Genomic DNA, 144,179 nt, shown 5'->3' with positions numbered 1-144,179 from the left:
CGGCCCTAGACCTTTGGGGGCCCTAAGCAAATTTTGGTTGGATGCCCCTTTGATGTATGATTTTTTTCACCCACTAGCTAGCAGTGACTCTAGGGGGCCCTCTGCTGGCCACGGGGCCCTTTGCAATTGCAAGGTTCGCTTAGTGGCTGGGCCGGCTCTGTCTCTGTGTGATCCACTAACCCTCACTCCCTCCGCAGTGCTGGATTCACAATGAAGTGTTTTGTTGGTTTTTATCGCGTAAATATAAATGTGTCGTTATACCCACCGCTACTCGACACTTCATCAAAACGCGCCAATGATTTTAGCACTTCAACACAGTGTTGGAGCGTAAACCCACGACATTTACAATTTGAGCACAATGTTTCGCTGGTGATTACAACTAGCTTCATCAGGCGATTTGCCAGAATTGTGCTGGATTACAGGCCGCGTACGCAGCCACCGCTGCCTGGCGAAGACAAATCACCTGAGCGCAAAACAAAAGTCACGTACGGCAAGTTTGCGAAACGATTGAATATTTCTGCTGAAGGAACAACATTGGCAAGTAAAATCAGACTACGTGTACCGAGGGCAGTTCTGAAATGTGGAGCAAAACGAAGAGGTCGTGGAAACGAGGTCGGAACGCGATTGAAAAAAACAGTGACAATATAAATCAAACTGTGAACGTGATAGTTTGAAATCAGTGAACGTTGTCTGCTATGGGCCACATGGATAAGAAACGTGGATGCTGAACAAGAGATGAAACGTGCATTCAGAAATTGTGAGGAGCTAGGAATGTTAAAGCACTGCCCGAGGCCATGCCAGCACCAATCACTGTGGGTGTTTCTGCAGGGACTCATTTGTGTCGAGAATACTCGACACCATTGGCCAATTGCCCTGCCAGAAAAGAAAACTACACTGGTGAGTATGAATATATTTCACAGTCCAGTACACTATGTTAATTTATAAACGTCAGTTTTAAATGTGAATACTGTTCAATATATAATGTAATATTATTGTCAATATAAATTGTCTTTGTTTACAAAATGAAAGGTAAGTTATGAAGTGTTTATAGTATGAAATTGTAAGCTACGAAGGCTGAGAACACATCCTGATTGTACTAATGTTATACATTATTCAATACACAGGGACTCCCCTATTTACGAACATTCTACTTATGAACTTTCCGAGATACGAACAAACCTGTCCGTATGTCCAGTTGCCTGTTTGGACCGAGAGTCGTAAGTTCAACCGCCACGCGCAATAGATGGCGGTGGTGGCATCTACATCTGCAGAACATGAAGAACCAGTGGCATCTACATCTGCAGAACATGAAGAACCAGTGGCATCTACATCTGCAGAACATGAAGAACCAGTGGCATCTACATCTGCAGAATATGAAGAACCAGTGGCATCTACATCTGCAGAACATGAAGAACCAGTGGCATATACATCTGCAGAACATGAAGAACAAGTGGCATCTACATCTGCAGAACATGAAGAACCAGTGGCATCTACATCTGCAGAACATGAAGAACCAGTGGCATCTACATCTGCAGAACATGAAGAACCAGTGGCATCTACATCTGCAGAACATGAAAAACAAGTGGCATCTACATCTGCAGAACATGAAGAACCAGTGGCATCTACATCTGCAGAACATGAAGAACAAGTGGCATCTACATCTGCAGAACGTGAATAACCAGTGGCATCTACACCTAGAGGAGATTATACAACTTTCAAAGCCCGTTGTTTAGTGTACATGCCGTACAACACGTTTGTAATCGACAGGAGTAAACCTGAATTTACGAACAATTCGACTTACGAACAAACCTCTGGAACTTAAGTCGTTCGCAAGTAGAGTAGACAGTTTAGATATACGAAGCTCCAGAAACGCATCTACTACGTATATCGAAGTTATGACTGTACTGTACACGCGTTATCATCACCTCCTCTGCAGACTGATGGACAGATGTACGGCACAGACGTACAGACAGAGCTAATGCATTTGCACCTCCAACCTTGGTTGGAGAATGTAAAAAAGTTAATTAAATAAATAATTGGATTTCGATTTAAAGCTTTCGTGACTGCAGGGATTCATATTCTTGGTTCTTTCGGTAAAGTCACGTAGAAGGGGAATCATAAAAGAATGAAAATACAACAATAAAATTCTCACGACGTTTCGATTGCAACACAAGCAATCATCATCAGGTGTGAAAGCAATCGAAACGTCGTGAGAATTTTCTTGTTTTATTTTTATTCTTGTATTATTTCCCTTCTACGTGACTTTACCTAAATAATTGAAGTCTATAAAACACGTACAAGTAAACATGGCCTCAATATTTGTACTTGAGATGCGTTTTCGATTTACGTACTTTGGATTTCAGATTCTCAAGAATAATGTTTTGATCTTTTTTTTTTGCAGATTTTTCATCATTTCCTGAACTCGATACTTTAACGTGGTCTTCGTGTTCACAAAAGTGACGTCATCCGATGCCACTTGACAGCTATTTTGTTTTGCCAGAGAGTAGAGAATTGACCTCATGCCAGTGACAACATCCTGTGATGTCATACTTTTGGATTAATCCAACACATTTTTTTGTTTCCAGATTGCATATAGGCCCAAATGTTCGGATTAAAACTGAATATCTCTAATTTGTACGAATTACAATACATTAATATCCCTAAATTATACAATTTACATTTGATATTCTACAATAACTTAATATTTTCTTTACCGACATGTTTACGAAATAACAGTGATGAAAGGATGTGAGTGGCAGCTGATTGAAAACGTGAAGGCAGCATGGCATTAATGGAGAGAGGTTAAAATAAATTATTTGGAATTCCACGTCCTTGGAGGTAAGGAATTCACAGTCGATTGAGAGAGACGTTTAAGTCCTGATCGAAGACCACACTACCTATTTTATAACACATCTCTCCCTAGTTTGTATTTCGATTTAAAGCTTTCGTGACTGCAGGGATTCACACCACTGTGACCTTAAAATAAAATAAAAACATATAGTAGGTGACGTTTCGGACAATGGCCCTTCTTCACAGGACATAGGGAGGGCCCAGAGTGTTATTGACGGATTGGTACAGTGTTTCGATTTAAAGCTTTCGTGACTGCAGGGATTCATCTTATTGGTTCTTTCGGTAAAGTCACGTAGAATGGAAATAATAAAGTAATAAAAATAAATATAAAACATAATAAAATAATTCTCACGACGTTTCGCCCACAACGCAAGCAGCCGTCCTCAGGTGATGAACAGGTCTGTCAGAAAGACAGCGTCTATCTTGCATTTTAATTATTTATCTTCCTGGCTGCGTGCCACTTGTTTTCTTCCTTTACATGCACGGCGCTCTGAGATCAATTTGTTAAGGGCGCCTTATACATTTAAATAATTATTATTGTTAGACAGGAGCCAGTCAGTCTGACAAAGGACAATAGATAGATAGATACAGTCGGTGCTGTTATGTGGAATCTATTTATTAAGTTAGACTCGTAGCTGGAATTAATAATATTATGAATAAGTCACGGGAGCCTAGGATTAGACAGTTTGCTCATTTGTTAGGAAGACATGCAGAAGATGGGATCAGAAAAGCTATGGAGATGCTGGTGCAGAGCTGGAGCAGAGGGAGCCTTGATGATGAGATTGGAGGATGCGGTGGAATGAGATATGAGGAGAGTGGATGTGAGTAGTGAAAAGGCACAGAATAAAACCTCATGGAGAGATAAAATTCAAGTAGCCAACCCCATGAAGAAGATCCACGGGTTTTACTGCCCCCTTTTCCTAGAACTTCAGTCTGGAAATATATGTCACTGCTCCTATTATCTGCACATTTTTGCGGATAAGTGGGATTCATCAACAAATTTGTCCTATTATCCATAACATTTTCATGCTTAAGTGGAGTAAATTCAAGGATGATGGTGCGGACATATGATCCATGTTCGTCTCCAAATATCACCGCAGATCAGAGAAGTTGTCAATGTACAGGGTGAGTGGGAAGGCTCTGTTGCCTTGACGCGCCGGATTCAGAAAACAGCAGCTGTTAATTTTGTGAACAAAAAAAATCAGTCACGAAAAACATTTGTCCACAAATATCATTATTATTATTATCATCATCATCATCATCGTCAAATATTTTATTTCAGTCGTGACTACGAGTGAACAGAATCGACGCAGCGTGAAGATGACGATTGACGGCCTAACGGGAGACCGTGCCGTGAGCGTGACCGAGATGCAAGGAAATAATTTACCGAATCCCAATGAAGACAGGGACCAAGAAGGTAGGGTCACGTCATTATCCGTGACAGCAGCGCACCGAGAGTAAACAATGGGAAATTGTCCACGCATGGTATATGTACAGTATGTATATATGTAATAAAAAATTAACCCGTAAAAACTAAGTTTTTCACTCTAAATCCTTTATATGCGTGGCGGCTAGAGTCCTCTCGTCCTCTGGCTTGAGATGGCTGCCACCTATGGGTCAGATGATTGTCTGCCAGCATTAAGCAATTGGTAATTAAATATTAAAAAAAATTTCCCTAAACAGTGTAAAATTTTGGAAAAATGTTTTCACGAAAATTCATTGTCACGCACAACGAGTCTGTGTGGAAAATGTCAGCTCGATTGGATCACGGGAAGTGGGTTAAAAAAACGACCGAAAGATTTGCACGGTCGTAAGCAAGCAAGCACGCAAGCAAGCAAGCAAGTGAAATTAATATAAATGATTTAAAAACGTACTGAGTTCACTGATGGGCTGACGTTATAATATCGCGGTGGCGATTGTGCCACCCCATCCCTCACCCCATCATTTAATAACGCGTCAGAGGCAATGACATTTTTTTTTACTGCTTTCGGTCAACTAAACAAACAGAGTGAATAAATTAAATACGTTAAATTAAAACCTGAATTGAGATAAAAATTTACGTGAAGTTTTTTGTCGATTAAACTAAGGCTACGACTAAAATTAAAGTTAAATTTCCGACTAAATAAATGCTGCATCGAGGCGAAGGGTATGGGCACCTCCTATTAGCACGGTAGCCCACCGTATGGAGCGAAATAAGTTCAACATACAAACATACAAACAAACATACTTCACCCGCCACGCGAGTTCGTCCCTCCCGAGTGTAACTCGCGTCTTCTGCCAGCGAGGTAACATCCATTGCAACGTGCGTGTGTTGAATTCTCAACTCCATGCAATTGCTTTTACGTGAATGTAAGGCACGTGACGCTGTCACGGTGTGACGGTCAGCGGCGCGCAATGCCAGACCAGAGGACGCCGGTTCGATTCGATCTCCCGGCGTGGCAGGTCGTGTGTGGTGGCGTTGGACAAGGACTAACCTAAACTATTTTTTTTATCTTACCAGGTTAAGGCCGACTGAGCTATGTAGCTTTTTTAAATTTTATTTCAGAAGCGACCTGGCCACAAATGATAGCTCAACGAAGTGGGATCATCGTGCGGAAATGTATAGCAGCCAATAAATACTCTAAACGCGTGTTTCTGTGGAGGGGAAAATAGCGGATAGTCCAGAGAAAAATCCACACGACCACGGGGAGGACAGGCAAATTGCAAATATACAGCGGCAGGCGTCAGGGTCGGGATCGAACCCACGACCTCCTTCATACCAGGCGAGATCGTCAACATCTCAAGTGTGGGTTCTCTCACCTGTTCAAAGTTGTCTGGTCAGCGTGGACGAGTAGGCCAAACGCTACTCTAGTTGAGCTCTGTAGAGCTCCCTGGAGTGGAGGGCCTTCCGCCACCAATGGTGTGAGCAAGGAATTGCAGGGCTGTACCATTACCAACTTCATGATGTACAAAGTGCATTTTGTGTGCAGATTTTCTTTTTTTTACGCTCTGGGTTTATCTCAAACCAAATCATGCACCTACCTTCATTTTGTTAAATGTGGGCACTAGAGTCACGGTTGTCTTGTTTATTGACGCTCAACAAATTGGTACAAGAGACAAATAATTACGCATTATATTTATTGATTAATAGAACCGAACAATTGACCACTTAAAAACAATACTCCTGTTATTCAGGACGAACCCGAAAGCTTACATATATACACCGTTTATATTTTATAAACGTATTTTTTCAAAGATTGTGTTATCTCCTTCGTTCAATCTCGTCATTACTACTAGCAATATTGTTAAATGCATTATCAGTATCACCATCGTACAATATCTCATTATAATCATAGCAATCTTGTCGTAACTTCTATTACAGCGCACATTTACATGGTACAGTATTATATTTGTTAGTTAGATCAGTTCACTGTTAAAAATATCACTCAATGCTTTTTACCCTTTATATCCCATAACAACCATTATTATACTACACCCCACACACAAAAAAAGGCTCAATATTCGTAAATTAAATTTCGTGACTGGAGGGATTCATCTTCTTGGTTCTTTCGGTAAAGTCACGTAGAAGGGAAGTAATAAAATAATAAAAATAAAATATAATAAAATAATTCTCACGAAACGTTGTGAGAATTATTTGTTTTATTTTAATTATTTTATTACTTCCCTTCTACGTGATGACTTTACCGAAAGAATCAAGAAGATTCGTAAATTACTTGTACCGATAGTTACCCCTGACTTTAACGTCCAGATTATACGCCGTACGCACGTGTTTGTGTGCTCTTTGCAATGCGCCGCATCTTGAGGCTCGCGAAACAAAATCAAGCGAATGGTCAAAACTATCGAGCATTGGAAGTGAATTTCACGCCGCAGCATTTACGAACCGACGCATTCGTGCACCGTGAAGGAGGGAGACCCTCGCCATCGAGAAGAGCGGCGGGGCGAACGCGAACGCTGACGATCGAACACAAGTCACAGCGCAAGCTACTTACATACATAGCTTCCTCTTGTGGGTGGTTGGACATTGCAGACGTTGCTGCTAACCGAGTTTTATTTTTTTTATTTTGTTAAAGTCTAAAAAGTTGCCTCTTTGTGGATTGAACGCACGCAAAGGCGCACTCAAAGTTAAGAGTAAAACTAAAAAATCTTCCTCTCCACCCACCCACTTTTACAACTCTGCACGCTCACGTAGCTAGCCCTGAACCACCTCCACAGCTGTGCGAGATTGAAGGTGGCTGGCAATCGGTCCGCCCCAATTTATCTTAAATACTTTTTTTCCATCTCTACCCCCCCCCCCCTCCTGCCAAAAAAAAAAAAATCTGTGGCACTTACATAACCAGGTGAATTGTCGAGATTGAACAAGCAACACATAAACAGAAGACAGGTAATAATAATAATGTATTATTATATTCGCGGTGGCGGGTTTGAAATAGAATGCCGACTAAGGAGAGGCAGGAGAGCGACACGTCGGCTGTGGATTTCTCGTGGGGAACGACTCTGCTCCGGTGATCAGCGTTCGTCTGAGTTTATCTCCGATCACATCAGAGGTTTCTTACGCATTGTGCGCCAATTGGAATCGGGGAAATGTGGAGCAAGTTTGAGCGCAAGGACATTTTTTACGCCACATTTGAGGGTTTTTTTTCTCCTGGTTTGGAGCGCGTCTGTGCGTTTTAAGTGCCAACTTATTCATTCGACGTGCTGTTATATTTTAAAGCCGCTTTAAAAAATGTTTTTCCAGAACGTCCTCACGTGATACATTGCGTGTTTCCTATACGCGCGCAAACAAAACCCAGAAATAGCACCTCAAATGAAGTTGGGGGAAAAAAAAAATCTATCGATCAAAAAATACTTTGTGAAAATGTTCGTAGAATTTGTTTGCGTTTCATTTTCAGCGTGGCTTACAAAAAAACACAATGTTCAAGGTGCAGTGGATCGGTCTTTTTGAACACATTTTCAAAATAGCATTTTTGCCTAGTGCATTAAATACATGAAAGGCATTGAATTAATTAAATATAGCTGAAATTATTCATGAAAATGGTTTGAGATAGACATCCGAGTGAAGCTTTTACGTAGCCTGAACGCTGTTAAATAGAGCACTCTTCAAACATTAAGCCGTATGATTTAAGGTGAAAATGCCAATATTATGTCCATATTGCATAGGTGGTGAGGACCCTAAAACTTTAGAGTGCCCTAAAACACCGGTGTATTGCCATTCTAATTAATAATAAGACACTGCCTCGAAAGGAGAAAATAATGGATAATAAGTCGTATTGCTGTTTACCACGAGTGCAGTGTTATTATTTAAGGTTTGTGTTGTTGACGAATGTTCCGTTTATTGTGTTTTGTTCACGACTGCCAATGTGGTATAATTTGTTGCATTTATTGATGCTTTTCCCTTCACCAAATAATGTGCGTTTACCTGTTCACCTCATGCACAAAATCACCAAAACCCCTTCTCGAATCCTAATCTCACTCGTGACATCAGTTCCCAACACCACAGGATATGTACACAACAGAACGCTGCACCACAACAAAAGCTGTCCTCTTATTCCTCCCAAGCTCTTGCAAGAACTAAACGGGGCACGGATTCGAGAAACGTGCAAACGCTTATCGATTGCAACTTTGAAAAGTGCCCTTTTGTTGCTGACTCTGTTGGCATTTTTGGGCGCTGTGCTCAGTGATTGTGTTCAATAAATACGTAAACACATCCTTCTATTTGCAGTAAATGGGTCTTATTCCAGATTCTGAAACATCAAATTTCCTGAACGATGGATTGCAATAGGAGTGTTTTTTTAAATATATCTGCAGTGTCTTCTTGGTTCTTTCGGTAAAGTCACGTAGAAGGGAAATAATAAAATAATCAAAATTAAACACACTAAAATAATTTTCATGGCCCATTCAGACGCTGTCTTTCCGACAGACCTGTTCTTCACCTGAGGACGGCTGCTTGCGTTGTGGCCGAAACGTCGTGAGAATTATGTTATTATGTTTTATTTTTATTATTTTATTATTTCCCTTTTACGTGACTTTACCGAAAGAACCAAGAAGATGAATCCCTGCAGTCACGAAAGCTTTAAATCGAAACACTGTACCAATCTGCCAATAACACTTTGGGCCCTCCCTATGTCCTGTGAAAAAGGGCCACTGTCCGAAACGTCACCTATTATATGTTTTATTTTTTTATTTTTAAGGTCACAGTGGTGTTGATGAATGTGTTATGTCATTGTCCAACGAGAGTAAAGCTTGTGTATGACCACAGTTCAGTACGGAATTACGTCTAAACAATTTAAAACAGCCACGTTTTTAGCTTCCACGAACATTAGGATGAGATCGAAAATAAACAATCACACGTACAATAGATGTTTGTAATGTAATGAAACACAAACGTAACGGGTGGTAGTGTTGCGTAATCATGAACGTAAAAAAATTAACCCGTAAAAACAAAGTTTTTCACTATAAATCCTTTATATGCGTGGCGGCTAGAGTCCTCTCGTCATCTGGCTTGAGATGGCTGCCACCTATGGGTCAGATGATTGCCTGCCACCATTAAGCAATTGGTAATTAAATATAAAAAAAAATTTCCTAAGAAGTGTAAAAATTTGGAAAAAAAAATTCACGAAAATTAATTGTCACGGACAACGAGTCTGTGTGCGAAATATCAGCTCGATTGGATCACGGGAAGTGGGTAAAAAAACGACCGAAAGATTTGCACGGCCGTAAGCGCGTAAGCAAGCAAGTGAACTTAATATAAAGGATTAAAAAAATAGCTCACTACGATGGTCATGAATGTAAATATATTAATATATATCCTGTAAATCGGACTGACCCATGAGGCAACAGCCCTTCTTCAGAGCAGAGAGAGAGGGATATCAAGTTGCTTCTGTTTGGAGATCAATTTTACACTTAGAGGTCCTACAGAAACTGGGTAACTTTAAGAAGGTTTAACTTCATTTTGAATCGCCACTCCACTCTACATGCCAACATCAGCCATTTAGCAAAGTCACAATCTGTAGGTGAAGTATATGCAGACTTAATCCGACTGGGTCCTGGCTTTAGAAGCCACAGTACAATGTCCGAATATGCACGGCATTAAAAACAAAATGCTCAACAGCCCTTTGTCAAACCACTGAACGCATCACTATGCCTTTCAATCACGGGGGTTGGTTGACCATACTTCACCACGATGGTCAACGTGGGTTGGTGACAGAGGCGAAAGGTCAGGAGTGCCAAGGTGGTGAGATGTTAACTACCTCGCCGTGTGCACAGGAGGTCGTGGGTTCGATCCCGACCCTGACACGTCCTGTATATTTGGAATTTGCGTGTCTCTCTCTCTCTTCCCGTGGTCTCGTGGATTTTTCTCCGGGTCTTCTGGGTTTTCCCTCCACACATTTTGAAACACACGTTTAGAGTATTCGGCTGCTATAAATGTCCACGTGATAAGCCACTTGGTTGAACTATCATTTGTGGCCAGGTCGCTTCTGAAAAAGAGCTAAATAGTCGCAGTGGGCCTTACCTGGTAAAATAAACACAAATGGTTTATATATTCTTGGTTCTTTCGGCAAAGTCACGTAGAAGGAATATAATAAAATAATAGAAATATTAAACAATACATTTGTATTATTTTATTATTTCCATTCTACGTGACTTTACCGAAAGAACCAAGAATATGAATCCCTGCAGTTACGAAAGCTTTATATCAAAACACAAATGGTTTAGTTCATAGTTCTGGTTCATGGGGGTTGCGTGAGCACACTTCCCCACACTGGTCAAAATGGTTTGGCGAAAGGTGGAGAATGCCCAGTACCGATTCGGATACCGCTCACCGCAGACTTTAGCCGAATTCAAAGTGCACGACGACGATGACCACCACCACCACTCCACGATGCGGCGTTGCTGTACGTGCAGCTACACTGGGATGCGTGTACACGCGCGTACACCACCGCGCGCGTGCGCTACAAAGCCCCGCAACCCGAGTTCGATCGCCGCTCGCGGGACAACACCAGCGGCAATCACCTGAAGTGGTCTGACATCGCCACTGGGGAGACAAATGCGGCCAGGCGCGGTGCTGGCCACCCACCCAGTCGTGTAAAACTACCCCGGCCTTCGTGGGTCACTACTCGCAAGCACCACTTGATCCTCTTGGCGGTACCCCGGGGTACCAAATAATAAAAAATGGCCCAGGCAATGAAATACTTTATTTATGGGACACTATTTTTTTCCAGGGGTGTACTTAACTCCGCGACTGGGGTACTAATCAAATCCGAAATCAGTGCCACACTCCGCGACGTCGAAACGCCAAACATCAGCAGGAAAAAAATCCGTTATCGAAAAATTCAACTTTGAAACGTGCATAGTGTACAGCTCGTCGAGATGATTCGACTGCAGCAACATCGCCGACCATCAACAAACTCAAAAAGACTGCATCACGGATATTATGCGAGAGCCGGGGGGGGGGGAGGGGTACTATGGTACCGTGGGGTACCGCCATAAGGTTCACTTTGCCCCGATAATCCTGCACGGGTAGGGGAAGGGGTGATCTTTGTCTCTGTCGCGAGCGCGTGCATGAGGGGAGAGCCGGAGGCGAGCGGCACACGTGCACCCGCGGTCACGTGTACGAGCGCGCGCGTCGCAAAACAGGCAACACGTGACCCGGCAGCTGATCTGTCGCGAAATCTACCCCCGATAAGCGGCGAGCGAGCACCATAATACGCCTCTTATATAACGTGTACAAGTGCAAGACGTGCCCACCGATAACGTCTCAGACGAGGCGTTCTGCGTTATTCACCGGCACACGCAGACGCGACCGAGGGGGGGCCAAGGTTACGTGGCCCCTGAGTCGGTTAGCTCTTACAATTTCACGGCCACACATACAAACTTCGGCGAACCGCTGTTCAAGTTAAACGTGTACACGGCACATTCCTTGCTTCGCATCGATCGCGATGCTGCAGGTGATTTGTGCTGCTGCTGCTAGGCTCCTGAGTTGAGCTTCAGTTTCCCCATGGGATCGCGAGTGGTGAATCGCTGTAATAAGGTCTCTTGAAATGCATATTGAGAATATGATCACGTCGTAAGGAATTATAACGGGGATTTGAATGTCCAATTTGTTTTATTAATATCACCGTTTTTACAAATAACGATAACATACGCAGAAGGGTGTTTTCGACAGTCAAAACACGACAGGAAGTCCCAGCATGCATTGCAAGTCAAGGTCACAGCACCGTTTTCATGACCAATTACACAGCCTGTGATGGCCACCATCTGGGGCTGTTAGCGAGATATTTGGAGTTTGCATGTTCTCCCCGTGGTCGAGTGGATTTTTCTCCGGGTCCTCCAATGCATTTAGAGTATTTGACTGCGACAAATGCGTACATGTCAACCCCTTATCAGTGCCCTACCTTATTACAGACCAAGTCAGACCTTGTTGGTCACCCTGTCGCCCCTTATTCATCTCGACGTTTATCCTACAAAGTCCCATCACAAGGGAGAAACACAAACAAATAGACAATTTCTTTTTGTCCGTATTGGAACGCCGTATGGACCTGAAAACTCAATTTACCTGTACAAGAATACGGGGTATATACCGTATGGGTTGACAGGCATGTAAATGTCCACACGATAAGCCACGTAGTCAGGTCGATTCTGAAAAAGAGCTGTATAGCTTAGTGGGCCTTACCTGGTAAAATAAAACTAGGTTATCGTTAAGTTTTAGTTCATTTTATATGTTTTTTTTATTTTAGCTAAAAAAAAAATCTGAGCGTTGTCTGTTTAAATGTTAGGAAGCAATAAAGATGAAGTTGTATGATGATGTCATAAAAAAACACGCGCATGTGGCTTGACGTGAGTGGTGCCACAACAAAAGGGTGAGTGAGGGATTCGTTAACATTACTTTTGTCTTTTTTTCATAGCAAAATTACCACATTTTATACCAAATGTTTTAACTGTCCTCTTATGCCCGCCTTGCTGTGGCAACCGAGGAATGGATAAAATGTGAAAAAATAAGTTCACGGGTTAAATCTGAGAAAGATCCAGATATCTGAAGAAAATCTTACGCTCACAAGCCACAGCTCCCGGTGACCTCAACATGTGTCACAATTAAAATCGTTATATTTGTTTTCTCGCGACGAGTTGATGTGTGCCAAGATCAAATGGTTGGGGGAAAGCAAGAAGAAACTTATTCAAAGTGAATGTAAAAAAGACAAATCTTGAAACATCGCTGGAGAAAGTTGATTGCGCTGCAAGCCAAGGCCGTAGCCATGGAGTCAACATTGGGGGGGACCAAATCTTCCAGGGTGTCTGGGGGTCCCAACCCAGAAAAATATCGAAATTTGAAAACTAATTTCCTGCCTAAAATATTGAAAAATTCACTAACACATGGGATGGACTTTTTATTTATTTTTTACAATCATGTCTAATAGTGTATTGTATTACATTGCTCTGTTTTAATTTTTTTGACCATTTCTTGTTTCATTGTATGTAATGGCAGAGATTAGGGATTAATACAGTACAACCATGACCACAATCATATAAACAGAAATCTATGCATTGATGTATATGAAGACAAGTCCAGATATTGTGCCCAAGGTTTTAGCAAATTGTTGTTTTTATTTACATAGCATAGCATTTTTTTAATATAGCAATATATTGGGGGGGGGGGGGGACATTTTGAGCATATTTGAATATTGGGGGGGGGTGTGTCCCCCCCCCCACCCAATATATATTTTAATTACAACCTTGCTGCAAGCTAACCGTAGCAACATAGCATGATCGAGGCAGTAATTGTTTACTGTCAGTCCACAGACCTTCTTGGTTACCGCCCCACACACTGCACACAGCCCAAAACCACTTCCAATCAGTGTCTGGACCGTAGATGGAGCCTTGACCACATTTGGATCGGAAGAGGACAGTGGCCCAAAATTTGTCCATACCACAAGATCTTCCAAACCAACTTTCCCTCCCTGATCCTTACGTTTGTTAAATCTGTTTCCCCCCAAGTTTATCATGATTGCGCTATCGGTGTCACACCGTACAATGCCAAACAGTTTGCTTTTATATAAGTTAGCTTATTTATTTACCGAAAAATGATTGTTATATATGTATTAAACATACCTTACAGACTCTTTGCTTCTTTCGGTAAAGTCACGTATAAAAAAATAGAATACACGACGTTTCGATTGCAACACAAGCAACCGTCATCAGGTGTGGAATAATGCAAGCTCGGAGAGAGACACACGTACAGAGGCGTTGCCCAATAATTTCAGACGAGAAATAAGCCAACTCAAACAAGTGCGCTTTTAATATTTGGTTCACAAGACTCAAATGCAGCAGCATTCCCGACGCACCTTGGAACAGAGTTCCAGTGGCACGTAGCACGATAACCAGAGAGGTCCCTTGCGGCTATGATGGTCTCCGAGCTCTCACCCGGTCAATCAAAATAAACGAATCAAATCTGCCTGCCCACACTGAAACTTTAGAGTTATCTGATCTCAAGGTGCAACGAGAATCATGATGTGTAGGCAGTTCTTGTGAAAACAAAGGGCCCCAACCATGATGGGCTTCATAAGTGGTAAGCGGAATGTTTCAAACAATCCTGAATTTTACGAGGAATCCAATGTGATGATTTAAGAAACCACAGCAACACGTTGTAAACAACGTGTACAAGCAAGCAAGCACTCCGGCTGCAGCGGGTTTTAACCGTTTGGAACAGACGCAGTTAAAAAATCTGAAACGCGAGTTTACAAAGCGTTACCGTAAACTATCCGATAATTGACAAAAAGCGTGAACCAACATTTCAGCATCTTTACCGGACAGAGTGCATCTCAACTTGGCAATGTTCCTCAAATAATTAAACGATGCCTTTATAACAGAGCTAATGTGGGTATCCAAACGGTTTCGAATCCATACTCAAGTTGTTCACATTATTGTATTGGATGAAGTATTATATTCCCGTAAACATGGATTTCAATACAGGAATCCACCCGCTATACGTAAGGGATGCATTCCCGGGAAATGCTACGTCACCGACATACTTAAAGCGAACTATAATTTCCCATGTACACAATGTCAAAATCAGGGGTTGCGTTCCTTGCAGACACTTATGGGAGAAAAAAAACGTGTCCTCACTAATTGTCGTGAAGTGTACAAAAATGTACATGATGATACGTTAACGTGCATTTAAACCAGGGGTCCTCAAACTTTTTAAACAGGGGGCCAGTTCACTGTCCCTCAGACCGTTGGAGGGCCGGACTATAGTTAAAAAAACTATGAACAAATTCCTATGCACACTGCATATATCTTATTTTGAAGTGAAGAAACAAAACGGGAACAAATACAATATTTAAAATGAAGAACAAGTAAAGTTAAATCAACAAACTTGCCAGTATTTCAATGGGAACTATGGGCCTGCTTTTGGCTAATGAGATGGTCAATGTCCGGTTCCATATTTGTCACTGCTAGTCGTAACAAGTGATGCAAGTGTGCATCCGTTAGTCTAGATCTGGTTGGAGATTTCAAATGTTTCATTCTGGAAAAAGTCTGTTCACAGACATAAGTGCTGCCCAAGATGGTTGCCATTTTGAGTGCATGGTTCTTGACATGAGGATATGTCTCAGAGGGGAGAGATGCATAGAAATTATGAAGGCTGCTTGACTTGAATGCGTCTTTCAGAGAGTCACAATTCTGCAGTTCAGCCAGTTCCATTTGGTAAATTGTATCCACATTTTCAATGTCAATAGAAAATGGGTTACGGAAAAGCTGTATGTCCTGTTCATGGAGATGAAGCTCTTTACATCTAAATTGTAACTCATTTTGCAATTTTTCCAGTGAATCCACATATGTTTTGTTTGGGAATGCAACCAATGGTTTTTCCGCTAACAGATTTTGAGTTGTGGGGAGATGGCAGAAGTTTTCCTCCTTCACTTGTTTGATGAGGAGGCCTAATTTTACTTCAAATGCTTTGACATGTGATTGCATATCACAGATGAGCTTCCCCTTTCCTTGAAGTTGCTCTGTTACATCTGTCAGAAAGGCAAGGTGCCATTTCCATTCTGCATCATTGAGCTCTGGTACTTCTTTGTTTTTTGAAAACAGAAAAGCTGTAATCTGTGGAAGTAAGTCATAGAAACGTTTCAAAACTCTCCCTCGACTCAGCCAACGGACTTCTGTGTGGTACAGAACATCTTCATAGTCAACATTTAGCTCAGACAGAAATTCCTGAAATTGTCTGTGGTTTAGTGCATCAGCTCTAATGAAGTTAACAGAGTCCCACTTCAGTGATTTACTACACAGCGCTTGTTGGTGGATGAGGCAGTGTATGGCTATTGGATGAGAATGGTTATGTTTGTCCATCTCTTGGTTAATGCGAGCAATTACTCCTTTCTTAGACCCCACCATGCTAGTGTAGTGTAGTAACTCGGCGGGAGATGACTTCACGGGTAACACACTCTTTATTTTATCAAACTTGGTTACAGGTGACTAACACCTACTGAGCTACTCGGATGACCAACATCCACTTAGCTACTCGGCGACTAACGCCACTGAGCTACTCGGATGACCAACATCCACTTAGCTACTCGGCGACTAACGCCACTGAGCTACTCGGCTTCACTAGGTCTTCAGCTCCGTCTTCGGGTCTTCAACTGGGTAACTCTCCCCGAGTGCTCTCGCGCGTCCCCCTTTATACCCCACCTGCCGACGTCGCTGCGAGCACCCACTCACTCGACCAATCGCCGGGCGCCACGCCGCGCCGCACCGTCATCTGTCACTCCCGGCGCGCGCGTCCACACCACGCCCACAACGCGTGCCCAACCCCGCACCCCGCGCCGCCCCGTGATCTATCACTGTCACAGTCGGCGCACGTCAATACCACCACTACATCACCCCCTACCACATAGCTCGCAGCCGACCCGGCTGCTATAAAAATATACAAACCGCCCTGTGTGCCCCGTAACACAACACCACAACAAGAACAACAACTAACGTAACAACACAACACGACGCGAACACTACCATCAGCAACCATCAACCAATGCCACCGCGACAATAGAACAATATATACAAACCGGCGAGTGACAATAGCAATGTGTATGCAGAAAGGAAAATAAATAGACAAAATTTTTTTTTTTTTTTTTTTTTTTTTTTTTTTTACACGACTCGTGCGGTGTCCCCCTCTTTCCGAGCGTCCCTACAACGGGACAATACCCCGGCAGAGGGGAACACCGGGCGAGCTCGGTATAGAGAAAAAAACGTCTTCATGAAAATTGTCGAGCCCTAGCCCGAGTCCGCCTTGCCGGTCCGTCGTACGGCACCAGACGCGGTTGAACGTCCGGTGGTGCCGGCGGTTCAGAAAGACATCGGCCAGGCACCAAGGACCCGTGCGTACCGCAGGGTTCAGGCTCCCGACGGTCAGCAGCCGTCAAGCCCGAGGCACCTGGGGGTGGGTCAGGTGGAAACACGTGAGGAGCAGCCTGCGACACCTCCCTCCCCGAGTCGACGGTCACATCACACGCCCGGTCGTTACGGCACAGAACGGGGTCACACGGTGCCGCATAGGGCTTCAGTCGGGAGGGGTGCACATACCAACGGCGTTTCCCCCATTTTATCTGTATACTCTGGGGTCGTGCAACCCGCACAATTTCCACCGGTCCCCTCCAAGGTCTCAACAACTTGGGGGACGTAGCCAACGGTGCATGTGGACAATGCAGCCAGGCCTTATCGCCTGGTTTCCAATCATGCGTATGCACCCTCCGCTCATGCAATTTCTCGTTTGCAATTTGCCGCGACCGCGAATTCAACCTTGCCGCCTCCCGCGCTTCAGTCAATTTGGCGATATTAAATTTGATGTGGTCTGCCAATTTAGATTTTGCACGTGGCTGGGAAATCCCCAGTTGGACGTCCATGGCCGGATCGGCCTCCCGCCCATACATAAGAAAAAATGGGGAAAACCCCGTCGCCGCATGAGGGGCCATTCGATAGGCCGCGAGTACCCCCGGCACCTGTAAGTCCCAATCAACCTGATCGTCGCAGACCTGTTGGCACAACATAGACGTAATCGTCCTGTTCAGACGCTCAACCATCCCGTCAGTCTGCGGGTGGTAGGGGGAAGTACGCACTTTCTTTGTACCCAACAGGTCGCACACCTCGCGCAACAAAACGCTCGAAAAATTCTGCCCTTGATCCGTCAGCAAGCGTTCGGGGGCGCCCTTGTCCAACACATAACCCTGGACAAAGGCGTCCGCCACCGCCGCAGCCGACTGGTTGGCGAGCGGCCATGCCATAGGCCATCGGGTGAAATATTCCACGCCAACCAGCAGGAACCTATTTCCCCTTGGTGTAACCGGAAAGGGCCCCAAGATGTCCAACGCTACCAATTCGTTTATACGCGAAACCTGAATGGATTGCAGCGGTGGATTAGCTGCAAATGGTGGCGGTTTCCTTTTGGCGCACCCTACGCATCCCTTAAGAATATTCGCCACGTCGTTACCCATCCCCGGCCAATAATAGTCTCGCTGGATTAGGGCGAGCGTTTTGTGAAAACCCAGATGCATGAGCCGTTCATGAGCTGCCAGAACAACCCTACCCCGCATAGCAACAGGCACAACGAGCACGTGACGCCGGGACATGTTGTCCCACCTCATCAAAAGGCCCTGTCTGCACACCCAGGAACCGACCCGCGCCTCCCCTTCTTCGGGAGCGCCAACTTTCCGACGCAGCGTAAGTAGGGAGCTGTCGGACATCTGGAGGCGGCCCCACTCAATGAGGGGCAACGACAACAGCGAATCCCTCCCCGTGGGGGCGTCCTCTCCCGGGGTGTCAGTGGCGGCGAGCGCAACTCCCGGGGTGCCGGCAACCGGGGGTTTGCACCGCGCTGATCCCAACAAACATGTGCAGTCCGTGCACGGCGGCAACCGCGACAAGGCGTCCGCGTTTGAGTGCCGCAACCCCTTGCGGTAAATCGTCGTGAATTGGTAGTCTTGAAGGACCTCCAACCATCGGGACAATTGGCCCGATGGCTGTGCCACGCGCATAGCGTATTGTAGAGCCGCATGGTCCGTCCGGACCGTAAAATGACGGCCGTAAAGATATGGCCTGAATTGCTGTGTAAAAAACACAATGGCTAACAATTCACGACGAGTTACGCAATAGCGTTGTTCTGCGGGGGAAAGAACCCTACTACCGTAGGCGACCACCCGTTCAACCCCCCCGACCACCTGTGAGAGCACCCCCCCGATACCCGTATTGCTGGCGTCCGTGTCAAGCAAAAACGGTTGTGTGAAATCGGGGTAACACAAGGGGGGAGCCTGCACCAAAGCGTCACGGAGGGAGCAGAACGCAGCCTCCTCTTCCGCCCCCCAGCGAAACCTCACCCCCTTAGCCGTCAAAGCGTGCAGGGGCTTGGCTATGGTGGCAAATTGCTTGACAAAACGACGGTAATAGGAGGCAAAACCAATGAAACTACGAACCTCCGCGACCGAGGTTGGCGTTGACCATGAGCTGACACAATGCGTCTTAGCAGGGTCCGTCGAGATCCCTGAACGACTCACGATATGGCCCAAATACCTGACCGATTCCCGAAGCAGAAAACATTTAGCCGGTTTAAATTTAAGCTTAGCGGAACGCATCCTGAGGAACACCGCTCTCAGCCGCTGGAGGTGCTCCTCGAAAGTCCGACTAAAGACGATAATATCGTCAAGATAAATCAAACAGGTATCCCATTGGAGCCCCGACAAAACCAATTCCATGAGTCTCTGGAACGTGGCGGGAGCGGAATGTAAGCCCATGGGCAAACGGTTGAATTCAAATAGGCCCCCAGGTGTTCGGAAAGCAGTTTTAGGTTTAGACTCGCTATCGAGTGGCAATTGCCAAAATCCAGAAAGCAGATCGAGTGTGGAAAAAAACTGCGCTCCCGCCAAGGCATCCAGCGACTCATCCATCCTGGGGAGCGGATACGCATCCGCCATCGAGATTTTGTTTAAGCGGCGGAAATCGACACAAAACCGCAAGGACCCGTCCTGTTTCTTTACTAGGACAATAGGAGCACCCCACGGACTAGAAGAGGGCGAAATGATATCTGCCGCCAACATATCATTAACCGCCGATTGCACATGTTCCTTCTCGGCCGGGCTGAGCCGGAAGGGATTCTGACGAATAGGGGCCGCGTCCCCTGTAGCTATGTGGTGGCGCAACAGGTCAGTGCAGCCGATATCGTACTTATGTTTGCTGAACACGTCAGCAAACTCGATGAGCAAACCCCTCAATGCTCCCAATTGCACCCCGGACAAGTTATCTGAACCCGCACACAGCGAGTCCAACCACTCAGTCCCCTCATCACTCAGAGGATGCGACTTGACAGTGAAATCTGCTTGAGCCACGAGCCGTTCCTCAACGGGTAGCGGCGCGGCGTGAGCCAGCACCATTCCCTGCGCAATTACGGCCGGCCGCGACCCCGTATTCAGGACCATTACGAACGGCTCACTGTCCCCTCTCACCATGGTTTGAGCAACCGCTAAGTCGAGGCCCTTACTGGCTCTGTTTGACGGCCCCAACAGCACCCCCTGTGCCTCCGCACCCACCTCGAGTGGCTTCCTGAACCGAAGGGGTACTAACATTTGCGATCCCGGGGGCACCCGTACAGTGTGAGTCGCCAGCGCCTGCACCGTCGCACAAACCGTGCGCACTTTGGTAGGGCTCGACAAGAAGGCAACCCGCCGACCTGACGGAAGCTCTATGCAGGCCTGATCTATAAGAATTTTGATGGGCATTTTTGACAAAAAGTCCGTACCTAGCAAACAGGGAACGGCCAGCGATGATGATACAAAAATAGGGCCCGCTAATTTAATGTCACCAATGCAAATAGTCGCCCGAATCTGGCCGATGATCCCCAGGGATCCCCCATTCGCCGCATAAAATGGCACGTCTACCGGCAGAAGGGGTCTACTTTGGACGGGAAGAATGTTATAAATAAGGTCCGAGATGATGGTGGCCGACGCACCCGTGTCAACAAGCACCCGGACCTCAACCCCGTCAATGAACCCCGTTACCACGGACGACCCGGCCGACGCAGCCACGATCCTGTGAGCCAATTCGGACCACTCGACTGCTTGCGGGCCGCGTACGGACCCCCCTCGCCGAATTGAACCCTCGGCACCCAGCCGCGAACCCCCCACCGCGAAGCGGCGACCCGAATGTGCCGTGTTTGTGGACCGAACGTGTGAGGTGCCGCGACTTGCCGGGTTTTGTTGGGATGACTTGTGGCCCTGGTCGTCGTCCCGACGTGGTCCTGCGGCGCGCGGACGCGGGGCCCGGCACCCGGCTGCGACGTGACCCCGAAGGCCGCAGTTGTAGCAGACGACGGACGTCGTAGGTTTCGGTTGCTCCAGCTTGCGGGGCGAACGTGCGGGCGAACGACCTCCCGTTCTCCACTCCCCCGGACACGATGCAGCGAAGCCCCGCTCCTGCACCGCAGCTGGCTGAGGTTCGGCGATCGTGGCGGCCAGTGCCGCATTCCCCGGCCATTTGCAGACGACCCCCGGCCTGCGTTTGAGGACCTCGTACGCGTGAATGCTCGTGGCGATCGCCAGGGAGCAGATCTCCATCTCGTCTGCCACGTTGATGGGGACCCCCAACTCGTGGGCCAACACCAGCAGCTGCTCCGTCACCATGGCGTCCTTCCCCTCCTTATCCATGCGGGGAAAAGCCGCGTCCGCCAAGGCGAGTAGTGCCGTGCGGTAGGCTAGCGTCGTTTCCCCATCCACCTTCCGCCGATCGTAGAACTGGTGGCGACACGTGGAGGGCGGCCCGAACACCTTCGCCATCAGGTGTAGTGCGGCCTGGAGCGTAGAGCGGGACGACCTTGCAGCAGATGTGAAGGCTGCAAGCGCGTCGTCGTCAAGCATCGCTGGCAACGCACGCAGGGCAGTGGTGTCGGACCACCCCGACATCTCCTGATGAGCGAGGAACCTTCGTTGGAAGGCTCCCCAGTCGCCCCCATCCGCCTTGAACGCCGACAGCGCGGGCAATCTTTGCTGGAGGACCCGATCGTCGTCGACGTCGGAGAGATTTTCCCGCGCTCCGCTGGAGTTGTGTAATATGTCGGCTCGGTTGTCAGGCGCAAAATGGAGGGCTCCGGCGCGCGCTGATGACGTGGGCTGCGCTGCGCGGAGGTGTCCGGCCACGTGGCGTCCGTCTTTCCCGCCAATCAATGGCGGCCCCTCAAAAACGGCGGGAACTTCCAGACTTTCGGCGCGAAGCGCCGTTTGGCGGGATCCCGCCAGCCTCGCTCCTTCCTCCAACCCCGCAGCCGTTTTCCCGCCCGCTGGAATGGAAATCTCGGCCAAGATTGCAGCGGCGGCGAGCAGCAACTCCGCCAACCGGGAGTGCGCGTCCTGGAGGCTGGTGTCGGAGGCAAGCGGAGCGTCGGCCATCACCGCGAAGTGCTGCATCGGCGGCAACTCCTCGTCCTCTACTACCGAGGTCGGTGTCCCCGGTACGCCGTCGTCATCCCGACCTCGCTCGTGGGTACGGGTAGTCTTCCTTGTGTCCATACTTCTTGAAGACAGGTTTACTTCTGACGCCAGTTGTAGTGTAGTAACTCGGCGGGAGACGACTTCACGGGTAACACACTCTTTATTTTATCAAACTTGGTTACAGGTGACTAACACCTACTGAGCTACTCGGATGACCAACATCCACTTAGCTACTCGGCGACTAACGCCACTGAGCTACTCGGATGACCAACATCCACTTAGCTACTCGGCGACTAACGCCACTGAGCTACTCGGCTTCACTAGGTCTTCAGCTCCGTCTTCGGGTCTTCAACTGGGTAACTCTCCCCGAGTGCTCTCGCGCGTCCCCCTTTATACCCCACCTGCCGACGTCGCTGCGAGCACCCACTCACTCGACCAATCGCCGGGCGCCACGCCGCGCCGCACCGTCATCTGTCACTCCCGGCGCGCGCGTCCACACCACGCCCACAACGCGTGCCCAACCCCGCACCCCGCGCCGCCCCGTGATCTATCACTGTCACAGTCGGCGCACGTCAATACCACCACTATCAGTTGTCACACTGGCTAGTTAGCCCAGTTCAGCTCCAAACCATTCACAGTTTGGCAAACCTTTTCATAGATATCCTCTCCTGTAGTTATTCCTTTGATGCTTTGCAGTGCAGCAAGCTCTTCTGTGACTTCGAAATAGTCATTCGTCCCAAGAATAAAAATTAGAAGTTGTGCAGAATCACGAACATCATTGCTTTCGTCGAGTGCCAAGGAAAAATAGGAATGTTTTTTTGTGGAGTTTTGCAAATGCTGATGGAAATTGTCTCCCATTTCTTCAATCCTCCGTGTAATTGTAGGTCCTGAAAGACTCACTGTACTAAATAAATCGGCCTTCTCTGGACACATCTCTTTGGCAACAGAAAGAAGGCATTCTTTAACAAATTCTCCCTCAACGAATGGTCTGCCAGTGCACGCTATTAGCTTGGCAACTTGAAAACTTGCTCGCAGTGATGAAATATTTAGCTGCTTCTGCTTCACAAAAGTATTTTGCTGAGTTGTTAATGTATTTTTCAGTTTTAATATTTTATTTTTTCTCACTTCTCCGACCAAACAATCATATTTATCTTTATGTTGAGTTTCATAGTGTCGACGTAAATTGTATTCTTTGAACACAGACACTATATTCTGGCATATCAGACACACAGCTCTTTCCTTGTACTGCATGAAAAAGTAATCATAAGTCCACTGTTTTTTGAATATCCTACACTCCGAGTAAATTTTTCTCTTTCTTGACATCATTGTTTCCTAGGGAGTCAAAATTGCTATTAGTAAAATACCAATATATATACAGCGCTACAAAAACAATATACCAGCAATAACTTTGCCCACACAGAGACATACAGACTGCACTGCCCATCAATGCAGTCTGATTGGGGGAACTCCGCTTTTACCCCAGGCTCACACTGATGCGGGTGCCATTAAAAAGTTAATTACACCTGCAGTTTTGTTCACAGATCGCAGTGCGATCTGCGAACTCACATAGGAATCGGATCGCATGGGGGAGAAGACCCATGCGATCCGATTCCACTGCAGGAAAAAAGAAGGCACATGTGCCTTTTTTCTTCCGAATCTAATGCAAGTTCAGCCATACAAGCATATCGCTGAACTCGCACTGCTCAGAGATCGCAACAGTATGAACCGGGGCTTACACAACATACAACATATAACCTCATATAATTGAATAGCAATCAGAATATAAATGCACTTACTGTCATTTAAATTGGGTTTCCTACTCCTCGGCTGTCTGTCACTGACCAGCACGGGAAAACAGCAGGCAGCCCCTCCAGAGATCAGAGATCACTCTGTTATTACCCCTCTATCATTTACTCAGCACACAGGAATATCACTGGGAGTGGAGCCGAGGGGCAAGTGAGGGAGCTGAGGGAGAGCCAGTCAAGCGCAGCCAGGGGAGGGCTGGCAGCCTTAGGCCTGGGGGGCAAGTCCAGTCAATTGGCCCATTGAACCATTCACCAGCGCAGCCCAATGAGTGCCCACCGCCGCAGCTCAATCATTGCCCACCGCCGCAGCTCAATCAGTGCTCACCAGCGCAGCCAAATCAGTGCTCGCCACCGCAGCCCAATCAGTGCCCACCACCGCAGCCCAATGAGTGGTCACCAGCGCAGCCCAATTAGTGCTCACCAGCGCAGCCCAATTAGTGACCATGGGCCGGATAAATGCCCTCGGTGGGCCGCATGTGGCCCGCGGGCCGTAGTTTGAGGACCCCTGATTTAAACTCACGATAAATGCAAATAACTACATAAGACGTACTCGAGATGGTTTATTAGCTTGCTGATCGAGGCCTCTTGGGGTGAGCAGTGGTGGAGTTACGCAGACCGAGACGGGGTAGCAAACTGCTGCCTCTTCGACTGTCGGTGAGGCTGCAGCGACGTTCTTCAGACGAAGCTGCCTCCCTTCTGCGGTCTTCTTCGGAGCCTTCTGATTTCATTGCAGAACGCTTCACAGAAAATCTGTACCAAAGACAGTTGGACATCATTTAATTATTCTAGGGGCCGTCCATAAATGGCGTCACACAACTAGGGATGGGTCAGATATTTGTGACGATGTGTGACGAGGGGGGGGGGGGTTGAGAAATGTGACGTCACCTAAAAATGCGCAACTTTAAATAAATATAGACAACACGTTATACTTAATTAAATAGACTTTGTCATAAATGTTTTCTCCTACAACGTTAGAGTGCAGCGCCACATTAAATGCGCACTACATTGACAATAGTTTAAAGCGATTTGAAGTACGTTTTACTTTCAAAATGGAAATATGGTTTTGGGCAGGGGGGGGGGCAGAGCTTTGTGACGTCATATTCGAAGGGGGGGGGTCTGACTTTTGTGACGCCGTGTGACGAGGGAGGGGGGGGGGTCAAAAATCGTCCAAAATCGCGTGACGTCTTTTATATGGACGGTCCCTTATACTCGTACGACACCTTGCAGCAGTGAATGGCAGTGAACATTTGTGGTGGTGCCATCACTTCACGGGCCTCTTCCTCGGCTCTTCGTTGTTTCAGCTGCATCGGATCCTCATTTGACAGCTCCTCTTCACCACGTGACTCAAGCAGCTCCACCACGTTGTATGACTCCATCACGTGGGGGAAACACCGTCCACGTGGTACACGCTGTGCGCGTACAGTCTTACAGAGCAAAATATTCAATTTTTACCGCGTGCGTTCATAATAAAACATTTTGTTTAAAAAACACACATGTGCAACATTAATCTTATAAGAAAACATGTTCCCTATTTTCTCAGCAACGTGTATGCGAAACAACGCACAACGCGGCAACTTATAACGGGGGATTGCTGGATCATTTACATCCATATTATGATTTGGGAGAGCACAGAAACCGCCACATCCGATTGTACGTGGAAAACAAAATTAGATTGGAGTATCGTCCGCATGAGAGTGACATCCAAGATTCACGTTTGTTGTTTTTATTGTTATTCAAGGACCCAGAATACAACGCGGATTCTGTCGAGGGTAGAAAACAGCAAATAAAGTGAACCAAACTCGGAGAGATGCATCTTCAAAGTTAGAGACGGGCTGGGTGCGTCTGGGATCACTACCCTACCGTGGTAAGGGTAGCAATCGGGAGCTGGGTAATATTGGTGAATGATTGCTCCAAAGGGGGGCAATATCAACTCTGAACAGCAGGAGACCCAAGTATTGAGTCCTGTGCAACTCCACACTTCACGTCGTATTTCTGAAATGAACACTGACCATTTGAACCATTCCAAAGCATTGCCTGTCATGCCCATGTAGTTCTGCAGTCTCGCCGATAAGATCCCAAGGGTTAACAGAAAAAAAGATCAAACAACATTAAAACCGACAATTTTCCGCTATCAGCAAAAGCAGAAAGGCCATTTCAGACCTTCAACGGGCAGTGTGAGTACGATTATCCAAGCGAAAGTCAGTCTGAAACTTTCCCAATGCCCCATTTCTACAACCGTTGTGTTTCCACAACATTTTAAAATCAATATCGTACAAAAGGGGCATGCGAAGCAGGCCTATAATTTCCAATATCACGTTGGCACATGTTATGTGGTTGACAACTGACTTGCAAGGCCTGTATTTTTTCAGTGCAGTGTTCCACCCTTTGGCTTTAGGTTTTTAAAAATTATATTTTGTATTTATAAAGCGCTTGTCACCAAGGCGCTTGACAATGCTTGCCGACTACCGTACAAAATGGCAAGATAAGGGATGGGGATCGAGGTAGTGACGAGGGTGGAGGGAGCGAGGTGGAGGCTGCGGCGGTCAAGGCATTAGGGGAGTTAGGTGGTGCTGGTCAGTGCCGGATTAAGCTAGAGCGGGGCCTGTAGCATGATGTTATAAAGGGGCCCTAAATAAAAACATCGTAAATGTTTAAACACAAATGTTTAACTTGCATAGTAAAGTAATTGTATTTTTTCATTTGCTATACAGCCAGATAATACGTCAAATCGCTAACCTTAAACGCCCAGTCGTTCATAAAAGTTGAAGGCGGTATAGTACTATAGTAATAGAGCAAGTGCAGAATCACGGAACCGGAATTGATAGCTTTCAATCATTTAGCGCGGGGCTCTTGAAAAATGCGGGGCATGTAGCTACATATGTAGCTACTTGTGCTACAGGATAATCCGGCACTGGTGCTGGTAGGGGTGGCGGAGGAGCTAGGGAAAGGCAGAGTAGAGGAAAGAGAGATAGGACCTGAGGCCATCGCGACAAGGTGGAAAGCGAGGGGGGGGGGGCAGTCGGATGTGGAGAGCGAGTTGGTTCCAGTGTAAGGGGGGCAAGCAGAGAGAAGGAGCGACATCGAGATTGGGCGCAGGGTGGAGGAGGGACAGCACAGAAGATAGGCGGCCTGTGACCGGAGCAGGCGTGATGGGACGTGAAAGGAAATGAGAGAGAGCAGGTAAGGACGGGCGGGAGGGGGGTAAGTCTGCTGTTCTCTGGATGCCACTCCAATGTCTAGATTTGAAGCTTTCGTGACTGCAAGGATTCATATTCTTAGGTTTTTACGGTAAAGTCACGTAGGTAAAAAAATTAAAATTCATAATGATTTTTATTTTATTTTTATTTTACTTTGATTAATTTTAATTTTTTTACCTACGTGACTTTACCGAAAAAAACCTAAAAATATGGCTCCAATGTCTGTCTCAGTCACCAGTCCTCCTCCATCCTGCGCACGTGTCCCACCAATCACAGCCGCATTGCTTTCTGATTACACTCACAACGCGTTGCTGCTGTGTTTTACTCTGGAATTCCATCCTCCTTCCATGAGATTAATATAATACACTTCAGCACACCGGTGTGTTGGAGAATACATCCACAAAATGTGTACAATTTGAGTACGATGCTTCGCTGGTAATTGCAACCAGCTTCATCGGCGAAGTAGTAGCTAATTGTCCCGTTTTATTTACACGACAAATCTTACTAATTGACTGGGTCGGGTGGTGATGGTGGTGGGTTAACGGCACATTTATATTTGCAAGATCTAACTCAACATCACTTTTATTCTGAATAATATTGGTCGCGAATGCCTCCGTGTTAGAATATGACCCTCGACAATCGCGGGTATGGGGCCGTCCATAAATGACGTCACGCACCTGGGGGGGGGGGGTCAGACATTTGTGACGGTGTGTGACGAGGGGGTGGGGGTTGAGAAATGTGACGTCACATCAAAATGCGCAACTTTAAATAAATATAGACAACGCGTTCTACTTAATTAAATAGACTTTTTAATTCATGTTTTATCCTACAACAACAGAGTGCACCGGCACATTAAATACGCACTACAATGACAATAGTTTAAAGCGATTTGAAGCATGTTTTATTTGTGGGGGGGGGGGGGCAGAGCTTTGTGACGTCATATTTGAGGGGGGGTCTGACTTTTTGTGACGCCGTGTGACTAGGGGGGGGGGGGGGCAGGGGGGGTCAAAAATCATCCAAAAACGTGTGATGTCATTTATGGGCGGCCCCTTTGCAAAGTCCATGCAATTATTTCCGAGTTTCTTTGTCGAGGTCCAACTCTGCGAGACACACGCGGGCACAGACATCCGTTAATTCATGAAATCATCCGGAGTATTTTGACTACCGACAGGAAATTAAATCCCGTGCTTAATTCGGACCTCAAGAGCTGACTGACATGCATCTGCACCTTGCTAAACCCTTTTAAAGTTATAAAACTCACGTGTCATTGCAGAGGATAGATGTATAAATATATCTGCAAACCTCTGTCCAACCATGTAATATGAAACGAAGATGTTTGACCGGTGTTGTCCAGCATAATTCCTTGAAACAGGCAAACTAGAATCCTACTCTTAGGTTTTTTCGGTAAAGTCACGTAGGTAAAAAATAAAATTCAAATTAATAAAAGTGAAATAAATCAACTAATTTATTTATTTTACTTAATAAAAGTGAAATAAATAAATAAATTAATGTATTTTACTTTTATTTTTTACCTACGTGACTTTACCGAAAAAACATAAGAGTATGAATCCTTGCAGTCACGAAAGCCTCAAATCTAGAAACAAGAATCCTATCCAAAAGTGTATTTTGCTTGTACTTTTCTTCTTATACAATTGCCGCTGAAAAGACATTTGTCCAAAAAGACCCAATGGCTAATGGGAGTAACACAGTTATCCAATTTAATTCACACAAATCTGGGTCCAGGTTCGAGCAGTGTAGGACACAATGTTGATGCTGGCATAATCGTAACAGAGTTTATGAAAGTTCAGATTATCAGCCTTGTTGCCCTCACAGGGGGCAGCGTGACCCAGCCAGTCTCTAAGCACCATTCTCCCATTGTGCAGCATTAATCTCGTGACTTGCGAACGCTCGGCCATGTACGGTGGAACACAAATAGAAAGTGGCTGGACTTATCTGGATTTGTGTGCTTTGTCTATTCACTTATTCCACAGCGCAAGCATAAAGCGGGACACGTTTAGTTTCTCTCCGTTGAACACGAGGAAGGCGAGATAGCCATCAGAGTTGTTAAGTTCATCAAGCCCAGGACAAACAAATTACTTACCGTATTCGCACGCTTGGTACACAGACGCGGGGTGGGGGGTGGGGGACACGAGCACATTCATTGGCACTTTGAGGTGTCGTGAAAATAAAGTCACCGGGAAACGCACAGGCGAATGGTGCTCGTTGTGGTGGATCTTTGCTGACACGAGTATTGACGAAGCACTCATCTCCAATGTACAGCCCCCAGCCAGTGGTGAAAATCCCACGTTCCCATGGTAGGTGTGAGTCTATCCGTAGGACGACCACTGTTGATTTGCCCAGAAAGTGGTGCTTAATTAGATCTACCCCAGAGAGATAATGGGCTGAGTCAACCCCGAGCCAGGATTTGAACTCACCGCTTTCCGATTGCGACCCACTCTCTCTCTCCTGCTGAGCTACCAAGCCTGGCTGCTGTGTATAGACTGTAGACATATTAGGCATCAAAACATTGTGAAATTAAGGGTGATGATTTCATTTAAGAATCTGTAATGGTTTTTTTATGTGTCTTATTTGTATTGCTTTACAATAGTTTCGTCCATATTTCGAACAGCTTTGTTTTCTTTATTGTAACATTAGCATGACACCCGCATATAATTTGCATAACGTTTAAATGATCAACTATGTGCACGTCATTTTATGCGCGTGCTGTGAGCGTAAGAATATATTAGAATCGATTAATCGTGACTTCAATGCATGCCTAACATACTGCATTGGAGCCAGGTATACATCTGAATGAATGGCCCAGTGATGTTGGAATCAATCACGCCGGCATTGCACCTCCGATTCGCACGGTTGGCTACTTACGACGCGAAAGAAGTTCGACACACGCACACAGACCCCACCGGTAGAGTGACGTGTCCCTTGGTTGGACCATGGCGAACTTGACAGGAGATTCATCTTCTTGGTTCTTTCGGTAAAGTCACGTAGAAGGGAAGTAATAAAATAATAAAAACAAAACATAATAAAATAATTCTCACGACGTTTCGGCCACAACGCAAGCAGCCGTCCACAGGTGAAAAAACAGGTCTGTCGGGAAGACAGCGTCTGAAAAAACGACGCTGTCTTCCCGACAGACCTGTTTTTTCACCTGTGGACGGCTGCTTGCGTTGTGGCCGAAACGTCGTGAGAATTATTTTATTATGTTTTGTTTTTATTATTGTATTACTTCCCTTCTACGTGACTTTACCGAAAGAACCAAGAAGATGAATCCCTGCAGTCACGAAAGCTTTAAATCGAAATTTGACAGGAGATGTTGGCCAGCTCTCTCGCTGGCTACTCCTTGCCCCTATTCATTTAGCAGTGTTAAATTGAACGGTTTTTAAACTGAATTATTTTGCTCCCCGATCTTAGAGTCTTGCATCTGTTGATGCTGTTCACGGGTATGGTTGCGATTTATTTCGACTGCGAGAATTAATGACCTTCGCTGGAGTATTAATGACGGCGCTGTAATGGGGGGTCCTGACCCATTACATCTGGGCCCTGGATTATTTGCATTAAAAGTATCCCAGAGAAGCAGCAGTGTTTTCCGCAAAGTAATCGCAAGTGGCGTGATTGTGTTTTCTTTGAAAACGAAGTAAAAGTAATGGCTTTGTGGTGACGCCATCACTCCGTAAAGTTCTTTCCTCACAGTCCTCTGTCTCGAGCCAAGATGAAACCATTAGACTTACACTACCCCCTCATTTATCTGAACCTTCTTTAGTTTTTGTTTTCTAATAGAATCTGTGAAAATGTATTTGGTTGTGTATTTATTCTCCATATTATCGCGAGTGCTAGGCCCACATCAAGGCTCTAATTTGGTTTATCGTAGATAACTTGAAATGACTGCTACGTTTTTTCATGATTTACACTCATATCGTGTTTTTGTATTGTGTGTTGCTCTAACTTTCTGACTGGACATCTGTGCAAGAAAAAAGCTTCATAGCTCATCGGATTCTTCCGATTGTGAACACGGCGAGAATGTCAGATGGAGAAGTGGGAGGACGTTTCACACTCCGTGTGTGTGGTGCTGCTGCTGCATCGTTTGACTGAACGTCCGGCAATTTCGATACACCAAATTCGGGCACCTGAGTGTACACCTCTGACAAATCTGCGTGCAACGGGTGATCGAGCGTTCAGTAGTCGGGTGCCTCGTTTGTGGAACGCCTTGCCACCCCCAGACCGTTGGGGAGGCTACGTCAGTCGGTTTGTATGCTTTTCAAATCTTTGTCGCTTCATATCTTCGGATCTACGAAGCTTTAACGTGCTGAAATGTTGGACAACAGACTCGTCTCGTGTGACAATTCACTTTTTAATTTAAAGAACCGGGTCCAGGTCCCGCCGATCCTGGGCCTTTTCGTGTTGTTTACTTAACCATTGATTGCACTATTTCAACTATATTACAATTGTCCAGACAGCAATGAACGATTGTTATTGTCTGGATAGAGATCTTAGAATTAATATGTGCATATACAAGTTCTGTACATATACACGTTATTAAGATTAACATTGTATTCAGCGCATCAAATTTGTTTAATTTTGGGGTCCAAAATAATTAATTTCTTCTTTGAGTGGAAATAAAAGTGTGTGAATTATAATTTATGCTCTTTTGTATCCGTGTGTGTAGGGTTGTTTGCCTCTTCGGTTTAATGTTTATGGGTTTTTTCAACGGGAATGTACTTTAATGTACTTTTTTTCAATGGGAATATATTTTAATGTCAATGGGGGGTTTTCAATGGGAATCTGCTGTATAGAGCTGTGAGACCTTGGCATCACGTGACACCGAGGTTCTTTTTTTACTTCTTTACCATATCTTAGGGAGGGCATTACAAATAATCTCGGGTCAATTCTTTACGCAGAGTGCGTTTGATTAAGACTTTCCGTCGACCTCGTATTTCAAATCTGTATCACACACACACACACACATCTCTCGTGAAGGCCCGTGCACCTTTGTGTTGTAATACAATAACCCAAGGCCCCCTGTCAAACACAACGACAAATATTTGATCATCTCCCGTTTCATTTGTCAAACACGAGTAACAACGAATGTACTATTGGCTTTCGTATCGACCCCGGCTCTTCCATGAGTCATGGGGTTGTCATAAAAAAAAATACTACCTTGTGTTTTTTCTTTCTTTCTCGTGCATCAATGCATTGTACATTGATGCACGAGACAGCTTTTGCGTGTGTTGTATCTGCCGCGGTATTGTGATGATTTAGTTGCATAGACAACAAGAGAAAAAAAATATGAATGGATATAATAAAGCACACATTAGGATTGAGGATAAAAATGTACGCGTTGATATGCTCACATTAATGAAATGCACACGTGTACATACGAATATGTGCGTGTATTATATGCGTGGGGAGTGGTGGCGCATTGTACTACGAACCCGGCGACCCGAGTTCAATTCCCATTCACGTCGAATAACGAAATGGCGAATATTTGAACAGGTCTTGGGCCTCCTTTAGGTTGACTCAGCCTTAAATAAATACCTGGTGTAGTGTGTAAATGTCACCACTGGGGAATAAAAAGGCAGCCAGGAATGGTGTTGGCCACCCACCCCACAATGTTTATTGTTATTGAATAGTTCAGTACACAATGGTGATTTTATATTTGAGCATTTTTCACTAAAATTCATTTGGAGGCAAACTGCCAAAATTGGCTTGAATAATACTGGCCACAAAATTCCCACTCGGAATGGACTTTCGAACTCAACCCTTTACGTCGCTGGGTTAACAGAAGTGCATCATCGCCAAACCCAGTTGCATAGACCACCCAGAACCGAGCGTACGAAGTGTATACTATAACATCAGTGGCATTTCATTTCTCTGGCAGCAGCTGCTGTGACAATCTCCGGGCCCACTACTTTGACTACTACCTTAATGCATGGTCCTGTCTCGCAGCCCCAACGCCTCCGTTTCTTTTGCGCTCTGCCTCTTCCGTTGCGCGTGTGGTTTGCTTGCGACCTCCGTGCAGGTTTCGCCATGCTCGCGAAACCTCGCTCGGTTGTGATCGACCAAGGGCCCCTTTATGTTTCGATTTAAAGCTTTCGTGACTGCAGGGATTCATCTTCTTGGTTCTTTCGGTAAAGTCACGTAGAATGGAAATAATAAAATAATAAAAATAAAACATAATAAAATACAATTCTCACGACGTTTCGGCCACAACGCAAGCAGCCGTCCTCAGGTGGAGACCAGGTCTGTCGGGGAGACAGCGTCTGAATGAAACACCACCAGACTTGGAGCGTATATTTAAGCTGGGTTGGAGGGGGAAGAGCGCCTTGACAAAAGAATTTGCATATCAACAGGAGTGTAAATGCGATTGGTATTACCTTAGAGTCGCGGCATCTCTTCGTGGGGTGGTTATTTTTCTTTCTTATTCCTTCTTTCAGATCATCGCGGCTGTTGCACCGTGATGTTTGATAACAACAACAACAACAGCAGCACCAGCACCAACAACAAAAACCTCCAACTCCGTAACTAATGCAAGTGGAAGCCGTCGACTTGTTGGGGAACTCTCATGCACTCGTGGGGCAAGGTCGAGTGAGTGAGAGCAAAAGTGCCACCGTTGAAGTGCGGAGCGGGTGGTGTAAGGGGGTCAGCGCTGCGCTACGAACCCGACCGCCCGAGTTCGATTCCCCGCACAAACGTAAAAAAAGTGCGCTCCAAAGTTGATAGGGTGGCGTCGCAGTGTCCGTACGTACGTTGAACTTCTTTCGCACCGTACGTGGTTAATGCGGACTTGATTTCAAAGTGTCGGTGGCTTCTTCACATCGGAAGCAAGAGCGTTCCAGGCGGCCACGGAAGCGCTTCTGAAAGCGCCACGCGATGCAGTGGCCATCTTTGTTCGATGGCCAGCCAAAATCAGATGCTTGCATCGTCTTTGCCTCTGGTGCAGGCCAATGAATTTCAAGGACAATGCATAGATTTTGATTTAAAGCTTTCGTGACTGCAGGGATTCATATTCTTGGTTCTTTTGGTAAAGTCACGTAGAAGGGATAATATATTTATTTTATTATATAATTTCCCTCCTACGTGACTTTACCGAAAGAACCAAGGATAATGCATATATTATCAGAGCGTGTTTGTTTGCATGTTTTGCCACAAGTACGTGTGGTTAATGCGGACTTGATGCCTTGCAATCGGTGTCTATTTGGTGTTTGAACATCTCAGCACCTTAACACTTGCCAGGCTTTCGCGACCAATATTATTCATAACATAGGTTTTTGGTCAGATCGCGTTATTTATAAATGTGTCGTAACCCTCCACCACCCGACACGGCCAAACAGTAAAAAAATGTGTCACGTTTTTCAAAGGACAAAATAATTCACTTCTATAGCCCACCGGTGTTGATTCTCTCTTCAACACACCGGTAGGCTAAAAAAGTGAATTATTTTGTCCTTTGAAAAACGTGACACATTTTTTGCTGATTGGCCGTGTCGGGTGGTGGAGGGTTACGACACATTTATAAATTACGCGATCTGACCCAAAAACCTTGATTATCAATCTCAGCACCTGTTTTATTTCCAGAAAGGGTTAAACCTATTAGTGTTCTTCATCAGACTGCTTTTGCTTAATGCCATCGTCTTAATCGGTGCGTTCTTAATGAATATCGCCCTCAGCACCATGTCCTTGGCTGTATGTAGATGTGACACTGGAGACGAGGGCTGTAATATACACCCTGGTCGACGTCGCGTGGACGACTTACACGTCCTTACTCGTGGCGTGGCATCATCACGCGATAATTTTCGACTCACGCTGCAGGGAATTTTTTTAGGATTTAACATCGATTCACGTTGGCGCGACATATTTTCGTTTTTTCCCACGTTCGGTTGTTTTTGGGATGATTTCCACTTCGCTGCAATGCTCTACTTTATTTGTGTTGCTTTTTGTTGTCATTCTGGTGACCCAGGTCATCCTTGAAAATGAGGTCCATTCCTTATCTCTGGAAGTCCCGCCTCTTTAAACAAAACAAATCCGACTTGACCCTGCCACCCGCCTGTTTTGCTCCTCCATTGTTCACAACCCCTTCCTTATTCCATCCTGTCTCTTACTCCACTCCGCGTCCCCGTATTATCCTCGGTCACACAGCTGGAGAACGCTGCGACTATGTCCGTGTGCTTCGGTCATTTGACGAATGCGTATTCCGGTTATAGCTGCATCCGTACCGTTGTTGAAAGTTTCAAATAAAATATCGAAAAAAATATCTTTAAAAAAAATCTGCGGTCAACAGGACGTGTTCAACAGCATCCGAGACGCACTTATTATTTTTCTAAAGAAATTCTCCCGGTTTACCATTCCTTCTCTTCTTAAAATAAAAAAATGCCGATTGGAAAACGTTGGAACGTGAAGACACAAAAGGGGCTGTTGAATTTGGCGCACGCAGATAAACGTTTCAGAGAGGACAAATAGTTCCCGATGTCAAACAAAGTCGCTTATTTCGGGAAACAACATTGCTCGCACGTACATTAAGTTCCCAATGTATTACATTAGATGTATCCAACATGAACTAAAGATCGGTAAACGTGAAATATTGACTTACATTTCGATTTAAAGCTTTCGTGACTGCAGGGATTCATCTTCTTGGTTCTTACGGTAAAGTCACGTAGAAGGGAAATAATAAAATAATAGAAAAAAATTATAAAAAGAAAACATAATTATGTTTTATTATTATTATTTTATTATTTCCCTTCTACGTGACTTTACCGAAAGTACCAAGAAGATATTGACTTACCAGTTACGGAGGGAAAAAAAAAATATATCGAAAACCCTCCACTGGGATTTTTGCACAGAGCGTTGGTGTACGGTGCTTTTTCTGGAAGATTTTTGCAGTTTTTTTCCTGGAATTTTTTTTTTTGCACATAGTCACTTTAAGATGTTTTCTTGTTCATGTTTTTGTTTGTTGCGGTTGCACCCGATTCAAGAGCCGAATGGCTCACAGGGCTATACCAAATAAATGATGCTGAAACCCGCGACGACTCCTAAAATCCGCGACAAACGCGCGGAATTTCGGAGTCGCACGTCCGATAGCTCCTGGCCCGGATCCTCCCGCGGTGTGACAACGTCGGAGGCGATTCGCGAAAAGCACCCGCGGCACATCAATGCGGACTCAAGAGAGTGAGCCTCGCTGCGTTTTAAACACACACGAGAAAAAACATCTCTCTTGAGAGAGAGACGCGCGGTGCGTCTCTGCTTGGGCCGTGGTGGTTCTTACTCTGTAGAGGCTGCGTGGTCTGCGTGGGCAACCCTCCCCGCAGGTGATGTGACCGGTTGTTTTAAAAAAGAAAATTTACAGCGGCACGCGACGTTTTACCGCGAGCAATGAACGCGTGCGTTACTGATAATAATGATGGTAAAAAAAAGTGGCGCAGGGAGATGGGGAGTGAAAAAAATGGAAACGTACACAACACGCGGGAAAGTTCAACACTGTCTGGACCTGTTTGAAAGAGTGCGCGTTGGCCCTGCAGGACGTGGCAGCAATCAGGGACACAACAACAACAACCGACGCTCGCTACTAATTGCAGTGACGTCACCACGGTGATTGTGCCCGGCTAGGTGCACTTTAAGGCCACGTGAAGTGTCGAACGCCCGCTGGCAGGAGGTCGCGGGACAGACCCAGGTGCGATGGGTCGACTGAGATGATTGGCCGATGCACCACCTGTGCCCCCGACTGTGCCAACTCGCTGTGCTTTATTGTCCCGGCGTTTCGCACGTTGTTGTGAGCGTCGGTCCTCTGCCCTCCGTTGTTGCTGGAGGGCGACTGCCTCCAACTGCCCAGTAGCAGCAGCGTCCTTCACGAGCCTCTTCCACAGAGGCCGATCTTGACACCACTGGTACCGGTGCATGGCGTTCATACGCGCATGGCGTTAAGCAAAATAAAGAATGTCAAATGTGCTCAAATACCAAAAAAAACCCCACAAGAATCAATGTTTTGGCAGAGTGTGCACGATGTGTAGAATGCGTAGTGGTTGCTGTTTCGGTGCGGTTTGCATCCTGCAATGCAGCTTCGATTATGGGTCCGATAGGATTTATTATAATCTCGTGTTTTTTGTGGATAACAATACAAATATATTTTGGTTTTAAGCACGGTTCGTGTTTATATATATAAAAAAGCCACCCGATAAGTTTTTTTTCAAAAACGCATTTCAAAAGAGATGACCATGAAAAATGATATAAGTGCAATTCGGTAACCGCTGAACAAAGATGAGGAAGGGAGATTTAAATTCAATCTCTCAGATCTGTTTGGTGTGCTAACCTCAGCGATCAGTCGCGCCTCCAACTCTGCCCTTCGAAATCGCGTGAATTTGACGACGGTTTGTTTGACATTCTCAAGTTGGTGTTTGAAGATACATGCCGTAAAACGAGCTTGGGTCTACGCCCCGAGTTGATGAATTGTGCCCACCCACTCGTTCTCGAAATCGCGCGACTCGATCATTGCCTCCGACTGCTTTGCCCGCATCTGGGCGAGTGGTTACGTGACAAGGAAATTCACAACCAATCGTAGGTTCACAAATGTGCGGCACGTGATGAAACGCGTCGCTTACGCATCCGTCGAGCAGGTCCACGCTTCGAAGTAGACTTTCTACTCGAATGTTAACAACCGGTGGCGCAACTTCTTGCAGCTGATTTTATTTTTCGATTTAAAGCTTTCGTGACTGCAGGGATTCATCTTCTTGGTTCTTTCGGTAAAGTCACGTAGAATGGAAATAATAAAATAATACAAATTAAACATAATGAAATAATTCTCACGACGTTTCGGCCACAACGCAAGCAGCCGTCCTCAGGTGAAGAACAGGTCTGTCGAGAAGACAGAGTCTGAATGACACACCCCAGGCTTGGAGCGTCTATTTAAGCGTCTATTTAAGTTTAGCACGTCGCCAGCCGTGCTAATCGGAGTCGCGCTTGCAGTCATTTTCCGCTTGCGAATCAGGTTTTCCCCCCCCCCGTCCCAGTGTCCGCTGTTCCTCGTGCGAGCATCACATCTTGGCAGCATGCCTTCGTTACAAACTCTCCCCTGGGAAGCCACTGGAACTGGCAGCGTCGGTGCGACGAGCGCAAACTCCGTGTCGCCGGCGCACGACGGCGAAACGAATTTCTCTTCTTGAGAGGCGCAGACAAAATTCCACGAATGTGTTGCAGCACGAGGAGGAAGAGGCGGTGGAGAGCGTGGGCACTGCTGGGCACCCACCCACCCACCCCGCCTCGCTCGTCGGTGATGATTGATGGCCCTGGCCTGCCACAGGAAGAAAGGGGGCAAGTCTTTAGCAGAGGTTGGTGCACGCAGCGCCAGAGGTCGCAAACGGGGTTTGATTCCTTACCCGTACCCGGCCGCACCAGGGTCGCAAACGGGTACCCGTACCCGGCCGTACCCTACCCGTACCCTACCCGAAATGAGTGACAAACGGTTACTCACCGGTGACTCACGGCCTACCCGTACCCGGCCGCACCAGGGTCGCAAACGGGTACCCGTACCCGGCCCGGGTATGGGTAGCCGGGTATCGGGTAGGGTACGGGTATCGGGTACCCGGTTGCGACCTTACTGGGCAGCGCCCGGGCAACCTTCAATTCAGCCACCGCCACCTCCTCCTCCCTGTGCACATCCCCCACTCTCTCGCTTTGTGGGTGCCGTGTTTTCCACACGCCTGATGTGTTTCGATTCCGTGACTTTTTGTCGCTTCTGGCCCCCCTTTGCACGGGAAACAAAGTGCCCCTACACGTCCGACAATCAGCTTGACCGTCCACTTTTCGTTCTTACCCTAAAACTCATCCCTTGTTTTGCTTCGCTTACTACAACTGTATTTATATGTATTGTTTATTTTAGCAGGAAAGGCCCACTGAGCTACATAGCTCTGCTTCAGAAGCGACCTGGCCACAAATGATAGCTCAGCCGAGTGGCTTATCGTGTGTACATTTACAGCGGCCAAATAATCTTTCTAAATGTGGAGGGAAAAACCAGAGGACCCGGAGAAAAATCCACGCGACCACGGGGAGAACACGAAAACTCTAAATATGCAGGCGTCAGAGGCATCGGACCGACAACCTCCTGCATTCCAGGCGAGGTAGTGAACATCCAGCCACCGTGTTACTTCCCCTACCCATTCATCACACTCATTCATCATTAACCACTCATTACCAAATTCATAAACGTTTATTTCATGCATCATCATACTCATGTACTACGATCCTCGTCAACTCAACTCGTCTCATCACACTTCCGCTGTACAAGTAGTTCATTATTTGTTTAGCACCTTGGTCAAGGCGATATATAAATTAAAATAAGATGTTCACCACTTTCAAGATATTCAGGAGAGGGCCCACAATTTGTGCTCACAAATGTGTGAGCTTAAACATCAACATACTTATTTTAAATTGTCATTATCATATAGAAACTTTGTAATGCAACAGTCTGAAGTCATTCCTGACTTTTGTCTCATCCATACTGTGATTCATAATCGATTTCTGGGTCAGATCGGCCAAGTAAAATGTGTCCCGTACACACTCCTCCAACCGACACGGCCAACTAAAAAAGTTATCACGTGAACAAACACGCCAAATCATCGCTGCTTCAGCAGCACCACGTGTCGGGGAGAATTCCACTTTTAATAATCGGGCAGTTTTGCTGGTAGACTACAACCAGCACCATCAGGCGGTTGCCAGAGGAGTGTGCACGACGCAGGCCTTACTCGTGCAAATCTGACCCAACAACAAAAAAAGGGAATTACGAATCTTAACATTGGGCGCGAAAGCCTACGTGTTGACTTCATCCCCACCGTGTACAACCACCGCACAGCAGACCAACACACTTCTCTGTATGCGTCTCCCCTCCCACTGATGCACTTTGAAAGTCTCTCCCATCGGCTCGTTTCCCAACTTCTTATAACGATAATAACAACAACCTTGTACAATTCATGATATGTGTTTTACGCTCAGTTTCTGTTCGAAAGTTAAGTTCGCTGCTGGCCGTTTGGCGTGTTCAGGCCCTGCGGAACCGTGCACAGGAAGAGTGATGTAAAAAATAATGAAATCCAGGGTCTCGTCTTCTTGGTTCTTTCGGTAAAGTCACGTGGAAGGGAAATAATAAAATAATAAAATTAAACATAATAAAATAAAATTCTCACGACGTTTCGGCCACAACGCAAGCAGCCGTCCTCAGGTGAAGAACAGGGCTGTCTTTCCGACAGGTCTGTCTTTCCAACAGCCCTGTTCTTCACCTGAGGACGGCTGCTTGCGTTGTGGCCGAAACGTCGTGAGAATTTTATTTTATTATGTTTTATTTTTATTATTTTATTATTTCCCTTCTACGTGACTTTACCGAAAGAACCAAGAAGATTAATTACTGCAGTCACGAATGCTTTACATCCAAATCCAGGGTCGTATGAGCACACCACGGCTGGTCAGTGTGAGCTGGTGAAGGGTTGCGTGGAGTGCGTGTCGTCACTAGGGTGGGGCGAATTGGGGCGATCGCCCCGGGCCCCGCACTTGGGGGGGGGGGGGGGGGTGAGTGTCTACACAGTGGGGGTTGCCCCGGGCCCCGCACCTCCTCTCATGGACGGCCCTGGGGGAGGGGCCAAGGTGGAGCCCGGGGTAGGTTCAATGCCACCACCAGCGTGGCTGGGAATCAAACACAGGTTGGCAGAGTCCATGACAAAGCAAGACTGTGTATAGCCACTTGGTGCCCTCGCTCACGCCCTGTTGTCGGCTTTGCTGGTGGACAAATACGGTATATGAAGCACTGAACATCAATTTGTGGAACGTTTATTATGTTCTTTCGGTAAAGTTACGTAGGAATAAAATAAAATAAATATTAAATTTCGATTTAAAGCTTTCGTGACTGCAGGGATTCATCTTCTTGGTTCTTTCGGTAAAGGCACGTAGAAGGGAAGTAATAAAATAATACAAATAAAACATAATAAAATAATTCTCACGACGTTTCGGCCACAAAGCAGGTGAGGACGGCTGCTTGCGTTGTGGCCGAAGCGTCGTGAGAATTATTTTATTATGTTTTATTTTTATTATTTTATTACTTCCCTTCTACGTGACTTTACCGAAAGAACCAAGAAGAAAAATAAATATTTTAAAATATTTTTATTTTCTACCTACGTGACTTTACCAAAAGAACCAAAGAGTATGGATTTCTGCAGTCACGAAAGCTTCAAATCAAGATTGGTTATTATGTCGTTGCAATGTGTTGTTCTATCTTTGTTCTCGAAATAAAAACGTGAAATAATTGTTACATTTTCGTTGTCATTTAGTTTTTTTTTTGCCGTAACTTATATGTACGTGTTGGTTATATCTGCATGCCTTTATGCGTGTCTGTATTCTTCTTTAGGCTCGGGTTTAAAGTGAACTCTGGTCATGTTTACGATGTTTTGTTGTTCCCCGCGATTTTGCATTCTCCGTTTCATTCACCTGCGCCTTAACTCAGGTCGCCGTGTAACCATGGGACATGAGCACAGCGGACTTTTGCTTCACCATAAATAACATAGATTATTTATTTATTATTATGAACATGGCATGGGTTGCAATGGAGGTATTTTGTTTAAAAAAAGAAATAGCACACCACTGCCACCTGTTGGTATTTTGTTTAGAAACAGCAGAGTTATTTCAGACAGCACAATATGAACAAACAATAATAGGGGTTACCCTTTCCCGCAAAAAAACAGGTGTTAAGATATTCAACCACCAAATAGAAACCTTTTGCAAGGAATCATGTCTGCATTAAGCACACGTACTTGTGATTAACATACAAACAATGCATACATCAATGTATTTATTATCGAGCATGTGTTTTGTTTGTATGTTCACAAGCACGTGTGGTTAATGCGGGCATGATTCCCTGCAAAAGGTTTATATTTGGTGATTGAACATCTTAACACCAGTTTTTTTTGCCAGAAAGGGTCAAACTTATTCTTATTTTTTCATACATTGATACTGCCAAAAAAAAGATCCCATTTTAATCAGCACAATAATTAAATACACTTAAATGCATTCCAACCATTCTAAATCCACCAATGGATGATGGCCTCTCCCCACCCTCCGTAGGTCATGGGAGGGCGAGAGGTTATTTGATAATACTTCACCACGCTGGTCAGCCTCGCTTGGTCACAGGGTTGGTGGGGGCCAAATCCAGTTCAGTTCACACTCACCACTGTGGTCGGCGAGTTATCCATGGGCCAGCACCAATGATCCGATCGAAATCCCTAATTTCGATCGGATCATTGGGGTTTATTAGTAATAAATCGGCATGTTGCGACTCCCACTGCCACTGTGTAGCATATTATCACGTGACAGGGACTCTATGAGATGATAGGACAATAGTCTGAGTCCATAATTGGCAATAGGTAACGGAAAAGCAGTTATAAGTGACTCAGAATTGTGCGCAGTTGCGTGTATACAGCACACGACTTCCCTGAAAGCATCAACACCTTCAGCGAGCGCGATGCTGATCACACGACGCGGTTCGAAAAGAAAGAAAAGGGACAAGTCCTTACTCACTAACAACTCCTCTATCCTTTTTCATTGCTGGAGGGGTTGCCCCCCCACCCCCGACCTGAAATTCCTGGCTCGGCCATTGTGGGCCAGGACTCAAACTCGGGCATCAGAGTTCGTAGCACGGCGCGCTCACAACTGTACCAGCGCTCCAGTTCTGCAAATTTAATTTTGCGAACACAAATTACGTCAATCTCAAAGGGCACAGCGACATGGTGGTTGACATTAAATAAGTCTCACCGACGTGGTTCAAACGTAGAGGGAGGACGGCTCGAATTTCACATTTCATGGCTCACTCAATCTCCAACGTTGACATTGATCACCCTCATTCTTCAGACCATCAAGAGGCATTAATATGATTAGAGTGTGTGCCCTACAAACATTGCAACTCATCTCATCCCATTCCCGTCCACCTCACCCATTCCCTACCCGGTTCTTGTATCTATTTGATATGTTTATTGTGATAGTATTGTATGTATTGATTGTATACACGATTCCATTACTAAGGGAGGACACGTTTCAATCTGGTGTCCAATAAATGTTTGTATTAGAGAACATCCAATAGCATAGTATTAAACTGGACACCTGCCACCTCGGCCGGCTAGATAATCTAGGCGAGGCCGGAGGCTCTGCACGGGACTACGCCTCACCACGCCACTCTGTCAGGCGAGTACTTTGTGCTATACAGTCCATAAATACTGATATATAATCAGCATGTGCTACTGTCGTGATAAGAGATACCAGCACAGTCGGTATGCACTGCTGTAATCATAGCAGATACCACCACAGTCAGTATGCACTGCTGTAATCATAGCAGATACCACCACAGTCAGTATGCACTGCTGTAATCATAGCAGATACCACCACAGTCAGTATGCACTGCTGTAATCATAGCAGCTACCACCACAGTCAGTATGCACTGCTGTAATCATAGCAGCTACCACCACAGTATGCACTGCTGTAATCATAGCAGCTACCACCACAGTATGCACTGCTGTAATCAAAGCAAGTGCCACCACAGTCAGTACGCACCGATGTTACATTTTTAAGAGTAGCTTTGAAATATTTTTAAGACCCAGGCAACGCCGGGTACTTCCTGCTAGTAACATATATATATATTTTTTAAATATATATGTTTTAGTTTTTATGATATAATATAGCATTGCCATCAGTATGACATAAGTATACCAAGTTTGCAGTCGATACCACATTGGGAAGTGGGTTAAAATTGAGTTACAAGATTTGAGGATACAACAACAACAGACAGAGTTAAAAGAAAGCGTGTCATAATAAAAACCATTGCGGGGGCAGGTAATACTGGTAGGAACGAAGTGAACCAGCCTACAATAGATGATATCGTCCGTCCGTCCGTCCGTGTAGCAACATCGCCCCCTACTGCAAACACTTGGCAGGACCCTACAAAAACCTTTAGACTCAGTGATGCTTTCCTGGCTAAACAAGTGTAACATTCCCTTATAATTCCCTGAGATAGCTTTTAATTAAAACATTTAAATTACAAATTAACTCACAGCGGCCTAAAGCCTACAGCTAGGCCTAAAGCCTAGAACTAGGCCTCAAACTCTCCCTTCGTATCGTACCCCCGCGCGTGTGAAAGGGAGTTAATGTTTAACAATGTTACATTCCCTGATGTTTTTTTTTAATAAAAACATTTACATTTAAAGCTTTTACATTAATAATTAAAACATTTAAATTAAAAATTAACTCACAGCGGCCTAAAGCCTACAGCTAGGCCTAAAGCCTAGAACTAGGCCTCAAACTCTCCCTTCGTATCGTCCGATTAGGTGTAGCAGCATCGTCCCCTACTGCAAACACTTGGCAGGACCCTACAAAAACCTTTACACTCAGTGAGGCTTTCCTGGCTAAACAAGTGTAATAATACATTATGTTTATATTCTGTGGTTATTCGTTCCTACCAGCCCACCCCGCAGGGACCTGTTATTTGATGTTATTACAGGACCCTGTGTCACAGAAAATTCTTGACAGTTGCTGTAACACCACTGAGATAACCCTCCCCCTTCGACATTCACAAGGGATAGCCTCACATACCCGGGCAATGCCGGGTATTTGCAGGTAGTTCAATATACGAGAAATTACGTTTATTTTTTACAGAACAAATTTCCTAAAACTAAACCATTCAATATGTTCGGCACCAAGGAACAACATAGGAATACAATTAATAATAATTGTGTATTGTTTATCATCATCAATCAATCTCCATATATATAAAAGGGATATTTGTGATTATGTGTCTGTTCAAAATGTTTAGCGAACTTCCCGACATGCAACACGCATTAAATTTGCCATGTGGGTACTTTGCAGACTGTACACCATGCAAAAATTATAAAAATACACTTTAGGATTTGTTTTGGGCGGGGGGAGCTTAATAATGCAGAGATTGTTTGCACGGCAAGTGAGTTGTGACGTCAAATCTGTCATGTGACCCGCGCATGTGGAAGCGTAACGCATTGTAGTGTAGTGGTTAGCGCGCTGCGCTACGAACCCGGCGACCCGAGTTCGAATCCCGCTCATGGCCACCACCGGTGACGATTATTTGAACCGGTCCTGGGCCTCCCCTAGATCGACTCAGCCTCAAACGAGTAATTGGTGTGGTGTGTGAACATCGCCACTGGTGAGACAAAGGGGACCGGGCATGGTGAATCCAAATCCTGGGCGAAGCCCGTGTAGTAAAGCTAGGACATAATAAGGCGGTATTAATGCTAAAGGCTCTGCATTTTTTTACATGCTCATATATCATCACTTCTATAAACATTACATTTTTTGCCCTCATTGGTTATATTTTGCCTTTTTGTGTAGCCACAGCACAGTGCAATCAGCACGACCAACTATGTCACGAAGTGGAAGTGAAGTATCCATTTACAATTCTTGCAGAGTATTATTGCATCGGCCAATGTTAGAGAACAGCCCGCAGAAGTCGACATTACAGAAGCACTTCTAAAAATCCCTACGTCGTGACCTATTTTACTCTCTTCTGTTTCATACTCCTGAGAAGTGTGTGTGTGTGTGTCAAGTGGCAGGCATGGTAAATCAATATCTTGAATTCTCAGAACTGGAGTCTTTCAAAATTGAATGAAAACGAAAATTTGACAATGGGGCTTTGTACTCGGATTGTAAATGTTGTGGCTTGGCTCTCCAACACACCGGTGTTGCTATACTAGTATACTACACTATACATTACACTATACACTACACTATACACTACACACTACACTATACACTACTACACACTACACTACTATACACTACACACTACACTACTATACACTACACTATACACTACACACTACTATACACTACACTATACACTACACACTAGTGCTGTACTAGTGACGAATTGGCACGTTCTGTTTACGTGACAACCCTTACTAGTTGGCTGTGTCGGGTGGTGGCGGGTTTTAACGACACATTTATATATTTACACGATCTAGCCCAAAAAAACGCTATTATGGGGCCTTCCCCCCCCCCCCCCCGTAGTCATTAGGGGCCGTCCATAAATGACGTCACGCGATTTTGGACAATTTTTGACCCCCTTTCTCGTCTCACGGCGTCACAAAAAGTCAGACCCCCCTTCAAATATGACGTCACAAAGCTCTGCCCCCCCCCCCCGCAAAAAAAAAAAAACATGCTTCAAATCGCTTTAAACTATTATCATTGTAGTGCGTATTTAATGTGGCGCTGCACTCTGATGTTGTAGGAGAAAACATTTATTAAAAAGTCTATTTAATTAAGTAGAACGTGTTGTCTATATTTATTTAAAGTTGCGCATTTCGATGTGACGTCACATTTCTCAAACCCCCCCCCCCCTCGTCACACATCGTCACAAATGTCTGATCCCCCCCCCCTAGGTGTGTGACGTCATTTATGGACAGCCCCTTATGTGACTGGGCTGATGCCATCAACTCGCTGCATCTGCTAGTCTGGTTCAATCACAGACAGCCCAAACCCCGTTTTGGTTCCACGAACTCAGCAATGCCCGCCCGCTGTGTAGCCGAATTCTAAACTACTCAACTAAACCATTTTTATTTTACCTGCTAAGACCCACCGAGCCATACAGCTCTTTTTCAGAAGCGGCCTGGCCACAGATGACAGCCGAACGAAGTGGACATTTACAGCAGCCGAATCCTCGAAAGCGTGTGCGACACGTGTAACTGCGTTTGTCTCCGCTGCACATTCGTGTCGTTTGCCGTCGTCACGTTTCATTGGCTTATTATTGGCAAGAGTCGTGCGCCCTCGGTGACTTCATTTGGCCCCGTGATTGGCTGGAGTGCCGAAGAGGTTCTCGCCAGATAGCACCACACCAGCAGTCCCACGATGAGGCAGATCACGAGTAAGCACGCGGTGACGAACGTCACGCGGCAGCACCTGGTCTTCCATAACTGCGGTGAAAGGAAGTGAGGAAATAAACATTTAGCCGTGGTCTCCAACCGACAGAGCAATCGTGCCAACACTGCGTCATGAGCACACTCGGCGCATTCGCGTCACTCTCACAAAGCGCGAGGTCATCGCGAAGGTCACCGCTGCTTTTTCGGACGTGATTTAGACGCAACACGGCAGACTCCCTTTATTGTTGTGAACGACGTCGATGGATGTCTAACGGCCGCTGCCAAGCGGGCGGTGCGTCGTGTTATTATCATTATCTAGAGTTAACACGCGGCCTCCAGCATTAGCCAGGGGGGCACACCCAGGGGCTCGAACCGTGGCGGTTAGCGGGCGAACATGCTGGCGCTGCATGGCCGTGTCAAACGCCACCGGCGGGGGAACCCGTGGCGCCCAATTCGGTCGTGGCGTCGCACAATTATAGGCGGGCGGTAAAGGCGCGGCCCTGCAATTTCTTGCAGTTGGCCAACTCGCCTCGGAAGGGGCTGGGAGCGTACCCACGATTTACCTAACCACGCCGGACCTGCCGATTGGCTATCGGTGGCGAACCCATCTATCATACCGCTGGGCGGACAGAGGCGGTCGGGGGGGTTATTTGAGAAACTTGTCACTGATGCACGTTGGACTTCTTTCGCACCGTGCGTCGCCAAACGGGCTAATCGGGTGGTGTCACCCCGGGAGGTCGGATTTAATAATAAAATAGTTCAATTTATAACGCGCGCAAATTTGCAGACGTAGTGGCTGCAACTCAGAGGCGCCCTCTGCGTTGCGATTCCAGTGTGCCAACCGTTAAGCCACTGTGCGGCAGCGTCCCCAAGACGACATCACGGTGATGTCAACTGCGTCGCGTCGTTCAAGGCTGTGGGGCTCTGATGGAGATGGGGGGGGTGCGGGGTGCCGAACCCCATGACCGGGCGGAGTGCGACTGACCGGTGGAGACCTGGAGCCGACCAGCAGAGGGTCGTTGACATTCCCTTGGTTCGCATTTTCATAGTCCTGCAAGATTGTGCTCGTTAAACAGCGAAGTAGCGCACGACTTTTCTTTTAAAGGTACAAGAACCCAATTGTCCGTCTGACGTGTGCGCACGCAAGCACCCACGCACGCTATATCGCAGCGTTACAACAGTAATTCACACGTTTACTTGAAAGACAAACACATGGACATGCAACAACAACCGCCAATCGCCACTAAGTGGCGGTGACATCACCACGGCGCTTGTGCCAGGCTAAGTGCACTTTAAGGCCACGTGAAGTGTCGAGCGCCCGCTGGCAGGAGGTCATGGGACAGACCCAGGTGCCATGGGTCGACTGACTGAGATGACCGAGATGACTTGCCGATGCACACACACACACACAAGATGCTGCCGCTAGAAATATAAATGGCACACGTGCACCGACATATGGAATCAGATGACGACTAACGCAACACGCCAACACACAAACATAGCATATGCATTGGCGTTACAAATGTACAAATGTAATGCGCAAGCACATGTACACATTATTTATTGACATTGCTAAAATAGCACATGAGTACAATTGGGCCAGCTTCACACAGAATCAGAATAAGAATATGTATTTATACGAGCTATGAAGCTTTTTTTCAGAGATGTCCAGGTGGGATGTGTCTGAACGTTACAACAGCAACCAGGTAAAGCCCACTGAGCTATTAGCTTATTTTTCAGAAGCGACCTGGCCACAAATGACAGCTCAAAGCAGTGGCTTATCACGTGCACATTTCTCGTAGGAAAAAAAAATCAAAATTAATGTGGAGGGAAAAACCGGAGGATCCAGAGGAAAATAAAATCCACGCAACCACGGGGAGAACATGCAAACTAAAAATATACAGCAGGCGTCAGGGTTGGGATTGAACCCCCGACCTCCTGCATACCAGGCGAGGTAGTTAACATCTCATAGCCACCGTGGTGTCCTCTACCGCTGTCATTCCTTCAATTGACCTCTGGTCCACACACAGTAGAGGATAGCACTTCTCATTCACTCTGTACGTGACAGTGAGGTTCGTCACGTGACGGTCAAACATAATTCATGAATTATATATCGGTGTTGGAATTTAGTAAAATGAATTGTAGAAACAAATGCAATTCTTCTTTGCACAGTCAATTTTTGCAACATGCAAACTAAAAGCAGAAAATTAATGTTTTGTAAAAAAAAAAACTCCCCATGCAAGCTTTGAAACAAATTAATTGCTTATTTGTAAAGCCAAAATTGAAGGTGGCCGGCCGGCTGGCTGTGTCAGAAGTCAGAGGATCGATCGTTGAGCTGGCACTGCTGAGGGCCTGCGTTTCCTTGAAACTGGGTCCTCAAGTGTAGCGAGTTGACTTCGAAACTGGGTCCTCAAGTGTAGCGAGTTGACTTCGAAACATCAAGTCGCTACACTTGAGGACCCAGTTTCAAGGAAACGCAGGCCCTCAGCAGTGCCAGCTCAACGCTCGATCTTCTGACTTCTGACCCAGCCGGTTGGCCACCTTCAATTTTGGCTCTACAAATAAGCAATGAATTTTGATACTCTTAGTCCTTTCGGTAAAGTCACGTAGGTCAAAAATTAAATACAAAAAAAAATCACGACGTTTCGGGACGTTTCGGAGGCAACACAAGTCTCCGTCATCAGGTGGGACCGTCACAGCCAGATTTGCTGCATCACCTGATGACGGAGACTTGTGTTGCCTAATCTGGCTGTGACGGTCCCACCTGATGATGGAGACTTGTGTTGCCTCCGAAACGTCGTGATTTTTTTTTTTATTGTAATTTCATTTTTTACTTACGTGACTTTACCGAAATAACTAAGAGTATGAATCCTTGCAGTCAAGAAAGGCTTCAAATCTAGAAGCAATGAATTTGTTTCAAAGCTTGCATGGGGAGTTTTTTTTTTACAAAACATTAATTTTTTGCGATTAGTTTGCATGTTGCTAAATTTGTGCCATCTAAATACTAAACATTGGTGATTTGTGTTGTATTGTGGATGAGCCCTGGGTGTGTGCGTGTTTGCAGCAGACGTACGTTACTTCTGGGGAGGGGACGAGGTTGGTTGACCTCTCTCCATTGTGGTCGACTCTGAGCCACGGTGGAATCTGATTCACACAAAAAAACAAAATCACATCTATTTCTTTAGAACTCAGTTTTTGTGTTGAGTTTGTCGTGCCCCCCCACCCACCCACCCACCCCGCACCTCCGATTAGCACAGTTGGCTAAGTACGGTGCAAAAGAAGTTCAACATACATACAAGCTTTCGTGACTGCAGGGATTCATCTTCTTGGTTCTTTCGGTAAAGTCACGTAGAAGGGAAATAATAAAATAATAAAACATAATCAAAGACAGCATTCAGACGCTGTCTCCCCGACAGACCTGGTCTTCACCTGAGGACGGCTGCTTGCGTTGTGGCCGAAACGTCGTGAGAATTATTTTATATGTTTTATTTTTATTATTTTATTACTTCTCTTCTACGTGACTTTACCGAAAGAACCAAGAAGATACATACAATACTTTAGACGCGGTTTAAAAAATGATGGCACTGCTTACACCTCTTGCAGATGATTCCCCCTCAATTCACGTACATTTTTTTAAAGCATTAATTTCAATATCATATGTTTGATTTCAAGACGCTTTTTTCATAACTTGTGTTGCCAGTTAATTCTCCATATTTGCACCTTCTATAATTCCAATTCACACAGAATACTGTGGTCAATTACACTGGTCAACACACTTTTTCTGGCATAAGGTGTTCCAACGGGTTTAAGGTAATTTTGGGGTGCTGATTCCAAATCTGGCATCAGTTTTTGTCTATCACATCAGGTTTTTGAGATATCAAATATTGCATTTTCAAAAAAAACTGCAGAAGAAAAATATTAAATAAATGTGGATATCTACATAAAATGATATTATAAACACACTACCCTAAAAATGCAGCATCATATTTTAACACCAAAGCAGTCACTGACTCGCAACAACTTGCAATCATAAGTGACAGAGTTAATTTCGGGTAAAATCAATGAAAATGGGGTATGCCGATAGCATAAAATGAGGTGTGATAGAGCAAATCTGAGATCAGATTTGGAATCAGCACCTTGAAATTAGTCGAAAACAGCTGCAAAAGTCCAGGCCAGAAAAAAATGTGTTTTTTTTTGTTGACCAGTGTAATATTTAGATAGAGTTGGCTTGGGGATGTCTGCATCCAGCAGTGGATTGACCACGGCTGATGATGATTGATCAATACGATTACGAATGCATTTTTTTGTTGTCTATCGGTCGATATTTGAAAAATGTGATTTAAAAAAAAACTTTTATCTAAAGACACTTTGCAGTAGATCTCCCACAAATCACCTCCCCTCAAACTGTTACGATTCGGGGTTCACGAGGGCTCGAAAATTCGCTGCAGATTATTGTGCACCTGTAGGGGCCTCCTAGTGGCTGCAGGGGGTCACGACAAACGAATTACATACAAGATATACAAATAGAAAACAATCGATTCTCTCATGCAAAATACTCTCCGCGTATTGAGAGCATAAGAATTTACTTCAATCGATGAAATTATGACATTGCATCTCCGCTGCTTGGCATTCATATAATCCTTGATGTATGGCGAGTGGGCGTTGTGCAGGGAAAGAAACTCCTCCCTGAGCTTCTAGATTTGAAGCTTTCGTGACTGCAAGGATTCATATTCTTACGTTTTTTCTGTAAAGTCACGCAGGTAAAAAATTAAAATTAATAAGGAAGCTTGTCTTGCCTCCAAAACGTCGTGATTTTTATTTTATTTTTTTTATTTTATTTTACTTTTATTAATTTCAAATTTAATTTTTTTACCTACGTGACTTTACCGAAAAAACCTAAGAATATCCTCCGTGAGCGTAGCAGCGCTTGTTTTTAAGAAGTGCTCACGATCTCTCTCTTGAGTCCGTTGCGTCTTGCCGTGACTCACCGATGGCGCGGTTCATTTCGCTGAACGCTTGATTCAGTCTGGTCTTGATTTCATTGATATCGATCATGACTTCCTGCAGGTACAGCAAGTACGGTTGAATCTCCAGTACTCCAGCCACAATCTGCACAAACCATGGCAGATGCAGATACCTAATACACGAAGGTTAAATTCAAGACTCTGACGTTTTGCGGTGACTGTGGTCACCCGGAAGAGAACCATGGAACGATTCACGAATGCGAGGGAGGCATCATCGCAGTGATACCCTCCGCCGCTACTCCTGACACAATTATCCGGCTCGGCCACCCTAATGTAAAACTATACTTGGTGCACGAAATCATCGTCAGCCATACGTCGGTAGAAGCCAGTACCGCAAGTACAAAGGGTGCAGATGTATCGGCATTTGGCTAATTTAGTTAACACACCGTCTGTGCCAAAGTGTACGTCAAAGATCCGGTGGTGTTATTCAAAGAGACTGGGGAATATGTGCTACAGTCATGGTCCAAATGTGCCAATTTTATTTTTTATTACTGCTAATGATTTGTTCACCTTCCGCAGCACAGGTACAATCTGCCATTAGGGCAGGGGTCACGGTAGACCAGGGGTCTCCAACCCTACCGGTCACGTGGCCTGTTAGGAACCGGGCCGCACAGCAGCAGGAGGTGAGAGCGGTGAGTCCGCGCGTGAAACCCGCCCCCATTGTTTCATTATTCACCACTTCCATCCGCGCCTCTTCCCCGCACTGCGCACTTGTCCCAGTCACAGTGTTGGTGAGCCCACAAGCTCTAACCCCTAGTAGCCACAATGAGTAGAAAAACAAACGTCGCTGGAGAGCTTCTTTGAAAAGGGGGAAAGACCCAATGATGACCCCCCCCCCCCAGTCCGTGAAAAAATTGTCTTCTACGAAACCGGTCCCTGGTGTCAAACAGGTTTGGGAGCGCTGCATTAGGGGATGCCCTGGGCCAAAACACCTGTGTGCTATGAGACATTTCGTTACCCTCTGGGCACGATATGAATGCAAGTCATATCATTGTTATCTCAGTGTTGTGTATGCGTGCTCGTTATTTTTGCCATGATAAATATATATATACGTGGCAGGCGGCTGGACGTGAACGGCAGTACATTTTAAACAAGGAATGGTCGCACTCATCACACACACAGAGTGCTTGCCACAAATGAACCAAAATACCTCACTGATCTCCCCCAGGAGCATGAACCGTCACGTGAACTCCGGTCATCCTCGCTTGTGTTTTTTGGTAAGCCACGGAAAAAAGACGGCGGCCACCGCATCGCGCATTTTCAGATGCGCTTCTGTGGCCGTCTGGAACGCTCTTCCTTCCGATATTAGGAAGCTACTGGAGCTATGCACTTTAAATCTATTTGGAAAACTAATTAATTTTTAACTGCTTTTTATGTAATTTTTTTGTCCTCCCCCCCCCCCTCCTCCGATTAGCACGGTTGGTTACGTATGGTGCGAAAGAGGTCAAATATACACACAATGTACACACATAAATGCATGCTCTACGTATAGAGTCTGGTATGTGCTCTTTATCCAAAGGGAGACTCGCTGAGCCTCAAGGCTCTTTTATTAGGAGGATCCTGCATCATAATGTTTGACAAACTCTGTCTGAATAATCAGTTGGTACATCAGATGAAATCAGAGTCAAATTGACAATTTTCCACCTTTTCTTCAATCCACATCTGGATGAGGGCCTCCCAATGCCGTTTCAGTCGTGGCAGCATCCAGATAAATCCCACGCATACCAAAAGATAACAAAGCTCTGCACATATGCAATCAAATAACCATTGCTATGCTGCCATCTGCTGGCTACCTCCTCGATTAAGCCTGCAACACACCGAACATTCCCAGGCAGCCTCCAATTCGTATACTATCCAGGCTCAATTTCGTTTAGCTACTGAGATCTAAAAATTGTGGGCGCATTCAGGGAGGTGCATTCGTTATCCATCATGGCGGCGCACACAGTTGTAGCAGCTCAGTGTCTACCCGGTCGGGGCCTTGTATGGTTGTTTATGTTCGCGTTATGTCTTGTTTTGTGTTCATTTTGTCGGGCGAGTAACACCTTTAGCCGGCACGATCTCCTTAAGATCGGACTATGTTACGATAGGAGTGTTACAAGCAAGTTTCTCCGTCTTCACAAGATTCCAGTGGAGTTAGCGAGGAGGCCCGGCTCTCTGTGGATTATCATCCCGGCGGGGAGGAGGCGAAGGCGGCGTAGAGAGAGAAGACAGAGGCGAGGCTGCAGGGCCGGTGCGCTAGCCAGGCTACGGAGGCAGCCACTCAAACCACCGCTACCCAGCCTATTTCTCACGAACGCCAGATCCATCGCGAACAAAATGGATGAATTGAGGCTAAAGACTACAGCGAACAACGTAGTGAAGGACAGCTGCATTCTGCTTCTCACAGAAACCTGGCTTCATTCATCCATCCCGGACTCTGCTATTGAGCTCGCAGGCTACACAGCACAGCGCCAGCACAGAACAGTAGACTCCGGTAAGAGCAGAGGAGGGGGGCTCTGTGTGTACGTGAATAAGAGCTGGTGTACTAACACTGCGACTGTAGACAGCCACTGCTCCCCAGATCTGGAGTATGTGACTGTTAAACGCAGGCCGATTTACCTCCCAAGAGAGTTCACTGTGGTCATGATAACTGCTGTTTACATCCCACCGGATGCTAATGCTAACTCAGCTATTGGACTTTTACATGGCAGCATTAGCATTCAGCAGAGCAAGTATCCTGACGCTGTGCTGATTATAGCAGGGGATTTCAACCATGCAGACTTAAAGGCAGCACTCCCTAAATTCCACTAGCATGTTAAGTGTGCTACTAGGGGAACTAAGATTCTGGACAAGGTCTACACCAACATCAAACTAGGCTACAGGGCTAGACCACTACCACACCTGGGCCAGTCTGACCATTTGTCCCTGCTTTTGATCCCTGCATACGCCCCCATCAAGAAAACGGCTCCTACCATCACAAAAACTGTCGCCATCTGGCCTGAGGGTGCCACCCAGCAGCTGCAGGACTGCTTTGATAGGACCAACTGGGGGGTCTTCGAACATCAGGACCTGGAGGTGTTCACATATAGTGTATTGTGCTACATTAAAAACTGCATAGACACTGCCACTGTGGACAAACGCGTTCGGGTCTACCCCAACCAGAAGCCCTGGATGACCCGGGAGGTCCAGCAACTGCTGAAGGAGAGGAACATCGCCTTCAACTCCGGAGACAAAGCTCTCTACAGCACAGCCCGAGCTAACCTGAAGAGAGGCATCCGCGAGGCCAAAGCAGACTACAGGAGGAGGATTGAGGAATGCCTGGACAGTAACGACAGCAGGCAGGTGTGGCAGGGAGTCCAGCACCTCACCAACTACAGGGCCAACCTCGGAGCTGCTGATGGTGACACCGCTCTGGCAGAGGAGTTGAACCTCTTCTTTGCCCGCTTTGAGGTGACACCACAAGGGACAGCATCACCAAACCTCACGGTCCACAGCAGCTTAAACCTCACAGTAGAGGAGCATGAGGTGAGGCGCACGCTGCGGGCCGTCAACCCGAGGAAGGCTGCGGGACCTGATGGCGTCCCGGGACGTGTGCTGAGGGACTGTGCTGACGAGCTGGCTGGAGTCTTCACAAGGATTTTCAACCTGTCTCTGGAACAGTCCACTGTACCACCCTGCCTAAAGTCCTCCACCATAGTCCCCCTGCCCAAAAAAACCCACATTTCCAGCTACAACGACTACCGGCCAGTAGCACTCACGCCAGTGGTGATGAAGTGCTTTGGAAAACTGGTCCGGAGTCACATCATAGGAAGCTTGCCCCGAAACCTTGACCCCCACCAGTTTGCCTACAGAGCGAACCGATCCACGGAGGACGCCGTGGCCACAGCACTACATGCTGCACTGTCACACCTGGAGCAGCAGGGGAGCTATGTGCGGATGCTCTTCGTGGATTACAGTTCTGCGTTCAACACCATCCTCCCACACAAACTGGTGGAAAAAACTGGGCGACCTGGGGATTCCACATTCCACCTGCATGTGAATACATAGTTTCCTCTCGGGCCGCAGACAGAGGGTCAGAGTGGGCCGTCATACATCCACAGCCCTGAACCTCAGTACCGGCTCCCCCCAGGGCTGTGTACTGAGCCCCCTGCTCTACTCCCTCTACACACATGACTGTGCCGCCGTCCACCATAGCAACACCATTGTGAAGTTTGCTGATGACACCACAGTGGTGGGGCTCATCTCTGGGGGGGATGAGTCTGCCTACAGGGACGAGGTGGAGCGGCTGACAGCATACTGCAGGGGCAACAACCTGCTCCTTAACATCGCAAAGGCCAAGGAGCTCATAATAGACTACAGGAGAAAGAAAACGGACACTCCACAACTAATCATCAGCGGGGACTGTGTGGAGAGCAGAGGTGGGACAAAGTCATTGTTATGCAAGTCCAAGTCGAGTCGCAAGTCATCAAATTCATGACTCGAGTCTGACTCGAGTCCAAGTCACATGACTCGAGTCCACATCTCATAGGTGGGACAAAGTCATTGTTATGCAAGTCCAAGTCGAGTCGCAAGTCATCAAATTCATGACTCGAGTCTGACTCGAGTCCAAGTCACATGACTCGAGTCCACACCTCTGGTGGAGAGGGTGGCAGACTTCTGCTTCCTGGGAGTCCACATTGGGGAGGGCCTGACCTGGAGCGCCAGCAGCACTGAGCTTCTGAAAAAGGCCCAGCAGAGACTTTACTTCCTGAGAATCCTCAGGAATAATAACATCACACAGAAACTGCTGGTGTCCTTCTACCGAGCCTCCATCGAGAGCATTCTCACATACTGCATCTGTGTATGGTACACCAGCTGCACAGTGGCTCAGAGGAAAGCGCTCCAGAGGGTCATCAACACAGCCCAAAAGATCGCCGGCTGCCATCTCCCCACACTGGAAGAACTACACAGTTCACGTTGCATCAAAAAAGCACAGAACATTCTAAAGGACTCTTCACACCCTGGACACTCACTGTTTGAGCTGTTGCCATCAGGCAGACGATTCAGATCAGTCAAAACAAGGACAAACAGATTCAAACATAGCTTTTATCCTAGAGCGATCACCACACTCAATAATGATAATTAATTATTAAGTAATAGTGTTTACAATTGAATGTGAAATAGAGATGTGCAATGACAAAATGTAACCTTATGTGGGTATACTTGGGCTGTTTTTATATATATAGTATAAATTGATTATCTTTCATTTAATTTTATTTTTATTTTCTTGTTTTATTTAATTTAAATTTATGAATGATGCCCTGACTGGTGAGCATTTTAAATTTCGTTGTACTGGTGACAATGACAATAAACGATCTATCTATCTATCTACCTGATGCCTGCTTATTTGGAGTTTGCATGCTCTCCCTGTGGTCGCGTGGATTTTTAAATCCTTTATATTAAGTTCGCTTGCTTGCTTAGGACCGTGCAAATCTTTCGGTCGTTTTTTAACCCACTTCCCGTGATCCAATCGAGCTGGCATTTTCCACACAGACTCGTTGTGCATGATAATTAATGTTCGCGAAATTTTTTTCTCCAAAATGTAACACTTTTAGGACAAAAATATTATATTTAATTACCAATTGCTTAATGGTGCAATGCAATCATCTGACCCATAGGTGGCAGCCATCTCAAGCCAGAGGACGAGAGGACTCTAGCCGCCACGCATATAAAGGATTTATAGTGAAAAACTTTGTTTTTACGGGTTATACTTATTTTTACATCTGGGTCCTCCGCTTTTCTCCACCACGTTTAGAAACACGCGTTTAGAGTATTTGGCTGCTGTATTTAAGCCCACTTCGTTGGGCTATCATTTGTGGCCGGGCCGCTTCTGAAAGAGACCTACGTAGCTCAGTGGGCCTCACCTGGATATTTTTTTTGTTAAATAGTAAATGTGTAGAGAAGTTCCGACGGACGTACTCGGAGACACAGGTAAGTTAAGGGCTTTCGCCAGGGTTTATTAAAGCTGTTACAATATTACACAGCAGGGTACACAACTCCCAGAGGCTAGGGGGCTCCTACTCTGAGTCCGGGTCCCTGCCGGCTAGCTCCGGTCTCTCTCTCTCGTGTCGGATCGTGGACTCTGCCGACTCCACCGAGCGGAGAGAGAAGCACCTCTACGGCTGCCACCGGCTTCTCCCCAGACTCACCACTCGATCCCTCTCTCTACCCCTGGTTCCCTCTTCACCCTGCTTACTCTACCCGTTACCACGGTGACCCCGCTTACGTCACGGGGTATCCCTTAAGTACCTTAGGAGACGTGACGTCATCGCACTGAACGGCACACCTGACGTCACGTCCACATTTTACTCCTCTACAAATGTGCAGAACTTACCGTCTGTTGCTGAATGGCTTCATTAGCCATCCTTCTTTTCTTTCTCTCTTCCTGCTCCTGTCTTGTAACATGTGATCTCACGCCATGGGCATCGGTCTCATCTTCATCCTCTTCATCCTAGAACGCAGGGACACATTCGTGCGCTTCATGCCTGAGAGCGCGTGCGCGTCGTGGCACGGCGACAAGGCTGACGGAGGTTCGACGTTCTAGTTCAACGGCTGCCCTGGTTAATACCGCGAGGGGTCGGTTCCACGTAACAACAGGTGCCGCCTACTTGACGGTGCATCGTAAAGATGCTGCGATGTTATTTAATAATACAAAAGTAAGGCCACGTGTGCCGGGCTTGACGGTCTAAACTTTATACTCTTTAGTTCTTTCGGCAAAGTCACGTAGGTATAAAATAAAATAGATCACGACGTTTCGGGCGCAACACAAAGTTTGAAATGGGTGTAGCCCAAGGGTCATAAAGAAGTGGCCGGGGCTAGTGATGTTAATGTGAGAAATTAGCATGTAACTGGGTACGGTCTAAACTTTCCAAAGTTGAAAATTACTTACAAATGACTTGTTTGGGTAAAGCCACATCGCAACATTGGGGCGCCAACGGTGGCTAGGAGATGTTAACTACCTCGCCTGGTATACAGGAGGTCGTGGGTTCGATCCCGACCCTGACGCCTGCTGTATATTTGGAGTTGACGTGTTTCTCTCCCCCTGGTCGCATGCATCTTATTTCGCTGCTATACATTTCCAGATGATAAGCCACTTCGTTGAGCTACAATTTATGGCCAGGTCGCTTCTGAGAAGGAGCTCTATAGCTCAGTGGGTCCTACCTGGTAAGTATAGTTAACGTTGCTCCCCTACTGTTCAACTAGTGCAGACTATACTCGTCTGTGAAACTTAGCGCCCCTGTGACAGGTACCTTGCGCATAATCGCGTGGCACGAATACCAAAGGCACTGCTCAGTGCCGGATTATCCCAGTAGCAAAAGTAGCTACATATGCTACGGGCCCCGCACTTTCAAGGGCCCCGCGCTAAATGCTTTCAAGCTATCAATTCCGAATCAGTGATTCTCCACTTGCTCTATTACTATAGTACTATTCTGCCCTTCAACTTTTATGAACGACTGGGTGTTTAAGGTTAGCGATTTGTCGTATTATCTGGTTGTATAGCAAATGAAAAAATACAATTACTTTACTATGCAAGTAAAAAATACGTGTGTTTTAATATTTACGTGTTTTATTTATTTAGGGCCCTGTTATAAAATATGCTACATGCCCCGCATTAGCTTAATCCGGCACTGCTAATGGTTTGAATTCATCGCTGCCTTCGAGCCGTGTTTGACGTTCTAAAAATGCTGATGCGAGGTGCACTTCCAAGCTCTAGAAGCGAAAAATATAAATTTGAGCGCAACTCCGAGAATAATAACTCAAATGTAAGAACACTCACCACGACGTCGACCAGGGCGCCGAAGATATTGTCGAGTTTCTGATACAATTTCTGCAAAAAACAGAAAATGTATTTGTGCTTCATTAACGGCCCCGTCTAGTGTCGTTAGTGCAGTGGCATTGGTTTTTTTTCTTCCTTCAATATTTTTTACCGATTCTGCCGACGCCATTCTGTCACCAAAGCTCACAAAGGGGTCCGCATCACCCCACGTTGTACAACAGTGCAGTTACTCGCAGTGTATATGCGTGTGTGCGTGTGCGCGCTCATTATCTCACGTAGTTAAAACAACTCAAGTAAAAAAAAACCTGCTGTGATTATGGGCTTTTACCAAATCAGATATGAGAAAGCTAAGCTGATTTTTGAGCGGGTTGTATGTGCGCCTGCCGACGCATAGCAGTTGTTATACTGGTAGGAACCCACTGGTTCCACCAGCCCACAGGGGATTATTGTGTCCGTCCGTCCGTCGTGCAGGGAGGGGCTGGGTGGGGAGGGAGGGGCTGGGTGGGGTGGGGAGGGTGGGGAGGGGCTGGGTGGGGAGGATGGGGAGGGGCTGGGTGGAAAGGGGTTGGGTGGGGAGGGGAGGGGCTGGGTGGGGAGGGGAGGGTGGGGAGGGGCTGGGTGGGGAGGGTGGGGCTGGGTGGGGGGTCAGAGCGGTGGGGCTGGGTGGGGAGGGGCTGGTCACCCCGTGGTGCCCTTATAAAACTCAACTTTAACCTACTCACGCCGGCTTGTGCCCGCCCTCACAATCGGGCATATTTGCGGAATACACCACGCCGCCGTTGACCTTGGCCATTGACCGAGCAACCCAACGTTCCTACCAGCTCCCTCCGCAGGAATGTGTTATGGTTGTGTGATCATGCAGCCGGCAGCATAGGGCAAAGCGAAATAATAACAATTCTTGTGCCGTACCTCTAGAATCCCACATCTATGCTCCCGGCCTTCATCGCGACACGCACTGACCAGAAGTCATGGCCAGAGAAGCTCCACGACCCACACGGGAGGCCCTTCCGTGTGGAGGCCTCCACATCGTCCAGCGATGCTCGACGTCAAAAACGAGCCGCACATTCTAGCGGGTTGTTGCGTTTGCACGATTTTCACCAGGTAACTCCCACTGGGCTGTACAGCGTCTTTTTTTAAGAATCGCGACCTGGCCATCACGAACGACAGCCGAATACTCTCAACGCGCAGTGAGCTCCGGTTGATTTTTTGCGTAAACGCCAAGATGCTTGCCGTTCTTATTTTGAGTGTCTCCGAATGAACTTTTTAAGTCAATTCGATAAGCCCCAACCTTACACGCTCGTGTGCTTTTCACCGGCTCCAACGAACGGGTCTTTCCGGTTGCGACTGGAGTGAAGTAGTGAGAGAAAAGCTTCCTTGCTAGATTCCGCATTTAGTTCACAGAGGCATCACCGTGTAGCCTTTGACCTATGAAGGCCGACACGGCACACGGGGTGGTTGGCCAACACCATTCCCGGCCGCTTTTGCCTCCCCCAGTGCCGATGTTTAAATACCGTACCAAGAACTCATTTAAAGCCGAGTTGACCTGGGGGAGGCCCAAGGCTGGTTCAGATATTTTCAGATGTTATTGTCGCGCACTGTGCTACGAACCTGACCGTCAGGCTCGGAGCACACTGCGCAAACCACTGCACCACCACTCCCCCAGTACTATCATGCATATAGCAAGGGTGTGCAGTTCTGGGTGTTTATATATAAGTATCCAATCGTGTAGCTTCGTTCGTATGAAAAATCTGATTATGAAGCAAGGTAATCCAATCCAAAATTCGACAGAATTGGTCAGAATCGATCAATCAATGTGACCCGTGACAGTTTGAATCAGATTAGAATTCATGAAAAAAAACATTGAAATATTATTTTGGTCAGTCACATTTTTGATTGCAATAATACACTACAGTAAAACACTCGTAATAATAATCGGCTAATAGCCGACAAATAGTTACAGACAATTTTAGTTTTTACTAATATCACCAATTGATCCATTAAGTAGACAATTCTAAGACCATCGAAGGACACAAGATGATCTGGAATGTTCTGCATAGCTGAGACGATTTCAACCACAGTGCAAAACAAACCAGGTTCTCGCCATATGCTGAGATTTCTTTTAATTGTACGTAGTACTGGAAGTATTTACGCAAATGCTACTCAATATCCGAGGTGTGAACCGCATTGCTTATTTCTGGCATTTCGATCTGCATGCGCAGAATCTGGTAAAAAAATATACTATAAGCAATAATAATTTATCTTCTTGGTTCTTTCGTTAAAGTCACGTAGAAGGGAAATAATAAAATAAAAAAAATAAAACATAATAAAATACAATTCTCACGACGTTTCGGCCACAACGCAAGCAGCCGTCCTCAGGTGAAGAACAGGTCTGTCGGAAAGACAGCGACTGAATGAACTGGGCCTCCCCTTCAATGAACTTCATTCAGACGCTGTCTTTCCGACAGACCTGTTCTTCACCTGAGGACAGCTGTTTGCGTTGTGGCTGAAACGTCGTGAGAATTGTATTTGATAATGTTTTATTTTTATTATTTTATTATTTCCCTTCTACGTGACTTTACCGAAAGAACCAAGAAGATGAATCCCTGCAGTCACGAAAGCTTTAAATCGAAAAAGAATAATTTAGATGGCAAGGCTGTGCAAGGAAGGGGTGATTAATGGATAACCACGATATGTATGTACATATGTTGAACTTCTTTGCCACCGTACGTAGCCAAACGCGCTAATCGGAGGTGCGGAGGAAAATACAACAAACTAAGCACAAAAAGCAGTCCCAAAGAAGAAATGAGTTTTCAATCTAGTATAGTTGTGTAGTGTATATGAGTGTGGTGTAGAGTGTCGTGTATTGTAGTGTAAAGTATAGTGTATAGTGCAGTGTATAGTAGTGTATAGTGTAGTATGTATGTTGAACTTATTTGGCACCGTACGTAGCCAACCGAAGTTGCGGGCGGAGGGGGACAACAAACTAAATACAAAGAGCAGTTCGATAGAAACGAGTTTTCAATCTCCACAAACATGGCCCAAAATTGTTGATGCTACGGCAGCGACACCCTGCCGTTGGCAACAGCTGTGGAGGAAGTCCCCTCCGTTTTCAGACACCTCGTGAGGCTGTGTGGCGTGGAGAGATACGGGAGGAAGGGAGGTTCGTGGCGTAGTGCTGTGTGTGTGCTCTCCCAGAACACGGGGAGCGGTGGCGCAGCGGTTAGCGCGCTGCGCTACGACCCGAGCTCGATTACCGCTCACGGCCACCAACACCACAGTGACGATTATCTGAACCGGTCCTGGGCCTCCCCTAGGTCGACTCGGCCTCAAGTCAGTACTTGGTGCAGTGTGTAAACATCATCACTGGGGAGACAAAAGCGGCCGGGCGTGGCGCTCGCCACCCACCCCCAACCTTCATAGGAGCTGCTCGCAACAGCACTCGCCCCAACAGTCTGTTACAGGCTATGGGGGATTTTGGTGTTTTTTTGTGTCTCCCAGATCAGTCACCTGCTGCGTCTGCTCGTAGTCTTGCACCATTTGGAGAAACTCATCCCTCATGCGATTCAGCCGCATCAGCTGATCCTGGGAATGGCAAAGGAGAAAAAAACAAAGGCGGCAAGCAGTGAGGGATTATTTCCTGAATGGTAAGGCAGCAGCAATGACGATGTGTTATTTGCCCAGGAAGGAGTGTCAAGATTTCGATTTAAAGCTTTCGTGACTGCAGGGATTCATCTTCTTGGTTCTTTCGGTAAAGTCACGTAGAATGGAAATAATAAAATAATAAAAACGTCGTGAAAATAATTTTATTATGTTTTATTTTTATTATTTTATTATTTCCATTCTACGTGACTTTACCGAAAGAACCAAGAAGGAGTGTCAAGATCTTAATAACGGGGGTCACCACTCGAGAAATATATTTCGTCGAAGTATTTTTGAAGCATTTATTTTTTGCAGTGCCCATAGAATGCCCGTGCACACCAAGGATCGCAAGGCATGCGCCACAACACTCACCAGAAACTCCGACAGCGTCTGGTGTATCCTTGAGAACGCTCATTGAGAACCGTGTCTTGACATGCACCATTACAAAACGATAGTTCCAGTTATGCCGGGAAGCCACTTGGAGTCTCATGATTTTCCTGCTTGAGATTTTGGCCAATTCCTCATGCACATGTTCAGTCCTACATCATTAGACCTCCTTTGCCAGTACCAAAATATAATAATAGGGTTTGTCCCCTTTTGACATGAATCCTTGTAAAAAGGTTTCAGCTTTGTTGCCAGAAAAAAAGTGGAAAACCCCCTATTATTATGTTCAGTCCTCTTACCAATCAACTGCTGGATCAGGCCTCCCCCCCACCATAATGTGCAGGCATTGTTTTTTTTAATCCTTTATATTAAGTTCGCTTGCTTGCTTACGACCGTGCAAATCTTTCGATCGTTTTTTAACCCACTTCCCGTGATCCAATCGAGCTGACATTTTGCACACAGACTCGTTGTGCGTGACAATTAATGTTCGTGAAAATTTTTTTCCAAAATGTTACACTTTTTAGGACAAACATTATATTTAATTACCAATTGCTTAATGGTGCAAGGCAATCATCTGACCCATAGGTGGCAGCCATCTCAAGCCAGAGGACGAGAGGACTCTAGCCGCCACGCATATAAAGGATTTATAGTGAATAACTTTGTTTTTACGGGTTATATTGTTAACGATTTTCTTTCGCTCCAACCACGCTCATCGGAGGCGCGGGCGAATGACAACGAACCGAGGCACAGCAGGAAGTTCTAAACGAGTGAGTTTTCCGCCGAGACAAACATCTACAGCCGCGACGCGCAGTGGGCACACAGGGACGCGGAGAGCATGTCCCCCTCCCCCCGTCTCTTTGGCCTTCATCTGATGCCGCAATAGTGGAAATACCCGTTTGGTGCGCGGGCGTCTTGAAGCTTGTCAACCAGCTGTGTCCCGGCATGCACCCGCCCCCCCTTCCCCGCTGCGTCACAGCGTAAGAAGCACGCACGCTGGACGGGTTTAACGCTCAGCTCGCCGTCGAAGGTAGAGGGGCCAGAGGTGGGACAAAGTCATTGTTATGCAAGTCCAAGTCGAGTCGCAAGTCATCAAATTCATGACTCGAGTCTGACTCGAGTCCAAGTCACATGACTCGAGTCCACATCTCATAGGTGGGACAAAGTCATTGTTATGCAAGTCCAAGTCGAGTCGCAAGTCATCAAATTCATGACTCGAGTCTGTCTGACTCGAGTCCAAGTCACATGACTCGAGTCCACACCTCTGAGAGGGGCAGCCCTGCAATGTCTCGCTCACGACACTGCTAGCGGCAAGGGACCTCCGCTGCAGGAGCGCTCCAGAGAGCCCCCCCCCCATCTCGAGGGTATTTGGCCTGCTCTTCCACAGCGGTCAGTGGTGTTTGGGGAGAAGTGAGAGCACCTGCCCGCTCTGTAACGCCATCACGACTGACCGTGGCGTTGCCAATTTACTCGGGAACCGGGGTTAGTAGAAGTGGTGGTGGTGTTTAAAAATAACTCGGACAATGCCGAAACTATCGCGCCCCGGAGATTGAACTCCTGCACCTGGCGGCTTCCCTGTGTTTCTCGTCTCAAGGGTGACACTTTGAACAAGTTACAGTGCGACAATTTTTTTTTCGATTTAAAGCGTTCGTGACTGCAGGGATTCATCTTCTTGGTTCTTTCGGTAAAGTCACGTAGAAGGGAAATAATACAATAATAGAAATAAAACTTTAACATAATAACGTATTTTATAATGTAATATTTTTTATTATTTTATTATTTCCCTTCTAAGTGACTTTACCGAAAGAACCAAGAAGTGCGACAATTGTTTAGTGGTTTAAACAACAACAACAACAGAAGCACGTGTTTGAACGCTCATCGACAACGCAACACAAGAGGTGCATCGCCTTGACTGGCTCTGCATGTCTCTGTTGTTGCTTTCGAATCCGTCGCTGTGAAATTGTGTCCACGTTGCGTTACTTCTGTGCTCTTAGGTTTTTTTCCGGTAAAGTCACGTAGGTAAACATAAAAGTAAGTAATACAAATAAATAATGAAATAAGCATATAAATAAAATAATAAATCAAATTATTTTACCTACGTGACTTTACCGAAAAAACCGAAAAGTATGAATCCTTGCAGTCACGAAAGCTTCAAATCTAGGATTACTTCTGTGCTGTTTCTCATGCAGGTGCCGTATACTGATTCTGCACCAACATCGGCAACCGAAGGCCCCAGCATTCTCTCCAGCTCACTCATTGTCCTCGCCTGGCATGCAGGAGGAGGTCGTGGGTTTGATCCCGACCCTGGCGCCTGCTATGTTTGAAGTTTCCACGTTCTACCCGTGGTCGCGGTTTGCGGGGGAGCGGTAGTGTAGCAGGTTAGGGGGCCGTCCATAAATGATGTCACGCGATTTTTTACGATTCTTGACCCCCTCCCCCCCTTCGTCAAACGACGTCACAAAAAGTCAGACCACCCCCTCAAATATGACGTCACAAAGCTCTGCCTCCCCCCAAAAAAATAAAACATGCTTCAAATCGCTTTAAACTATTGTCATTGTAGTGCGTATTTAATGTGGCGCTGCACTCTGATGTTGTAGGAGAAAACATTTATTAAAAAGTCTATTTAATTAAGTAGAACGTGTTGTCTATATTTATTTAAAGTTGCGCATTTTGATGTGACGTCACAGTTCTCCCCCCCCCTCCCACTCGTCACACATCGTCATAAATGTCTGACCCCCCCCTAAGTGCATTACGTCATTTATGGACGGCCTCTTAGCGCACTGCGCTACGAACCCGGTGACCCGTGTTCGATTTAACCAACACGGGCGAATATTTTTTAACGGGTCCTGGGCTTCCCCTAGGTCGACTCAGCCTTAAATCAGAACTTGGTGCTGTATGTAAACATCATTACTGGGGAGACAAAGGTGGCCGGTTCGTGATGTTGGCCACCCCGACCCTGGCGTGTGCTGCGTCGGCCTCAAGGGGTGCTCGCTAACAGCGCCTGCTGTTGGGGGGCGACACGTCGGGATGCGTCGTCTTTGTGGGCATACGAACCTCACTGTAGTGGCCGCCCAGAGCCGTGAGCGCGCAGAGGAGCGATAGCACCTCCGTGACCAGGTCCTTGATCACTGTCTGGAGGCCGATGCTGTGTGTGGGAGACGCGCGTGTGAAGACACTCAAACCTGTCCAACGGGCCCCCCCCCCCCGGTCGCAACCCCCCCCACCCCGCTCGCACCCTATCTGCCATGGAAGATGTAGCATAACTAATCCGTTGTCACTTATGCACACTGAATGGCACAGGTTTAGACGTGGCCTGGAAGTCGTCTTCATGACATGGTAGTCAAATTATAAATGTTGAATCCTCAGAGCTGCAGTGTACCCAAATTAAGTGAAAACCCAACGTGTATTTGATGTTTATTTTTTAATGGTGCAGTCATAAGTGACTGAACTAAGCTCATGGACTCCCAACACTTGAGAATCCAATTTAACCACGGGGATGCTGAAACCAGGATTCGAAACAGCTCCTCGGCGTTGCCAGCTAATGAGACGAGGCATTAATTCTAGATTTGAAGCTTTCGTGACTGCAAGGATTCATATTCTTAGTTTTTTTCGGTAAAGTCACGTAGGTAATTTTTTTTAATTAATAAAAGTAAAATAAAACAAAATAAAACCTTACCATATTAATAAAAAGTGTGCCGTTCCTGGCCCTTCCCCCCTCAACCATTATATATACGGGGTGGTATTTCTTGTGATCTCTCATTTACTTGATACAGCTGTCGTGGCTGTGACGGTTCCACCTGAAGACGGAAGCTTGTGTTGCTTCCGAAACGTCGTGATTTTTTATTTTTTATTTTTTTATTATTTTACTTTTATTAATTAAATTTTTTTACCTACGTGACTTTACCGAAAAAACCTAAGAAGATGAGGCATCTCATTAAAGGACATTTAAAAAAAATTGCATAGCTCTTGTCCAATCCTTGAATTCTCTGAACCCACGAATTGGTTTGTGCCAAATTCCAGTGTTATATTGATGAGCAGAGTCGCCGAGAAGTGGAGGCACAGTCAACCGACTCTCCGCACTTTGCCATGCGAGTAAAAGCCGCGTATCGTTTGAGATGAACGCGGGTAATACAGGATGCGCGCCCTTTGCTCTCCACATTCAACTGGATGTGATGTTTCACCAGCGGGGTGCCATTATTGGGCCGAGATCAGGACTCTTTAGCGCTCGCTGTGATTGATGAACACCGCGTGAATTTGAAAGTGATAAAGGAAAATCACTAATCACATATTTATTCGCTGAGGTCGCTCGTTCAAGTCCAAACTCCGGCCGCCCAGGTACCGATCGAACTCCGCGACTGTGAGCGGGTGGGGGTGTAAGAGAAGAAGACACCACACGCAATGGGAGCTGGGATCACCGGTTGAGCAAGACAGCACAAGGCACGATTTGTATCTGATAAAGAGGCAGTTTCACGTACTGTTAAAATGGCTAGAAACACATATCTTTTAGCCCCCCCCCTTCCAATACGTTATCATGTGCACCAACAGGGGCTTGCGCACAAACACGTCCACGTCTACGTACACCTCGTGCTCTCTTTTAGCCCCGCCCCCCCTGCCAATACGTTCCATTAATTGGCTACCACATTCTGATAAGCTCCCCCCCTCTCCTCCCCCTTAACTTGTATTTAAGAACTTGCATCTTGGAATCCCTACCTCACTTCATACAGCAAATCTGGCTGTGACGGTCCCACCTGATGACGGAGACTTGTGCTGCCTCCGAAACGTCGTGATTTTTATTATTTTTTTAAATTAATTTTAACTTCATTTTTTACCTCCGTGACTTTACCGAAAAAACTAAGAGTATAGAAACACATCCATCGCCTCTGTAGTTTGCCTCGCTGTTGGCACCGGTTACGTTCTGTAAAGTCTCGAGACGAAGTGAGGCTCTCCTGGTCACATCAAACTAAACTAAAACTAAACTATGCTTTTATTTTACCAGGTAATGGACACTGAGCTGTATAGCTCTTTTTTAAGTAGCGACCTGGCCACAAATGACACGTCAACGAAGTGGCTTATCACGTGGAAATGTATAGCAGCCAAATACTCTAAACACACATTTATACATGTGGAGGGAAAAACCGGAGTACCTGTAGAAAAATCCACGCGGCTATGGGGAGAACATGCAAACTCTAAATATGCAGCAGGCGTGAGTGAGGTAGTTAACGTCTCACCACCGTGGCAATAAAGAGTGCCATAACTTCAAATACTTACTCTTGTCGGACATCTTTTTGAGGCAGTTGTTGGCGTCGTGCGACGTGTCCCTGAATTTGGTTTGATTCGCTTCCGACATCGCTGCAAGTCACAGGGAGTAATTTACAGAGCGGTTTATTTCCCGAGTAAAGACAATTTATACTGGTAGGAACCTCCTGGTTACACCAGCCCACAGGCGATTATTGTGTCCGTCCGTCGTGCAAGGAGGGGCTGGGTGGGGAGGGAGGGGCTGGGTGGGGAGCGGAGGGTGGGGAGGGTGGGGAGGGGCTGGGTGGGGAGGGGAGGGTGGGGCTGGGTGGGGAGGGTGGGGCTGGATGGGGATGGGAGGGTGGGGAGGGGCTGGGTGGGGAGGGTGTGGAGGGGCTGGGTGGGGAGGGGAGGGTGGGGCTGGGTGGCGAGCGGAGGGTGGAGAGGGGCTGGGTGGGGAGGGTGATGAGGGCCTGGGTGGGGAAGGTGGGGCTGGGTGGGGGGTGGGAGGGGTGGGGCTGGGTGGGGAGGGGCTGGTCACCCCGTGGTGCCCTTATAAAACTCAACGTTTAACCTGCTCACGCCGGCTTGTGCCCGCCCTCACAGTCGGGCATATTTGCGGAATACACCACGCCGCCGTTGACCCTGGCCATTGACCGAGCAACCCAACGTTCCTACCAGCCCTCTCCGCAGGAATGTGTTTTTTTGCAATGCTGCTCTTTTTTTTCAAGAGCGACTCAACCAGCAGGCGACAGCAGCAGCAGGAGGGAAGTTCAGCTACATACGACACGTTATTCACATGCTTTAAAACAAAAAAGTTAATTCGAACGGTGTTATCTCGAACAGAAACACGCAAACAAAATGGGAACGGGCCTTTTCTGGCTACAAAGTTGAATAAATAACAGCAATCCTGATAATTGTTTTTTTACCCTTTTATCTGGCAACAAAACTGACACCTTTTTTTTACAAGGAGTCATGTTTGCATAGACCACAATACCTGCAGTCATAATGCAAACAAAAAACATAACTCTGATAATGTATGCATTATGACTGCAGGTATTGTAGTCTATGCAAATATGACTCCTTGTAAAAAAAGGTGTCAGTTTTGTTGCCAGATAAAAGGGTAAAAAAACAATTATCATATTTTTTACTGGCAAATGATGTTCCAATTGTGTAACAGCAATCCTGTTTTTTTCTATATTTACCTAATCTGTTCCGTTATTCACTACGGTATTAATGTATTCAAGGGGGTGATGAAGTGACGGCATCGTGCTAAGCACACTGCTCCGTGAAGCCGGTGACCTGAGTTCGATTCCTGGCCTCATATACCAAGTGTGTCTCAATAATAATAATCATCATCATCAGACACACGCACACATCCTTGCACTAAAACGCAGCGGACCTGTTCGTGTGTAGACAGCCTCCTTATCAGCGTTCATAGGGATGATACATTTTTGTTAAAATAGAAATTATAGTAAAAAAACGCACATTGCTTGAGAACAGAGGTCACACACAGCCACCAACAGGGGTTCTCACGTGAAGGTAGCCGCCTCACGGCGTATCGGGTTGTGGGAGGAGGGGTCGACCGATTGACCATACTTCACCATATTTCGATTTAAAGCTTTCGTGACTGCAGGGATTCATCTTCTTGGCTTTTTCGGTAAAGTCACATAGAAGGGAAATAATAAAATAATACAAATAAAACATAATAAAATAATTCTCACGACGTTTCGGCCACAACGCCGAAACGTCGTGAGACAGTGAATCTCATTCAGAATCTCATTCAGACACTGTCTTTCCGACAGACCTGTTCTTCACCTGATGACGGCTGCTTGCGTTGTGGCCGAAACGTCGTGCGAATTATTTTATTATGTTTTATTTTTATTATTTTATTATTTCCCTTCTACGTGACTTTACCGAAGGAACCAAGAAGATCATACTTCACCATGCTGGTCGGTCAGTGTGGGTTGTTGAAGGGTATTTTTGCACGTGGTTTAGTGGCAATTTATTTATCATCTCAGTCAGTCGACCCGTGGCACCTGCTGGGTCTGCCCCGTGACCTCCTGCCAGCGGGCGTTCGACACTTCACGTGGCCTCAAGGTGCACATGGCCTGGCACAAGCGTCGTGGTGACGTCACCGCCACTTAGTGGCGAATGGCGGTTGTTGTTGTTGTTAAAGGTGGTTGGGGTAGGAGGGGGAGGCACGGGGATCGGTTGGGATCTCGCTTGCCATTGATGTGAGCCGTGGCTCTGCTCAGAGAGTGGTTGGTTCAGAGTATTTGATTTAGTCTAGATTTGAAGCGTTCGTGACTGCAGGAAACCATACTCTTTGGTTCTTTCGGTAAAGTCACGTAGGTAGAAAATAAAATAAATCACACAAGCAATCATCATCAGGTGGGAAACCCCCAATTTTCCCCAGTCCAGCTTCACGTCCCTCTCCTAGCGTCCACGCAGCGCTCCCCTACCCCACACCCCCCTCTCTCTTCCCCCCTTGCCCCTCCCCCCTCTCTTACCTATATCACCTCTTAGCACGGCATCCCACTTCAGCAAAAAAAAAACATTCTTGCTGTGGTTTTCCCACCTGATGATGATTGCTTGTGTTGCAATCGAAACGTCGTGATTTATTTGATTTGATACCTACGTGACTTTGCCGAAAGAATCAAAGAGTATTTCATTTAGTGTTTTAGAGTATTTTTCAAGTGATAAAGCCACTTCGTTGAGCTATCATATTGTGGGCAGTTCGCTTCTGAAAAAGCGCCACATGGCTCAATGGACCTTACCTGTTGAAATTAAAACTAGAACTAGACGAGAAATGATTTAATTTAGCGCTTAGAGTATTTGGCTGCTACTAATTTCCACGTTTTAGTTTAGTGATTGCTATCTGACGCGGCCCTGGTCACCCTCCATCACCCACGTGTCCTGACTGGTGTGATACGCAGCTGAGTGGCGACTGTGATCCACCATAAATGTCGTGACATGAGGAGGGGGACATTCATCCCGGCGTGGATTGACAACAAGTTTAAGGAGAATTGCTTATATTTAAGACGTACATATCATGAAAATGTTTAATCTGGTCTCAATGCAGACCATTCAATTACTGCAATTGGTCTAAATCCGGCGACTTTGAATAATTACGGCACAGAGGTTTACGTGTAAAAAAAGGATATTGGAAATTACATGTTATTTTCTCATGTAAACATTGCACAAATTATTTCAGACATTCCAATCTATAAACCAATTATTTTCTCTACCAATCTCCTCATTAAGTTCAGATGACCAATCATAAATTAGGATATTAAAAGTAGAGAACAATACTGTACAATAACTGTGAAACTAGAAACTTTTTTTTTATTTTACCAGATCAGGTCCACTGAGCCATAAAATCTCTCTTTCAGAAGTGGCCTGGCAACAAATGATAGCTCAACGAAGTGGCTTATCACGTGACATTGTTTCGCAACCAAATACTCTAAACACGTTTCTAAATGCGGAGGGAAAAACCGGAGGACCTACAGAAAAATCCACGCGACCACGGGGAGAACACGCAAACTCCAAATATACAGCAGGCGTCAGGGTTGAGATCGAACCCACGACCTCCTGCATACCAGGCGAGGTAGTTAACATCTCTTAGCCACCCTGATGATGATGACAGAGAGACATGCAAACTCCAAATATACAGCAGGCGTCAGGGTCGAGATCGAACCTACGACCTCCTGCATACCAGGCGAGGTAGTTAACATCTCGCGGCTTATCACGTGATGTTTTTTTCTCTCGTCTTCTTCCTCCTCCTCAAAAGGTGGAATTGAAATAAACGAGAGAATGCTTTTAAAAAATGTCATTGCGTGCAAGGGATAATCACTGTGGTGGGCCATTTCCCTGTTCGCAAGGGTGCAAACAACACATTCTGAAACTCGTCGTTAACCCTTAACCCAGCACCCAGGCCCATCCGGATCACTTGGCGGTGTTCGAGCCGATACGATGAACTCATTGTGCGTCCATATTCTTAGATTTTTTCGGTAAAGTCACGTAGGTAAAACATTAACATTAATAAAAGTAAAATAAAATAAAAATCACGACGTTTCGGAGGCAACACAAGCTTCCGTCTTCAGGTGGAACCGTCACAGCCACGACAGCTGTATCAAGTAAATGAGAGATTGCAGGAGCTACCACTCCGTTTATATAATGGTTCCACCTGAATACGGAAGCTTGTGTTGCCTCCGAAACGTCGTGATTTTTATTTTATTTTACTTTTGTTAATTTTAATGTTTTACCTACGTGACTTTACCGAAAAAACCTAAGAATATGAATACTTGCAGTCACAAAAGCTTCAAATCTAGAATCATTGTGCGTCACCAGAGGACACACTTCCCAAAGCATATTTTCGATTTCACAGTTACTTCGTGCATATCGGTGCGTTACACCAAACAAATGCTTAATGTCGTGTTCAACAAATTAATTATATAAAAAAAACACAGTTCTGAGTTCCCACTGCCTGGTGCATTGCGACAGTAGTTTAATTGGGCTGTGGTGCGTGTGGCTGTGTGTGTGCAGTGTATAAACATCGGCACTGGGGAAGTGAAGATAGCCCAGGCGTTGTGCAGCCTTAATAGGTGCTCGCAAACAACCATTTGCCCCAAACGTTTGTTCAAGGCTATATCGTGGGATCTTTAGTCTTTGTGTGTTTGTTGAACTTCTTTCGCGTGGTGCGTAAGCCAACCGCGTGTATGTTTGGGGGATAGCTGGCAGAGCGGTTAATGGACTGTCCTGGGTTTCCCCCGTCGGCCAATTCAGTCTTAATTTTAGAACTTGAAGAGTAAACATCAGAACTTGGAGAGCAAACATCAGAACAAAATGTGGCTGAGCACAGTCAGTGCCAGATTGTCCCAGTAGCAAAAGTAGCTGCATATGCTACGGGCCCCGCAATTTCAAGGGCCCCACGCTAAATGCTTTCAAGCCTAGATTTGAAGCTTTCGTGACTGCAAGGATTCATACTCTTTCGGTAAAGTCACGTAGGTAAAACAATCAATAAAATGAAATGTAGTTGTTTTCATTTATTTTATTTTATTGATTGTTTTACCTACGTGACTTTACCGAAAAAACCAAAGAGTATGCTTTCAAGTCACCAATTCCGGTTCAGTGATTCTGCACTTGCACTATTACTATAGTACTATACCGCCTTCAACTTTTATGAACGACTGGGTGATTAAGGTTAGCGATTTGTCGTATTATCTGGCTGTATAGCAAATGAAAACAGACAATTACTTTACTATGCAAGTTACAAATGTGTGTTTTCATATTTACGTTTTTATTTTTTTTATTTAAGGCCCCTTTATAACATATGCTTCAGGCCCGCACTAGCTTAATCCGGCACTGAGTATAGTTACTATACTGCCCACCTTCTTTACTTACATGCCATTCCGGCCTTAACCAGTGCTCGCTGGCGGGAAATTCCCCCAATACTCTGTGATATATGTGGGATCTTTGTTTATTTTTGTACAAAAAATGCTACTACCTCTCCCCGTTAAGAGATACATGTACCGGCAAGAGTTGCTCAATACTGGTAGCGTATAGATAAGTCGTGTCTTATTATTACACTGTAAAAATATTACTTCACTTCACAAGAAACGATACTTCCCCAGAAGTCGTCAGAGATCGGAGCACTGATTTTGGCACGAGACCCGAGTTTGAATTTGAGTGTCGGCCATCCGTGATTAAACCAGGCTCTCACGTGTCGTAAACTCGACGACGGTCTTTCAACTTGAGAGGCAAAATGAGTCAAATTAACACGTAAGTAGGCTTTCGCGATCAATATTATCCATAAAAGAGGGTTTTTTTTGGGGGGTTGGAACACACAAATATAAATATTTCGTTAAACCCGCCACCACCCGACACAGCCAATTAGTAAGGTTTGTCACGTAAATAAAAAGTGCCAATTCGTTCATGACACCGCTTGTGTGTTGGAGAGTAAACCCACAACGTTGACAATGAGTGCGATGTTTCGCTGCTGATTACAGCCAGCTTCAACAGGCGATTTTCCAGGCAAACCTTACTAATTGGCTGTGTCGGGTGATGGCCGTGTTAACGACACATTTATATTTACGCGATCTACCCCCCCCCCCCCCAAAAAAAACCCTCTTTATTATAGAAAAGCAGTACAACAATACTTGCAGTCAAATGCAAACAAACAATATCAGAGTATTGTTTTTTGTTTGACTGCAAGTATTGTGGTTAATGTAAGCATGATTCCTTGCAAAAGGTGTCAGTTTTGTTGCCAGATAAAAGGATAAAAAAAACAATTATTACATTCTTCCTCTTCCCCCGTCCGTCGCGCGAGGTCCCAACCTGGTTGGGGGCAGCGAAGTGGGCCATATTGCCCTTCTTTTCTCTCCCTTTCACGTGGGTTCCGTCGGCGCAGGAATAATCGACAGCGGATTTCTTCGTACCAATGTTACCGGAACTTTTCGGCGTGGTACTGTATGCCAGGGCTCGCATTTTTGTTGTAATAAAAAAAATATGGAGAGAGACCTCTAACAATTTGGTGGCCACTGTCTCCCTTCCAGCGCACCGCACAGCAATAGGCATGGAGGGCACGCCAGATGGCGCGCAGCAGTGCACCAGTGTGGCAAGGCAAGGCGAGAGAGACTGGGGACTGCACGCCACTCATCACCCGTCCATTTCAGCGAACACATGACGACCGTGGACACAGCCATGGTACCCAAATGCACGGTCGAAGCCATTGTAAAGAAAAATGAACACGAAGTAAAAAAAAAAGACCTACACCTCCGGTGATAAATGCTGACATCAGTGTGTGCATCTTGACCCCATGTTGATTTTTTAAGTGATCTCAGCCATTTCTGTGTTTTTGCCATCACTCACCTTGGCGTTGCGCATGGAACTGGGAGTCGTACTCCCTGACTGCTCCGTACGACATGGTGCCTGTTCACGGCGCTCCGAGATCCTCGCCCACGGCCCCGTCTCTCTCACGGACGTTCCCAACACGTCGCCGGCCCGTCCAATCGGCGGCCAAGCAGCAGGCAAAGCCTCGCTGGAGAGGAGCACACAGCACGGGATATATCTGCATGGTGGCGTTAGCGGCTCCGGTATTAGTGATGGGGGTGTTCTTGGAACGTCAAAGCGATGGGTACGATTTTTAAATCCTTTAAATTAAGTTCGCTTGCTTGCTTAGGACCGTGCAAATCTTTCAGTCGTTTTTTAACCCACTTCCCGTGATCCAATCGAGCTGACATTTTGCACACAGACTCGTTGTGCGTGACAATGAATTTTCGTGAAAAAAATGTTCCAAAATTTTACACTGTTTAGGGATTTAAAAAAAAAAATTATTTACCAATTGGTTAATGCTGGCAGACAATCATCTGACCCATAGGTGGCAGCCATCTCAAGCCAGAGGACGAGAGGACTCTAGCCGCCCCGATGCCACGCATATAAAGGATTTATAGTGAAAAACTTAGTTTTTACGGGTTAATTTTTACGAACCGTGACGTAGAAGATCCTGAGAAGGGCTTAATGCCGAGAGGTATGTATTCTAACGGTGGCGCAATGGTGGTGGTGGTGGTGGCATTAATTTGATGGTCATATTTGGTCACGGTGGTTTGTAATTCTGTTATATTTGAGCAGGATCGGAATGCACGCTCATGTGTTTGGCTCCTCATCCGAGCGCATCTGGGACAATCTGGTGAAGTGCTGCTCTCATATTAGTAGGTTTTTACCCTTTAAACTGGTACAAAACTGACAACTTTATACAAGGCATCATGTTTGCAATAACCACAACACAAGCAGTCAAATGCAAACAAAAAGAAACAACTCTGATAATGATAATAATAATATGCACTGTCCTTGAAGTTAATTGGTCCACACCCGAGACAGCATTCCTTAGAGCCTAGTCTCCATTGGTGTTGGACCAGATGACGCCAAAAGGCGTACAACTCAAAAACAGCGCACTATCAGAGTATTGAGAGCTCGGGGTAAGCATTTACACTATGAGACATCTCCTTTACCAGTGGCAAAATATAGTAGTAGGTTATTACCCTTTAAACTGGTTTGCATTTGACTGCTTGTGTTGTGGTTATTGCAAACATGATGCCTTGTATAAAGGTGTCAGTTTTGTACCAGTTTAAAGGGTAAAAACCTACTACTATATTTTGCCACTGGTAAAGGAGATGTCTCATAGTGTAAATGCTGCTCTCATATTTGGGTCGTTACTGGTTTGGTAAGGCGTGTTCCAAATTACGGTTTGCAGATGTTTAATCTAAGGCCATATTCGAATGCAGTGCCCGTCAAAAACTTTGGGTACAAATGTTCGTATGTCAAGGTTCAAAAAACAAAAAGTAAGAAAAAAGTTACCTCCTGAATTTTTGGGGAACCCAAAATAAATTTTTTTTTCAGATGTTCCTCGTAATTAACATTGATTCAACTATATTCATGGAAAATGTTTGTTTAGCCCTACTATAATACTCCTGGAATTGACACCGGTCACTCTCTTGAAGCTGTCTGTGTTAGATGGCTTTGCGTGGCTTAGCACCTCACATTCACAGCGTTGTGAGTTCAAATCTCTGCCCACGTTCTGTCATTAAAATCAGTGGCCGCTTTGTGTGAAGTCCACACAGTGAGTGTTTTATTATGAGACTAATCGCAAAAAGACAATGGGGAATTTGTGTGAAGTCCACACAGTGAGTGTTTTATGGCGAAACCAATGTCAAAAAGACAATGGGGAATTTGTGTGACGTTTTCACAGTGTTTTATGGTGAGACCAATCTCAAAAAAAGAATGGGGAATTTCCACCACGACTCAGGACGAGAAGTGACGGATAAGCACGGCTTCACATTCATTTGACTCTGCTGACACACCAGCTTGTCCGACACGAGCATATCAGACAACACATCGTCACCATTCATAAAAATGTTTTGTTATGTTCGTATGGTGAACTTCTTTCACAGCGTCCTAGGCCAACCGTGCTAATCGGATGTGCCTTATAAATGAACACGTACAGAATAGCAAGCGCTGAACGAATAAGCAGACAATACGCACCCACTTAACGTAAAAAAAAGGAATGATTTTGTTTTACAAATGCCTGTCAGTCACACGGAATCATTTCAGCAGCGTTGGTTAAACACATTCAAATCTCCTGACCTGGCTTTCGACATTTCATCGTGGTGAGGATCAATGATATTGGTGTGCCCCCCTCCCCCCCACGTTAGTCTGGACAAGAGGAGTTCTCCTGTTTGCCGTGGCAGCATCTCTCCATACGCCACACACGCGCGTAGCTTTTAAAAGTATAACCCGTAAAAACAAAGTTTTTCACTATAAATCCTTTATATGCGTGGCATCGGGGCGGCTAGAGTCCTCTCGTCCTCTGGCTTGACATGGCTGCCACCTATGGGTCAGATGATTGTCTGGCAGCATTAAGCAATTGGTAATTAAATATTTTAAAAAAATTCCCTAAAAAGTGTAAAATTTTGGGAAAAAAATTTCACGAAAATTAATTGTCACGCACAACGAGTCTGTGTGCAAAATGTCAGATCGATTGGATCACGGGAAGTGGGTTAAAAAACGACCGAAAGATGTGCACGGTCCTAAGCAAGCAAGCACGCAAGCAAGCAAGCAAGCACGCGAACTTAATATGAAGGATTTAAAAAAGTGAACATCGCGAAACCTTGCTGTAGCTGGAGGGTTTATAGTAAAAAGTGTTCGACGAACTTCTTTCGACAGCGTTCGTAGGCGACCGTGCTAAATCGGAGGTGCGGCAGGGGATGGACAGTAAACTAAAACACAAAGAAAGAATCTGCTCTAAAGAAGTGAGTTTTCAAACTAGATTTAAAAGGTGCATAAGTTCCAATGGCTTCTTAAAATGTAACGATCATGTAGCTGCAGTAACTTTGTAAATATAAATTGTATCAAAGGACCAAAACATGCACCTGATAAGCATTTACATGTAAGATGTAATGATATATATGGCACGTATTTCATTTCTGCCTGAGGCAGGGGGCCAGTTTTGATAGTAAACTGATTATATATTGGTGTGGTGTTTTTATGGCATTTATTTATAAGTGCTATGAAGGGCTATTTCCCGAAACGTCGCCTATGTGTTTTTTCCTTTTAAGACCACAGCGTTATTGACTTTATGTTGTTGTTTGTGAAACACTTGTGTTGACTTTTTGTTGTTTGTGAAACACTTCCAATAGCATCAGCATCACCCAATAATACATTACTCGTTTGGTTATGTTCACATATACGTATCACATACTCCTTTACCAAGCAGTATTTACAAATAATACGATAAAAAATACCACGAACGCACACGCGTGTGTGTGTGTGCGCGCGTGTTTGTCTTTGTGTGTAAAATACCTGGAGTTCACGAGCGAAGTTTCTCGACACGCGCACTCTGTCCTGTTCGTGAAAACACGCGTGAAGCTCTTGATCTTAAACCTGAGGAGGAGGCGGAGGAGGAAAGCGAGACACAGGAGGAACTGGTGGCGTGTTAAGTGTCTCAATTCAGCTCGGAGAGAGAGAGGGAGAGAGGTTGGGTGGGAACCGACGTAATCAACAACCCCACCGCACAATTTACGTTCTGCGCGCCCCCCCCGTACGCTGTTAAGGAGAACTGAAACCAAATAAAAGTTTTGCACTCCCCGTGGGGTTATACTGATTGGGGGAGCGGTAGTGTCGCTGCGCTACGACACCGGCGACCCGGGTTCGATTCCCGCTCACGGCCAACAGCAGTGACGATTATCTGAACCGGTCCTGGGCCTCCCCTAGGTCGACTCAGCCTCAAATGAGTACCTGGTGCGGTGTGTAAATATTGGCACTGGGGGAGACAAAGGCGGCCGGGCGTGGTGTTGGCCACCCACCCACCCCCTCGGGTGCCGTGGCCGCCTTGATGCGACTCGCAAACAACACTTGCCCCTAAAGTCTGTCAAGGCGATTACGGTGAATATGTGTCTCATATTGAGAGGCATTTCCCGTTGCCTCGTAACAGACATATGCCATCAATCCACGCACACGGCCTGGTGTGACACACATGGATCGGACACACATGGGACACTTAAGATGAAAATAGAACGGTAGCTATGGAATACGCATGAAGAGTAATTCCGTGCTTGGCATTATCACTGAGGCAGGGAGGTGAGTGAGCACACGTGCATTCGAGAGCGCGAGCAAGTTAAGGACGTACTGTTTCGACTGTTAATACACGTGGGCTTGGGCAATGACACGTCGCTAGAAGGGTGAAGATTGCCGGTGAGAAAGATGACTCTATGGGGTGGTCTCCAAAGGGGAGGGAACGTGCCAAGAGGACGTCTTCTAAGGAGATGGAGCAACGAGGGGAGCTCGTGTGCAGGTCCTGAGTGTGGATTGCTGGACCATGAGAGATTGGCGATGAGTGTTTTTTGGCGAGGCGTTTATCCGCCAGGGGAGTTGATCATGTGGACGATGATGACACAACCGAGAAAGAGCTCATTGAGAGCAAACATCACTTCCTAAAAATAAAACGACTACTACTACTCCAGCAAAAACATGGCGTGTCAACATGTAAACAAGCGTCACGCGGACAACACCATCTTAAAAATACACAAACCACACTTAACGATTATATATAAAATCAAGAGTAATACGTATTATTAACGTGAATATAATTTAAATGAGCATCAGATCATACGAATTATATGGATAACCATCCATGTTTTTTACACTTTATTCAACATTTAATAATAATAATAATGATTACCGCGTATTTGCCTTAAGAGGCAGCCAGTGAATATATTCGCAGGGACACATGAAGTGGAGTGGATGCCAAATGTAACGCAGACGTTAACATCATTCCACGTCATTGGAACCTCATTTGCCAGTAAAAAATGTGATAATTGGTTTTTTACCCTTCTATCTGGCAACAAAACTGACACCTTTTTTTAAAAATGAGTCATGTTTACATAGACCACAATACCTGCGGTCATAATGCAAACAAAAAACATAACTCTGATAATGTGCACTGTCCTTGAAGTTGATTGGTCCACATCCGAGACAGCTTTCCTTAGAGCCTAGTCTCAAAGACAATGCACCATCAGAATACTCTAATGGTGCATTGTCTTTGAGTTGTGCGCCTTTTGGCGTCATCTGGTCCAACCCATGTGAGACTAGGCTCTAAGGAAAGCTGTCTCGGGTGTGGACCAATCAACTTCAAGGACAGTGCACATTATCAGAGTTATGTTTTTTGTTTGCATTATGACCGCAGGTATTGTGGTCTATGTAAACATGACTCCTTGTAAAAAAGGTGTCCGTTTTGTTGCCAGATAGAAGGGTAAAAAAGCAATTATCATCATTCCACGTGTTCGGGGCGTCACGATTATGATGGTCTTATTAGCTGTAATACTGGACACAATTGCTGTTTGTCTCGAGTATATATGCAACTGCATCTTTAAGACACTTCGCAATCACAGCTGGAAAGAAAGGTTACTCATAATACAAATGTTGACGGTGGAATAGAATACGACGTTTCGATTGCAACACAAGCAATCATCATCAGGTATAATGAAATAGCGACATAAAATCTAACCAGAAAACTATAGACAGACATATTAGCAGACAGATATCACCAAGATACATAGCGGGAGCAACACAGGTAACAGAGAGGGGTGATCGTCTCTGTGGGGTGGCCTTAAATAGACAGAGGGGGGGCGGAGGCAGAGAGAAGGAAGGGGGGTTAGAGAAAAAATTAGCATATCAATGAGTGGTCAACAGACGTGGTGCTGCAAGTACGATGGCACGGCAAGCAAGCCTGAAAATCAGGAGAAGGACACATTAAAATTAAATAACCTAGTAAAATATCGAAATGTAATGTAATACAACACAGAGGATCGGTCAACACACAATTAACGCATAGCCTGGTTGATTACGTATTTCAAAGATTGCTAAGTTAGAATTTAAGTGTGAACATTCTAAAGAGGACACAGGCAGAGAAAACAAGTCGCCAGAGAGAGAGAAAAAAGATAAGCTTAAAACTTCCCCGTAGAAGTGGTTCAATCTTAATTTTAGAACTTTCGTGACTGCAGGAATTATTATTTGGTTCTTTCGGTTAAGTCACGTCTAAAGATAAAATAATAAATTAAATTAAATAATAGAATACGACGTTTCGATTGCAACACAAGCAATCATCATCAGGTATAATGAAATAGCGACATAAAATCTAACCAGAAAACTATAGACAGACATATTAGCAGACAGATATCACCAAGATACATAGCGGGAGCAACACAGGTAACAGAGAGGGGTGATCGTCTCTGTGGGGTGGCCTTAAATAGACAGAGGGGGGGGGGGCGGAGGCAGAGAGAAGGAAGGGGGGTTAGAGAAAAAATTAGCACCTGTGTTGCTCCCGCTATGTATCTTGGTGATATCTGTCTGCTAATATGTCTGTCTATAGTTTTCTGGTTAGATTTTATGTCGCTATTTCATTGTACCTGATGATGATTGCTTGTATTGCAATCGAAACGTCGTATTCTATTATTTAATTTAATTTATTATTTTATCTTTAGACGTGACTTAACCGAAAGAACCAAATAATAATTCCTGCAGTCACGAAAGTTCTAAAATTAATATTGACGGTGGAAATTACAGAAATCTGATCCCAAAATATAACCGCACAAAGTAACAACCGCACCAGAAAACTGCCAAGAGACGACTCAGCTCGCAAATTCCCCAGCATGTATGTACAACATTTGCTGACAGCACTACAATAATTTACTATATAAATACACGCACACAAATAACTCCTCTTACACTGGTCAACAAAAAAAAACTTTTTTTTCTGGCCTGGACTTTTGCAGCTGTTTTAGACTAATTTCGGGGTGCCGATTCCAAATCTGATCTCAGATTTGCTCTATCACATCTCATTTTTATGCTATCGGCATACCCCATTTTCATTGATTTTACCCGAAATTAACTTTGTCACTTATGATTGCAAGTTGTTGCGAGTCAGTGACTGCTTTAGTGTTAAAATATGGTGCTGTATTTTCAGAATAGTGTGTTTATAATATCATTTTATGTAGATATCCACATTTATTTAATATTTTTCTTCTGCAGTTTTTATTGAAAATGCAATATTTGATATCTCAAAAACCTGATGTGATAGACAAAAAATGATGCCAGATTTGGAATCAGCACCCCAAAATTACCTTATAACCATTGGAATACCTTATGCCAGAAAAAGTGTGTTGACCAGTGTTATCCACGATCTTGTTATCTGCGACATTATTATAATCCTCAACGGCACAGGTTGACACGTTAGACAAACGCTAGCGTGACGGCTCACGTGACGGCTCACGTTCACTGGCAAAGGGCACTTCGCGTACACAGAGGCCGGATCACAGCGTTCTCAGCGCCAAATGAAAGGAAGGTGTAAAACATTGTGAGATTGTGAAATTCATGATCGCAGCGTTTACACCTTCAACGATCTCGCGCGAGCCTGCGTAATTTGAGACCCCAGTGTGACAAGATCGCACACTCGCGGCTCCAGTTGGACAGGTAATGTGCAACTTTTATAAATGCGGGTGGAGCAAAAGAATATTTTACGGAAACACTGTCGACAACGTACAGTAAAAGTTACATCTTGGTATGTGACGATGAAGGAATTCAGCTTGTATTACACTGTGCTGTTTTGAGAGTCGTTAAGGTTTCTACGCATAGGTAAAAATCAAAGAAATGACAGGCATTTGGCAGTGCTCAATCACTGTAACATTTGCGTTTCTATCGCAATGAGAAATCTGGCATACGACCAAGTCACCCTGAATGCGCCAGAAGCCATCCTAATTCTTTTTTTTTTACCAGGTAAGGCCCACTCAGCTATATAACTTTTTTATTCAGAAGGGCGCTGGCCACAAATGATAACTCAACCATTATATAAACGGAGTGGTAGCTCCTGCAATCTCTCATTTACTTGATACAGCTGTCGTGGTTGTGACGGTTCCACCTGAAGACGGAGGCTTGTGTTGCCTCCGAAACGTCGTGATTTTTATTTTTATTTACTTGTATTAATTTTAATGTTTTACCTACGTGACTTTACCGAAAAAAACCTAAGAATATGAATCCTTGCAGTCACGAAAACTTCAAATCTAGAATCAACAAAGTGGGTTTTGTCACGTGGGGATTTATCGCAGCCAAATACTCTTAACTACACTCTTCTAAGATCATCCCACCTTAGAAGCAATACACACGGTGGTTTTGTAAACGATTATTGAATCTGCCCGTGTAGCTTTAGTCGCCGGTCCATTGTGTACAAGGAGTTTCTCCAACGTGCTCTGCTTTCCTGAAAAAAAACTGCCCAATAAAAAGGAGCGCCGCGTTGGCGAGATGTTGACTACCTCGCCGGGTATACAGGAGGTTATGCGCACAAACACGTCCACGTCTACGTACACCTCGTGCTCTCTTTTAGCCCCGCCCCCCCTCCCGATACGTTCCATTCATTGGCTACCACATTCTGATTAGCTCCCCCCCTCTCCTCCCCCTCAACTTGTATTTAAGAACTTGCATCTTGGAATCTCTGCCTCACTTGATACAGCAAATCTAGCTGTGATGGTCCCACCTGATGACGGAGACTTGTGTTGCCTCCGAAACGTCGTGATTTTTTATTATTTTATTTTTATTAATTTTAATTTCATTTTTTACCTACGTGACTTTACCGAAAAAACTAAGAGTATGAATCCTTGCAGTCACGAAAGCTTCAAGTCTAGAATTAGGAGGTTATGGGTTCGATCCCGATCCCGACCCTGACGCCTGCTGCTGTATATTTGGAGTTTGCGTGTTCTCCCCGCGGTCGTGTGGATTTTTTTCCGGTTCCTCTGGTGGTTTTTCTTCTCCACGTGAAAAAAAACATGCATTTAGAACGTTTGGCTGTAATACATATCCAGGTGATAAGCCACTTCGTTGAGCTATCCTTTGTGACCAGGTCGCTTCTAAAAGATAGTGATTTGGCTCAGTGGTAAATTAAATATTGTTTCTAATTTATAGACCATGCGCGAGTCTGTGCCCACGAATGGTCGTCATTGATCTACGTTTGTACGACGCAGACAGGAAATGCTCGAATTGATTGATAAAGTAGTTTGGAATGCATTGTTATGGGCCAGTCATTGTGCGCACACTGGGCAATAAACCTGGCCATCTCAGGTCGATTCCCGGTCACGGCTATAACATCAGTCGTAATGTTTGAACCGGTTCTGAATCTTTTCCATACCCACGTGACCAACCCACACGGACAAGCCTGGGAGGTGAGGTATGGTCAAACAACCCCTGTGGCCGACACAGTGTAGGGAGGCCTTTACCCAGCAGTACGTTGAAAAAGGTTGCGGGTTATTGTTAAGTTTTAATATTAAAACTCACATCAATGGTATTTTAATCATCTTGGTATTTGCAAGCCAATGTCTCTTACGCGTGTGTATTACCACATGCACGAGAGGTTAAAGATTTCAGTGTACATACAAATTGTCTTTGAAGACGTCTGACCAACGTGGAAGAGTAGGCCAAACACACCCTCTAGAGGGGCTTTACGCAGCTCTCCCCGGTGAAGGCTATTCCGCAAGCAGTGGCGTGTGCAAGAAATTGCAGGGCTGCGCCTTTATCTGTTAAACGCAAATCGCCGCTTGTGGAATGTGACAGCATTCTGCAGTGACAACTTCGTCACCTGCAACGTTCTGTTGCCAACCCAGGGGTAAGCCAGCCATCGTCATTGTTGTCTCTCCTCTGAATAACCCAACAAAACAGGTCCCCTGGCATGAACCTCCCTCGAAAACAAATGGAGAGCATAATTGGTTTTTTTACCCTTCTATCTGGCAACTAAACTGACACCTTTTTACAATGAGTCATGTTTGCATAGACCGCAATACCTGCAGTCAGAATACAAACTAAATACATAACTCTGATAATGTGCACTGTCCTTAAAGTTGATTGGTCCACACCCGAGACAGCTTTCCTTAGAGCCTAGTCTCACATGGGTTGGACCAGATGACTAGGCACTAAGGAAAGCTGTCTCGGGTGTGGACCAATCAACTTCAAGGACAGTGCACATTATCAGAGTTATGTCTTTTGTTTGTATTATGACTGCAGGTATTGCGGTCTATGCAAACATGACTCCTTGTAAAAAGGTGTCAGTTTTGTTGCCAGATAGAAGGGTAAAAAAAACAATTATCATATTTTTACTGGCAAATGAGGTTCCAATGGTGTAAGTGGAAAGCACTTAACCGAGTCAGCACGGGACACGGGCGATAACGCGACCACCTGCTTCGCAAGCGGAACACGACTGCAAGCGTGGCTCCGATTAACACGGCTGGCGACGTGTTGAACTTCTTTCGCACCGTACGTAGCTAACCACGCAAATCGGAGGTGCGGGGAAAGAACAAACCGAACACAAAAATCAGTTCTAAAGAAATGAGTTTCCAATCTAGATTTAAAAGTGCATAGCTCGGTGGCTTCCTAATATCGGAAGAGCGTTCCAGACGACCGCCGAAGCGCATCTGAAAGCGCGCGATACGGTGACCGTCTTTGTTCGATGCGAAAGTTCAACATACATACTAAACTAAAACTATTTGTTTTGTTTAACCAGGGTAAGGCCCACTGAGCTACGCAGGTATTTTTCAGAAGCGAGCTGGCCACATATGAGAGCTCAACGAAGTGGCTTATCGTGTGGAAATTTATAGCCGCCAAATACTCTTAAACGCACGTTTCTAAATGTGGAGGGGAAAACCGGAGAACCCAGAGAAAAATCCACGCGATCGCGGGGAGAACGTGCAAACTCCAACTATACAGGCGTCAGGGTCGGGATTGAACTCACGACCTCCTGTGTACCAGGCGAGGCAATGGACATCTTACGGGAGGCACTTCATGCCTCCACTTGGCATCTCAGGAAGCCACTGAGCAGGAGATCACCAAACTCGACGTCCCATCGTAAGCTTTCCCCGTCATGCGAAAGGTGGATGAAATTCCAAAACCAAGTGCACACAAAACCACCAGTCCAACACACACACACTCACAAAATCAATATACATTTTACATCAACGTAATGTTTAATATTAACTAAAAACACGCTTTGTTATACGTCCCGATAAGTAACATCACTCACGAAATTCGTTTGCAAATTTAGATTTTTTTTTCTTGGATGGGGACCCCCAGGAAGATTTGGGTCCCCCCCCAATGTTGACTCCATGGCTACGGCCTTGGATCACATCACACTTGTTGTTACTGTCTGTACCCGTACTGATTTATAGATTCTCTTGCCCGTATTCAAGGCCTTAAATGGACTTGCTCCTCCCTACATTCATGCCCTCCTTCAGTGATAGATTCCATCAAGTTCATCAAGATCCTTTCAGAGTGTGCGTTGCTCAGTCCCACGGCCTCTCGGCTCCACACTTGTGTACGGTGTTTTTTTCTGCAATATTTTTGCTGTCTTTTCTTGGATTTTCTGTTTGCACTTAGTCACATATTCACTTTAAGATGTTTTTTGTTCATGTTTTTGTTTTTTGTTGGTTGCGGTTGCACCCGATTCAAGAGCCGAATGGCTCACAGGGCTATACCTAATAAATTAACTTGAACTTGGGGGATGACGGCGCCTTTGCAGTTGCGACCCCTGAACTCGGGAACTCCCTGCCCCCTTCGAGGTCAGGGGACTTCCGAGACATTTCACAAATCTTGACATCTCGACTAAAAACGCATCTGGTTTTAGTCGAGATTGCTTTCTCTTTTTAGTTATCTTCAAACGTCTTTTTCGCTTCTTCTTGGTTCTTTCGGTAAAGTCACAATAATACAAATAAAACATAATAAAAAATTAAAAAGTTGCACTTTTATTATTTCCCTTCCACGTGACTTTACCGAAAGAACCAAGAAGATGAATCCCTGCCAGTCACGAAAGCTTTAAAACGAAAAGTCTTTCTCGCTTCTTCTTCACCTGGTTGATGTTAAACTATTTTCCGCCCCGCCATGCATGGCGCCCTGAGAACGAATGTTTAAGGGGGCTTTTATAAATTTAAATTATTATTACTCGAAGGCTGGCATCGTACACGAATGAGTGCGTGGCCAGCACCACGCCCGGCTGCCTTTGTCTCCCCAGTGGCGATGTTTACACACCGAAACCAGATACTCCTTTGAAGCCGAGTGTGCCACACATGCAGGCACGTACACAAACACCCACACATGTGGGTACGCACTTCCTCCCACAAGACACACAACCCGCAGATAAAACACAAAACTTCGCTTCGTGACTTCAGTGTGAGTCAGCATTGACCGCTCGTGCAGTCTCAAGACTTGGTTCCCTGTAAGAGTGTTTCTCTTATCTCCGAGCCCACACACCTGAGCACGTTCCGGCCGCTTTTGTCTCCCCAGTGGCGATGTTTACACACCGCGCCAGGTACTAATTTGAGGCCGAGTCGACCTAGGGGAGGCCCAAGACCGGCGTGAATCGAACTCGGGTCGCCGGGTTAGTTACGCAGCATGTTGACCACAGCGCCAACGCTCATCAGGACATGCTGAGACAACAACAACCGCCATTCGCCACTAAGTGGCTGTGACGTCACCCCGGCGCCTGTGCCAGGCCATGTGCACCTTGAGGCCACGTGAAGTGTCGAACGCCCGCTGGCAGGTCACGGGACAGACCCAGCAGGTGCCACAGGTCGACTTACTGAGCGGGGGGTCGACTGACACACACACACCCACACCCCACCACACACCCCATCACACAAACACACCCCACTACACACACACACAACCGCAATTCGCCACTAAGTGGTGGTGACGTCACCACGACGCTTGTGCCAAGCCATGTGCACCTTGAGGCCACGTGAAGTGTCGAACGCCCGCTGGCAGGAGGTCACGGGGCAGACCCAGCAGGTGCCACGGGTCGACTGATTGAGATGACTGGCTGATGCACCACCTCTGCCCCCTACTGTGCCAACTTGCTGTGCTTTAGCCACCCGCTGAGACATACACACGCGTGCACACGCGGCGTCTATTACAGGATAAATATTGCCCGCGCATCACTGCGATATCCGACACGGGTTCGTTTAAAAAAGGCAAAGAAAGACGGAGCGACATGTCGTAAGGAGTTAAGAGAACGTGTTTGTGATGAAAACTGCGTTGGAAAAATTGCCGCGGTAAAAATGGAATAGGGAAAAATATTAACCCGTAAAAACAAAGTTTTTCACTATAAATCCTTTATATGCGTGGCATCGGTTTTATTTTTTTTTATTCATTTCTGTTTTTCTTGAGTAAGAGTTTCATTTTCATAGTGTGTTGATACACATCCAGAATAATTTTCTGTGTTTAGGAAAAATATATGATTGTGTTGGTGAAATTTTTTTTTTCCTAAAAAGTGGAAAATTTAGGAATTTTTTTTTCACGAAAATAAATTGTCACGCACACCGAGTCTGTGTGCAAAATGTCAGCTCGATTGGATCACGGGAAGTGGGTTAAAAAACGACCGAAACATTTGCACGGTCGTAAGCGCGCAAGCAAGTGAACTTAATATAAAGGATTAAAAAAATGGTGCAATGAAACGGGTTAGGTTTAATAATCTCTTTGATTCAGATCAATATATTAGCACATCATGGGACCTCCTTTGCCAGTATCAATATATAAGAATAGGTTTTACCCTTTCTGTTCGCCTTTTGGCGTCCTCTGGTCTAACACCGTTTGAGACGAGGCTCTCAAGAAAGCTGTATCTGGTGTGGACCAATCAGCTTCAAAGACAATGCATCATCCACTACCAGAGCATGTTTTTGTGTTTGGTTCACCACAAGCATATGAGGTTAATGCAGACAAGATTCCTTGCAAAAGGTTTCTGTTTGGTGTTTAAACATCTTAACACAACTGTTTTATTGCCAGAAATGGTAAAACCTATTCTTATAACTGTTAGCATGTTGACACGGTACTTATCACTTTGAGTACAGTACTTATAAATTGTAGTACAATACCTATAACACTCTTCACGTGTGCCACTTTAACCTCAGATCGTTGCGAGTTCAGGATGCATCGCTTAAGGGGCCATCGTCACGATCGACAATTGTACACAACCTCAATGTTTATATTAGTGGGGAATATCATTCAACGTTTATTTCTTTAAAGGCACCTTTCTTAAAACCACGGTCCCTTGTGCATAAATTATTATCCAAATAAGACTTTAGTACCATGCAATTTAAAAATACATTAAATAGGTGACTCGAAAACAATTCATTTTGTAAAGCTATTTTAAACGTCATCTCTAAATGCCAACTTGAACAGGGAAACGTTATTATTTACTTATTTAAAGCTTTGGATGGTCGGGCAGTCCCTCATATCTGAGGCGGTGACAGTTCCACAGGGTTTGGGTGGTATAAGCAAAAGGAAAGGGCCCCAGATGCTTGTTATCTTGCCCTGGGCATCGCCTCGCAATCACTCGTCGGTACAACGAAGTGGCCGGGGATAAATGTATCACCCACTAATTCCGACCTTATCCAATGATTCTGATAGCAGGATTTTTGTTAAAATGTCTAGTGCAAGACTCTTACTTTGATAGTGTACCATTTTTGTCATAATATCCGAAAACGAGGCATTAAAAAATAAGCAGTATACAAAACCAATGAATCGTATCATCTTATTGATCAGCCTCCAAGCACATGTTTTGCAGGAGGAACTTTGACCTATAATTCATGTTTTGGGTCAGATCGCCACGCGAGTATAACCTCCTTCACCTGACACAGCCAAATAAATAATGCCGTCACATGTGTCGCCGTTGTGTCGGAGAGCAATCCACAACATGTTGCAATCCACAACATGTTGCACTCCAACGCACCGGAGGTACTGCTGAAACGTTGATAACATTGTTGCAGGGATTCATCTTCTTGGTTGGTGCGTTAAAGCTTTCGTGACTGCAGGGATTCATCTTCTTGGTTGGTGCGTTAAAGCTTTCGTGACTGCAGGGATTCATCTTCTTGGTTGGTGCGTTAAAGCTTTCGTGACTGCAGGGATTCATCTTCTTGGTTGGTGCGTTAAAGCTTTCGTGACTGCAGGGATTCATCTTCTTGGTTGGTGCGTTAAAGCTTTCGTGACTGCAGGGATTCATCTTCTTGGTTGGTGCGTTAAAGCTTTCGTGACTGCAGGGATTCATCTTCTTGGTTGGTGCGCTTGTTCACGTGATTTTGCCGGGTGGAGGAGGGTGTACAACACATTGGCATTTTACCCCAAAATAATAATTACGAATCATAACATTGGTTGCGGAGCGATGCACTTTAAAAAATCTAGATTGAAAACTCATTTCTTCAAAACTGCTTTTTGTGTTTAGTTTGTTGTCCTTCCCCCGCACCTCCGATTAGCGTGGTTGGCTACGTACGGTGCAAAAGAAGTTCAACACGCATGTTGTCAGAAGGTACTTTACAAACATTGTATCTTTAATTTTCCAGAGAAGAATAATCATCATCAGCAGCAGCAGCAGCAACTTAAGGGGGGAGATTATTTTTTGACAGTCAGGCCAATTATCAAGCCTATGATGCCTAACACCACAATGGCACCTATAATAATGAAGCAGGTGCTCTTGCGAGATTTCGCCTGAAATTACAGAAAGGGAGATGATTAAAACGTGCAGCCTTGAAGTATTATCATAACACAGACGCATTCGCGTGTGATGCGTTTTCTCTCATGCCTTGTATTCAGTGTATCATTTGCGATCAAGTGGACATGTACGATTGAATGTGACGTGTAAAGCTTTAGGTCTGCGTGTGCGTGTGTGTGTGCATGTTCGTTAGGGTGTGGAGTCGGCCACCCACCCCCTCGTGTGCCGTGCCAACCTTCATAGGTGCTAACAGCATTGCCCCAACAGTCTATTAAGGCAATACGGGGGATCTTTTGTCATTGTTAGCGGTGTTAGTGGTGTGAGGAATGGTGGTAAGCTCAATGTGCTATGAACCTGGCAGTCGAGGTTCAATTCCCATTCACAGCTGCAATGGTTTTGGACCTCCCCGAGGTCAATTCAGCCTTAAATGAGCACCTAGTGTGGTGTGTAAAAGTCATCACGGCCAGACCACCCCCTCATGCGCTGTTCAGTCCTTATTAGCTGCTCGCGAAACAGTAATTGCCAGAGGTGGGACAAAGTCATTGTTATGCAAGTCCAAGTCGAGTCGCAAGTCATCAAATTCATGACTCGAGTCTGACTCGAGTCCAAGTCACATGACTCGAGTCCACACCTCATAGGTGGGACAAAGTCATTGTTATGCAAGTCCAAGTCGAGTCGCAAGTCATCAAATTCATGACTCGAGTCTGACTCGAGTCCAAGTCACATGACTCGAGTCCACATCTCATAGGTGGGACAAAGTCATTGTTATGCAAGTCCAAGTCGAGTCGCAAGTCATCAAATTCATGACTCGAGTCTGACTCGAGTCCAAGTCACATGACTCGAGTCCACATCTCATAGGTGGGACAAAGTCATTGTTATGCAAGTCCAAGTCGAGTCGCAAGTCATCAAATTCATGACTCGAGTCTGACTCGAGTCCAAGTCACATGACTCGAGTCCACATCTTTTAGGTGGGACAAAGTCATTGTTATGCAAGTCCAAGTCGAGTCGCAAGTCATCAAATTCATGACTCGAGTCTGACTCGAGTCCAAGTCACATGACTCGAGTCCACATCTCATAGGTGGGACAAAGTCATTGTTATGCAAGTCCAAGTCGAGTCGCAAGTCATCAAATTCATGACTCGAGTCTGACTCGAGTCCAAGTCACATGACTCGAGTCCACATCTCATAGGTGGGACAAAGTCATTGTTATGCAAGTCCAAGTCGAGTCGCAAGTCATCAAATTCATGACTCGAGTCTGACTCGAGTCCAAGTCACATGACTCGAGTCCACACCTCATAGGTGGGACAAAGTCATTGTTATGCAAGTCCAAGTCGAGTCGCAAGTCATCAAATTCATGACTCGAGTCTGACTCGAGTCCAAGTCACATGACTCGAGTCCACATCTCATAGGTGGGACAAAGTCATTGTTATGCAAGTCCAAGTCGAGTCGCAAGTCATCAAATTCATGACTCGAGTCTGACTCGAGTCCAAGTCACATGACTCGAGTCCACATCTCATAGGTGGGACAAAGTCATTGTTATGCAAGTCCAAGTCGAGTCGCAAGTCATCAAATTCATGACTCGAGTCTGACTCGAGTCCAAGTCACATGACTCGAGTCCACATCTCATAGGTGGGACAAAGTCATTGTTATGCAAGTCCAAGTCGAGTCGCAAGTCATCAAATTCATGACTCGAGTCTGACTCGAGTCCAAGTCACATGACTCGAGTCCACATCTTTTAGGTGGGACAAAGTCATTGTTATGCAAGTCCAAGTCGAGTCGCAAGTCATCAAATTCATGACTCGAGTCTGACTCGAGTCCAAGTCACATGACTCGAGTCCACATCTCATAGGTGGGACAAAGTCATTGTTATGCAAGTCCAAGTCGAGTCGCAAGTCATCAAATTCATGACTCGAGTCTGACTCGAGTCCAAGTCACATGACTCGAGTCCACACCTCATAGGTGGGACAAAGTCATTGTTATGCAAGTCCAAGTCGAGTCGCAAGTCATCAAATTCATGACTCGAGTCTGACTCGAGTCCAAGTCACATGACTCGATTCCACATCTCATAGGTGGGACAAAGTCATTGTTATGCAAGTCCAAGTCGAGTCGCAAGTCATCAAATTCATGACTCGAGTCTGACTCGAGTCCAAGTCACATGACTCGAGTCCACACCTCATAGGTGGGACAAAGTCATTGTTATGCAAGTCCAAGTCGAGTCGCAAGTCATCAAATTCATGACTCGAGTCTGACTCGAGTCCAAGTCACATGACTCGAGTCCACATCTCATAGGTGGGACAAAGTCATTGTTATGCAAGTCCAAGTCGAGTCGCAAGTCATCAAATTCATGACTCGAGTCTGACTCGAGTCCAAGTCACATGACTCGAGTCTGACTCGAGTCCAAGTCACATGACTCGAGTCCACACCTCTGGTAATTGCTGCAACAAAATACAAGGTATTTCAGACTCTGTCTTCTCGACAGACCTGTTCTTCACCTGAGGACGGCTGCTTGCGTTGTGGCCGAAACGTCGTGAGAATTATTTTATGATGTTTTATTTTTTATTATTTTATTATTTCCATTCTACGTGACTTTACTGAAAGAACCGAGAAGAAAAATACAAGGCTTCAATGGGGATCTTTGTCTTTGTGTGGTTTGTGATCCCTTAATACACTGAGCATGTTGAGTCAAGTGGTGCAGAAACAGAACAAATACAATGACTTTGTGAATATGTCAATAAACATCATATTAGTTACTATTAAATGCACACCAACATATGCATCTTTGCAGAATGCAGCGGTGACATCTGACGATAAAGTTTGGATGCGCGTGCATGTGCGCGCATTAAAGCCAGAGTCACCTTCTCGGCAATTCTATGAATTGTCGCAATTCAATGTAATCGTAACGGTTTGTTTTTTATATAGCACCCAATATGCCGGGGGCATTTCAGAGCTCGTTACATCGCATCTCATCCCAATCGTTTGAAAGGGCACCCCCAGAGGCAGCTGTCCCTGTGCGGCAAAAGGTTGACTCGGCACCTACCCAGCAAACGGACGTTAGTTTGACAATCGGGGTCGATGACTGCTCTACGTATAATCCCAATTGAGTGATCTGCGTGCGATTTTAGGATTTGGCAAAAATGTTGACCCTTTTTTGCGGATGACGTCAGATAATCTTTAATGTTCACCATGAAAGCAATAGGCGCGTATTATTTATAATTATTATTTCAGCTGTTACACCGGGAGTAATAATGAGGGGCTGGTGCTGGATTCGAACCTCGGACCTCTGCGACAAGCTGAAAAACGCGCGACCATCACCATTTCAGTCGAGGATGAATTTTCACATACGACATAAACGAACAATAATATATATATAACACGTGATGCCTGTATCACGAGCATAGAAAATCAATGAAAGTTTCACTGCTGGTGTATACCAAACCTGGTGTTTGCTGGCCGTTACGAGGTTCTCATTAGCTCCCTCCACGTTCGAAGATGCGCGCTCCACATGGTGAACTATGCTGTCTGCAGGGCAGAACGAATGAACTCGTTACTGGAGAATGAATAACGGACGACACATTTTCTTAGGTTTTTTTTTATAATATTCAGGGCCTACCTTGGCTCCTCCCACCCTCAACCAGTATATATACAAGGACTGTTTTCTTGGAATTTCTCTCACTTGATACAGCTATCGTGCTGTGACGGTTCCACCTGAAGACGGAAGCTTGTGTTGCCTCCGAAACGTCGTGATTTTTATTTTATTTTTTATTAATTTAATTTTTTTTACCTACGTGACTTTACCAAAAAAAAAAAAACCTAAGAATATGAATCCTTGCAGTCACGAAAGCTTCAAATCTAGGACGCTACATTGTCAGTGCTGGACCCACTGGGATGTAATATTTGTTTGGAGTGGCGACAGAGTAGGTGACACGCTGCGCTATGAACCCGATGACCCAAGTTTGATTCTCAGCTGTGGTCAATATCAGTGAACAGCGTTCTCTGAAATAGTTCTTGGCCCTTCCCTTCACAAACCCGAATCGACCAATACGGTGAAGTATGGTCGAACAACTTGAATTGCCGATAACAGTGTGGGGAAGCCTTCACGCAGCAGTGCATTGAAAAAGGGTTTAATCTGTAGGTTTTCGCGACCACTATCATCCATAATAGAGGTTTTACTGGTAGGAACCTCCTGGTTACACCAGCCGACAGGGGATTATTGTGTCCGTCGTGTAGGGAGGGGCTGGGTGGGGAGGGAGGGGCTGGGTGGGGAGGGGAGGGTGGGGAGGGGCTGGGTGGGGAGGGTGGGGCTGAATGGGGAGGGGCTGGTCACCCCGTGGTGCCCTTATAAAACTCAACGTTTAACCTACTCACGCCGGCTTGAGCCCGCCCTCAGACGGGCATATTTGCGGAATACACCACGCCGCCGTTGACCCTGGCCATTGACCGAGCAACCCAACGTTCCTACCAGCTCCCTCCGCAGGAATGTGTTACACGATCTAACCCCCCCAAAAAACCTCTATTATGGATGACAAAGGGTTGTAAAATATTATAATTACTAAGTAGTATTTACATTTACGAATGAATATAGTTTGAAACGGTCATCATGTTTGAATGTGGACTTTCCACCAGTGGCTCTTGGCGGTAAACGAGATGTAAGTCCTTGTCCCGTTCGGAAAACCTCGCTGAGCGTTTAGTCACTGAGGTTACCGATAGTGCTGCCTTGTTCGTGCACCATGGAAGCGAGGTCCTTGAAAATGGAATTCACATCGAGCAGATCACTCTGACAAAGCACAGACACAGACAGACGGACAGTTACAAAAACAAATATTTTAGAAATTACGTTGCAAAATTGCACACCGCACTTAAACGTGAGTGATTTTAGCAGAGTAAATTTAAATGCGGACAGAGACGGCAGAATGGAGATGCCAAGAGACGTAACTGGGTGGTTCCAAAACTTCGGGGCAGCTGCATTGTATGGTGTCGACATCTGGTAAATATGAATAGCCAATCAGACGCCTGTGGCAGATTTTATGGACTGTCGAATGAGAGTGTGCCTATCTGGGTTTGTCTTCGTCATTTATGGACTATGTCAACCACAAGAAAGTTGTACATATTTCAACAGTGCCACGACTGCACGGATGAAGATGCAACAGTCGGCATTAAGATGAATAAATGAATGGGTCACACCTCGAGTTGACCAATGACAATGTCCTTCAAATCATTGTGCGTTAGTCGTTAATCGATGCCTGCTAACAGTGCAAGCTTAAATAGTCTACTAGGCTATATGGGGGATCTTTTTTGTTTGTGTGTGTGGTTAGCGGTCGTTAATATATTGAACATTTTGAGTTATGTGTTGCAGAAAGAGAACAAATACTCTCTAAACAACTGCTGTGCGAATATGGTCATGTAAAATAAGTGTCACGTTACTTGCTATTAATCGCGTGCAAATACATACGTCTCTTTGATTTTACAAAAAGCATTGACATCAGGTGATGAACTGTGTACGCTTGTGCATGCGCATGCGTGCATTAAAGATTTGAATGAGTGAACGAACGAGTGAGCAAATGAACGGGTCGCACCTCCAGTTGTTGAATGGCTTCATGCCGCACTTGGATGTCCTCCAGGTCCTCGTGCGTCAGCTGTTTCTCTGTCGACTCGGCTGACACCATCTTCTTCCTCTCCCAGCCGTGCTCATCCTGGGAACTCTGCTAACCACCACATTTGGCACAACCAGAGCCTCAGACAGAGCCTGCCTGCTGCCCCTCGCCGTCGTCCCCATCGGAGGGATGAGAGCACAGCAGACGATAGCGTCTAATGCAGGCCCGTAGCCACACACTAGAAGTTGGGGATTGTCCTACGAGTGAATTGTTCCTTGTGGTTATTGGTGAGATTACACACAAAAACAAAGACCCCCGCCCCCCCCGCCTATAGCCTTAACAGACTGTCGGGGAAACTCTCAACGTGCGCTGTAGTTGAGCCCTTCAAGACGAAGTCTGGGGGACGTTGAATGCGCTCACCTGGAAGGCCGCTCGCTGCTCGCTGCTGATGACCTCTTTTGTTTTCTGGGAAATTTTCTGCGGGAGATAAAACGTCGGAAGGCAGCGGTCGTCCACTGTGCTACCGCTCCGCCGGCAGTATACGCGAGCGCAGCTTTACGCTCCCGGTTGTTGACTGATGTAGGGTGAGCCAGATTGCCCCCTTAATAATAACACACAGCACAATTGTCAATTGAGCACGGTTTGCTCCGTAGGGTGCGAAAGAAGTTCAACATACATGCATACGACAAGCGCTTCCATTGCACGGATGCTTTGTGTGGCAGGGATAAATCTCTCTTCCGTACGGTGGTGCACAAGCATAATTAACAAAACAAAACATAGATTTGGTTTCCTTTGAGGCCCATGTTTTCGACAAGTGTGTCGAGTTTTTTTTCTCATTCGTATGGCACTTGACAAGCAACTGGGCAAGACATTATGACTGAATGTTGCGTGCGGTAATCCATTGGATGGCATCAGGGGTCCGCTAAATGCATAGCGGCCATGCCTCCGGTGTAAGCGTATAATGGGCGGTGGCTGCTTATGCGATGAACAGACTGCACTTGACAACATTCGCAATCAGGGCAACAACTCTTTCCATCTTGTGAAGAAGAAGAGAGTGAGCGTCCAGCCGGAACACAAAATCCGCACGCGAGCAGTAACACATGTGAACAAACGCCACTCAGAAATGTCACCTTCTGCGTCTGCTGGTAGCTTTTCAGCGTCTCTGAAAACTGGCTCTTGAGGCGGTCAACCTGCAGCCGATCTTGCTGTAAAGGACAAAAATGCGACAGTGAGGATTTAGCCCCATTGTCGGCGGCGGATACGAACGTGCGGGTGGGAACACTTCTACCTATTTGTCAACAGAGCCTCGCTAAAAGCTAAGGACTCGTCACCCGGTAATGGGCTAGGCATAGCCTGCATTCTGCAGGAGGGGTTTTAATGTCATGTTTTGCAACTTAAGCTGGTCGCTGGGCAGAAAGCACATTTGCTGGTGGCAGGAGTAAGAGGTTTCAATCATGGGCTCATGATGTCGGTCATGATGGATTTTGAAGCCCCCTCGATCAGCTGAAGACTACATTTCCTTGGCCGGTAAGAGCAAAATAAATTGATCTTGACATCTGACTTGCCGTCTTTCAATTTTCAGAAAGTAGTGATGCAGCTGCCATGTAAAAAACCTGCGTTTTAATTTAAAAAAATTGATACGGTGTGTGTTTTGGCATAAATAGGCACAGAAATATTTAGATCTGGAAATTGTATAGTTTCCATAAGAATTGGCGATGAAAATTTTAGAAAAAAGTGGGAGGATAATTGACAAAATGTGGCTTAATGCTACAGCATCTGAAATGACCTGAAATTGTAGGATTCATAATTATTACAATAATAATCCTAAGTGTGACTGAGAAGGTGTCAGCTGCAAGGCAAAGGGCAAGATGTGCAAATTGACACAAGTTAATTTTACAAATTTTTCAACAAAAGGCACCGATTCCAGTTAATGTTTGTCAGGATTTCATGAAAACGCGCCGATGTCTTAATCACCAACAATGAGACAAATCCAACACATTTGTTTCATCATTAAAACAATAGCAAGTGTTTCAGTGTTTTCACCAACGTGGAAATCTGGTCACAAGTCCGAATTGCAACATTTGGCCAATTTTCTCCCCCAGTCTCTTGTCATACCCGAGCCGACAGAAGAACATTTTGTCCGTTTCAGAATTCAGTCACGCGTTTGTGCTCAGCAGAGGCAACAAAGGTACGGGTGGTTGATTTACTGAGGGGGGAAAAAATAAAGCCTCCAATCCACAAGTAAAATAATTGAGAGCATTGGTGGGAGCATGGGGGAATGTGGGCCCGAGTGCTTTCAAGGAGGCCCAAAACGCGCCCGCATGCCTTGGTGGATTTTCTGGCGAGGTCGGCAAGGTGGCGGAGTGATGAGGCGGTGTCTGTGATGAGCTGGTTGCTCCGTTGCTGCTGGTTGTGCCTGCACGCGGAAACGGTGAAACGTGCGACGCCATTTTCTTTTACGCAGCAAGGACTCACCGGAGTTTTGCGAATCTCTTTCAGAAGGGTCTCCTGCATTGGGATGTTTGGCCACTTCCATGAATGACGTTTGGCTTACATGTGGGCGGAAGTGAGTACTTGGAGAAAAAAAGAGTAGCTCCACGCGTATCAGCATAAAACCCAAAGCTCTGCCCCCGATGGATGCAATAATCTATCACTCTACTGCTGGCTCCTAACCACTTCGCAGCTCAAGACTATAATACCTGGAAATCCCAAAAATATCTGGCGGTCTCCCATCTAAGTGATAACCCAGGCTCAGCCCTGCAATTGGGTGCATTCAGTGTTATGGTCAAAGGCATATTCAGGGCCTTCATTATGGTCACATGTACTGAAACACAACAATTCCCCATGGGACTCACCCTAAATGTGGCCGATCACACCAGAGCCCTGGCGCACCATCATCGACGGCCTACCGCAGGCCCGGGGCCAACTTCGGCGCGGACCACAGTTGGCCGACGTCAAACAAAACGGCCGACTTGGACTGTGCTGAGCGCAGAGGTCGCAAACGCGTTTTGATTCCTTACCCGTACCCGGCCGCACCAGGGTCACAAACGGGTACCCGTACCCGGCCGTACCCGTACCTTACTCGTGCCCGGCCGGGTATCGGGTAGAGTACGGGTAACCGATTGCGACCTCTGGGATGAAGCCATGTTGCAGGCGCGGGTGGGTTGATTCTAGGAACTTGAATTGTGAGAAGAGACAAGACGTTGGGAAATGAGTGACAAACGGTTTCTTACCAGTGACTCACAGCCCACCCGTACCCGTACCCGGCCGCACCAGGGTCGCAAACGGGTACCCGTACCCAGCCGGTACCCAGCCGGGTACGGGTAGCCGGGTATCGGGTAGGGTACGGGCATCGGGTACCCAATTGCGACTTCTGGCTCAGCGTGGCGATGCGCTCAGATGAGGTCACCTGGTGGTGTCTCGTGGGGACTGCTACGCTCCGGTCAGGGACAAGTGACCGATGAGGAAATGCTTTCCGAGCCTGTTTAGTGATTGCATTGGTGAGCATCAGGGCTTGCCGAGTACCATGGGCATGGGGCACTCTTGGTGTCTTTCCACACAACGCCTCTTAATGGGAAGGGCCGAACATCTCTTGCTTAGCTGGTGAGTCTTTCCTGAGTAAATAATTAATTGGCATTATTGTTGTTGTTGTTGTTGCTGCTATAACTGGCAGAAGAGAAAGTCACGCTCACCTTCTTAATGGCACACGTACTCGCAGGTTAAATAAGTTCGAAATTTTACCCAGAACGCTTTAAAATGCATTTTTCAGAGAATTTAATTTATGCACAAATGTATAGTTTATTACTTAGCACATACTACTGATGTTTTTTTTTTTTAAACGTGATTGTATATGTCTACATTGCGGCGGCATAGTAGCTGGCTCTCCACTGCACCACGAACTTGGGATGCCCAGATTCAACTCCTGGCAATGCTGCTCACAACACTAATGTGTCCGAACTGTTCCCGGGGTCTCTCTCAGGTAGACGCCGACGAATATTCGTACCCAATGCCGCAGCGTGATCAACAACAATAACAGAGAGACAAAGATGGCCGAGGAATATAGGGGTGCTGATCACATCATCTTCTCGTGTGTGCTGCTGTGCACCCTTTATAGGTGCTTCCTAACAGGTATCTTCTCCAGGAGTGCGTATAGGACGTAACAAACTCGGGCAAATATAGGGCAATCATTGCTGGCAATTGTTACCGCCAACGCATTTACTGTACGCAATTAGGGCAATTTTATATGGCAGTGTCAAAGAATTTGGTCACAGAGTGTGCTTGATGAACTATGATTGGTCTAAATAGAACACAACCTCAGATAGTAATGCGACTTTTGTCTGTGATCTCAATGGAAATTGCCATCCCATTTGCCCACTTGGAGGATGTGACCAGATCTGACCACAAATACCAATTGTGCTCAACAGAGAGGGTCGTTACCCATAAACATCTGGCAGGTCACCAGCGTTAGTGCAAGCAAGCCCGACTGCTGGTGAGACGCTGAATGTCAAAACCGGTTGAGAATTTGCTTACGTTGAACAAATGCCGATGAAATGATGCACTGATGGAAGGTTGGGTGACTGATGGAATGTGTAAATAATACTTAGATTTTCCATGTGTAGATACAGACGTGTGAAAGAGGCATATTGTTTGCTTATTTGATTTGTCCAGCCTAGGAAAACCATAGATAATTGTGCAGCAACCATTGCTAGCAACAACTGGACTTCAAGCGCCTTAAGTGAAGGTGCTCTATAAATATAAATTCGATTAAAATGCCCTCATCCATCACGGTTGCTTGACTGGTCTGCGTATTTCAGTGATCAGTGTCTGATACAAGGTATTAGCAATTTGAATGCAAACAGCATTTAAATTCCAAATACCAAGAGCACCTCAAGATGATGCATAGCGGAAATTGATCAGTGCAAATAGTGCACACGAAATGCAAACTAAATTAACAATATAAAAAAACTCAAGACATGAGTGGAAAGACTGAGCAGTGGAACAATCGCAGTGATAAATTAGCTTATTCGGTATTCGTGCCGTGATTTACAGCTGCAAGGCTACCACCAAGGCACTACGCCTGTCCAAGGAACAATGTCACAGCAGAGTTTTACCCAATTAGTTAAAAATCCATCCCAAACACTTACAACCCACACGCTAATGATGGAGGTGCTCCTTACAGCTGCTGCCGCAGGTCACTGCTGTCCGACGTTGCTCCCAGCTTCTGCAGCTGTTTATCCAGCGCGGACACTGTGGGAGGGTGATAAGGGTGGGATTGTACATCTTCAATTAAAGAAACGCGCTCATCTCATCGACTTACACAACTTTAAGCCTGCAAATCCAGCCTTACTGGGCTTGTGGGTCATGCATATTTGTAACAATTCCTAAACCCTTCGGGGTCTCACGGAGTTTGACAATAAGCCCGCATTGTACATCCAATGTGGTGGTCATATCAGGCGAGAGCAAGGCATGGGAGTTAATGCATTCCTGCCATTTGTGAGCACACCGTTGTGTATTGTTAAATATACAGAGCCCACGACTGTTATCTTTGGTAAATTCTCTCTCCAGAATGTACAGTGATGTCAATGGCGACAACCCACACACACTAAACCCCCCCCTCCCCGCTAAAGAAACACTCTTGATATTGGTGAAGTTGAAAGGGACACGTATGTGTTCCCAATGGTGTGCAAATACGTTTGTGCCTGGGTGCTGGGTGTACTGGGGCAGTCCCACTCACCACTTCCATTAATCTGGAAGATGTTCTTGCTGATCTCTTGGGAGAGCTCCCGGAACTCCTCTGCTTGGGACTCTGCAAATTGCAGATTTGACGACAGCGACACGGGCAAGGTCTCACGGCGCGACCCTCTATCGCTCCCGCAGCGTACAAGCGTCAAGGATTCTTTAAAACAATGACTTTCATTTAGGGACATGTGGGAGCCCATTGAGATCAGTGGCCTATTAACAAAGGAGGCATGAGTAACTACAAAGAGATCGATTTGATAATTATGGGAATAAAAGTCAGTGAAATTGTAAACTATGTATATATTTTATTTTACCAGGTAAGGTCCACTGAGCTATTGAGCTCTTTTTCAGAAGTGACCTGGCCACAGATTATAGCTCAACAAAGTGACTTATCATGTGGAAATGTGTAGGAGCAAAATACTCTAAACGTAAATTTCTAAATGTGGAGGGAAAAACCGGAGGGCCTGGAGAAAAATTCCCACGACCACGAGAAAAACGTACAAACTTCAGATATGCAGGCATCAGGGTCGGGATCGAACCCACGACCTCCTGCATTAAGGCGAGGTAGTTGACATCTAGCCACCATGGCACAATTAATGGGGGTTGGGGGTGGGGTGGGAATGGCCCAGATAAAACCAAAACATGGACAATCCAACACCCGATTGCTAAGTTATAATTTTAATTGGCAACTTTGGATACGCCTCTGCTAAATTTGTCACAGTTTCTATGAAGTCCTTGCAACTTTAAAATAAAGTTTTGTGCATATTGGATCACCTTTACAAGGGTTATCTTGACCCTCCACTGCAAATGGACAAAGATTTTTTTTTTTTGAAATTGTCAAAAAAATTACGTAACAAGTGACTTTTAATCTCTTGGGCTCAGGCAGGCTGCACATAGGTGGCACGACGATGACCAATGTCTTGATTGGACCCGTGCTTTGGCCTCCATATCTGTGTAGAGTACCAGGGCTCTCGGGTCACCCCCCCCCCCCCGCCTAATACCACTCACCCTGGCCATGAGGATCAAGCAGGGCATCTTTTCCATCCCCGATGGCACCGTATGACATCTCGCTGGTGGTCCCTCAACGGTTCCTTTCTAGACACCGCAAAGGGGCTTTCTGATCTTGTGGTGTCTCCCAGACCTGGGTGGGTGATTCAACGTGGACAAATGAGTTCGCATAACATAATAATAATAATAATAAACGGACAATAGTTGTGTATGTACGTGAAAAATGAAACAATTTTTAGATCTCGATTTAAAGCTTTCGTGACTGCAGGGATTCATCTTCTTGGTTCTTTCGGTAAAGTCACGTAGAATGGAAATAATAAAATAATAAAAATAAAACATAACAAAATAATTCTCACGACGTTTCGGCCACAACGCAATCAGCCATCCTCAGGTGGAGAGCAGGTCTGTCGAGTAGACAGAGTCTGAGGATGGCTGCTTGCGTTGTGGCCGAAACGTCGTGAGAATTATTTTATTATGTTTTATTTTTTATTATTTCCATTCTACGTGACTTTACCGAAAGAACCAAGAAGATTAATTTTTAGATCGTAGGCCTTCTGGACCACTGTTGACACCGGCAAACGTGGCCTACCCTTTTTCGTCCAATGTGAAATAGACGGCAAGAAAAATGTACGTTTCAGTCTACGCCCACAGTATTATCCAGGACAGCCGTGGGCTCGAACCACGAACCTGGGCCATGTCACCACATTATAATCATTATATGTTGCAAAGTTGCAGTTAAATTTCGATTTAAAGCTTTCGTGACTGCAGGGATTCATCTTCTTGGTTCTTTCGGTAAAGTCACGTAGAATGGAAATAATAAAAGAATAAAAATAAAACATAATAAAATATTTTATTATATTTTATTTTTTCCATTCTACGTGACTTTACCGAAAGAACCAAGAAGAAGTTGCAGTTAGTCCATGGGCCCAGTGCACAAATTGGTACCACCTAAGGTCTTCCAATTTACGTATATGGCTAACATTGGTTACTTACAGATGACCCCTCACTTACGACGGCTCAACTTGCGCACTCTCTGCTTCTACGACCTTTTTATAGCAGGACCTCCCACAATAACGACCAAAACTCGTATCTACGACCGCCCAACGACTGCTATCGATGCCGAGTCGTTTGGCGCAGAGTGTGCGCCGATGGTGCTGCTTTGCTCATCCGCTGTATGCGCATGTCCAGGATAGCCCGACAGTTCGCAGCTGCGCTGAGAGCGAACGCAGCGCCGTCTCTTTCTCGACGCTCTTCACCGCATGCCCAAACAGCTTTTGTTCGGCCAGATCGAGGGGGCTAAACGGGTGCGGCACGGGCTGGAGAAGAGATGGAGTGATGTGGTACAGGAGGATGTGGAGCTGAGTGGACTTGCCGATGACCGGTACCAGCGGTGTCAAGATCGGCCTCAGTGGAGGAGGCTCGTGAAGGACGCTGCTGGGCAGTTGGAGGCAGTCGCCCTCCAACAACAACGGAGGAGCGACGCTCACAACAACGAGCGGAGCGCCGGGTGACTAAAGAACAGCAAGTTGGCAAAGTAGGGGGCACAGGTGGTGCATCAGCCAGTCGTCTTGGTCATCTCGGTCAGTCGACCCGTGGCACCTGCTGGGTCTGCCCCGTCACCTCCTGCCAGCGGGCGTTCGACACTTCACGTGGCCTCAAGGTGCACATGGCCTGGCACAAGCGTCGTGGTGACGTCACCGCCACTTAGTGGCGAATGGCGGTTGTTGTTGTTGTTGAGTGATTGTGTGTGTGGTTTTGTGTGTGAGTGGTTGTGTGTGTGGTTTTGTGAAGTGTGTGGTGGGAACTGTAGTGCAATGGTTATCGCGCTGCGCTACGGCTAACCAAGGTAACGATTATCCGAACCGGTCCCGTGCCTCCCCTAGGTCGACTCAGCCTCAAATGAGTACTTGGCGCGATGTGCAAACATCGCCACTGGGGAGACAAAGGCGGCCGGGCGTGGTGCTGCCCCCCCCCCCCCCTCGTGTGCCATGCCGTGCCGGACCTTCATAGGAGCTTGCTAACAGCACTTGGCCCAGGCTATACGGGGGACCTTTGCCCTTGGGGGGCGGTTAACGTGGGGAGACACACACACAGAGCAGTGGCGTGACCATAGGGGCCGTCCATAAATGACGTCACGCGATTTTTGACGATTTTTGACCCCCCCCCCCTCGACACATGACGTCACAAAAAGTCAGACCCCCCCCTTAAATATGACGTCACAAAGCTCTGCCCCCCCAAATAAAACATGCTTCAAATCGCTTTAAACTATTGTCATTGTAGTGCGTATTTAATGTGGCGCTGCACTCTGATGTTGTAGGAGAAAACATTTATTAAAACGTCTATTTAATTAAGTAGAACGTGTTGTCTATTTTTATTTAAAGTTTTGCATTTTGATGTGACGTCACATTTCTCAAACCCCCCCTCCTCGTCACACATCGTCACAAATGTCTGACCCCCCCCCCCCAGGTGCGTGACGTCATTTATGGACGGCCCCATTGCCCGGGGGCTCACGACCGATTATAATGCAGTGACCAACCGTCCCTAGGTCGACTCAGCCACAAACGAGCAGCCTTAAGTAACGAGAGGGGGGTGGTTAAGGGCAGGGGGGGGAGACAAAGGCGGCCGGGAGTGGTGTTTTCCCACCCGACTGCGACTCCCGTGTCCAAGGACCTTCAATAGGTGCTCGCTAAGCATCACTCTGCACCGGGCAGCCTTATCAAGGCTTACTCACGGCGGCGGTGGTGGTGGTGTGGTGTTGGTGTTGTGGTGGTGTGGTGGCGGTGTGGTGGTGGTGTGGCGGTGATGGTGGTGGTGTGGCGGTGATGGTGGTGGTGTGGTGGTGTTGAGATGGTGTGGCGGTGTGGTGGTGTTGTGATGGTTGTGGTGGTGGTGTTGTGATGGTTGTGGTGGTGTGGTGGTGGTGTTGTGATGGTGGTGGTGTGGTGGTGGTGTTGTGGTGGTTGGTGTAGTGGTGGTGGTGGTGTTGTGATGGTTGTGGTGGTGTGGTGGTGGTGTTGTGATGGTTGTGGTGGTGGTGTTGTGATGGTGGTGGTGTGGTGGTGGTGTTGTGGTGGTTGTGGTGGTGTGGTGGTGGTGTTGTGATGGTGGTGGTGTGGTGGTGGTGTTGTGGTGGTTGGTGTAGTCGTGGTGGTGGTGTTGTGATGGTTGTGGTGGTGTGGTGGTGGTGTTGTGATGGTTGTGGTGGTGGTGTTGTGATGGTGGTGGTGTGGTGGTGGTGTTGTGGTGGTTGGTGTAGTGGTGGTGGTGGTGTTGTGATGGTGGTGTGGTGGTGCGGGGGTGGTGGTGTGGTGATGGTGTTGTGGTGGTATTGAGATGATGGTGGTGTTGTGGTGAAACTTGCGTCCGTGTGCAACTGCGCCCAACGGCACTGTACCTCGCAAAGTTTCCACCGGCGAGGAGTCCTTGACGAAGCCGCTGCAGCCGATTAACACGTGGAGACACACACAGACACACACACGCACACAGAGAATGAACCCGACTGATGAATCACAGCACGCTGGTGGACTCAAGACGCGAAGATCGCCATAGACACAGACACACCGACAGAGAAACACACAGAGAGAGAAACACACAGAGAGAGAGACACGCAACACACAGAGAGGGGGGTGGTAGTGACGTCCAGTTGACGTTGGTTCCGCATTGCCACCGCTTGCACAACGCCGACACACACACAACGCGCGCTACTGATACAACAAATGTGGAAGTCACTCCCTCCCCAGCGGACGGGAACTATCCGAGATCGAGTAGGAGGATAGAGACTTTGGCAAGCAGGGCCGACAGCCTTTGTATCTCCCCGTATGCCTAGACGAGACTTTAGGAAGGTTTAAAACAAACGCACGCACGCACGCAAACACGAAAAAAACTGGTTGTTATATTTCGATTTAAAGCTTTCGTGACTGCAGGGAATCATCTTCTTGGTTCTTTCGGTAAAGTCACGTGACTTTACCGAAAGAACCAAGAAGATGAAACTGGTTGTTGTATATAGCTCATTTCCACTTACAGCTGTCGGAATCTAACATTTGAATGGAAACACGAGTGTAAGTGCACCGTTAAGTTTGTTCTGTGGGCAGATGTCCTGGTGAGCGAGGCGCGTGGGTTGGGGTGTTAGTGAGCTCGTGTGAGGGTTGTTTGGGTCTTTCCCTAGGGCTGGAGTTCAATATTGAGATGCGTAAATGACCCGAGAAAACACAAAACGCCACCGTCGTAACAGAATCATTTGTTAGCCGGAAAAAGCACAAGTTGCAAACAACAACAACAGCAGCAACGATTTGTCAACAAACAAAATCACGCAGAATTTGTGTACATATGCAAAAGCCACGGGAAAAGTCTTTGACAAAATGTCTATTTCCTTTTTTTTGCAATGCACACACAAACGCTATATATGTGTGCGTGTGTTTGTTTTTTTTGACACATTTGCGTGTGTAGGAAGTTGTGAAGTTTGCGACGTTGCTCAGCCGAGAATAACGTGAAGGACGAAATTGCAAGGGGCGAGATTCATCCAGTAGGTGGCAGTATCGTTGCAAGTTCAGTCGAAAGTGTTCTTATTTTTTATATGTTTCTTATGCAAACGACCACGCTGAACTTCAGAGTCCAACAATAACAACAAAGGGGCCATCCATAAATGACGCCACGCGATTTTGGACGATTTTTTACCCCCCCCCTCGTCACACGGCGTCACAAAAAGTCAGACCCCCCCCCCCTCAAAGATGACGTCAAAAAGCTCTGCCCCCCCCAAATAAAACATGCTTCAAATCGCTTTAAACTATTGTCATTGTAGTGCGTATTTAATGTGCCGCTGCACTCTGATGTTGTAGGAGAAAACATTTATTAAAAAGTCTATTTAACTAAGTAGAACGTGTTGTCTATATTTATTTAAAGTTGCGTATTTTGATGTGACGTCACATTTCTCAACCCACCCCCCTCGTCACACATCGTCACAAATGTCTGACCCCCCCCTCCCTAGGTGCGTGACGTCATTTATGAACGGCCCCAAAGGCAACTACTATGCCCCTGGATAGACTTTCAGACGTTTCGGCTCAAGTGCTGTTAGCAAGTTGGTCAGCACCACCTTTACACACACAACGAAACAAGTTTCGATTTAAAACTTTCGTGACTGCAGGGATTCATCTTCTTGGTTCTTTCGGTAAAGTCACGTAGAATGGAAATAATAAAATAATAAAACATAATAAAATAGTTCTCACGTGAAGCATGTATTGGTTAAGCAGTGTCTCACCAGGGGGGGTACCCCAGTATTCAGTCCTTGATGAACCAAGTCTTCAATGATTGCGATGGTGTCAGGTACAGTAACTTTGGTGAATAAGGAAACCACATCAAAACTGACAAGCAGGTCGTCTGGGGACAGGGAAATCCCCTTGATTGTCGATACCAGGTCAGTAGAGTTTAGTACCGCAGAGGTGGTTTTTCCAGTGAAAGGCCGCAGGATTTCAGACAAAAAACGAGCCAGTTTGTAGGTGGGGGAGTTGATAGTAGAGACAATGGGACGAAGAGGTGTATCTTCTTTATGTATCTTTGGCAAGCCATATAATCTTGGTGGCATGGCTGCAGAAGGTTTCAACGAGAACTGTTTGGTTTGATCAATTAATGCGGTTGAATCAGAAATGAAACAAGTGTTTGCAAATACCACGTTGACTCTCAAATCACAAGGACAAAGATCCCCCCGTCTGGAATTGCCAGACTGTTGGGGCAAATGCTGTTCGCGAGTTAGCACCTATGAAGGCCGGCACGGCGCACGAGGGGGTGGATGGCCAACACTACGCCCGGCCGCCTTTGTCTCCCCCAGTGTCAAAATTTACACACCGCACCAGGTACTAATTTGAGGCTGAGTCGACATAGGGGAGGCCCAGTATTGGTCCAGATAATCGTCACTGGTGTTGGCCGTGAGCGGGAATGGAACTTGGGTCGCCGGGTTCGCAGCACAGCGCACTAATGGCTACGCGACCACACAGCAAACCACACTCCCTCTGTCACCCTCATATCCACCTGCACCTTTCTAGTGCTAATTTGCACGTGTACCCACATATCGGAGCGTGTGGAATGTGCTCGTCCTTCAAATCGGACTGGCAATCGAGCACGGAGATATTCATTCTTGGACTTACATTGAGAGACAGAGGGATGGACACATGCATTAACGAACACACGCAGGTTAATGACATAATTGAAACATCTTCTTGGTTCTTTCGGTAAAGTCACGTAGAAGGGAAGTAATAAAATAATAAAAATAAAACATAATAAAACAATTCTCACGACGTTTCGGCCACAACGCAAGCAGCCGTCCTCAGGTGAAAACCAGGTCTGTCGAGGCGACAGCGTCTGAATGAAACAGCACACGTGCTTGGAGCATATATATAAGCTGGGTTGGAAGGGGGGAAAAGAGCGCATTGACAAAATAATATGCATATCAAGAGGCATTTAGCATATTTATGGGAAATGCAGGTATGTGATTAGTAGAAGAGATAATTGAAACAGTTAAGAAAGGTAGGTTGGCTTGGGCAGACAATGGTGTCTGATGGTCAAGAGGCAGCCAAGAATGATGGAATGCATCCGGGAAGATGTCCACGAAGAGAGATGGAGGGACGAAATCAGGGTTGTTGCTGCATAGTGGTCGTGAGAGGTGGTTGTAGCTATGGGAAGCACTGATCCAGCATTGATCAATTTGTGCCAATTGTATAAAAGCCATTGGATTCAGTGAAAAGTTAGGCAGTTTTCAAAGCTCACAGAAACCAAGGCCTTCGTAAAAATAAAAAATAAAATGTATCAAACCATGTATATACACTGTAGATGGAACAGCTGGCTACATTGACAATTCCTTTAAAAAGTAACAAAATACTAGCCAGAGGCTTGCAGCCGAATTCGAAAATATTTTACAAATAATGGACTGGAGAGATGAAAGAATACACATGAATGGAGAATCAAATAACAATTTCAGATGTTCGAATGACATCTTTTATGTAACAAAAATACAGTGGAAATGAAATCCAATAAAGGATTGAAATACCTTTACAATGAAGGCTGCATAGTGTGGTTGAATATCAGTGCACCAAAAGCTACCATTTATGTGAAATATGCTTACTTATAAAGTAAATGTAACAATATGAGTAGAATACCAAGATGTATGGATTGGTACATGCTGGGAATTACCCTGAGAGAAACAGAAACACATTGATTGGAGAACAAACACAAATAAAAGCATGTAACTGGCAACTAAATCACTTACAATTAGTGGGGCATGTTCCTAGAATGTTTCATGGCCATTGGACGAGACTGGTAACAGAATGGCGGTTAGAGGATGGAACGTGCCCAAAATGACGATCATCCGCAGCGATGGAGCGATGGAACTTATCTCGCGTGCAGCAGCGGGGTGTATCGTGACATCGCAAGACGCTGAGAGATGGGGACGACATTGGGACTCATTCATCGTGTGGCAAATCGAATGTGGCTGTTAATGGACAATGATATGCAGCAAACAAAACGGTACAACATCATACAGAAAAATATGGGAAATAATACAAATGATATGGTAAAAAAAAAGAATTAATTATTGAGTCAAATCTTAACCCCGATTGTAAAGCTTAATTGAACCACTGGGTATTGGGGTTTGAATTGTTATGAGACACAATACAATTGGTATAGTCATATCAGTCCATAGACTATCTACATACCAATTATAACAATACAGAGTATAGTACCACCTCATTGTTAAATACGTAGTCAGTATATACAGTATATACGTGAACATTTCATGCAGTATTTGCTATTCATGTCTTAGTGCCGTTTGGTCCGACAGAACAGCCAGGGATTAACACTTGTTGGGCATCGTAATGCCGTCGTGAGTATTAATCTCGAGGTGGCGAACATAACGTGCATTCTTCTTCCTATCCCTCATTGCGTCACTTTTCTAGCTCTTGTTCAAATTCGTCATTGTCCATGTTTCTCGATGCGTGTCCTGTACCGACTTGAAAACGTCTGCTTGAGACACACTGCTTGCCATCTTGCTTTTCATTATTAAATTCACGGCACGTTACCTTTTTAAATCCTTTATATTAAGTTCGCTTGCTTTCTTGCTTGCGTGCTTGCGTGCTTGCGTGCTTGCTTGCTTGCTTACGACCGTGCAAATCTTTCGGTCGTTTTTTTAACCCACTTCCCGTGATCCAATCGAGCTGACATTTTGCACACAGACTCGTTGTGCGTGACAATTAATTTTCGTGAAATTTTTTCCCCAAAATTTTACTCTAATAGGGAATTATTTTTAAAATATTTAACTACCAATTGCTTAATGCTGGCAGACAATCATCTGACCCATAGGTGGCAGCCATCTCAAGCCAGAGGACGAGAGGACTCTAGCCGCCACGCATATAAATGATTTATAGTGAAAAACTTTGTTTTTACGGGTTAATTTTTTTACTATTGGTATGAAATTCAGTTCTCTAAAAGCACTTAAACAATGCTGTCATCCGTCTCTCTATCCCATCACTTTGATCACGGCTCTGCCTTTAATAACGGCCCTGGGTTTTGCACGCTATGTTTGTTTTCTTTCAAGCTAAGCAAAAAAAGAAAGATATCGTCAATTATTTTAGAAAACCTTATTGAACGTAACTTTTATTTTTGCTCGGAATTATCTTGAGCCCAACTTGTAACATTTTTAATCAGCTTTAAATATAGCTTCACAGTTGCATATTATTCCACGCATAATCTCCCTTTAACGACTGAACGTTAATCCCTGCAACCCTTTTATCAATAAACCACGTCACATTTAAATCCTTGCAGTCCCTCAGATCGCGTTCATGTGATTGATTTTCATAGATTTGTTTTATTCTGGATGTACTTTGCACAACACTCTCAAATGCATGTTTTTTTTTACGCAAAACAATTTGCTCAAATCCAGCATCGGTAGAAGACTTATTCCGCTCCAGCAGACGCATACATACGATAAATATACAGCTCTGTGCGTGTAAATCAACATCCGTGCGCTATATGCCCCAGAGGTACGTATAACTTTATGTGGTATCTGCTGTCCCTGTGGCGGGGAGGATTTACGTTTCTTTAGAATAATTGTATTTATCAAATATGGCATCGAAAGATTGAAGAAGTTAAGACAAGGGAACACGGTTATTACCGTATATCTGTATTTCCTAACTTCGTGCATGGCACACTGAGATCCCTGGATGAATTGCGCCTTATAAATGTACATTAGTACGATGAACACACTCCAAATGACAACGGGGTCGGAATTCAAAGGAAGAAAAATGCAACCGTAGCATTGTGCAATGCGAAGCCCACGTGTACAGTTATAATTTGTGCCATTGCACTATACCACGGCATATTCAAGCAGGGATGTGCCCAATTCTCCTGCCCAGCAAACAGTCCCCGCCACCGGAGAGACAATGAAAGAAAAAACAAACATATGTGCATCTGGGAATTAGCAGTTGGCTTTTAGAAATAATCCTCCAGTGCGTGTATGCCTCTGCTCATTTCCCCTTTGGATCGAGAGGACACGTTACGCTCCGGTAAACTTCGCTCGTTCCACTCAAGCTGATGTGGAGTCTCACCGTGATACAGCAAACATGAAAGAGTAGTCTCAGGTGTTGAGTTTGGCGGTGATGCGGGTAGATGGCCCAGAAGCAAAACGAAATCAGAGGTGGGAATAACCGATGCAGAACACGTGTGTGGTTACAGAGTCCAATAATGCCAAATTCATATTCTGGACATCTGAACCCAGGCTGAATTTGGGACAGCATCTGGGACGGCCTAGGTGCATTTACACAATTAACACAGGAGAGATATTGACAGATGTAGTGGAGATATTTAATTTTAGAATCACTTCGCTACCCCTGACGTGGTTATTGTCTGGCTTGACCACCTGAATGGGAAATTGCAGTTGTTGTTCTGCGTCTACATCAGCCGCATGAAGGAAAAAGCGGAATCTTTATTTAGAATGGTGGAATCCGATGAGCTATGAGGCCGTTTTTTCTACAGATTTCCAATAGTAGTGGGTCAGAACTTTACAAAAAGCGAATTGGTAAAGCCTGAAAGGAATAACAAAAATTTGCAGTGCTATAATCAGGAACGTTTTCTTTATGGTTGCCTGTCCAGTTACTAACCAAGTGGAACAACATATTCACCTTGACTGCAGTGCAATACATTTCGATTTAAAGCTTTCGTGACTGCAGGGATTCATCTTCTTGGTTCTTTCGGTAAAGTCACGTAGAAGGGAAATAATAAAATAATAAAAATAAAACATAATTAAATAAAATTCTCATGACGTTTCGGCCACAACGCAAGCAGCCGTCCTCAGGTGAAGAACAGGGCTGTCGGAAAGACAGATTTCGGACGCTGTCTTTCCGACAGACCTGTTCTTCACCTGAGGACGGCTGCTTGCGTTGTGGCCGAAACGTCGTGAGAATTGTATTTTATTATGTTGTATTTTTATTATTTTATTATTTCCATTCTACGTGACTTTACCGAAAGAACCAAGAAGATGCAGTGCAATACATGTACACCAACGTGATGGTTTATTGCCGTCTTATCCAATTTGCGACCATTCAGTCTGACATCCTAGGCATCATACAGATGGTTGAAATGATTTATCAACATACTGAAAACGGGTGATAAACATACCCACTATAGGTTTTCAGTTTAGAGCACATCTTTTAAGCGAAAATCTAGCAAATGTCTAAAACCATATAGCAAATGTTCTTGCTGTCTATGCTGAGAAGGCCCAATAATGAAAATGTCAGATAATTAATTTCTTTATAAATTTGTCAGACATGTAGCTTTGTTTGTCAGTGGTGACGGTGATAATTTATATTAGGTTATGGTTGTACACTCCTGCCACATTGATTGGCGGAATTTTATTTGGGGTTTGACATGATGTCTCTCCTTCCTTTCTCGTGACCAACCCTTCACTACAACTCATCTTACGCGCTGATACTTTCCCAAACTCCAAAATATTTCAGAACGTCACCATAGGACTCCTCATTCGTACTCGAAATGAGACCACGTGACCGAAATATCGAGATCCTCTACTGGCTTCAAAACGAATGCCGAGCCAACTACAAGACTGTCCTCACCACCTTCAATGTATGTATTTTGAACTTCTTTTGCACCATACGTAGCCAACCGTGCTAATCGGAGGTTATAAAATCAACCACGACTTGCCCCAGCTTACCCCACTCATTTCGCTCTCCTCCCCATTCAAGTGCTCACTGCTCCAGTAGTCAAGGCCTTAGGTTTTTTCGGTAAAGTCACGTAGGTAAAAAAAATAATTTAATAAAAGTAAAATATTTTAAAATTAAAATTAATAAAAGTAAAATATTTTACTTTTATTAATTTAAATTTTTTACCTACGTGACTTTACCGAAAAAACCTAAGAATATGAATCCTTGCAGTCACGAAAGCTTGAAATCTAGAATAGTCAAGGCCTTCTTTCAATATTCTATGGAAATCTCCACTCACCAAGGAGAGGTTACGATATCTCTTGCCGTTCCTGCGGTTTGGAACTGCACTCCTCCCGTCCGTGCTTCAAGCTCAGTCTCGAGACCTTCTACGTCTCCTCTGCCTGTGTTCGAACGTCTCCCGCATGCAAATCATCTTTAGTAGAGAAATACATAAACTCTTTATCCCTGCTTTTTGTATTGGTCCCTCGCGATGAGTACTGCCCCGCTTTTGAAGTGCGGCTGCATTTGGATGCTATCGTCGTGTATATTGTATCAGTCGTATCGCAAACTTCTGTCCTCCAAAGCACACGGAAGTTGTGGACACAAGCTCACATAAAACGTACTCAACCGATTCACTGGAAGCCTTCTGTCGCTCTTCGCTTTACATTCAAGAGCTGAAGTATCCCACTGGCATTCAAAGCTCTTCAAAAGCCAAAGCAGGTGTTCACTTTGTAACTTTGTCTGATACTTTTTTTTACTGGCAAGGTTTAATTCGAGGGCAGCTGTCACTGAGCAGCGTTGGGTTCCACCGTTAAACTTTGGTAGACGCATTCGTCTAAGTGCAGGCAGCAGATCTAGAACATTTCCTTCAGGGGGGAAGGGCGGTCATGAAATGTCAAGCTTTTTAAATGGGGCCCAAGATTAATATGAATACCATTCAATGAATTTTTTTCCGGTACGCAAATGACCACTACTGGGTCGTGAGGATTAGAGGTGGACCTGAAGATTCAGGAATGTGCCCCACTGATGCTTCATGATATCTCTTGACACTGCAGGATGTGACACTGAGAATTGGCGACCTGAATTGTCATTGTGTTGAATCTATATGTTAATGCAAAGGGATTGTTGAGAAATGGGGTTTGTCTTGCATGTCCCCAGGCACGATGGTATAGTGTTTGAACTTTGAATAAGCTTAGATTTGGCAAAGGATATGCAAAAGCCCACGTGTTGTCATTTTTTATTAAGTGTGCACAACATACATTTATTTGATTGATAGCGGCCCTTTGTTTGTTTGTCTGTGTGTGTTGGAAGTGCTTGGCTTTAGGGAATAAAATTGGCTCCAACAAAGCAAAATTTATAAGCCAGCTGGCCAAATCTCATCTTCAAATTTAATATTTAAATATTTAGCCATGGATAATTCCATTATCTTACAAAGGTACTGAATATGCTTTAAATTCTGTGAAGGGAATTCATAATACTGTACAATACATATTCCTAAAGTGTTCTCAACAGGGTAGGTACATTTTAAGTTTCAGTTGTGTTATGAACTTGTATATAGAATCTTGCAGCTACGGACTTTGCAATGTGTTTGCATGTGCTGAATAATGCACTAAGTCTATATGGGCCAAAATTCGCGCTTAGAACAGAAAAAGTTTATCATCCTAACTGAAAAATATTTCGTAGATTATACGAGGCTTATAGCGCTAAATGGTTAATTAAAGGAGGTTTATCCTCATGATAAGAGATGCATGGTGAAATTAGGTGAATCGTTAGGAACGATGCTGTATGTGTGTTTCTAGGCAATGTCTCCAAATAAAAAAAGGTTAGAATTTGTTCTTACCCACACGAAATGGCGTGGAATGGTTAACACACACTTGCTTGAGACTGTCACGAAGTTTAAAAGTTAGAGGTGCTACAGATTACAATTGAACCAGCAAACCCTGATTGAAAATCCCAATGGACTAACATTTTCACCGCACAGCTTCTCCACATAAATCCATGTATATTGTTTACGTGCATGTATGATTTTTTGTAACATCTTTGCACATAGATGTGTGGTTAGGTTGATAGGTCGCCAGGTAGATAGCTGAGTAGGTGGGTGAGTTGGTAGGTAAGGTAGCTAAGTTGGTGGGTTGGTGTGTGGGTGGGTGGGGAAATGGGTAGGTATATGGGTAGGCAGGGCGGTGGGCAGGTAAGTATGCAGAGGTTTAGGTAGGTGGATAAGTGGGGTGGACGTGTAGGTAGGTGGTTGAGTGGGTCGGTAGGTGGATAGACAAACAGAAGATTGGTATGTAAGTTGGATGGTTAGGACGGTGGGTAAGTAGGTCAGTGGACAGGAAGATTTGCAGAGAATTAGGTAGGTTGAGGGCTAAGTGGGTGGATGTGTAGGTAGGTAGGTCGATGAGTCAGTAGTTAGCTAGGTAATAATGTTAATTCATTTATACATTTATACCAACATAAATATAAGTCCAGTACTTGAGTAGCGATATATCATACTGCAAATACATCATTATTGAACTTTCATATAAATACATGAAATTAAAACAAAATTGTGCAAATGCACATCCATCTGCACCTCCGTAGTGCAACCGTGCACTCGTGATGGTTGTTGGATGGCGCTTGCTCGTGGTCTCGTGAGGGCTGTGGGATGCGGGGAGACGTTCTGGAAAATAGAAAAACAAAAATGGGAATTAAACTTGACTTGACTGGGTGCCTCATGTTGCTTAAATGTGCGTGGCATTCCATTATTTTTTTGTATTTAAATATAGATTTTTAAAAAGAGCCATCGGCTCTTTCTTCGGAAATATCTTTATTATATGTTTTATAATGCTTCCTATTCATTGTGAGTTTGGATTATTTTTTTGTGTTCACTGTAAAAGTTTCAAAACATTTCTTGTAAACCTGCCGGGTGTGGTGCCGTACGCCTGCAATCCAGCAGGGTTGGTGGACTACGCAGAGATGGAGTACGTCGAAGAGACTCCTATAAACTACACCGTCCCTTGTTTTTACGTGAATAAGTTCATAAGATTACCTGTTTCACCGACATGGAATTGCGCTTTTTTTTTTGTAGAGGCCACTACCTGCAATGTGCACTCTGATTGAGCCATTGTAGCACCAGCAACATCAACAGAGCTTTGTGACGTCATATTTGAGGGGGGGTCTGAATTTTTGTGACGCCGTGTGACGAGGGAGGGGGGGGAATAAAAATCGTCCAAAATCGCGTGACGTCATTTATGGACGGCCCCTTATCACATGGACATTTATAGCAGTCATATACTCAAAGTTAATTGCAAAACTCAGTATGGGCATGCTTGCAGTGTTAGCTAAGTTTAATGGCCTTCCGTTTTCCTACTACACAGGCCCTCCGCTTTCCTACAACACACTACAATATTTGCACAATAATTTACGACCATTTCCATGTTAAAAATACTTTTTCTTGTCCCACAGAAAACATTACTGCTAATCTGCGGGCGGTCGAAATTGCCTGGTCTACGACTGTATACTGTACCATGCCGCCACTATTCAATTCCGGCTCTTGCTCCCATTCCTATTATGTTTCTACTGAGGGGAAACTGCAGTTAACAGATACTGCGGGACGAAGAGATTGTCCTTTCGAACCGCGCTGCTAATAGTGCGGTCATAGATGGTTAATTTGCTGTGTTACACACGCCGGAGCATTCGTAGACATTAAGAAGGGTGGTCAAGTGTTTTAAGACGTGATATTCAGCCCATCATCCCTCCCTCCGGGTCGATAAAATGATTAGCACTTTGTGGGGAAAGTCAGCAGTAGGTGTCCGATAGAATAGTCTCGCCCTCACCATAAAAATGTGGAATTTCCATCACTGGCTCTGGGCTGTAAACGGGAGATGATCAATACCTCAATGTTCATTCGAGCAGGAAATGACTCATCTTCTTGGTTCTTTCGGTAAAGTCACGTAGAAGGGAAATAATAAAATAATAAAAAATAAAACATAATAAAATACAATTCTCACAACGTTACGGCCACAACGCAAGCAGCCGTCATCAGGTGACTTTACCGAAAGAACCAAGAAGATGAATCCCTGCAGTCACGAAAGCTTTAAATCGAAATTCAGGAAATGACTGTGACTTCTTTTGAGTTTTACAATGTCGCACTACATTATTATTATTCCATATGGGCAATGCATCAATATAAGCTTAACTATAGCTTGGTGCACTAATCTATAGAAATGCGTTATCAGGATCTGACTGCGGTGCACGCATTCGACTATCACGTTAAGTTAATGAGGACATTTCTCAAATTCTGTCGCGTGGCTGCCCCGTTGAGACCGCATTGTCTCCTAATTGCTACCGAGCAAGCTCTTACATTTAAGTGAGGGCTGCCGCGTTGATAGGGGCACCGATAAAGGAACTTCTCTGTCGTCAAGCGTGCAATTAAAGTGGCCGTCGATGAGTAACGGCACTCATTGTCGCGAGTGGCACGTGGCCACGGCTTGCGGGAGCATTGCCAGGGTTATTCTGCACTCCGCCAGCACCTCAGCCAGCCACCCACACTTCTTTTGAAGCCGCTACCTCTTCTCCACCGATGTTGTCAGTGTAACAATTAGCGCCGGTGCCGAGCCATTAATTACGGATGTCCTGCTGTCAAGTTGTCGCGGTTTGCGTCTATTCAGCCGTTCATCGAATCTTTCTGTCCGGTAACCTAGCTATTAAGACACGTACTGATTTGCACCCATCATAGTGTGGCAGCTAGCTACCTTAGACTGAGTGGCTGGCTGAGTTACTAATTAAATGGATTATAAAGTATCTGTCCGACTGCCATTAACTCATATCCTCTGCACTAAAGATACGTTGTATCTTGTCTTGATGGGATTGATTGATATTGAACCTCCGTTTGAGTTCAATGCACAAGACAATGTACACGCCTTTCGGGGTGTATCCACGTATCCATTCCTCAATGTTGATTCTTTACCACACAATGCACGCACTGAAAGACGTGTGTAAGACTCACTGGGTTTTTTTATTGGTATATATTGTATACAATAGGTATATGTGACTCCCTCTAAACACTAGCCGTCGCTGCATTCATCACATTGTTCAAACAAAAATGAATTCCTCAAATTGAATTTTGATTTGTGCCAGCGCATTTATGTGCAAGGGTTGGCGGGTTGGTGGGTGGTTGGGTGAGTTGTGGTTGATGGTGGTGGATGGTTAGGTGGATGGAGGTGGGTGGTTAGGTGGGGTGTGGTTGGTAGTGGTTGGTTGGGTTGTGGTTGGTGGTGGTGAGTGGTTGGGTGGGGTGTGGTTGTTGGTGGTGGGTGGTTGGGTGAGTTGTGGTTGTTGGTGGTGGGTGGTTGGGTGAGTTGTGGTTGATGGTGGTGAGTGGTGGATGGTTAGGTGGATGGAGGTGGGTGGTTAGGTGGGGTGTAGTTGGTGGTGGTGGGTAGTTGGGTGGGGTGTGGTTGATGGTGGTGGGTGGTGGATGGTTAGGTGGATGGAGGTGGGTGGTTAGGTGGGGTGTAGTTGGTGGTGGTGGGTAGTTGGGTGGGGTGTGGTTGATGGTGGTGGGTGGTGGATGGTTAGGTGGATGGAGGTGGGTGGTTAGGTGGGGTGTGGTTGATGGTGGTGGGTGGTTGGGTGAGTTGTGGTTGATGGTGGTGGGTGGTGGATGGTTAGGTGGATGGAGGTGGGTGGTTAGGTGGGGTGTAGTTGGTGGTGGTGGGTAGTTGGGTGGGGTGTGGTTGATGGTGGTGGGTGGTTGGGTGGGTTGTGGTTGGTGGTGGTGAGTGGTTGGGTGGGTTGTGGTTGGTGGTGGTGGGTGGTTAGGTGAGTTGTGGTTGGTGGTGGTGGGTAGTGGATGGTTAGGTGGATGGAGGTGGGTGGTTAGGTGGGGTGTGGTTGATGGTGGTGGGTGGTGGAGTGTGGTTGGTGGTGGTGGGTGGTTGGGTGAGTTGTGGTTGGTGGTGGTGGGTAGTGGATGGTTAGGTGGATGGAGGTGGGTGGTTAGGTGGGGTGTGGTTGATGGTGGTGGGTGGTTAGGCGGAGTGTGGTTGTTGGTGGTGGGTGGTTGGGTGAGTTGTGGTTGGTGGTGGTGGGTGGTGGATGGTTAGGTGGATGGAGGTGGGTGGTTAGGTGGGGTGTGGTTGATGGTGGTGGGTGGTTGGGTGAGTTGTGGTTGGTGGTGGATGGTTAGGTGGATGGTGGTGGGTGGTTAGGTGGAGTGTGGTTGGTGGTGGTGGGTAGTGGATGGTCAGGTGGGTGGTGGTGGACGGTGGTGGCTGGGTAGGGTGTTGGGATGTGGTGGCCTCTGCCCTCCTTGTTTTATCTCGTCGTGTTTCCCATCTCGGTAAATGCATCCCTACCGTTCCTCGCTGTCGGTCATCCTGTGTCCCTTTGGCATTGTTCTTTTTTACATCTTTCAGCCTCGACTCTATTCTCTTATATCCGCTTCCTCTAATTCGCCCCGACATGCGTTTGTAAAGCGCTTAGAGATGCCGTGACATTTAAGCACTAACTAAATGCAAATTATTATCCTTATTAATAATGGAGCATACTTCACAGGCGTCTTGTGCAAAGCGGAAGACAAAAATAGTATAATAGACCGTGGCTGCATTTGGGGGGGCCTTTTGGCATTTTCAGCACAAATCCAATTCAATGTATGCATTTGTTTTATTTATTTCTAACGTGCCTCTCACATGGTGGTTGGGAGTCCTCGGGGTAACAGAGCTGTGGGCTTAACCCAGCACAGATCTTCATAACTTCAGTTGAAAACTGCAGCATACATTAACCCTAATTTGTACACTCGAAGCAAAGAGGCATTTTCAATTCTAATTACTGCTTATTTTTTTGAGAGTTCTGACCCTCGTTTCCATCTGTGCATTGCCCACGAGACTCAATGCCCCGATGTTCGCCCTTCCAAGTTAGCTTGCAAGCTCCTAAAAAATTAACCCGTAAAAACAAAGTTTTTCACTATAAATCCTTTATATGCGTGGCATCGGTTTTATTTTATTATTCATTTCTGTTTTTCTTGAGTAAGAGTTTCATTTTTATCACATTTGGTATTTTAAATAAAATATGAAATTTTTATTTTTCCTAAAAAGTGTAAAATTTTGGAATTTTTTTTTCACGAACATTAATTGTCACACACAACGAGTCTGTGTGCAAAATGTCAGCTCGATTGGATCACGGGAAGTGGGTTAAAAAAACGACCGAAAGATTTGCACGGTCGTAAGCGCGCAAGCAAGCAAGTGAACTTAATATAAAGGATTTAAAAAGACGTCCGATTGTCCGCGTGCGCGAGCGAGCGCGTCCGCTGCGTCTGTTGTTGTGCACGCGCGCACGTGCACGCAGCAGGAGCACGACGGCTCGCGCGCTGCGTCACGGACTCAATTCAATTCCCGATCGCGGCCACCGTCAGTGGCGTGTTTCTGAATCGGTCCTGGACCTTCCTTAGTCGGCTAGGTTTTTTTTTTATGTTTGTTTGTTAACGATATGTTTCAAATCAGCCACACCTGGTGGAGTGTGTAGATGTCAGCACTGGGGATTTCAAAGGTGGCCCGGCATGGTGCTGGACCCATCACGTGCATTGCCGGTTCTCATAGGTGCTTGCGAATAGCACTTGCCCAACGGCATGTTACAAACTACTCGGGGATTCATCTTCTTGGTTCTTTCGGTAAAGTCACGTAGAAGGGAAATAATAAAAATAAAACATAATAAAATAATTCTCACGACGTTTCTTCACCTGAGGACGGCTGCTTGCGTTGTGGCCGAAACGTCGTGAGAATTATTTTATTATGTTTTATTTTTATTATTTTATTATTTTCCTTCTACGTGACTTTACCGAAAGAAACAAGAAGATGAATCCCTGCAGTCACGAAAGCTTTAAATCGAAATTTACTCGGGGATTCTTTGTCTATGTGTTCATACGTGTGTATGTTCATGTTTTTGATTACAATTTGTAGTTGCATATCATCTAAATTCATTCGCTTCTCAAAACTGGAGAACAAGGGTGGACACACACCATGTGCGGGCTTGTGTCAGCTGCTGCAGCTGCCAATCACCTCAACGAGTTAACCCTGAACAACTTGACCTGTCCTGTGACCTCCTGTCAGTGAGGCTGCAATACTTCACATGGCCTAAACATATACCTAGCTTGACACAAACATTGCCTTGACATCACCACAGCTTCGTGGCGAATGGTAGTTGTATATTCTTAGTTTTTTTCGGTAAAGTCACGTAGGTAAGAAATAAAAAATGTAATTAATAAAAGTAAAATAAAAATCACGACGTTTCGGAGACAACACAAGCTTCCGTCTTCAGGTGGAACCGTCACAGCACGATAGCTGTATCAAGTGAGAGAAATTCCAAGAAAACAGTCCTTGTATATATACTGGTTGAGGGTGGGAGGAGCCAAGGTAGGCCTTACCTTGGCTCCTCCCACCCTCAACCAGTTCTTACCTACGTGACTTTACCGAAAAAACCTAAGAATATGAATATTTGCAGACACGAAAGCTTCAAATCTAGAATTGGTAGTTGTATGTTTGCCTTTTGTACTAAAACAATTTTTATTTTACCACGCAAGGTGCACTGAGCTATATAGCTTTTTTTCAGAAGCAACCTGACCACAAACGATAGCTCAACGAAGTGGCTTACCATGTGGAAATCTATAGCAGCCAAATACTCTAAACCACATGTTTCTAAATGTGGAGGGAAAAACCGGAGGACTCGGAGAAAAATCCAAATGATCACGAGGAGAGAGAGAGAGACACGCAAACTCCAAATATACAGGCGTCAGGGTCGGGATCGAACCCATAACCTCCTGCATACCAGGCGAAGGAGTTAACATCCCACCACCACAGCGCATATGTGTGCATATGCCTTTGTCATTGTATGTGTGTGTGTACTCACTGCCGGGCCAACTCAGCCTTGAATGAGTACCTGGTGCGGTGTGTAAACATCGCCACTAGGGAGACAAAGGCGGCCGGGCGTGGCGTTGGCCACCCTCGTTTGCCGTGCCGGCCTTCATAGGTGTTCGCTAACAGCACGAGCCCAAACAGTCCTTAAAATGAAATATGGATTATCATTGTCATTGTGTACTCGCTGCCAAACAAATACAAAGTCCCCCCGTATAGCCTCCACAGACGGTTGGGGCAAGTGCTGTTTTCGAGCACCAATGAAGGCAGGGACGGCATGTGATGGGGTGGCTGGCCAGTACCACGCCCGACCGCCTTTGTCTCCCCAGTGGCGATATTTTGTCCACACCGCACCAAGTACTCATTTGAGGCTGAGTCGACCTAGGAGAGGCCCAGGACTGGTTGAGATTATCGTCACTGATGCTGGCCGTGAGCAGGAATTGAACTTGGGTCGCCGGGTTCGTAGCGAAGCGAGCTAACCGCTACACTACTCACTGACACACAAACATGCACACACATGGGAATGGTATAAAAGTGGTAAATACACTGTGACCTGAGTAAGTTTCCCAGCCACAGGTAACATCAGCGGTGATTCATATTTGAATCTGTCCTGGGTTTCCCGAGATCGACTCATCCCTGATGCCCAAACTAATCAGAGCGAAAATCGAAGAGGTTTTTCCGAATTTATTGATTGGAGGAATAAAGGTATCGACATGAAATGCAAAGTATATGAATCATCTCAGATTTGCTGCTGACGTCGGCGTTAGAACAGCTAACATAAATTAACTACAGGAAATTATTGAACGACTCAATGAAGAAGGCTGCAAGATTAATATAATCTTGAATAGGTCAGGTACAACTATTGCACAACAATATTCACGAAACAATTGAAAATACCGCAACAGGAAACACATCAAAGTATCGACACCTCAGGGTAATTATTTCGAGTGGACCAAGACCCAAATGATGAACTAAGGAGGTAAACAATTGGCAAGTTGGAGTGCTTTTGGGAAAAAATAATTTCCTCATTAAAAATTGCGTACCAATATGTCTACAGCGGAAGGCTTTTAATCATGGCTTTGTATGCCATTGCTATGCTGTATGGATCAGAACCATGGCTATTGACAAGAGAATTGGGAAAATAGTTGAGAAGTGTGCAAAGGTTGAATGGAGAGGTGCATGCCAGGAATCACACCGAGAGACAGGAGGAAGGCAACGTGGATCAGAGAACAAACGCAGACGAGTTGAATGATGCTCATGCACGCGAAGGAACGAAGTTCGTTTTTGCGGCAGGACGCGTCTCGCGCTGTGCACGATGTCCAATGGATGAGACTGGTGAGAGAATGGCAGCCAAACGAGGGAGCTTGCCCATGGGGGTGAGCACCGGGGAAGTGCAGAGATTCAGCATCGTGCACCGCGTCTACACGAGTTGATGCTTTTTCACTGAGTCTCAGAAATCTTTATTTATAACCAGTGTATTTATTTATCCTGGAGAAATCCGATGAGCTATGAAGCTCTTATTCGCAGATGTTCATCGTGTACCGCGTCTACACGAGTTGATGCTTTTTCACTGAGTCTCAGAAATCTTTATTTATAACCAGTGTATTTATTTATCCTGGAGAAATCCGATGAGCTATGAAGCTCTTATTCGCAGATGTTCATCGTGTACCGCGTCTACACGAGTTGATGCTTTTTCACTGAGTCTCAGAAATCTTTATTTATAACCAGAGTATTTATCCTGGAGAAATCCGATGAGCTATGAAGCTCTTATTCGCAGATGTTCATCGTGTACCGCGTCTACACGAGTTGTTGTCTTTCACCGAGTCTCAGAATCTGCATTTAGAATCAGAGTATTTATTTATCCTGGGAGATTTTGATGAGCTAATGAACCTCTTTTCCACGGATGTCCAGAAGTATATCTCGCTGATAATTCTAATTCAATTAGGAACGAGATAGATTATGGCATCGGAAGGCCTCGAGGAATGGTAACTGCAATAGGAGACGTTCATCTAGGAGTTGATAAATCAATTATGTTTGGTGATGCGTAATTATAAATTAATCTCTATTTATTCAGATAGTATGGAGCGAGAATGCAGCGGTCAGCGCGATCCACTTTGAACCCAGCGACCTGAGTTTGAATCCTGGCCATGGCTATAACCAGTCAAGAGTGATATATGCACGGGCCCCGTGTCCCCCACTTCCTTCACAAACCTGCACAAACCATCATGGTGCAGTATGGTCATGCAACCCCCACGACCTACGTTTAATGAGGTGGCCTTCATCCAACAGTGAATCTTCAAAAAGGCTGGATATTAAAAAAATATATAATACAGTACAAACACATAAAAAATATATAAATATCTGATTTAGAACCCTCTGTCAATCCACTGCTGGATGAAGGCCTACCCACACCAATGCCCCTCATGGGAGTTGGTCACGGGAGGGTTGGTGAAGGAGGTGGGATGCCACTTGCCCTCTGCTCTTACCCCCGGGTCGGAGATCGAACTCAGCTTGCTTGGGTTCACGGTGCAGTGCATCGAAGCCACTGGGCCCAAATTCCGTGGTCGCGAAATGGTCAATGCGTTCGGGAGCTGAATGTCAACACCGAGGTCCTGCTAGCCACGACGAGAGGGCTTCAGGAGCGAGTTCGTGTCGTTTTGACGGAGCGCAGACCACAGCGCTTTCATCCGCACCAACGCTCCACCACCCCCCCCACCTCTACGCGTATGTACGCATAGATTTAATCAAAAAACTATTATATGGGGTATGCATTCTACAAATGTGATGTGTACGCGCGACATATTAAAGTGGCGCTGCTTCGGTGGTCATACACGTGGGTTGGTTATGCAAAACAAATGAATGAAAACATGGGATTTGTACCTTTTCTTCACGCTGTGTCGGTAAGCAAAAAAACACTAAAACAACAAACACCATCATTCCACAGCTGGCTGGCTGACCTCCGCCACAACGAGCCCGCTTGCAGGCCGCACGAGCCCGCCGGCAGCGCCACCACGGAGGAGGGAAGCTGAATGGGCGCTTTGTCGGCGTCGTGATCGCCACCATCGCCTCTTCGTGGTCTTGCCATTGACACCGCGAGGCGCGCTGCGTGTGTCTGGTCCAGCCTCGATGGTCCTCGCCTTTGGAAGGGGCCTGCCGCAAGATCTGAGGGCATGAGAGTCGGTGACGTGTTTTTGTTTTTTTGAAACGGCGTCTTAAAATATAGATTGACTTTTAATTAGGATGCCCTGATTGTAATCGTAATCATGAAATGTTTCGGCGCTTTTCATCAACGATCTTTAAGCGCTGTACAGGACACAGCAGCAGGCTATTATGAATACATTTTAAGAATCATTGCGTGTTTACTATTATTATTTTAGTTTATTCTAATGCTACGTATTTCGTTAACGTATTAATCGTATTGTTGTTTAAATTGTGTCAGTCGCTTTATAATTTGTCTTGTAAAGCACTTTGCGTTGCGTTTTTTTTACGCACGGATCGTGTCGCACGAGCGAGGTTTGATCTGATTTGATGATCCTAGATTTGAAGCTTTCGTGACTGCAATGATTCATACTCGTTGTTTTTTTCGGTAAAGTCACGTTTCATTTATTTGTTTTCTTTTAACCTACGTGACTTTACCGAAAAAAACAAAGAGTATGATTTGATGATCTATGCGGAAAGGTGCTTCGTTCAGACGCTGGTTTCGCTAGTCAACAGCGAACTCACAGGAGTCAAACGCAACAACCACGTGAGATGACGAAGGCTTACCGACTCCCGATGCAAGAGAGGTCATCGTCCTTGGGCACGGACCGCATGATGATGATGATTGGACCTAGGGGGCCGTCCATAAATGACGTCACGCGATTTTGGACGATTTTTGATCCCCCCCCTCGTCACACGGCGTCACAAAAAGTCAGACCCCCCCTCAAATATGACGTCACAAAGCTCTGCCCCCCCCCTCCCCCCCCCAAAAAAATATAAAACATGCTTCAAATCGCTTTAAACTATTGTCGTTGTAGTGCGTATTTAATGTGGCGCTGCACTCTAAAATTGTAGGAGAAAACATTTATTAAAAAGTCTATTTAATTAAGTAGAACGTGTTGTCTATATTTATTTAAAGTTGCGCATTTTGATGTGATGTCACATTTCTCAAACCCCCCCTCGTCACACATCGTCACAAATGTCTGACCCCCTCCGCCCCTAGGCGCGTGACGTCATTTATGGACGGCCCCTAGGGGCAGTGGCACTGTGTTTGTAACCATCCCTCGCTGTGCCTAACGCCAGTGCAGAGTGATGTTTATCTAAACTGGTCCTGTTCGCCCCACCTTCCCCAAACCTCATTGACCAGCGCGGTGAAGTATGGCCAACTTTACAGTTCGACCGAGAAGCACATCGTCAGTAGTATTTGGCTTGTTTCGACTAAACAGGGCTGCTGATAGCCAGTGCACTCACGTTGGTGACTTCGTAGTCAACGGCGATTGTTGTTGCCTTTGTTGTTGTTTTTTGAAGTAATTCACTCACTGAGCTATAATCCTGGTGGCTCAAATCGAACACTCTCTACATGATGAGAAAAGCCATCATGACAACAGGAACACGTGGCGCGCAGGCTCTAACAAAATAGATGTCGCAACGCACAAAGGTGTGCTGCTCACAAACAGCAGGCAGGCACAGATCCCACAATGCCTTGCGTGCGCGTTAAGCGATCATCACATCGCGTGCAATCAACTCTCAGCCTGATCGAGACCACCAGCTCAATAACTGAATGCGCGGTCGTCTTTTTAAATCCTTTATATTAAGTTCGCTTGCTTGCGTGCTTGCTTGCTTGCGTGCTTGCTTGCTTGCGTGCTTGCTTGCTTGCGTGCTTGCTTGCTTGCGTGCTTGCTTGCTTGCGTGCTTGCTTGCTTGCGTGCTTGCTTGCTTGCGTGCTTGCTTGCTTGCGTGCTTGCTTGCTTGCGTGCTTGCTTGCTTGCGACCGTGCAAATCTTTCGGTCGTTTTTTAACCCACTTCCCGTGATCCAATCGAGCTGACATTTTCCACACAGACTCGTTGTGCTAGACAATTAATGTTCGTGAAAAAAAATCCCAAAATTTTACACTTTTTAGGCAAAAAAAAAATGATTTTACATATATTCAAATAAAACTCATTTCCTGGCTTTGGCTGAACGTCACAGTATAAGAGCCCAGAGCGTAACCCCTCCACAGGCCGTGGCGGAGTAGTGCAGTTGGTAGCACCCTCGCTTCCCATGCCAAAGGTCGCGGGATCGATCCCCGCGTCCTCCACAGGCGAATATGTTTTTAAATTCTTTATATTAAGTTCGCTTGCTTAGGACCGTGCAAATCTTTCGCTCGTGTTTTAACCCACTTCCCGTGATCCAATCGAGCTGACATTTTCCACACAGACTCGTTGTGTGTGACGATTAATTTTCGTGAAAAAAAAATCCAAAATTTGACACTGTTTAGGGAAAACAAATTAAATATTTAATTACCAATTGCTTAATGGTAGCAGACAATCATCTGACCCATAGGTGGCAGCCATCTCAAGCCAGAGGACGAGAGGACTCTAGCCGCCACGCATATAAAGGATTTATAGTGAAAAACTTTGTTTTTACGGGTTTACTTGTTTAAATCCTTTATATTAAGTTCACTTGCTTGCTTGCTTGCGTGCTTTCGACCGTGCAAATCTTACGGTGGTTTTTTAACCCACTTCCCGTGATCCAATCGAGCTGACATTTTGCACACAGACTCGTTGTGCGTGACAATTAATTTTCGTGAATTTTTTTTTTCAAAATGTAACACTTTTTAGGAAAAAATAAATAATATTTAATTACCAATTGCTTAATGGTGGCAAGCAATTATCTGACCCATAGGTGGCAGCCATCTCAAGCCAGAGGACGAGAGGACTCTAGCCGCCACGCATATAAAGGATTTATAGTGAAAAACTTTGTTTTTACGGGTTAATTTTTATTTGTGTCGAACGTTAGACCACCAACTCAAACGCAGCACTTGCCCATCGGTGACATAGGTGGCGAGTGATGTCTGTTACCTGCTCTTTGGGCTTCCGCGATCTTGACTTAGCCTCAAATGAGTGCGCCCGGCTGGGTGTGTGAACATCAGACACCGATGAGTGAAGAAGCATCTGCGCTTGGCTTGGATTTGGCCGCAGCATCCCACCATGTGACCTTTCGAGCCTTCACCACGTGCTATTTTAACAGAACCTGAACTAAAAAAGATTCAATCTTTGTCCCGGGAGACTTTGCGCGTGCGATTTTGTGTCGACCCAAGTTGAATCCTGGTCATAGCTAACACCTGTGGGTGGCACGTGGTGTCTGAACTTGCGCTGAGCCTGATCCAGGTTGGCCCAGTCTCCTTAATGACTTACAGCTGGTGGAGTGTCACAATCAGCACCGGGGAGACGGTGGCCAAACGTGGTTCCGGCAACAACCCCTTCAACGTATGTCAACGCGAATGTTGCATACAAAAAATAACCGTGCTTTCCCACTGAACTTGCAAAATCAGTGTATAAGGACACGACATTATGTAAGCAGGTTTTGCTTTGCTGTACCTGCTAGTGCGTGTATTTTATCTTTTGTTTGATGTTATTTTTTTTTCTCCCGCGCGAGGCACTAATCACATTCGCGGTTTACATTCGCGTACAACTTTTCGCGCAAAATCAAAACCCTCGGCAAAATGCAATATTTTCCGTTTATTTTCAGAATTTTCCCTTTGGTAATATTTCAGCCGTACTTTCATCAACAAGGCGTTTCAATCGGCGGATTCGCATTCAGGTCAGCGCAGAAGGGTCCGCGATTTGGCTCGATTTTTCACGAGAGAATAAAAAAAAACAACAAGCCCCTGCGAACATACAAATACGAAAGGTCAATACACAGCTGTAAAACACTCCACATGGTGTCACGGGCAGGGGACCGCTTGGATCACAAGGGTCTGTTCGGTCAGTAGAAGAGCCGTTCACCTTTACGAGGAGCATTTGAAGCATTTGATAAAAAAAACCGCAGGCCAGTGGCAAAAGGTCGTTGTGGATTACCGCAGCCTCGCCCGTACGGCTTGGTGGGTGGCCTCGTGCGTGCGTGCGGGCGTGCGTTCACTCCTGGTTGTGTTCGTGTGGACGCGTTCCGGCACCTGACTTTAGCAGCCAAGGCTTGACCTATCCCTCTCGCTCTCTCTGGCATGGTGGCAAGATGTTAACTACCTCGCCTTGTATACAGGAGGTCGGGGGTTCGATCCCGACCCTCGACGCCTGCTGCTGTATATTTGGAGTTTGCGTGTGTCTCTCTCTTCCCGTGGTCACGTGGATTTTTCTCCGGGTCCTCCGGATTTCGCCTCCACGTTTAGAAACGTTCCTTATCGAGTATTTATCTGCTAAAGCCCCTCCCATCCCAGCCCCTCCCTCCCCACCCAGCCCCTCCCTGCACGACGGACGGACACAATAATCCCCTGTGGGCTGGTGGAACCAGTGGGTTCCTACCAGTACTATTTTATGTTACCAGCTAAAGCCATCTGAGCTGTCAGCTTCTTTTTCGGACGCGACCTGCCAATACATTACAGCCCGACTAAAGCGGCTTGTTGTGCGGGAAATTTACAGCGGCCAATTAATCCAAACAACCTAAACGCACGTTTCTAAATGAAAGTCTCACGGCCAAACGAAAACGTTCCGGTGGGAGAAGGCGCAGAAATATCTTTTGTTCGAGACTCACTTTCAGACAACACATCACAAGCGCATCGTTTTTTTTCCCCCACCTCCAGAAGCTACACTCGTGGGTATGAATTTGTTATATATATGGGGGGGGAAGGGAGGGAGAGAGCTATTGATTCACTTCTCTTCATTACTGCAAGTGAAGGCGGGTATTTCTCACTCGCTCTTGCTTTCCCATTCGTTTAAGAACCCCTGGGGTGGCTCGCAAACCCGTACGATGGAAATAATGAAAGAACGCGAGAGGATTTAAAGAGTCTTCCCGTCTGCAGAGGGCACGCAAGCGGCGCTTGTGATCTTGAGGAGGTCAACGGGCGCGGAAAGAAGCGCTGATGGGACCTTGCTGCGGGATAGAATAATAAAACGTAAAAAAAATATATATAACAGATTTGAGAAAATAAATAATAAACTCTATATTTTTTATTGTGTGTGTGTGTGTGGGCGGGAACAAGAACACATAAAATATACATGAGCTACTGCAAAACTGTTTAGTTTACAAATCCCTGTTTCTCATAAATCCATTTGGAATTGCTTGTTTTACAAAGAGTACATATACACACACAACCAAGCGCATTGTATCCATGACGTCTGTTAAATGAGGCCCATGACTGGTATTCCCAGAGGGGACGTGAATATTCGTCTGTGTTTACTTGCAGGGCAAAAAATGGGCTCTACCCAGAAGTGATCACCGTCCTAAAGGATCCCACATTAAATCCTATTATCTGTGTTTTTCATGGACAAGAGAAGTCCATTGTACTAAATACACCCATTCATCTGCGTTAATCTGTGGTGCAACCGAGCGGATAAGGGGGAGTTATTTGCTGCAGATAAATATGGATAATGGGGCGCCGTGGTGGTGAGATGTTATCTCCATTGCTTGGTATACAGGAGGTCGTGAGTTTGACCCCGACTGACGCCTGTATATTTAGAGCTTGCATGTTCTAAACAGTGGTCAAGTGGATTTTTCTCCGGGTCCTCCGGTTTTTCCTTCCGGAGAAGGTTGCAACCCGCCATCAGAATGTGGAATTTCCTCCAACATCACAGTGGCGTGGTGTAGTCTTCCTCGCCTGGAATGGGCAAGGAACGGCGGTTCGATCCCGACCCTGCGGTCGCGTGGATTTTTATTTCTCCGGGTCCTCCGGTTTTTCCCTCCACATTGAGAATCAACTTCGCGTGCTTGGAGTATTTGGCTGCTATAAATGTCCACGTGATAAGCCACTTTCTTGAACTATCATTTGTGGCCAAGTCGATTCTGAAAACGAGCAATATAGCTCAGTGGACCTTACCTGGTAAAATAAAATTGTTTAGTTTTCAGCTTTATCATCACTTTATTAAGACCTTTTAGACATTTAGATTACTTTGTGTATGCATGTATATACGTTGAACGTATTTCGCACCGTACGTAGCCAACCATGCTAATCCGATGTGCGGGTAAATAGTAAAATTATTTTTGTGTTTTTGTTGTTGTTGTTATATACGTTAGTAAGGTTAATACTGTATCAGTGTTCCCGTGGGTGCAAGTAGAATTGTGATCTCATAATCAACGTTTTTGGGTTTAGATCGCGTTATTTATAAATGTGTCGTAACCCTCCACCACCCGACACGGCCAATCAGTAAAAAAGTGTCACGTTGACAGCAGTGAACTACAGTATTTGTCTTTTGTCAGCGTGACACTTTTTTACTGATTGGCCGTGTCGGGTGGTGGAGGGTTACGACACATTTATAAATAACGCGATCTAAACCCAAAAACGTTGATTATGAATAAGATTGGTCGCGAAAGCCTCACACGTGTTAAGCAGAATTGTGATCTGTCTGCGTTGAATGTGAGTGACATCCCCTTGTACGTGTGGGGGGATCTCCAGCCACTTGGGCTGTCTCCTGCTGAACACATAAAGACGTGTGCCCACCGCCTCATCCCCACCCCTTAAACTTAAACGCAAATGTATTATTTCATGAGTTGTGTCTTACCGTATCAGATTTGGAGTTGGGCATTACGAAACGAAAACTCTGATCTCTATGGGACCCTTTTTGCCGGTATCAAGATGATGATTAAAAAAAAAGTTTTTACCCTTTCTGAAAATAGATACAAGTGTTCAAATTGTATTTTGTCATAAGGTCAGGGTCCTCGCCTTTATGGTCTACAGTGCCCCAGCATTAATCCAAGCAAAACCTGACTCTGCTGATGAGACACTTTGTGTCAAAAACCTGTCCATAGTTTTGCTTGTACTGTACAGTACTTAAATCAGAGCTGCTGAAATTTCGCGCTCCCAGAAGGCCGTGGAGCTTGCGTGTTGTGCAAACAATTTCAACGAAACGCTTTTGTGCAAAACGTGATTAAACTCACTATTGTCTTGCTCTTAATCGTTACATTATCCCTAGTTTTATTATGATCGCATTAAATATTGCATTATTAGTGTTGAGCACATTTAATCCACGTTTGTATCTGTTGTTAAATCGTGAGCTTGCGTGCTTATGTCAGGTGTTAGATTTGCGTGAGTTGTTTTACTTGTCTTCTTGGTTCTTTCGGTAAAGTCACGTAGAAGGGAAATAATAAAATAAAATAAATACAACATAATAAATGTTATTATATTATATATATTATAGTTTATTATTTTATTATATTACTATATTATTTTATTACATTATAATATTATTGTATTATGTTTTTTTTATTTTATTTTATTATTTCCCTTCTACGTGACTTTACCGAAAGAACCAAGAAGATGAATCCCTGCAGTCACGAAAGCTTTAAATCGAAATTGTTTTACTTGCTTGCTTTCAGTTGTGTGTAGCACCTTGCGACCTGGTGGGTGGAACGCGTTTTCTAAGTGTACATTATCATTAATATTATTTTACCTATGACCAATTCATTCTGATGATACTCAACCTCATGAGATCTCACAAATTGGTCAATAATCGAATTGGAGACCTATTGAATATCAGGTGCTATAGGCTTGATCTGTGCCGTGGCTCGGATTTGGCACAGCACAGCATCAGATATTTAAACTCTCGTGTGGAGTTATGATGAGTGACATCTCTTCGTACGCATGAGATTTCTCAGTGTAACTCCGGTTTCCCTTCCACCAATGCCAAACATTCATTCGTGGAATTGGCCAAACATCTTGATGCAGGACCTTGTTGCGATAGGGTCTTGAGGCTCAGTGTGGCTTTCTTGGTTAATGGGTATTTATATTATGTTTGGGTATTTATATTAATGGGTATTTATATTATATACTTACACGATCTAACCAGACAAAAAAAACGCTACTATGGATGATATTGGTCGCGAAAGCCTACGTGTTAAACTGTATCAGTTTTGATAATAGTTTTTTTTACCCTTCTATCTGGCAACAAAACTGACACCTTTTTTTGTTGTTGCCAGATAGAAGGGTAAAAAAACAATTATGATATTTTTACTGGCAAATGAGGTTCCAATGGTATATCAGTTTTATTCAAAGAAAAAATCATCCTCCATAATTGTGCGTCCTTAAAATGTACATTTTTTGAGGCAGTCAACTTTAACCTCCTCCACTTAAAACAAAATTAAGCCAAAATCACCAAACTGTGTGTCGTTCAAATGACGAGGCTCGTGGTACGATGACAACGAGCGAGGGACGCAGAGTGCGAGCGAGAACTGAAAAGGCACCGCCGTCTTTTCAGTCGACATGGAAATTCGGGACTCGCTCAAGAGAAGCATGCAGGGCCCCCTTTAAAACGCACACCGCACACGGGCGTTCGGAACGGGCGGGTCAAATGAAATGCATCGCGTGCAACGTAAATTCTTGATGGCATCGAGAACGGAACCCCCGCCCGCGGACGTGTGGAGTTACACGAGCAACAAAGAAAGTTGCCAGGAGTGTGTGTTTTGTTTTGTTACTGAAACTCGATGTTGCACTCAAAAAGGCTGGTCCATGCGATTCCTGATTTTCAGTGTGTGAGTGTGTGTGATCTTGATTTGAAGCTTTCGTGACTGCAGGAATCCATACTCTTTGGGTCTTTCGGTAAAGTCACGTGGGTAGAAAATTAAATAAATCACGACGTTTCGGGCGCAACACAAGCGTCCGTCATCAGGTGAGAAAGCATGGTATGCTGCTGAGGCAGACTGTTTTAAAAGGTTTGAAATGGGTGTAACAGTCTGCCTCAGCAGCAGAGCATGCTTTCTCACCTGATGACGGACGCTTGTGTTGCGCCCGAAACGTCGTGATTTATTTAATTTTCTACCCACGTGACTTTACCGAAAGAACCAAAGAGTATATGTGTATGTGTGTTTCCACAAAAGATGCACCGTGCTGAAAGTTCTCCGCCGCTTCTGTGTCCCTCCTCGTTGCAGACGTTAACGAGCTTGCATCTCGCTACAAGTGGTGCATCGAAGCATGTGCCGGTGGCAGCAGCGGTGGGCGTTTGACGATGGCGAGTGTCCTTGCCTATTGGGCGTCTCTGCCTATCGTACAGAACGCCAAAACACGACAGCTATTCTTCTAATGGGCCCCTCTGAACTTGCACGCAAAGTTGCCCTCTGGTCAGGGTACAGATCGCAGCCAGCTCTTAAAGCCCTCTCTGGCTGTTACACATTGATGCTGGACCACCGTGGTGGATACATTTTTTTTTAAAGCCACAGAAATTCAAAAGCAATACACACGTGATGTATTCTGCCTCTCGAAGCGGACCCATTGCAGAGTCATTTCAGTTACCGGGAATGTCTGGCATACTGAATATAATAAAATAATAAGTAATTACTCACGTTCCATTACATTTAATTAAAGCATAAGACGTGCGATTCACGTGAAATTTATGAATGATGATGAACGAAATATTAAAATGTGATAATATGAATCTAATTCACCATAACGCGAAGCAGACGAGTAAGGCTGATGTTTACTGCACGTGTAAAGTTTTATTTAAGGGTTTAAAATGTTGTTTTCTTTATTTGTATAGTGGATGTAAATATAATGTAACAAAAAAAAAACAAGAGAGAGCCCAGGCAGAGCACGGGTTTATCGAATTCCATTCCGACATAATATACACGACATTGCCTCGTTACTTCCGAACTTGCTATCCGCGATTTTGGCTGTCCGCAAATCGCATCTGGAACTCTACACAGCGACTGCATCGAGAGAGAGAGAGAGCGAGAGAAAGAAAGTGATGAGATAAAGTGACGAGAAAGAACGCGATTGCGATAAAGCGATGAGAATGGATTCTTTGCTCCGCTGCATTGACATATTTTGTTTCTTCCTCTTAGTATCTTTCACACGACGGTCAACGGTACAATGTATAATAACAAATAGTATAAAAATGTATATGCTTAATACAATGTACAAAGTAATATATAGTATCGTAATTGTATATGCCTAATACAATGTACAAAGTAATATATAGTATCGTAATTGTATAGTGAATATACATCAGTGTGATATACATTAGGGTGGGTAGAATAATACATAGTGTAATATTGCAATGGATAAGGTGGTTTATAGCAATACAGTATGTAATTTAATGTAGGGTTTGTCTATGGCAGTATATATTAGGTGGAAGCATATTATATTTTTTACGACGTAGAATTGTAATGTATTACTTACTGTTAGTGGCTCAGCTTATTGTAGAGTATATTTGGTATAATGATGATACTATGTAGTTTATTCTTTAGTTGTTTACGTGGTGGTTTTAGTTACTGCAGCTACATACTATTAACACTTCTTCCCTTTATTAATGCTACCCCCTATCCCCTCCCTGTGATGCTGCTAATCCTGCATAATGCACGGGCAAAGTAGCGCTGATCACATACCTGCATTTCCCATATCCCCTCCCTTTGATGCTGCTAATCCTGCATAATGCACGGGCATAAGTAGTACCAATCACATACCTGCATTTCCCATATCCCCTCCCTTGGATGCTGCTAATCCTGCATAATGCACGTACATAAGTAGTACTAATCACTTACCTGCATTTCCCATAAATATGCTAAATTCCTCTTGATATGCAAATTTTTTTGTCAAGGCGTCCCTTCCCCCCCCCTTCCAACCCAGCTTATATATATGCTCCAAGCACGTGTGCTGTTTCATTCAGACGCTGTCGCCTCGACAGACCTGGTTTCACCTGAGGACGGCTGCTTGCGTTGTGGCCGAAACGTCGTGAGAATTATTTTATTATGTTTTATTTGTATTATTTTATTACTTCCCTTCTACGTGACTTTACCGAAAGAACCAAGAAGACAAAATGACGAGTTGAATGTACGTCGGGAGTCTATCTGTGCCACCAGAATAGGGTTGACATGGAAGCGGGCCAAAGGGGGCATAGTTCTGGTTAGGCTCGCAGAAAGAGCAAGTGAGGACCTGATACTCTGTGTGAACCTGAGAGGGCACGTGACCGGGACAGGGTAGCGAGGGGGCCCGAAAGTTGGCTCGGGGGACACGTGACGAGGGCTGAGAAGCTTCTGGAAAGATCCTGAAGGGGGGCGTGGCCGAGGGCGGTGCAAGGTCACGCTCAGTAGCATAAAGCCAGGGTCCTGAGAGCGATCGAGGCTCTCTGGGGGAGGTCGGTGCGTCCTACGTCCCTCGCTGTTCGATCTTCGCTCTGGGTCGCCGGTCACATACAAGATGGGATGGTCGGCAGTACGTTACTGACCGACCTTGTTACGTAGTTGCCCTGTTTGGATCTAGTTAACCGTTGTAACGTTGAGTAATAACCCTGTTGGGGTGTTATTATAAACGTGTTGCCTCCAAGTTCAAGTGTGTGTCTCCATGAAGAACACTACACTTGTAACCCATAATCTAGGCCAGTGGTCTTCACTAATTGTAAGGGAGGGGCACTTTCGCTTTAAGACGTCATCAGTGTGAGGGCCGCCACGCGTTTGAAACCATTGGTGTGGTTCGACAGCACGATGATGATGTTGGGGACCGCACTAAAGGCCACCAGGGACTACACTAAAAGCCACTATGGGTCACACTAAAGGCCACCAGGGATCGCACTAAAGGCCACCAGGGGCCACACTAAAGGCCACCAGGGGCCACACTAAAGGCCACCAGTGGCCACACTAAAGGCCACCAGGGGCCACACTAAAGGCCACCAGGGGCCACACTAAAGGCCACCAGGGGCTACACTAAAGGCCACCAGGGGCCGCACTAAAGGCCACCAGGGGCCGCACTAAAGGCCACCAGGGGCCACTCTAAAGGCCACCAGGGGCCACACTAAAGGCCACCAGGGGCCACACTAAAGGCCACCAGGGGCCGCCAGTGGCCCTAGGGGCCTTGCAATGAAGAACACAGCCTCTAGGCAGAGCTACCTCTTTTGTGGCTCGTTGCATTGCAACTGCATAATCATTTATAATTGAATTCCACGTCCTTTGCTGGACATGTGGAGTGACGTTGATTCTAATACCTCGGGGTTTTAGGACTCAATATTAGCATCTAAGCATTATAATTATCTTTGAAGCAATGCCCAGAGAGTTTGGATATCCAACCCCTGTCAACACATGCACACTTCACGTATTTATATATTTCAAATTATTGTCATAATCCGTGAATTTGAATGCCGAACCAACTTTAAAAGCACACGGTAGTGTCCTCCTGTGGCATTTAGAGACAAAGTCAATTTGGTATGTAATGTAAACGTATTTATGTTGTTTATTAAACCTACAGATACTGTATGAGGGGCAAGCCACGCTTAAATTACCTGCTTGCTGTACTGTCTCACACACGTGCCTCATTCTCCAGCTCGCATTCTCCAGCTCGAGGTGGTCACATGGCAGTGGAGCAATAGATTATTGGATCTATCCGTGCGGAGTTTTCAATGACCACCTCCCCTCCCCCGCGCCGGATACGTGAGTGTTCTCCGAGGATGGTGCTGGGATTTCTGTTCCGCGCGTTGAACGGTCGCGAATGGAATTTGGCCAAACATATCTCTCTCTATGCAGGATCAAACTGGAAAACAGTGACAACAACAATAACAAAAGTTGTAAGATTCAAAGAGACCTCCCTGGCTGAAGGGCATTGGAGGAGCTCTTCAGTGCGTTGTGTGTGAAATGTTGGACACACGTTCAATTGTTGTTACAGACAGCTGTGATAACAGTTGAACACTGTTTCAGGCCGAAGCTGGAGGATTTGTCCACAGCTCTGGCTGCCGCCTGTTGATGCCCGTTGCAATCGCTGGTGAAACGTCGTACTCGAATTGTGAATGTGGTGGATTTACTCTCCAACACACCGGTGTGCTGTACTCGTCACGCATTGGCACGTTCTGTTTACGTGATTAACTGTTACTAATTGGCTGTGTCGGGTAGTGGCGGGTTGAACGACGCAGTTATACAGGATGCTTCAAAAATATGTTAACACTTACATGGGACTGTCGTTTTTAATGGAAAAAGACCGGATAATACACTGTAACATGAAAACAAATGTAATGTTAATAGCTTCAAAAAGTCAGAGAGTCTCCACTCGTTCACCATCGTTGTCAACACGTGCCTGGAATCTTCTCCAGGTGGTCTCCATTGTTGCAAATTATCAGAAGTGTTAACATTTTTGTTTAAGCACCCTGTATTTACGCGAACTAACAAAAAAAACCTCGATTATAGCCATACAGCACACCCCCTCCCAACCTCCTGAAATCCTGCGCAAGAACAGGTCGAGTATTATCACGAATGATTTCTCCCCCTGTGTGATCGACAAATCGCCCACCACAGGTGCAGGTCATACTCTTAGGTTTTTTCGGTAAAGTCACGTAGGTAAGAATACATAATAAAAATAAAAATAATATAAATAATAATCGAAATAAAATTATAAATCACGACGTTTCGGAGGCAACACAAGTCTCCGTCATCAGGTGGGAACGTCACAGCTAAATTTACTGTATCAACTTTTTGGTTCTTTCGGTAAAGTCACGTAGAAGGAAAATAATAAAATAATAAAAATTAAACATAATAAAATCATTCTCACGACGTTTCTGCCACAACGCAAGCAGCCGTCTTCAGGTGGAGAACAGGTCTGTCGAGAGACAGAGTCTGAATGGCACACCCCAGGCTTGGAGCGACTATTTACCGAAAGAACCAAGAAGATGAATTCCTGCAGTCACGAAAGCTTTAAATCGAAATTTACTGTATCAAGTGAGGCAAAATTCCAAGAGACAAGCTCTTAAATACAAGTTAAGGAGGGAGGGGGTTATCTGAATGTGGCAGCCAATGAATGGAACGTGTTGAGGGGGGTGGGCGGGGCTAAAAGAGAACAATCGGTGCACATCTTCTTGGTTCTTTCGGTAAAGTCACGTAGAATGGAAATAATAAAAATAAAATAAAATTCTCACGACGTTTCGGCCACAACGCAAGCATAATATAATAAAATAATATAACAATATTATTTTATTATTTCTATTCTACGTGACTTTACCGAAAGAACCAAGAAGATGAATCCCTGTAGTCACGAAAGCTTTAAATCGAAATTTAATAGGTGCACATGTTGTTGTTGTACCCGGTGTTGGTTGACAATCCAAATACAAAAAGGAGAGTACTGTTCAACGCTGGGGATGTCAACACTCGGTGAAGTAGAATAGTGCCTGTCAAATAAGATGGTCCAAAAATGTGTCATCTCCACCACGCCTGTGAGTGCGACGTGAAAAGTGGGGTTTTGCGTTCGCGACGAGCCCATGAGGAGGCGCGCGCGCGCGTGTCAGAAGGCGTGCGAACTCAAGAGACCCAAAAAAACATCTCCGGGGAGAGGATACAAGACTCAATCGCCCGTTGCCATCCGCCATCGGCCCGCGCCGTGAGCCGCCAGATTGCGGGCTTGAGAGTCGCCTCAACCTCTGCGTTATCTACAAATTGAAAGCGCTCCCTATCGCTGAATGGTCTGAAAATAGGTCTCCAAAAGTCTGCAGACAAATAGCCACCAACCCTATGGGAACGTCATTTGCCAGTAAAAATATGATGATTGTTTTTTTAGAGTTATGTCTATTGTTTGTATTATAACTGCAGGTATTGCGGTCTATGCAAACATGACTCCTTGTAAAAAGGTGTCAGTTTTGTTGCCAGATAGAAGGGTAAAAAACCAATAAGCCACCAACCCGTCAAATGCCCGCGTTGCGCGACCACCATTAAGCAGCCGCCTTTTCTGCTCCGCACACTTTGAAGTGGGGGGGGGTTTGCGCGTCTTTCGCGCGACGCAGAGCGTGCACGTCAAGCTGACGGGGTCGGGGCTCCGCAACCTTTCCCGTCTTAAATTTCGATTTAAAGCTTTCGTGACTGCAGGGATTCATCTTCTTGGTTCTTTCGGTAAAGTCACGTAGAAGGGAAGTAATAAAATAATAAAATAAAAAAAACATAATAATATAATATAATAAAATAATATAATTCTCGCAATTTTATAATGTTTTTTTATGATAATTGGTTTTTTACCCTTCTATCTGGCAACAAAACTGACACCTTTTTTTTACAAGGAGTCATGTTTGCATAGACCGCAATACCTGCAGTCATAAATACAAACAAAAGACATAACTCTGATAATGTGCACTGTCCTTGAAGTTGATTGGTCCACACCCGAGACAGCTTTCCTTAGAGCCTAGTCTCACATGGGTTGGACCAGATGACGCCAAAAGGCGCACAACTCAAAGACAATGCACCATCAGAGTATGAGAGCTCGGGGCAAGCATCTACACTATGGGAACCTCATTTGCCAGTAAAAATATGATAATTGGTTTTTTACCCTTCTATCTGGCAACAAAACTGACACCTTTTTTTACAAGGAGTCATGTTTGCATAGACCGCAATACCTGCAGTCATAAATACAAACAAAAGACATAACTCTGATAATGTGCACTGTCCTTGAAGTTGATTGGTCCACACCCGAGACAGCTTTCCTTAGAGCCTAGTCTCACATGGGTTGGACCAGATGACGCCAAAAGGCGCACAACTCAAAGACAATGCACCATCAGAGTATGAGAGCTCGGGGCAAGCATCTACACTATGGGAACCTCATTTGCCAGTAAAAATATGATAATTGGTTTTTTACCCTTCTATCTGGCAACAAAACTGACACCTTTTTTTACAAGGAGTCATGTTTGCATAGACCGCAATACCTGCAGTCATAAATACAAACAAAAGACATAACTCTGATAATGTGCACTGTCCTTGAAGTTGATTGGTCCACACCCGAGACAGCTTTCCTTAGAGCCTAGTCTCACATGGGTTGGACCAGATGACGCCAAAAGGCGCACAACTCAAAGACAATGCACCATCAGAGTATGAGAGCTCGGGGCAAGCATCTACACTATGGGAACCTCATTTGCCAGTAAAAATATGATAATTGGTTTTTTACCCTTCTATCTGGCAACAAAACTGACACCTTTTTTTACAAGGAGTCATGTTTGCATAGACCGCAATACCTGCAGTCATAAATACAAACAAAAGACATAACTCTGATAATGTGCACTGTCCTTGAAGTTGATTGGTCCACACCCGAGACAGCTTTCCTTAGAGCCTAGTCTCACATGGGTTGGACCAGATGACGCCAAAAGGCGCACAACTCAAAGACAATGCACCATCAGAGTATGAGAGCTCGGGGCAAGCATCTACACTATGGGAACCTCATTTGCCAGTAAAAATATGATAATTGGTTTTTTACCCTTCTATCTGGCAACAAAACTGACACCTTTTTTTACAAGGAGTCATGTTTGCATAGACCGCAATACCTGCAGTCATAAATACAAACAAAAGACATAACTCTGATAATGTGCACTGTCCTTGAAGTTGATTGGTCCACACCCGAGACAGCTTTCCTTAGAGCCTAGTCTCACATGGGTTGGACCAGATGACGCCAAAAGGCGCACAACTCAAAGACAATGCACCATCAGAGTATGAGAGCTCGGGGCAAGCATCTACACTATGGGAACCTCATTTGCCAGTAAAAATATGATAATTGGTTTTTTACCCTTCTATCTGGCAACAAAACTGACACCTTTTTTTACAAGGAGTCATGTTTGCATAGACCGCAATACCTGCAGTCATAAATACAAACAAAAGACATAACTCTGATAATGTGCACTGTCCTTGAAGTTGATTGGTCCACACCCGAGACAGCTTTCCTTAGAGCCTAGTCTCACATGGGTTGGACCAGATGACGCCAAAAGGCGCACAACTCAAAGACAATGCACCATCAGAGTATGAGAGCTCGGGGCAAGCATCTACACTATGGGAACCTCATTTGCCAGTAAAAATA

General features: G+C 45.5%; 2 protein-coding genes across 5 annotated transcripts; both read right to left on the bottom strand.

Moving 5' to 3' along the window:
• Positions 1–47,073: 47,073 nt before the first annotated feature.
• On the bottom strand, positions 47,074–79,853 carry LOC144724957 (uncharacterized). 3 transcript variants are annotated; one of them, XM_078604302.1, is made up of 12 exons: positions 79,650–79,848; positions 76,164–76,362; positions 69,324–69,404; positions 68,341–68,410; positions 67,110–67,200; positions 63,543–63,617; positions 60,036–60,086; positions 58,593–58,709; positions 52,205–52,277; positions 50,290–50,360; positions 48,202–48,267; positions 47,074–47,270 (listed from the first exon to the last, which is right to left on the bottom strand). In XM_078604302.1, the coding sequence occupies exons 2-12, from the start codon at positions 76,216–76,218 to the stop codon at positions 47,091–47,093; spliced, it is 930 nt and encodes a 309-aa protein (XP_078460428.1). In that variant the 5' UTR covers positions 76,219–76,362; positions 79,650–79,848; the 3' UTR covers positions 47,074–47,090. The 3 variants fall into 3 exon arrangements, 2 of the variants coding, with proteins under 2 accessions (XP_078460428.1, XP_078460427.1); XM_078604301.1 differs by having other exon boundaries at positions 76,164–76,332; XR_013586599.1 differs by having other exon boundaries at positions 47,227–47,270; positions 52,165–52,277; positions 76,164–76,332; positions 79,650–79,853.
• An 11,822-nt stretch (positions 79,854–91,675) lies between these two features.
• On the bottom strand, positions 91,676–107,908 carry LOC144724956 (t-SNARE domain-containing protein 1-like). Of its 2 annotated transcripts, none has more exons than XM_078604299.1 (11): positions 107,589–107,908; positions 104,195–104,327; positions 103,182–103,253; positions 102,625–102,694; positions 99,773–99,863; positions 98,578–98,652; positions 97,868–97,924; positions 97,430–97,558; positions 96,558–96,630; positions 95,293–95,375; positions 91,676–91,853 (listed from the first exon to the last, which is right to left on the bottom strand). In XM_078604299.1, the coding sequence occupies exons 2-11, from the start codon at positions 104,250–104,252 to the stop codon at positions 91,758–91,760; spliced, it is 804 nt and encodes a 267-aa protein (XP_078460425.1). In that variant the 5' UTR covers positions 104,253–104,327; positions 107,589–107,908; the 3' UTR covers positions 91,676–91,757. The 2 variants fall into 2 exon arrangements, with proteins under 2 accessions (XP_078460425.1, XP_078460426.1); XM_078604300.1 differs by having other exon boundaries at positions 97,430–97,555; positions 107,589–107,835.
• Positions 107,909–144,179: the final 36,271 nt, after the last annotated feature.

This window comes from Lampetra planeri, chromosome 22 (genome assembly GCF_965212315.1).
Source record: "Lampetra planeri chromosome 22, kcLamPlan1.2.h2, whole genome shotgun sequence".
In the NCBI taxonomy this organism is placed as follows: Eukaryota; Metazoa; Chordata; class Hyperoartia; order Petromyzontiformes; family Petromyzontidae; genus Lampetra; species Lampetra planeri.
Note: the sequence above shows the minus strand (reverse complement) of the source record. Positions and strands in the feature narration are given on the sequence as shown.

What these genes read in the sequence shown, in the direction of transcription:
- LOC144724957 (XM_078604302.1), bottom strand. Translation starts at nt 76,218, where the DNA reads ATGTCGTACGGAGCAGTCAGGGAGTACGACTCCCAGTTCCATGCGCAA. An exon ending in GTTCCATGCGCAACGCCAAG is followed by an intron (nt 69,405 to 76,163) that starts GTGAGTGATGGC and finishes TGTGACTTGCAG; the next exon opens with CGATGTCGGAAGCGAATCAA. An exon ending in CAAAAAGATGTCCGACAAGA is followed by an intron (nt 68,411 to 69,323) that starts GTAAGTATTTGA and finishes ACCCGCTCACAG; the next exon opens with TCGCGGAGTTCGATCGGTAC.
- LOC144724956 (XM_078604299.1), bottom strand. Translation starts at nt 104,252, where the DNA reads ATGTCATACGGTGCCATCGGGGATGGAAAAGATGCCCTGCTTGATCCT. An exon ending in GCTTGATCCTCATGGCCAGG is followed by an intron (nt 103,254 to 104,194) that starts GTGAGTGGTATT and finishes TGCAATTTGCAG; the next exon opens with AGTCCCAAGCAGAGGAGTTC. An exon ending in GCTACCAGCAGACGCAGAAG is followed by an intron (nt 97,925 to 98,577) that starts GTGACATTTCTG and finishes TATCTCCCGCAG; the next exon opens with AAAATTTCCCAGAAAACAAA.